Genomic DNA, 144,179 nt, shown 5'->3' with positions numbered 1-144,179 from the left:
CCAGCCACCTACCTAGCACTAACGACCCCTGTACTTCACTGCCAGGCATGTGGTTCTTCAAAAATTTTCATATCTACAAACTGTAGCGTCTTCTTTCGCACTAAACCAAACTAATGTGCACTGTTCAAAACCGAAATATGCAATCGGTCAAGTTTATTCCGCATATCAAAGGCGGCGTTGCAGTACGCTTGAGTTCGATAACTGAGCACAGGTGACGTTCAGAAATTTCAACCAAAGTTTAGTTTATTGACTAAATAGCTCTCATTCTAAGCTAGATCGGTTCACACTGCGAGAGCTGAACGTGGAAGTTCTGCGGTTGTGAACGTCGTTTGTGTCGTAATATGTCGTAACTAAAAAAAAAACCCAGCGCCTGTATGCTCCCGAAAGACACCATGGATCATTGCCTTGGTAAACTTGGTGTCGTATACTGGGCGCCCTCGAAAATGGTCATGCCATATGGGGTTATGCCATTCAGGCCTGCCTTAGAAGGGGCGCTATCTCACTAGGGTGTGACACCTTAGCTGTCCCGGGATAGCGAAATTGTTGGCAGTTCTTGAACCTTGTCATTTGGGACTCTTCACACTAGTTTCGTAGCTTGAGGCCCAGCGGCACGGTGAATGTCACAGAATTCAGAGGCCTGGCCGTTGCCAGGTTTTTACGCTTTAATTAGAGGATGCCGGCATTGCATGTTCGTGACGTAGATTTAGTTGCTGGTGGACATCGTCATCATCAGCCTGACTATGCCTACTGCAGGATAAAGGCCTCTCCCATATCTCTTCAATTAACCCTGTCCTTCACCAACTGCAGTCATTGTATCCCCTCAAACTTCTTACTTCCATCCGCCCACGTAACTTTCTGCCGCCCCTGCTACGCTGGCCTTCTCTTGGAATCCAGTCCGTTACCCTTAAGGACCATCGGTTATCTTGCCTTCGCATACATGCCCTGCCCAAGCCCATTTCTTTTTCTTGATTTCTACTAGGACGTCATCAATCCGCGTTTATTCCCTGACCCACTCTGAACTCTTTCTGTCTCGTAAGGTTGCATGTATCATTTTCCTTTCCATAGCTCGTTGCGTTCTCCTCCATTTAAGCTGAATCCTTTTCGTTATCATCCAAGTTTCTGCCCCCATGAGTGAGTACCGGTAATTGGTGAACATAGCAGATGGCAGTTTTCACTGTTATTCCACGAACGGTGCATTGTTTTGTGCATAGAGGCCGAGGACCAGTCAAGGTGCCGCTGAAGCCTTTGGCCTCATTTTCCCCCCACCATTGATGGAAAATAATGGCTTATCCATATAATCGAGCCTTTAAAGCAGGAACACTAAACCACTCGCTTGACTATACTGCCATTCGCCCGTCACCCTTTCTCAAACTTGGTGGTTCCAGTGTAAGCTCAGAATGAGAGAATTGACGGGCCTTTCCGTGCTCATAATCTCCTCGTTCTAAAATGCGAGGATACTGAGCGCAGTCTCAATTCAATTTCACTAACTTTTTGCCTAAGGAACCGAGGATCACAATATAACCGCGTCTGTCGCAATATCTCCGAAAATTGCTTCATTGTAGGTTTCTCCCAGTGTGTGGTCAAGAATCGATGTTTGTTACCACCAGGCTCACGTGGGTATGAGCGTCATGGGAACGTCACATAATTGATGACGCTATCGTTCGTTCTTTGAAAAACCTGTGAGCGGCGATATGAACGTGGTATTGTTGTCATCAATAGGCCCCGTCGCAATCGTTGCCGAAATACGACACTGTATAACGTTCATACGACGTAAATCGTCGTTTCTCTCTCTCTCTCTTTGGATAAACGCCGGCTCATAGCGAGGGATTAAAGCGGGCCTCAGTACATCAGACAATAGAGGATTCCCTCCAGCGCATTCCGAAGTCGCTCGCTGTTCGGAAACGCCGAGATACTTCATCCGCCTTGGAGGCGCTCAGGCCTGGTTCAGGTTTGAAAGTCATTTAATGGCATTACTTTCGCTTCATTGCTGGTACTCAAGCCTCGACATATTCACTGGCTGTAAGCGATGCGAACTGTGCCGACGGTGTCTGTGAACCACGTTTTCGTGAATTAAACTGTAGTACTTCAACTGGCATTTGCCAAGAAAGTGCACGAGACGGTATTATATGAAGTGCTTGGTAAAATGAAATGTTCAGTAAACAGTTGAAAAAGAAAAAAAAAACGACCACTTTTGTCTTTAAAGGGTTCCGTTCTTAACATCGATCCATCCATCCATGTACTCTATAAATTACCAACCACGGGGCAGATCAGTGGTTGATATGATACATCTCTCCGGATGTGCACCAATTAGGACGATATAATGTTGCGGACAAAAGTGAACGGGGCACGCTATTGCGTTCTAATTTTTTTTTTTCACGCTATGAGGAAAAATATAGCTATGTTGTGCCCTGGCTAGTATGGGCTGCAGTGCGTTTTCTCATTAAAATGTTTCATTTCTGATATTGAAGACGTGGTTATAATTAAAACGTAATCGCGTACTCCGTTTACCGATGTTCTCACGTGTACCTGCCAACTCGGTCAAAGTAGTCTATGCATAGACGAAATTACTGCTTGTCCTCGGTATTTATATATGCGCCTACCCCCCGCCCGCTTTATTGCGAACAAAGAACACGTATGTGGTGCGAAATGTAAATTCCTACTTCTGTTACTATGTCTGTTACAGCATTTCTGCCCGTTAAATCGGTCATTATGCAATGAAACAGGCAGCCGCCAGCGGTGGGTGTAAATTTTTGCACCGCAGTACGACAGAAACGTTATCAAGACGTCTAAAAACCGCCATAGGTTGACCGCTGCTCCCTTTCCCACAAAAGCGCACCTTGCTAAGCCTTCCTGAATCACGTGACCGCACAAGGCATACCAACTCTTGGCTTCTCCATGTAGCCCGCTCTATCGACCATGTGGCCGGACCGTAGGCGGCTAACATGGGCACAGTCTCAACGGCGACTCCTATCGGCACTTCTGGTTGTCACTGAGATCGACCAAAAGAAATGGTTTTTCAAGAAAGGAAATGACGGAGTAACTATCTCACATCGCTGTGGACACCCTAACAGCGCCGTAAGGGAAGGAAGGAAGGTGGGAGGGAAAGAAGAAAGAGATAAAGAGGGGCCGTAGTGGAGGGCTCCGAGATAATTTCGACCACCTGGGCATGTTTAACGTGCACTGTCATCGCACAGTACACGGGCGCCTTTTTGTTTTCCGCCTCCACCGAAACGTCGGTGCTGATTTTCGGTTCCCACTTGCGATGGCAATGCGCTCTGCTATGGCGTTCTCACAGCTGAAAAACTGCAGCGCTTGAGACGAGGACACAACGAAGACGACAACACATGCGCTACACATCCCAGCCCTTGTCGCTTTGAGACGTTAAACCCCATCTGCACCCATATGACCCATATACGCCCTACCTAGTCTTATATAAATCCCATAGAGCTTTGTTAAAAAAATCGCATATACACCCATATAACCCCATATACACTAAAAACGAATGGTTTCGTATGGTACGTTCTAAACAGAAAGTAGTAAAAAAGGAGTAGACTTCCCTCTAGTGGACCACCTTTTACAATAAGGAATGCGCTAGAAGAGAGTTTACTCCTTTCCGTTTAGAATACACCGTACCAAACCACATCAGTTGTGAAACTCCGACGCTCTAATGGGCCGAATTTTTTTAATTAGCTGATTGTCGCGCCACTGGGTGGCATTCAGATGAACTTCCCAAAGGCTGTTCGAGAAAAACATCCGCCCGACAACAGCTACCTGCTTTGCACATAGGCAGAACAGCAGTCTGCCGACCTCAAGCCGGATTACGATTTCGAGTTTCTTAAGGGGCATACATTTAGAGAACTCTCGACGACGCCGTTCATACCGCAGAAACTGCCCCGCCATATATATAGCCATCTTGGTAGGATCTGAAGCCGTCGTGAGGTCGTGCACGCGCGCAAGCCATTACGCCCTGGCGTTAATGCGAGGCTCGTGCACGCAGTCTTAGCTCTGCCACACACACACCGGCCAAGTGCGGGAAGCTGCCTAGGCCCAGCGTCCCACAATAACAGGAAGCAGCACCGCTACAGGAAAAAACAAATAAATAGACCGGGAGTAGCAAGCGGCCGCGCCATAATGGCGGGCTTCCCGTCGTTACGCGAGCAAACCCGTACAGCTAATCCGCCGAGAGCCCTGCCCCATTACACGGGCGCTCGGCGGCGAGCTGCCCGTTTCGGCGCTGAGCCCTCGGCGCTCCACCGCTTGGTGATTGGGTGCAGCACTGCAGAAGCCGAGGGAGGGCGTGATGGGTCTTGCACTCTTATTCGTCCGCGCTGTGGCGCCACTAAACACATATACGCACATGCACTGGAAGAGGTGAGTTCAGTATCGATTTACTGATCGATTTGAATGAAGCTAGGGAATATTGCGAGCGTTTCAAGCGGCCAGCTTTGAAATTAAGCATTACCTGGGCGATTAGAAGAGAAGGAATTTATGGATGGAAAAGATGATACCGTCGAAACATTATCATCATCATCCTACTACTCCCACTGCAGGGCAAAGGCCTCTCCCATGTCTCCCCAATTAACCCTGACCTTTGCCAGTTGCGTCCACCGTTTCCCCTCAAACTTCTTAATCTCATCCGCCCGCCTACCTTTCTGCCGCCCCCTGCTACGTTTGCCTTCTCTTGGAATCCACTCCGTTACCTTTAAACAGATTGAGAACAACAATAGAGACGTGTCGAAACAAATAGAGACTAAACAAGGGTCATTTCTTCTGTGAGCGACGCCTTTCTGTAACCGAGTACAACGTGCGGTACAGAAGTTAGGTAGGCACTCTTAAGCTCCGCCTTAAGGATATGGCGTGGCAACATTAATGGTTGTTTGCTACGTTCATTCTCAATTAGTTCCTCTGTCTAATTTGCCACACAAGGTTTCCCATTAAGTCGAAAGAGCGTACCTATAGGGGTAGCGAGTCTGACTCAGTTTTTTTTTTGTGTGTGTATACACACACACACACACTTATATATATATATATATATATATATATATATATATATATATATATATATATATATATATCATTTCTGTACAAAACCATGTAAATAAATACCATGAAAGAAAAAAAAGCTCACAAGGGTGATGGGTCCGACTCCCAACTAATTACTCTAATTTTCTTTTCAGCCTGGTCAACTTACTTTACATCTTTTTATTTTGCCATGACTTTTACGTTATACTACGACCTCATACTCGCAATTCGAGTTTTAACCATTTTCGTTCCACAACTGCACGTGTGACGTCGGAAACCTCTCGACGAATCCCGAATTAGTGTGACAACGCGCACGGCTATTCCTCCGAACATCCGCTTTAACGTTGTCGCGTTAATATTCGACGCTCCTAATCGCCGAACATGAGTTGTCCGAAAAAGAGAAGGTAGAACACCTCTTTCTCTCTTCCTTCTTTCAGTCCTACCTTCCTCCCTTCTCCTACGGCGCGGTTCAGGTGTCCGCCGAGATATGTGAGACAGATATATACTGCGCCATTTCCTTTTCTCAAAAACCAATTTAGCAATTTAGAACACAGTGGCTGCTTAATACATTATTAAGGCGAAAGCCCTTAATGGCTCATACTGTCGTCCGTTAACAAAGCGTGTCACACATGTTTAACTAGGGAACAAAAAAGATAGGTGAAATCGAATGGTTGCACCAGATAGAGGAAGGAAAAAATTAACCTAGAAGCCAAGTTTGATGACTGTAGATTAATTAGTTAGCTAATTGTAGGCAAAAATGTCGAAACAGTGCGGACGTCTATATAGCCACGGGAACGGTGTGACGTCACATCCACCGGAAGTCGTCATGGCGTAGTGAAAATTGTCTCAGAATGACCGGAAAAACGTCGGATTGATGTCAAATTAGATGGGAAAATTTGTAATCAAGCGCAATTAACACTTAAGATCCCCGAAAGATGTATAATTTGGGTACCGATATAGCCACGGGAACGGTGTGACGTCACATCCACCGGAAGTCGTCACGGCATACTGTCCTCGGCTTTCGCCTCTCAACACTTTAGTTGAAAAAGTGTCCTCGCAATTTTTTAATTCCTCTCTGTGTTCGAAATGCTAAATTCATATCTGAGCACAATGATTCCGGTGAGTCTAGAGCTGGCACGAACGTTTTACACGTAACTCTACAGGTGGCGCACCGACACACCTGTCGCTGAGCGCCATGGAGGAAGGAATGCTGAGCGCGCGCTGTCTTCGCTTATTGGGCGGGCCGCCTTTGCAACATCGGCGGTGATGCACGCAATTAGTACGCTGCAGTCAACGTGCTTACGACTTGGACAAAATAGGTGCTACATTACTTTCCGGTTTTCTTCGTCTGAAACCAAGTGCACAGCATCGTAGCCGTGTAAAGAAATTACCATTGCTGCCTGCCCAGAACTTCCACTTATTTCCCTAGAGGCAGCTGTTCTTGGTGTGTGTGTGTGTGTGTGTGTGTGTGTGTGTGTGTGTGTGTGTGTGTGTGTGTGTGTGTGTGTGTGTGTGTGTGTGTGTGTGTGTGTGTGCGTGCGTGTGTGTGTGTGTGTGTGTGTGTGTGTGTGTGTGTGTGTGTGTGTGTGTGTGTGTGTGTGTGTGTGTGTGTGTGTGTGTGTAGTGAACAGACTTTGTGCAAAACTCAGCGCTTCTACTACATCCGGAACTATTTATTGCGGAACCAAATGGTACGCAGAACACGCTTTCTTATTTTACCTTTTCATCCATTTCATTATAAATGCACGGCGCCGCGGTTTTTGTGTATATTTTCTTTCTATCTCATGCCGGTCTTATAACAGTCGTTTTGCACCACGATGTAATACGGCGCACAGGAGTTCGCCCACTCATATGTGTGTCGCAGCGTGTTATGAGCGGTCTATTAGTTTCTCTTCGGTAATTTACGTACCCGATCAAGTCTCGCGCGTGATATCATTAGTCACTTCTGCACCATTAACTCCACCACAACTGCACTCACCAATTTGCGCAACGTAGAGTGAAAGCAGCGAGAGCGGGGCGACGGCTCTCACTAGTGCGGTCACCTCGCACACTCGCGAGCGTACCACGCACATCTGTGAGCTGTCTCCTCTCCCTCGTAACTTCTCCGCTGCGAATGATTCATTAGTTGCGCTCAATTCTCGTATGACTCATTTTGCGCATATGACTGTTGCACTCAAATTACAAGCTGTAAAAAAGTTTCGGTACGGACACAGACCACGAAAAAGATGACACCCACACACAAGCGCTGAAACCTGCTACAAAATCGATATTCTCCAGTGCGCCCGTGAAGAAGTTCTTATGAAGCACAAGTTGTATCTATCACGCGGCTTCAGGCACCGCCTAGTGGCGATACAGTCGAACCTCGTTATAACGAAACGGTTTATGACGAAGGAATGGATATAACGAAGGAACGACGATTCCCCTTGGAAGCTAGGTCAACACGGGCTATAACGAATTCGCGGCTATAACGAAGTAATAGCCGTGACCCCTTCAATTTCGTTGTAACGAGGTTCAACTGCATTTTATAGCATAAAAATGCAGTGAGGTTTTTATTAGCACGCTGGACTATTCCCAGTCATTTATTTCATATGCTTTCCATGAAAGGAATCGCTTCTGGCTATTACATTTCAGCTGCCCTTCGTTTTGTTAGATGTCTCCACTGCAGCGCTGACGCCAGCAGCGCCATCCCGTGACGTCCTACTAAACCTAAAAGTTCTCTGTATTGTTGTGACTAAGTGTAGTCTACGCGCGTCTTCAGAATGTTCTGAACGTGAGCAACGCGATCGTGTACTGAAGCGAGGGCATTTTTTCTTCTTTGCTGGAAAACCACGTCGGAGAGCCAGCCTACACAAATATCTTGCTTTAAATTCCAACAGGCCTTAGCTTTCTAGAAACCCTATCCGCCGACCTAGCTATAGGCACTTCGTATGCAGTTCGTCGCTAGTGCGGATCTGCCGCATCGGCTCTATTTCGCAACAAATTCATCGAATTTAGTGAACGGAGCGAATATTCGCCGTTCCGCGAAGGAATATCTTGCGAAAAACCGTGAAACCACGTGGCGTGGAATTTTCGGCGCTTTCGAAAGTCGTTTTAATGCCCCCAGTGTATTGTGCCTTATTTTATGCAGATTTTTCCTTCTCACGCGACTCAGACTAAAGTCGGCAGGCTGCACCCCTTCAACGAACGAGTCTTCGGCATTGTTATTTGTTTCTGTGTCTTCGCGTAGACTTTTTAAAGTTTAGACTACGCGCGTGCGTGGGGGCGCATTTGGGAAGGCATTCACCGGCGAAGTGGAAAACGAGAGATCTCCGTGCTATAGTGTACGCGAATGCGCAAGGTTATAAGGCGCCGAGGCACGAAGAACAAAATATTGAATAAACCAGAAAGAAGGAAAAAGGGGAAAGTAAGGAAAGAGAAGCAGGCTGAAACATGCTGACGTCATCATCGACATCACGGTCAAACGAAACAATAACAACTGAAAAAAAAGTGCGCCTACAAAGGCACCTTTATAAACAAAAGACTTCGCTATACAGAGACGTGTATCCAGCGTGGTTTTGCCTCCTGAAGCTAAGAAACGACGAGGGACGTGGGAGTTGGAGGGAAGGGGTTTAGGGACGGCGCGCTCCGCCGACTCCCAATCTCGCCGGGAAAGATTTCCGGCGTCTCTAGAGGTGCGGCGGTATACGTGGGAGTTGGAGCGCAGTCGTGAGCCGACTGTCGGAGATGGGTATGCGTGGTGGAGTCTCCATTTTTCTTGTTTCTCGTCTGGGCCTCTCACTGCGGCGTGTGATTTGGACCGTAAAGAGCGCGCTGCAAAAGAAAAGAAGTACCAGACGTAAAAAGAACGTAAGCGATTTGTAGGCAGTTCTTGGTGTGTCTAGGCACAGTGGGTGTCGTTTGCTTTTGTTTCACCTGCTGGTAATGGGTGTGTGTTTTCGGGAGCAAGGGATGCCAACTCGTTACGACGGCGGGATCTGGTTAGCGTGTTTTCGAAAGCTAGTTAACTGTGTTTGTTTTTTGTATAGATTAAATTACAAAGTGAAGCCGCTGTCGGGTATGTATTATCGCGGTTTTCTCTGCATTCCGCTCCTTCTTAGTAGCATCCTGGCCACCGCACTAGTATAGGCTTACCGCAAACCTACTATTGTATAGCATGGGTATAATGGAGCTCTGTAGGGTCCATTGCACTAATAGTTTCCATTAATCGACACCGCACGTTAAAAAAGTAATACTCCTTTATGCCTTCATCGTTTTCGGTGACTGTTGGCTTTCTTGATATGTACGCCTGTTTTTATGTACGGCATGCAATCCATAGAATGGTGATACAGAATTTCTACGCGGACAGTGGTATAGCTCGCCAGGCTGTCGGGCCTGTGATATATATATATATATATATATATATATATATATATATATATATATATTGTAAGCCTGCCTTGACGAAGGGAAGGCCATTCCCGAAACTGTTGGCAAAATAAACGTTAAAACAACAGTCGCGTTTGTCGTAATACTGTACCTATATAGATACATATGAGAGAAGCCAACAGCCACAGAAACCAAGGGAACACAGGGGATTTTTTATTTATTTATTTATTTTGGGGTGTTGATCAATTTAGGATATTGCTGAATATGTTATCGCTATATATATATCGTTGAGCGCATTTTGGCTACGTCACGCCAAAATACATGCGGTTTCCAAAAGCATGCAGACAAACTAACCTTTCCAGTGCATCATGTAGCTAGTCAAAAAAGCCAAATTTTGTCGCGCCACAGCGCCAAGGTTAATCGCGTTTTCGGAATTCTAAAAACTAATGTCACTATTACTAACGACCGGCTACGAATCTCTAATTGCAACTAGGCGCCGAACTCTACTAGGTAAAAGGTGAATTTTAAAAATTAGTTAACCAGCTTACTACTTTAGACATTCGCCGGTTTTCAGTTGCCCGCCAACACTTGTAATACTATGCCCCACGAAAGCAATATTTCTGCTCCAAAAAGCCCATTCTTGAAAGTCTTGCCTGAAACACCGGGTATAGCGATATCGCGAGTAAAGCTATGTCGCGATATTGCGATATAGCGAGTGAACGAATACAGGGTCGGTGCGATCCTTACGCTTCACCACCTGCGCAGCGACGTATGCGAAGAAAGGCACGACACGTTAAGAGAGAAAAAAAAATACGACGAAAGCTAAGGCGGCCAGACAGGCGTACAGTAGCGCGTATACCTGCATCGTCGTTTAGCGCGCCAGCAACAGGTGCGACGACAGCGTGGCGTGCAGCCGAGCGAGGTTCGGAGGGAGAACCGTTATAAATGTCAGCCCTGTCTTCCGAGCAGCCGCGGCGTACTAAAGGGGAGCGGTTCACCTCTTTGCACTAAGCCTATCGGCCGCGCATCGGTGCCATATTGCCGCCCGACCGCGTCCCCCGTCACTGGTTCGCCTCGGCTGTCAGCTATAGGTATTGTCACCAATTTACCGATATATTACATGGCAATCGCAAAAACTTGAAAAACAATATACTTTACATTTTGATACGTTTTTGTTCTTGCGCTCATGAACTAAGCGGTATGAAGGTCAGATAATGAGCGGTAAATGTGTGGCAATAAAGAGTACTATAACTCAACAGACCAGATAGACATGGCAGCTTCTTCCTGATATGCACGCTGTCGGCAGGCTTGTAGGGAACAGTAGGAATGTTCTTAAGAAGTGCAGTTCAGGATGTCTGGCAGGGACGCGCTTTTCTTCTGGGTAACTAACCCTCCTTCCGTGTTCCACTTTCTCTCTCTCACCCCTCTGTTTTGGAGTTGTTTCTAAAGCGCGGCAGACAAGTGTCCGTCACAATACAGGCTGTGAAGATGCCTAATAAAACAGCTTTCTTTGTTTTGTAAGGGGGGAGGGGGGAAGAGGGGTTCCCCAAACTCAGCCCTTATAATCAGCGGTTTAGCACGGAGCAGGTTAGAGAATGCGCTACTATACAGGCAATTTCCGACTAAAGCACAATGGTGGAATCACTTGTCCCAAAGCAAGCCGTTATAGAGCCTAAAGTTTGCAGGATTTTGCTTTTACACCAAGTGATCGGTCGCATAGAGGCCTTAAACACGACGATCTACATTGATCAAAAGCTCTTCCACGGCTCATTAAGAAGCTTTTGATGTGAAGTGTTTATAATCACGAACAGGACTGCATCACAAAGCAGCCTTCTGCAAAAGTTTCCAGCAGGAGCCTGCCCTAATATATACTGCTGCCAGCGGTCAATGCTTAAGCACAACCTCCGTTCGGTGGACAGCTGGACGATGGGCAGCTGCTTGGCGTGTGACCAATGCTATCGCTTTCTTGGAACTTCCGACAATGGTCTCAATTCCCCGGACAAGTGTTCGGCGGATCAAATTTGAAAGACTAGAACATCGAGAACGTCTCTGAATCTGAACCCCGTTTTTGGGGGAGCAAAGCTGCCCGAGTGCACTCGTCCAAGTTTCTCTTTTGGACTGCTTGTGCGAAATTTAAGCTTTCCTTATTCGCTCCGTGGTTTCAAGTTTCAGCCGAACTTCATTTGTTTTTTTTTATACATAAGTTTCTGCAAAGGCGGCTTTGTTATAGGCAGTGACTTTGTGACATACAGGGCCGCATTGCGCGCGAATAGTATTCATATTGAACTATAAGGTGTTCGTCGTAGAGAACGACCAAATCCGGCCCAAATCCGGCACTTTTCGTCATCTCCGTCAGCGTCTCTGACGTCACAGCCTGCCGCTTCAAACGCTTACTGACGATACAATGCTAAATCGCCCTTATCGCAACCACTTCGTCCTGGCCCGAGCGGGTTCAAAGTAATGATGTCCCCTGTGTCTCGCTTACGTAAACTGGGCGTGCACCACTACTGTTATCGTCAAGAGCATTCGAGAAGATGCTGAACACAGTTACATGAGATCGTTCTCTCCTCTCCACCACCCCCCTTTGTACCTCTGCATGTATTGCGTGGAAGTGCTCAGCCGTGCGTGCATTTTTATCGCTTAACTTCGTTATGCAGCCCAGCTCACGACTTTTCTCGAAAAATCGGATGCACGACAACAGTATAGCTGCGCGGCGGCCTTTCGACATCCCGGGAGCGTCCTGGAAAATCCTGATAGCGCCGCGCTCGCTGACGCGCGTGATGAATGCGCAGGCAAGTTCGCGGTGCAAAAGAGATCGTTTGCGATTAGCGCGCCCGACCTGTGCAGCGGCCTCCGGTGAAACTTGATCCGGGATTCGGCCCTCGCTGACTCGGACGAGTGTCGCCCGATACAGCAGATCGATCGTGCTTAAAAACTATATAGCGTCATCCTTGCGTAACTTTCTGTTTAAACTGGTTTCTGAGCAATCTTGGAAGGGATGATTGGGAGATGCGGTCGCATTTTGAGAAATGCATTGCTTGAAGTTTCTTCGCCGAAAAAGTTGTGCACCAGTGAAGTCTCATAAAAAAAAAAATTGTATGCAAATGCGGTTCTACTGAAAAAAAAAACAAAATCTTGTTTCCTGAGTGGGGGGCCGTTCACTGTACAAATTTTCTGACGAATAACAAAAAAAGAAAGGCCATGTGTGAGGTGAGCAGTGAAACATTGCTTTCCATAGTAGTCCCTCCGAGGCCTTTCGTATACGTGCGCGTCGCATATGTGGGTCTAATTCGTCTTTTTTTTTCACCTTCTTTTTTTCCTATGTGCCGGGCCGAAATTTCCTTAACTCACGAAACCTAGCCAACTCGTCGCGCCGCGTGGCGATCTAGATCGAGCTAAAGCAGGTTGCTCGAGTACTCATAAGCTCGCTTATATCGCTTGGTTTTCTTTTTATGTCCTTCAGGTGTTTCTAAATGATTAACTCATTGCTTTATTGGCCCTGTATTGTTTCCTATTGCGAAAGACATCGCTGTAATCGCGCATGGTGCGATAAAAGCAGGAGCAAATGTTTCCGCTTCGTTAATTTCAGTGGCAGGTATTGAGCCGTGTTTTAGCGGGATTCATGCGCAGCACTAGCACGGCCGGGAGTCTGGCAACAACAGAGCATCCGGCGGAGGAGAGGGTGTGCAGCGTACTACCTGTTCCTGTCATTATCGAAAGCCTGTCATCGTTGTAACAATTACGGGCCGCCAAGGGCTAAACTGCAGACAATGAGTACGCAGCCGTTTCCGTTGTCCTTGTTGTTATGCGTCAAATCAATGTTGTATTGTTACTTTTATTTTTAGACAAAAGATTAGCGAAACCAACGTGGAAAACATGGACGGACATAAACAAAGGCGCGCAGGTGTTCCGTCGACAATAAATATAATTATGTGCAGGAGGCCCACCCTGCTGAAGCGTCTACTTTTCCACATAATTGACTTAAACGTTTGTTGAAAAAGAACAACCTTTAAACAACGGATGTGAATAACTGTTAAACAACCAATTTTTGTTTCCCGTTTACCGCGAACGTACAGAAAAATGTTTTTTCTTTCGCTTGAAGTGCCACCTGGAATAAGCCGGGTTTACATGAATGCGACAAAAGTCGACTCCAGACGACTTTTTGAGGGAAAGGGCAGGTTTTGAGAAGGAAAGGCGCGACTCGCCCTCTACTCTATTCATCGACGTTTTTGCACTTTCCCTCGAAAAGCGAACTGGAGTCGACTTCTGTCGCATTCATGTAAACGTGGCTAGGTGGCCGCAGAATTCTGATAAATGTTTTCGCACCACTCCTAAAAAGTCTTTAATTAGGCACGCGTGCGTCTGGTTTAGCTTGTACACTATGTTACTCCTTAAAGTTACAGCATAGCAACAGCGATAACACCTCTTTTTGGGCTAGTTGGTGCATACTTGAATAATAGAAAAAAAATAGCGCTAAACCATGCACACCACAAGATAGCGCTTGTGTCTCGTCCTCGTTCCTTTCTTGAGGTGTGCATGGTTTGGCGCTATTTTTTCTCTAATAGCAACAGCGATAATGATAAAAAATCTTCCAGCTCTAACCATTCATTACGAAGAAATGTTGCGGATCTGTCGAAGCCTCACAAAGGCTTATATTTCTATAGATGCACCCGACACAGAAGGCGAAATCTGGAGAAGCACCTAATAAGTGAAATGTTTTGTAAATACGGTTTTAACAGTTTGGATGGACAAAGAAGTGGCAGAGGGCATAACAACATTAATAAATGTTTATTTGTCCTCACTGAATACATATGACATGTCGCCTTGCCTGCCGAAACCTCTGTATGGCTTGTACGTCAGAGCCCCGCAGCGGGGCAGATACTGAATTCACAGACAATGGTGGACACTTTTTCAATACAACACCAGTTTTTAAGCTTAACTGTTAGGGGAAACACTGAAAACTCAAAATGGTATTCTATAAGTACGTTAGGCAAATGATTCATGCATTTTCAACACTCTTTCAATGGAATTCATATAAACAGGGAGGCAAAATGAAGGGAAAATATCGACATTGAGCAGTGCCGTTGCGCACATACACAGTGAGGGAGGTAACTGTAGCGGATTCTCCGAAACATCATAAACATCATCCAAAACACAATAATAATAACAACAATAATTACAGGAAGATTAAGGGGAAACAAAAAGTTTCAGCTGAGTTATACAGAACAAGTTAGCGGCCCAAGTTATAGGGTCCAGCGTGGGTGAGCAAGCCGGACTGAGAAAAACACGGCGCTCTTCACAACAGCTGGAACGGCGAAAATCGCCATGCGTTCCAGCACCCACTCAGCGTGGAATACTGGAAGAGGAGCTTTAGCACTTGAGGCAACCCGTGCACTGCTTTCGGATGGAAGCTAAATACGTTGTTTGTGCTCTGCGGAAAGTTTCCTTTCTTCTGACGGAGCAAGCAAAAAGCGCGTTCACCCCGAAAGCGAAAGTGCTCACGTGCATCATCGAGTGGAAGACACAGCGGAGGAGGGGAGGGAGAACAGAGGGGGCGTCACTTTGTGTGTGCGCACGCGATAGCCTCGACATTGTTGCGCTCTGGCGGCAGGAAGCTATGCGCTTGTGGGAAGCCCCGATAAGCCTGAGAAGGCGCATTGTTTTCTAGGCTTCGCACATGCCCGGTCCCGCGGGCGTGGCAATTGTACCGTCGTTGTATATATATATATATATATATATATATATATATATATATATATATATATATATAGCACAATAAGGTAAACGTACTTGATTGCTAGTTTAAAATAAGATGCGAAATTGAAAAAGGACAGGCTCTGTCCGAAACGTCGACTCCCAATAAACGAAGCGTTTCTCAATTTCGCATCTTATATATATATATATATATATATATATATATATATATATATATATATATATATATATATATATATATATAAATATATATATATATATATATATATATATATATATATAATACCGCCGTTGTATGTGTGTTGTATATATATATATATATATATATATATATATATATATATATATAGAGAGAGAGAGAGAGAGAGAGAGAGAGAGGGAGGTATAAGGGAAGGGGAATGAGGGGCTCGTTATACATGAGAGAAGCCAACAGCCACAGAAACCAAGGAACCCACAAAATAAATAAATATAAAAAAATCCCCTGTGTTCCTTGGTTTCTGTGGCTGTTGGCTTCTCTCATACGTTATATATTTGGTATGGTATACTGGGGTTCAACGTCCCAAAGCGACTCAGGCATTGAGGGGCGCCATAGTGACGTTATATATATATATATAGCCCTGCCCCACGGGCGTCGCAATTATACCGTGTGTGTGTGTGTGCGTGTGCTTGCGTGTGTGTGTGTGTGCGTGTGTGTGTGTGTGCGTGCGTGCGTGCGTGTGTGTGTGTGTGTGTGTGTGTGTGTGTGTGTGTGTGTGTGTGTGTGTGTGTGTGTGTGTGTGTGTGTGTGTGTGTGTGTGTGTGTGTACACGCCGGCGGCATAAGGCGAGTTCAAGGTGCGATGCCCTCGCCTTGTGCGCGGCACTCGATAAGGACACGCCAACTAAAGGCTTCTTTTTTCTACTTTTTCGACTCGCTGAAAACTCCAATGCAAAAGCGTCTCTCGAAGGAACACCCGGTGATCGCCCTCAGTGCGCGAAAGGCGAAATATAATGAGGGGCGTCGAACGCGTTACACGTCAGGAAAAATCTTATATACCCGCTCGCGTAGGCATTTCTTGTGTTGCTTTCTAGCCTTCACGCGTTCCAAGCGCCTGAGTCGCAAAGTTGCCGGTTTCACAACAACTTGGATCGAACTCAGCGCGTACTATGAACCAGGGTGGAAAGATGGATGTGGATAAGAACGCGAGGTTGAAAAAAAATACGTGGGCTTTGGGCTTCGGGTTATTGGAAATATTTCGTCAACACGGGCCACAGGCTAAGTCGAAGAAAATTCGCGATGACCGCCGTTGCCCTATTCTCCTAATGTTTGGCACGCCAGGGGATGATCGAGTCATAGAAGTTTATTTCCGCGGAGTAGCGATATGAAATACTAATCTTTTCCTTTTAATTCTTTTCAACTTTTATGCTATTCCTCGCAGAATGGCAGCTGGCGATATCAGAGGCGTGCAAGTGCTTGAGACAGTGAGCAAAAAAAAAACGAATTAAAAAAATTAATAGAGACGAAACCACAGCGTTATCTCTGCTCTTGATCTCGTGACAAAAGAACCGGCTGATACTTGCAAAGTCCAGACCAATCGATGCTTGAAGTTTCTTTTGCAAACTAATCGAAAGTTAAAATATAGTAGAACTTCGTTATAACGAAATTTAAGGGGCTCGGCGATTACTTCGTTATAACCGTAGTTTCGTTATATTCCGTGTTCATCGATCTTCAAATGGGAATCGTCATTTTTTCGTTATATTGAGTATTACGTTAAAAACTGATTCATTGTAACTGTATATCCACAATTTCCAGCTAAGACTACTTTACGGACCTAAGCGGGCTTAGGTCCGTAACATGGAGACAGAGAGGCTTGGACGAGGGTTGCCCTTTGCAAACGCGCTTATTCTACGGCTTTGCACGCCAATCTTCTGTTCTTTGTTGTCTTTTTTGCTTCCTTCTTATAGTTTCGTTCTGTGTATGTTAGCGTTACTGTGGGTACAACTTTATCTAATTATCGCTAATTTTCCAATTTCACACATTGCATTAGACGATAATCCGCCTCTCAGCAGGTCGTTTTGCACACGCGGTTCTTTCCAGAGCTGCACGTCGCCGATGCGAGGTGCACCGGACGTTAGCGGCATTTCTTGCCCTTCTTTAATAAATTAACCAATCTGTCTACTTCGGTAGTGCACGCCTAGATCGATTCCTGAAGTACTAAATAATTTTTGGTAACATTGCGTACAAATCAACAGCAAAGTTAAGGTGCGCAGTCTGGACACCACAATTGTGACTGTGCCCCTCGGACCTTCTCTTTTTTCCTTTTCAGTCCCCTCATCCTTTTTCATCAGTGCAGGGTAGCCAACCAGAACTCCCTTCTGGTTCACATCCCTGCCTTCCCTCTTCTATTTTATCTCTCTCCTCCTCTTTCTCTCTCTCTCTATCGGCAAGTGCATTGTAATGGTATCCACAATGTAGACTGCGTCAACCCGCAACTCGGAATTATGGTGTGAAATGTGTGCAGTCACATTTGCGCAGGGGTTGTAAAGTCTGTGCAAGAGGTATCTTCGCCATAGCCTGGTTTCATACACTGTACGAGATGAAGACCTCCCCCATATACTTCCAATTACCAGTTTCCTTCGTCATTGCAAGGCACCCTGAAACTGCATATTCCCTGAATTTATCAACGATGACACTAACAATGGCGAAGTTACTGAAAAAAAGAATAAAGTAAAAATCTTTCTTTCTGCCCCGGCATAAAACCCGACCTTTAACTTGGAGTCCCGTGAGCAAAGATTCCGCTGAAGATCCCCCGCCGTGCTTTCACACCATCAATAAATTGCAGCCTGAAACCTCGCATTAACGTAGCAACAGTACGTGTAGGCTAGTCAGCAAAACAAACAAAAACGGCAGCTGGTTTGGGGCAATGAATTCTTTTTGTTTTGAGTGTTTTTTTTTATTTGGCTAAGCGCAGGAGATCTTCGGAGAAGTTCACATCTAGCCTGCATGTCTAATTCATTTCACGATGTCTGCGCGCTATAAAGCGCTCGCCCACCAGCAAAAGCTTTTCACTATAAAAAAATAGCGCTGGCGCTGACGTCATTCGAGTTCCAGAGTGGCAGATGTGTTGTGGATGAGGGCAAGTAACACGTCAAACGCTTCATCCATTTCCACGCTCGACGCAAGCTGTCGAGGAAAAGAGGCGGGTCATGTACGGGCGATGTTGGTATACGTAAAAAGGCTACGGACGACATTTTGTTCTACTTCGAAAAAGGCCGTGGTACCTTAAGAGTGAGGAACTGTGAGCGAGGCTCCAAAGCGCTTCAGAGAGAGTAAGGCACATCACTCTTATCGCTATCACTTCGTCCCGGTGTTAATGGGCGATGCTACAGGAGTGAGAAGGGGGTGGAACGCATATGGCAGGTTCTTTCAGATCATGAATGGCAGTTTACCAATATCCCTCGAGAGAAAAGTATACAACAGCTGTATCTTACCGGTACTCACCTATGGGGCAGAAACGTGGAGGATAACGAACAGGGTTCAGCGTAAGCTAAGGACAATGCAGCGAGCTATGGAGAGAGAAATGATAGGTGTAACTTTAAGAGATCGGAAGCGGGCGGAGTGGGTGAGGGAACAAACGCGGGTTAATGACATCCTAGTCGAAATCAAGAGGAAGAAACGGGCTTGGGCAGGGCATGTAACGCGAAGGCAAAATAAACGCTGGTCATTAAGGGTAATGGAGTGGATTCCATGAGAAGGCAACGTAGCAGGGGGCGGCAGAAAGTTAGTTAGGGTGATGAGGATAAGAAGTTTGCGGGCATAGGGTGGCCGCAGTTGGTACAGGAGAAGATTAATTGGAGAGGTACGGCCGAAGTCTTTGAGCTGGAGTTGGAGCAGTCAAACTGAAGATGCTTCCAATGCTTACAAACCAGTTTGGAAGTGTTGGAAGTATTGGCAGAAATACCTTCGTAACTGGTATGATTGAAATATTCAGAACAACTCTACCAGGAAGCACGGCTTGCCTAGCAAACTCCGGACGCACTAGGCTTTGGCATGTTAGGCACACTAGAAGCCTTCTCCGGAGCAGCTGCTTATTCCGCGATAGTCATTCTCATTCGGTCGTGTCATCATTGCGTGAAATGGATGTTCTTTTGAAATTCATTCGAGTTGCTTGGCTCCGCACTCGCCTGTCGTTGTTTATTCTTCCGCTTCTCAGCGCAGATTACGCACTGTCGAAAGCGCAAACAGCGTGGCCGCCATTGCCTAATCCGCTTTTCTGCTCTCCTCCAACACGAAGTGAAATCTCCAGCTTTCCTTCTGCCGTCATTCCGCGCTCGACCGCGCTGCGTCTATAAACACCGAGCCCCTGAAACGCCCCCGATTTGCTGCGCGTGGGCTGGGATCGAATTTAGTTCAGTGCGTAGCTTTCGTCTGGGCTCCGGCTTGGGCTCGTTCGTGAAAACAGACGGCTGCTTTCAACGGCCGTCAGCGCCGCAGGCAGGCTGCTTTAGAAGTAAGCGCAAGCGCAGAGTGAAGTTTAGCGGCGTTTTCGACGCCTAACTTCGATTTTAAACTGGTTAGCGTGCGCATCAAGCGTAGCACGAGGTAATTGCTGTCGCGATGCGGCAAACTGTTTGGGACTTTGCGTGTGTATGTGAAAAGCAGTGGAGGGGAGGGGGAGAAGATGTTGCGCGAGGTACTGGGAGGCTATCTGTGATACTTGGATAAACCATTCCGTGAAAGAGGGCGCGCTGGTCGTCGATGTTATCACTGTTCGGCTGGCAAATAATGGGGTGCATTTCGAAGTGAAATCCGCGCGCAAAATTTCTGCTGCTTAATAAGAAATGTGTGAGCCTCGACATAAACTCTCCGTCATTGCTTTCTTCACTTGTTAGAGGTGGCAGCTGGAAGTGATGTGACGCCTGTTAGGGTTTAGTGACAGCTTCACGGTTTGTTCTTCTTGGTCATCGTCAAACGTTTCCAAAAAACTGAAGTTAAATTCCTTTTTTTTTTAATAATGTAGTCTTCGGTATTTGAACATAACATTTTGTGATAGTAGACAGACGGGACTAGATCAGGTGACTCATGGAGACAGATGAGGGCACAGTTCCTGAAGAAGCTTTGCTGGCTTTTTAAAGCGAATATCAAAAGGGTAATTACGAAGAATTCCAGCTTGTTAAATTCTTTTTTCGTACTAAGAATTTAGAGAAAGAAAACAGGAACGCCGACCGAAAGTGGTTGTACAAAGGAAAGAAACACGTTTCGGCTTCCATAAGGAAGCTTTGTTCACTAAATGATAAGACCAAAACACTCGCCTAAGTGGGGCTCAGAAATCGCCCCTGGCATCTTGCGTACGTAGGCGGAAGATGTTGCTAAGAATTAGAATTCTTTCTGTTGCTCGGATTATCAAGAACTGCAGACAGACAGCAAGATTTTTTCTTTTGCGATCATGGGTGCTTCTTTCCGGCCGATTTCGTGCTAAGCTCTACTTAAGCTGCGTTTTTTGGAGCTTTTCATTCAGTGAAGAAGGCTTCCGTGAGGAAGCCGAAACGTCTTTTTTTGCGTTTTTAACAACTGCATTCCGTCGGCATTTCTTCCTGATATTAATTTACGCGCGACCATAAAAATGTAATCAAGCCTTAGGCGCAATTTTGAGAGGAAGAATTGCAGGCCTCGTTTTCAAGGTAACTGCTCTAATCCGACGTATTTTTCCCACTACCCACATGCTATCGCTAGCAATATATTACCTGCAACTACTGCTTCAAGTGCTGAAGATAAACTATCGCTAACACAAGCTTATAATTATTAGACACTTTTAACATGTCTTATACCGTGTTACTGCTACCGGTACCGAAGTACCGGCAGCCCGCGCGTCGTCAGTGCGCATGCGCAGATCGCCTTGAGGGCGCCAGAGGGCGCCAGGTAACCGGCAGCCCTTTTATCTCCTCAGCCCGCCTGACTTCCTGCCGGTCACCGCTACTATACCGCTACGCTGGCCTTCTACGTTACCCTACGGGATCAATGGTTATCTTGCCTTCGCATTTCATGCCCTGTCCTTGCCCACTTCTTCCTGATTTCAACTGAGACGTCATTTATTCCAGTTGACTCCATGACCCATTCTGTCCCTTCCTATCTCTTAATGTTACAACTATCATCTTCCTTGACATACACTTCATGCTTGCAATGCATTTGTTCATTAAAAAACAAAAGCTGTCATGTTGCCTCTTCGTAGACGCGGAACGTGTTTGGGTGCGTGGTTCACCGGCAGTCTTCACCTGCGACGTTCAGGTGGGCAAATAACGACACTTACGGCAGAGGCGCGGGAGAGGAAGTCGCGCTTGACGCAATAGAAAGACACGGGTGATGGGCGCGAGTGTGGTGAGTAAGGGCAATTTCCTCTGTCGAAACATAAAGCGGCGCAGTCACGACGGTCGCTTCCGTCGCTCACACGGGCCAATTTTAGATCCCGCGCCGCGGCCGCCTGCGCGTTTTGCGGGGGTGGTTCAATTATGCATGCGCCGTTACGTGGGCGGTTGACGTATTCGTAGCTCTCTGACGTCATCGTCATGATCGCCACCGTAGGCAGCCACAGCTGCGCAGAAACGCTGTTTCCGGTGATGGCGCGTGACACAGAAATGACATTCGTTACAGGGACACGTGTATGAAGGTACGTGTGGTGCAACAGAATATCTGTGGCGTCAGGGGCTTTAAAAGCCTAGCGACTTTAATTTAGGTGCCTCTCAATATCGTGTGTTTCGTGCCGCTCATTCAATATGTTAGAGGCTTTAACGTCCCGAACCGGCACTGTTCGGAGGCCATAGTAGAAGGATGCCCTACTGGAATGCTCCGGAATACTGTCGGCCAATTGGAGCCCTATGTTGGGATTTTTTTTCGCCAGTCTTTCTTTTGTCCGCTGCCATTGTCAACCCCGCCTTCAGTGCCTGAACCGGCGAATGGCATTGCTTGCTCAGCTGTTAGCCATGACGTCGCAAGTCGCAAGTACCAATCATAAGAGGGTAAAAGAACGTAACGGGAAAATTGTTTCGTCACAGCATTCGCAAACAGGAGCTCTCTAACTTACACTCACAGTACACGTACGGTGGTTTTTAATTTCGCCCTAATCGAAATGCGACAGCTGCGGGCGGGATTCGATCCCTCGACCCTTTGATGACCGGCCGAAATTCATACCCGCTAAGGCATCGGGATGACCAGAGGAGAGCGCTGTTTCAACCATGACCTTCGTTCCTGGAAGATGTGTGAAAACGCGGGGCCCTTTCTTTTTTCACATTTAGAATTTCAGAAGAGCTTAATAGGCTGCGCAGGCTGCAACAAGCAAGTTTAATGTGCGACCTCCTGGCATTCAAACCTACGGCCTTCGAATCTGTATCCAGGTCGCTGATCGCGTACTTTTCGCGCATGCCATAACGTGTCAGTATGTCCTGTATTGCTTCGAATATCACGGTACAGTACAAGCTGTACAGAAGTCAGTAATTCTTGCTTACGCGTGCAATGAGAAATTAAATCCTCGGAGTATTGCACAAACCACATTTCTAATAACATTTTTCAAATGCAAATCTCCAGCTGCTACTGACGCAGAAGTCCCGCCATTAGATCTCTGTCTGCAAAAGCTGGCCTTCGTGGATAAGGAAACTACAATTTAAATGGGCGTATACGGTCATGTCGTAGATAAAATGTCTCTAAATGCTGTGACTTAATTATTTCACGTACTTGAGTCGGTGCGCGCAGTTTTACCGCTTCTGTGCGTTCAGAAACAAACTTAATTCGATCTTGCTGATTGAGGAGACAGTATATTTTTCCAAATAAATCTACTAGTTTTTCCTTTCAGTTACCATACATAGGGATTGGATGCATATGTCAGTAATTATCAATCCTTGGGCATAATAACGTCAAGATTCATGACCGCGGACATACAGCATGCTCCTATAGTCCAAAATTCGTCGCCGTTCTGCGGAAACTGGACAAAAAAGAACGATTCAACGCAACCACGTTAGGTCCCTGCCATGGCGAAGGTCTCTTCAGTCCTGCAATCAGTGGCCTGCAGAGGTGAACCATTAAAGTTGTCGCGAAAGCCGGAGTTGAATATTTACGGCTGTCGCTTCGGAAAGAGGCTGTCTAATCAGTCTGTGTAGTGGAAAAAAGAAAGACAGAAGAAATACCCACCAAATGAGAAGTTGACCGAGAGGCGTAGTGGAAGAGTCGACCGCTTAAAAAGTGGGAATGCCTAAAGCCCGAGAAAGAAATTACTTCGCCTGACAGCTGTTCGAGCCGGCAATACAATGGACACGCCCGTCCTCCGGGTTTGGCCGGAAAACCTTTCCTTTTCTTTTAAGGTATTTCTTTCGAAACGGCTTTCGGCTGCTCTACTCACACTTACCCGCAAAGCGTTGCGCATTACGGGACTTGGCTGCTCGTGTTTTGCTCCCCATCGTGTGAGTGTGTCGAGGGTTCCAGCAATAGAAAAGTCTTCCCAGCGAGGCACCAAATCGGTGCCTGTCACGAAGTTGGGGAAAAGTTCGCGGGTTGCGCTGTCGCACGTGTCTCTGCAACGCGGCGTTAATGCGGTGTCAGTGACGCTTTTGCTGACAACTCGGCTAACAGTGCAAATCAACCTTTGCGGACACCAGTAGATATAAACGTTCACTATAGGCCTGCCTTTATGATGTACACTCGCCGTCAAAAGTAAATGGAAGGCGCCTTTATCAAAAAATCTTAATTTCTTTAAATCTATAGCAATAATGGTCCATGTTTGTTGGTGCACAGTGCAATTCGCACAATCAATGTTAGGCTGCACATATGCATTCAAGGATGCTTGAAAGGGGGAGGGGCCATGATTAATTTATTTTCGTTAATATTGCGTTCCATTTACTTCTGACGACATCTGTACAACCGACAATGCCTTTCGACCTTACCTGAGCCGCCGCGGTGACTGGTTGTGCTGCTCGGCTGCTTAACCGAAAGACGCGGGTTCAATTCCAGTCTGGGCGGTCGAATTTCGATGGAGGTGAAATGCTAGAGCCGTGGGTACTGTGCAATGTCAGCGTGCGTTAATGAACACCAAGTGGTCGAAATTGTCTGGAGCCCTCCTCTACGGCGTCCCTCATAGCCTGAGTCGCTTTGGGACGTTAATATATAGAAAACTTGAAACCGTCTTTCGCCCATGCTGATCTCGTCTCTGTTAGAGTTGAGACGCTGGGTGGGAACTGGTTTATTGCCGACGGCTTGTCGGTACACACACAGAACATACACAAGACACTCCCCTGTTCTGTTCTTTGCCAGAAATCGAAACTGGTAGTCTATAAAAAAACATATTCGCAGATTGCCGCCTTCTGATATCCATACCACAGACCACGGGGTAGCAAGTAATGACTGAGAAGGAAGCGTAAAAATTACGATAAGAAGAAACTTCTTTACCCGCCGCGGTGGCTCAGTGGTTACGGCGCTCGGCTGCTGAGCCGGAGTACCCGGGTTCGAACCCGACCGCGGGTGCAGCGTTTCGATGGAGGCGAAACGCAAAAGGCACCCGTGTGCTGTGGGGTGTCAGTGCACGTTAAAGATCCCCAGGTGGTCGAAATTATTCCGGAGCCCTCCACTAGGGCACCTCTTCCTTCCTTTCTTCTCTCAGTCCCACCTTCCTCCCTTCCCTTACGGCGCGGTTCAGGTGTCCGCCGAGATATGTTAGACAGATACTGCGCCGAAATCTACCCCTAGTTGATGCAGACGCAGTACTGTATGTGCCTCAGAGAAAGCGGACCATGCGCACTCAGTTTCTCTGTGGCCCCCTTTATATATGGCCTCCCTCTTGCCTATGGTTCTTTTTCGTCTGCTTTGCATCATGACACATAAGTCATTATTTCAAGTTGTTTTGGGCCAATAAAATGCGCTTGGTGTAGTGGAGTCTCTGATTCATGGCGTCCGGCCATTACGACCTCACTGAACTCAGAGCCCGTAAGCCCAGTAGCTGGTCTTGATCAGCGTTCCGCCACCGATTTGTTGAGAATGAACTGCACCGAACTAAGTAGGTCACGATCCAACTGAACCCCGTTTTACGACGTTTAAGTGACGTTATCCGATTTTTTTCCGTTCACTGTTTGTTTTTTTTCGTTCGTCGTTCATAACGATGACAAGGACGCGTACACCTGTAGCCATTCTCCTGGAATTTGCGCACGCGCACAAGTCATCCGCTTTCTTTTGGTACCCGAAAAACAATCAGCGTCCGTTAACCTAACAGATAACGCTGCAAGAGAGGTTCATCGCCCGTTAAGCTGTGTTCAATATGCGAAGCATAGCGGAGTGGAAAATAGCGAGCCACACATTAAGCCTAACGATTTGATGAGTAAGTCGCCACAGGTTCATTGATCAGCCTGCCTACCGGCTGCTGGGTCATTTTACGCAGCACAAGGCTAAGGCTCCTACGTTGACGGCGTTGTCACGTGCCGATTTTTTCGCTGTATCGATAGTTGAAGCGACACAGCTCAGACGCATCGAACACTTCTTCTTTAAGGCGAAAACCTTTAATGGCTCATGCTGTCTGTCCTCCGTTAACAAAGCGTGTTACACGTGTTTAACTCGGGAACTAAAAAAGATAGAAGAAAACCAATGGTTGCCTCAGATAGAGGAGGAAAAAATGAAACTAGAAGCCAAGTTTGATGACTGTACAGTAATTAGTTAATTAATTATAGGCAAAAATGTCTAAACTGTGTCGAAATAGCGCGGACGTCGATGTAGCCACAGGGATGGTGTGACGTCACATCCACCGGAAGTCGTCACGGCATAGTGAAAATTGTCACAGAGTGGTCGGAAAACCGTCGGATTTGTGTCAAATTAGATGGAAAATGTGTAATTAATCGTAATTAACACTTAAGATCCCCGAAAGATGTATAATTTGGGTTTCGATATAGCCACGGAAACGGTTTGACATCACATCCACCAGAAGTCACGGCATAGTGTCGTCGGCTTTCGCCTTTCAACACTTCAGTTGCCATAGTGCCCTCGCAATTTTTTAAACGCTGCCGTAGCAGCGCAACAGATTTCGCGCCTTCCCTTTTCAGCCCGGAAGAAGCAAGGTCACATTGGACGGTGTCTGCTATGGCGAGAGGAGGTCTGGCTCCCTCGTCTTCCGCTCTCGAGCTGGTTTGCGATCTTCCACGTCGTTATCTCCGATAACACTTCGGTAGCGACTTTTACGACGTAGGCACTCGACGCCTGCTCTGCGTAGGAGAAAACGAAAAAGCAGAAAGAGGACAAGAATAAAAAATTACTATTAACGAGGCTGAAAGAGTATAGATCAACCAAACGGAGAAGCACTCGTCTGCAAGCTGGAAGCGAGCGCATGCGCAGACTGTGTTCAATACGCGTGCCTGGCGCTGATTGGTTCGAGCGCGCAAACGGACCTCGAAGCGAAGCTTGGTTACGACCGCACCCATTGTTACTCAAAGCTTTAGCAGCTGTCCTTCCTTTCTCTTTCGCTCCGTAACAATAACACGCTCCGTTTTCCTTCTCGCTTTACGACCTGTAAACAAAAGTGCGCGAGTAAAGTGTATATATAGACTGCTCTTCGCTTCTCCCAGCACGCAAGACCGGCGCAGGGCAGTCGTCTGCTAAATAGAGTTGTCTGCTACACTAGAACAGCGACGCCATCTTTCTTTTCCCGTCCCCTTTTTTTTTCTTTTTCTTTTTTGAGCAATCCAGAAAAAGGCTGACGACGACTCTTCTGCGATGAGTGCCGAATGGCTCAGAAACGCTCGCTTTGCATCTTCGAAGCCCAGCGGCGCGGGGACGAGCGTTGACGTCAATGGGTGAGCCCGATGACGTCTTGGAACGAGTCAATATCGCTAGACCTTATCTCCAAACATTGTTCTTTATCACCGCAAGGGGGGATATACCGTCCCGCGCATATCGCGTGGCGGTCATCATCTCTTGTAGCTTCCACTTCACGAAGCGACCTCTTTTATCGAGAAACGTTATCGGATGCGCCACTAAGCACTTGCTTTTTTCGGAGCATAGGTGCCCTGCGTGTGCCTTTGCGGGCACCTGTCCTGACCGCAGGATTTAATCGGTAATCTATGCATATAAGCAGAACTCTTCAGTTCGATTGTTACAAGAACGGGCATATGCGGTGTGTGATAATTCTGAGAACGTAGATATCCCAACGGAGTTTAAGAACAAAAGCTACTAAAGCATTGTGACAATTAAAAGTTCCTGTGGTCGTCACGTGGTTTACCTGGTATCTTACAGTCTCTCAAAAGCAACTAGAGGCATTTTTTTTTTTTTAAATGCAGATGTGGGCGGTGACAGAGGTTATCTCAATGTCCTTCCGGCAGCAATGAATCGTTCAAAGGTATCCAGTGTTCTGCTACTATTCCTGAGATTGAATGAACGGCTTTAATAAAAGCATTCAAGAAAAGCATACGTTGCCGTTGCCTGCAGGTGTGACTGTCCGATGCCTCAGTTAAAGTGAGTGCTCGTTCTAAAAGTTCAATTTTTGTTATTGAACTCATTTTATCGTGAGAAGGCTACCCATTACAATGAATAAGCGAGCTAGTTACTTGTATACCGCGTGCACCCATCCTGTCTGAAATAGAGCGTTTGGAATGCTTGTTCGGAGGGACGGACGGACGAGCGGAATGAATGAATGAATGAATGAATGAATGAATGAATGAATGAATGAATGAATGAATGAATGAATGAATGAATGAATGAATGAATGAATGAATGAATGAATGAATCTTTCAAGCGATATGATGGCAGTCGCCCCGCTATCATGCTGGTATTTCTTTTTCTCTGCATTGGTCTAGCCATAACCACTCCGTAAAACCATTATTATCCAAGAATTCGTTTGTTTGTTTTTTTAGACACTAATACTGACTTTTACGCTTGACCTGTTTTTAATCCTGGATTTGTGTCCTTACGCCAGTTCGTGCCCTGCTTTAAGCTACCAATTTTTCAAACGCGCTTTTCCAACGTCTACCGCAGACTCATTCGCGCTAGCTTTGCACCTCCATCGGTAGGAGAAAGTTCAGTACAGGTGCAGTGGCGCCACCTAGTACGCTTATACAACATTACGGAAGCAAATAGAAAAACGAAAGTCCGTAGCACAAACCCGCCTGCTTTCAAACAATGCCTTCTCTCGGGTGGGCACCGGTTTCTTTCTTATTCTTTCTAATTTAGGCCGTCTTCGCAAATACCACTGTGTCGTCGAAAGTCGCGATTGAAAACCTAACAGGTGAACTGGCCCGACTGCGTTTGCATTGGACTAACGAGGAATGTGCCTTTTTTTTTTTTTTTGGGGGGGGGGGGGGGCGGACCTTATCCTTTATTTTGCTCTGTTTGGAAGTCATGGGATGGCACAAAAGAAAGCGAGAAAGCCTTCAGTTTCTCTCAAGTACGCTGGCCATACTTTTCGTCTTTTTCAGTTCAGGTCAAAACTGGAACATGCGCCCCGCTCTATCACGGCATTTCTCAGTTGATAACTCTTCGTAGCTTTTGTATTCGTTCTGTACTTTTGTGAGATAGCTAAGCCTCGAACTATGTTTCCGCTTCTGTTTTTTTGGAGGGGAGCTCGAGGCCCCCTGCAGCGCTCGCGACGTTGATGAAGGCTGGGGCCCGAAGGGGTAAACACAGACCTAGAGTAAACGCAGACAGTGCGAGAGAAGTCGGAGAATAAACATGGGCACCACCCATGACTCGTGCTGACATCGGGGCCGCCGTTTCTTTTCAGTTTGTCGTCGCCTGAGGGCACAAGTCCGGCTAGCTAACCTTTTTTTCATTGTTCGCAGCCTACTTTAAAACTAGGTAGGCCGCGTCGGCAAATTCGGAATCTCAGTGTGCAGTAGCTCTAAAAAAGTTCGAGGACACTTTGGCAACTGAAGTGTTTAGAGGCAAAAGCCGAGCATACTATGCCGTGACGACTTCCGCTGTATTTGACGTCACACCGTTCCCTTGGCTATATCGGTACCCAAATTATACATCTTTCGGGGACCTTAAGTGTTAATTACGCTTAATTACACATTTTTCCATCTAATTTGACCCAAATTCGAAGTTTTTCCGACCATTATATGATAATTTTCACTATGCCGTGACGACGTTCAGTGGATGTGACGTCACAATGTTCCCGTGGCTATATCGATGTCCGTGCTATTTCGACTCAATTTCGGCGTTTTTGCCTATAATTAAATAAGTAATTAATCTACACTCATCAAACTTGACTTCTGTAGGTTCATTTTTTCCTCCTCTATCTGAAGCAACAATTGGTTTTCTCGTATCTTTTCTTTTTCCCGACTTAACAGGAGTTGAACGCTGCCAAAGGTGTGACACCCTCTGCTAACGGACGACAGTATGAGCCATTCAAGGCTTTCGCCTTAATATACGAACTGGGTGAAGTGCATTTGGCAGGCATTCCGAGACATTACCAGGAATTCTAGACAAGCGCTTCCAGCTCTCTCGGCTGTCACTAAGTGGCGCATAGTTTTGAACCTTCAAAAATAATAGCGCGTTGACACCGACCGTGACGTAAGGAAGAAAGAGAATGACCGAGTGGCTGCTGAACAGAACGTCATAGGCCGTTACGCTTAGCGGCTCTGGCTAGGCGCTTTTCCGAGTTCCTGGTTACGTTATAAACATCTGCTGACCAATATCTCTCAAGAGGAAAGTGTGAAAGAATTGAATCCTACCTGTACTCACCTTTGGGGCAGAAACTTCGAGGCTTAAACTAAAAGGCTTGAAATTGAACTTAAAACTTTACAGCGTGCTTCTACTCTTAACTTAAACAACTTAAGACTTAAAGCGACAGGAAGAGAGCACAGTTGGTTGGGGAACAAAGGCGAGTTAATGCTAACCCAGCTGAAATCTCTAGCAGGAATTGCTGCAAGCAGTGACATTCGGAGGAGAGACAATCGATGGTCTCTTGAGGTGCGTGTATTCCTGCAGGAGCAGTGCCAGAGCGGTTGGAGGCAGAAAGTACAGTGGCCAGATGAGATTAAGAAACATTAGGATTAGATTAGGATGAGATTAGGGAATAAGGTTGCCGTATAGCTTAATACAGGATTAATTAGAGGCCAGTGGTAGATGCCTTTGGCCTGCTGTGAATATAGCTAGATGATGATTTTGACGATGTCACCTCGCGTATGATCAAAAGCTGTCGCTAGCCTGCGCGGGGCCCTCATCAGTAGTAGAGCCGTACATGCGAAGAAAAAAGCCAGAGCTTAGAATGGCAGTGAAGCAGAATAGCACTGAAAAGTAATGATAATTAGCTGTAGTTAAGATCGCCGCATAAATTTACTAGCCATGTGCCGCTAGCCACCGCGGCAATTAAAAGCAGCAAATATATCCACTTGTGGTTGGATGGCTGTGGCGTCCGGCTACGAAGCATGAGGACGTGGTATCCATCCTGACCGTGGAGGCAGCATTTCGATCAAGTCTAAATACAGATATTTGTTGCGCAGCTTTCGATGTATATTAGAGAATCTCAGTTTATCTAAGCTAATCTTAAGTCCTGTACTAAGGCATGCTTCAAAGTTCTCAATATTCGTCTCTCAATTCATAGATCGATCACTATATCAACGGACTTGTCAATCAATAAATCGATTGAACAATCATTCGGTGCTGAGACAAGCTTTTTTCTTAAAGGTCAAAGACGATTTTATGACGCCACCGGCATTAAAATGCCGGGGGAGGTCATTCTTACGCCGCTTCATTTATGAACTACAACGGAACGGGCTTTTACCGTAGTGTCTTATCAAATTTTGTTACTCGATTTTTTTTATGTATAAATATTCATCAAGCTTCGGTGCTGATGCTGCCATCCTTGTCGATAAACACTCAGTAGCGATAGTGCGAAGCACGCTTTCCACTCCTGTCGATAGGCGGCAGCATCCTCCAGGAGACGCGCAGTCGGTCTCTTACCGATATCGCTATCTAACGTGCGCTGCTCCGGCGAAAGCAGCGTGAAGGCTCGAGTATCGTTCGTGTTTTCGCGATTCCACGTCAGCGCACAGGCGTGTTATTTTTGTTGCGTGCCCGCTGCAGTTACTATATGACTGGGGCACTGGTAGCAGGGCCATTGGTAGCAGGTGGTAGTAGATTTCTCCCTAACGGAGCCGTCACATCTGCATGGGGCGGAAGGCACAAGGGAGCAAAGTTACACCTGTAGCGCCACCGCTTCGGCACGGGGAAGACGACGAAGCGGTGGGCACGTGCAGGAGAACGCGGCTCGCGCAGAAGAGAACGCTCTGGACTTCGGCCTCGCCGGACGCTGCCGCCGCTGCTTTGTCGCTACCTCTTCTCAGGCAGCCTCAAATAAACGTGGCCGTGGTCGCCTCCTGGGCGACCTCAACACTGGCCTCCACATCGTGGTGACCCGGAGAGCTGCGCCTTCTATCCCAGCGGCGTCCCAGCATGGCAGGCTGGCAAGACCTGGATTTCAACCCCCCGCTTCCAGCGTTCCGGCCTGCAGGCGTCGGCGGGTGGTTCGCCCAACTGGAGGCTGCGATGTACAGGTGCCCCAAAAGTAATACGGAGCACGCGAGCGGTGGCAGAAATGGAAAAAACTGCATGCCAGCGCGCTCTATCAGCAGATGCGCGCCAAAGAGCGGAGGGGCGTCGGCACATCCGGCTGACCCATCTCGATAACTTGATGCTCGCGTTATCGCCTCAACGAGCGAACTTGCGCTGCTACCATCAGTGCTCGCCAGGGGCACTTTCAAAACATCATGCAAGCGTTTGTTGTTTGTCCGCGCCGTGTAGAAAGTGGCGTTCGGCATACTGCACTTTTTGCTTTTTCAGGAATGCTACCATTTTCAGCCTGCGAGACCGCCGTGGTTCGCACTTCGCTTCGCGGGGAGTTTGTGACAGTGGAAACTGAGAACACTTCACGAAGGACACAAAAAGAGAAGACGAGACACAGACGCTGATATAACTATGGAACGTCATACCCTGATCGTCTTCCCTTTCTGCGTTCTTCATGAAGTTCGCACTGCTTATATCGTGATGAACAAGCTCATGATGTGTTCGCCGAGTTTGTGCGCGAGCTATAGATGCTTCATCCGTCGGTTTGCCAAGTGTGATCAACTTTGTCTTGGTTCAAGGAAGTGCATGAAAAAAAGAATAACATTCATGTGTTGCCTTTGTTGTTTTCATTATAAAGATAGGGGCTCAACGGTATAGCAACTGAACTAATTAAGGATCACTTCCCTTGGCACAAATTTGCTTTCTTACAATAGAGGAAAAACAGACGAACGAAAAACGAGCTTGTCTCTCATTTAGTCGTCCCCTATAGGCGATATTTTGCAAACATGCAAAGGAGAAAAGGGCAACAGGGTGGAGGCGATTAAAATACAACTTCCAAACGCACTTTTCATGCAAACTCAAAGTTTATGGACGGGTGAAGCTCCCGCTCACGTTAATAACATCGCACATACGTGGAGGAAGGGACTCGTATAATGAGTCGACGTATCCGGGTTGCTCTCGAAGGTTGTCCAGTTCAAGAAAGTGAATTTGTGTGGAAGGAAATGGTCTTAAATTATTAGCCCACTTGCTATGCCGTTGAGCACCTATTTTTATCCGAGACAGCCCACGCATGGTATTGTTTTTTTTTTTTGCTTCTCATGCGTTCCCTAGAGCGAAGAAAAGTTGTCACCGCATTTGCCGAAACGTTGCTCGAGTGCTTATACCCGTCAGCGCACAAACTCGCCGGCATGTGTAGCACAGACTTCGGCTGCTCCACAGACAAAAATAATGCACGTCCTGACGAAGCATAAAGCGCACGGTGCCTATGGCAAACATTTATGCACGGCCCGGACGAACAACAAACCATGAGGTATTGAAAGCGCCCCTGGCGGGCAGGGATGGTAGCAGCGCAGCTTCGCTCATGGCGGCGATAACGCGAGCATCAAGTTATCGAGATGGGTCAGCCGGATGTGCCGACGCCCCTTTGCTCTTTGCCGCGCATCTGCTGATAGAGTGCGCTGGCATGCAGTTTTTTTCATTTCTGCCACCGCTCGCGTGCTCCGTATTACTTTTGGGGCACCTGTACTTGAGCGGCATTACCATCCAGCCGTTTAAACACGCAGTCCTTTGCGACATGTCCTTTACTACCCGCTGCCGCTCCATGATGAGGCGGACCCGCTTTCGCCACCGCCAGCGCCTGCGCCCGCACCAGCATCGCACTCTTCTCCGGCTGCACCCTCGAGAAACAGCACGCCGCAACCGTCACTGGCCAGTACTCTTCCGCCCCAGTCCAGCGTCTCCGGCCCGGTTGCTTCAACTACGACCGCACCCTCGAATTCCTGCCCTCTCGCCAAGGACCTGGCTCAAGACGAGTGGCAGCCACCCGAGCTTCTTGACCCTTCACGTCTGCAGCTGTGGCCGTTCCGCCCGCACAGCCCTGTAGTTTGGTTTCTGCAAGTGGACGCTCAGCTACACGTGAACGGCGTCCGATCACAGATCTGGCGGTACCTCCTCGTGAAAAGGGAGTTGCCCGCCGATCTCTTTACCCAGCTTGACCTTTCGCCGCCGGGTGAACACCCTTACGATGACTTGAAGGACGCCTTCAAGTTTTTCGGCGCAAACCTTCTCCGCCCTGCATCCCACACGGTACAACAAGCTTCGGCTCTAGACGACGATCCACGTGCGAGCACCCGTCCGACGGCTCCTGCTCAGCCCTGCTTGCCAGCTGTGGTGCCTGCCTTGGGACCACCACCAGAAGAGGCCTCTCTCGCCACGTGCCCCACCTCTTCGGAAAGTAACCCGACCTGCGCCGCCGCCCCGCTCCTCGTCACATGTTCGCCTGTCCCCTCATGCCTCTCTCCGGTGAGTCCATCTGTCCTTCCTGTCGCGGGGCACGCATGCACGCCACACCAGGACCCTGTCGCTGCTAATGCGCAACCCGCACAGCTTCCCACGGCTCCCTGGTCATCTAGCGGCTTCGCAAGTGACTCCGCCTCTGCGCCAAACGAGACAGTCACCGGAGGTGGCATGCATGCGACATGGACGTGCCTCAGCGGGCCCCCTCCAGCACCGCCTGTCGTAGCAGCACCAGCGCACCCCGTTTCTTCCGACGCTCGCGTGCCGGATGTGCGCCCTACTCCTGCATCCACCGCTGCCACTACCCAAGCAGTCCCGGCTTTCCAATCAGATGGCAGCCGCCCGTTGCTCGCTCCGCCTTCGCCTGCCATGCCGTTGCTTCGCCGCCACGAGCGACTGGGCCATCGCCTCCGCTTCTACCACTGCTGCTGTATCAGGCGGCACCTACTACCCCGCCGGCTGGGGCGACGCACTTCACACGCTCGGACATCTGTACATTGGTTGATGTTCAGGCCATCCTCGAGCCCACTGCCACCACTACTAGTTTCTCTGAAGACTGCTTTACGACCATCTCGTCGACGCTTACTGGGTGACTTTTCATGTCTGCTGCCCCTGTCCTCGCCTTCCGCTTTCTGCCTCCCTCGCCCATTGCGAAGCAGCCAGGCTCGACCGCCTGAGCTTTGTTCTCCAGCCTGACTGCCTTCCCGGACTACCGACCTGACCTCACCGGCCTTTCTTTCCCAGTTGATATTTTTCTTTTGTTCCACCCTCTCCTCTCGTGTTTTCTGTCCCTTTCGCACAAACCGGACGTTCGTGCTGGGTGGGGGCCTGTGTAGCGCCACCGCTTCGGCATGGGGAAGACGACGAAGCGGTGGGCACGTGCAGGAGAACGCGGCTCGCGCAGAAGAGAACGCTCTGGACTTCGGCCTCGCCGGACGCTGCCGCCGCTGCTTTGTCGCTACCTCTTCTCAGGCAGCCTCAAATAAACGTGGCCGTGGTCGCCTCCTGGGCGACCTCAACACTGGCCTCCACACACCCTTTAAAAAGGGAGTGCGCTGGATAACAGCTTACACCCGTTTTACTCCCATACATGTGTATTTGTGTTTACAGTGTATAAACGCGGAACCCACTACGGCGGCATGACTCCGCGTTTTTACTCTATCCTATGTCGCCTTTTAGTGAATGACGTCATAAAGCTTTTACCTACGCATTCACCACGCGCGCGGGAGCACTCCCTGTATTATCCGCGTTTCTGAGGAACTCATCCGCTTCGCTGTGTCGAATTTTGTGCGCGTTTTCGTTCGCTTCATGAGTTCGCGGTCTCGCTCATGTTTAACCAGAACGACTTATACTGACTGTCGCAATGCTAAACGAGCAATATGCGAAAGCTGCTTGTTATGGGAAGCCAATGCTGCAGACGATTATAATTAATTCTGGTCGAATCAGGAAAGTGAATTATCTAAAACTTGTTACTGAAAAAGCAAGACAGTCGTATGCCATCTCTGCGTCAAATTCTAGCGCGACTAAGCTAGCGGTTCAACCGAAAGAAGCAATCGACAGTGCGCGTTTAGCGTTGCAACAGCCTGTATAATTCTTTTTTTTTTAACGAATGCGTTTGCGCAGAAGGAAGGAGGTTGGGGAGTTTAACACAAACAACGTTCGAGGGTCTAACTCATGCAACGCACGGAAGCTGTGAAAAAGAAATTTTGCCGTTTACGAGATACACGGCAACTTTGGAAGAGCACGCATTACGTTAAAACTTTCTTAAGCGGAACAAATGTGCGCTTCAGTCGTACGAAACATACAAATACACCGACATCTGTGGCGGGGACACAAAGCGCTCAGCTCTCGCAGAACGTTCATGACTGTATACGCATATGAATTTATAAATTCATACCAACTTCGTAAGTGTTGGTCACATATACAAGTGTGTGCACACATTTGCACAGTCAATTACTTGTATGTGTCCATGTACTCACAGCAAACAAATCTCGGCAAAGCCATATATATTTGAAGGGGAAAGAGTTTATGAACGCCATTTTTTTTTCATATTGTCACGTTGTAGTGACGGCAGTCCAGCGGCCAGGAAGACAGCAACAGGACTTGGAAACGAATCTCTTTATTTGGGCTGACTTGTGCAATATTGTGCAATATAAACAAACCTTATCAAGGCGCTACAGGACAACAGCCATAAACACTATCTTCCATAAAGCCATAAAGCTATCTTCTTCAAGGAACTCTACAGACTTAAATGCAAGTCTCACAATTACAGCACTCGTACAAAAAATCATTTCGTCATTCCACAAACCCGAACAAATTACGGACGGCAGAGCATTAGTTACACCTTGCCTCTTCTTCTAAACACAATTCAATAGTTATAGTGTGAAGATAACACTATTATTATTTCTATTACCTCACTGAAAGTGTGCATTTCTGTAAATATGTTTTCCACACTGCGTGTATGTTTTTTCTTCTTTGCCGCAATTGTATGTCACCTTTTCTACAGTCTTTAGTTAAACATTATGTGAAAGTGCCATTTCGCACTGTTGTTTCTGTTAAAAATATATTTCATCGCATAGTCAACTCTTACGCCGAAGTTACCAAGTTTTTGTACGGGGCGCAGCCCCTCGTCAAGCCTTTAATAGGCTTTTTGGCTGCGCCCCTAGCATCCTTGTGATGTTGAAATAAAGATGACGACTTGACTTGCGCCCGCAAAAGAACTGAATCACTCGGCGGGGGCGTAGGCAACGAACGTGCTCGTCAGTCGTCGAACTACGAATGCCCGCTGCTCGCGTCATCGTTCAATTCAAAGCCGGCAAGGAAACTTCGAGGTAACAGGTCAAGATTATCTACAGTAATCTGGAAACACGTAGATGCAGCCCTTCATGGCTGTGATCAATCGAGATTAGTCCGGTCGCTTCTCGCGTCACGAACAAAAATGATGACACCCCTTTCCTGCGGCCTTGGACACTACAATGATGCGTGGCAATATAATGCGAGATTTCACTACGGCAGTCAATTTATTCGCAGATCTTCCATCGGAAGGCTTCCATTGTTTTGCTATTAAAATTTTTGCTGTCGTCAGAAACGTTCCCCGTTGGTTTTCCGTGACATGTAGTCTTAACTGCTCGATGCTAGAGATGGACAAACTTTAAAAGAAAGATTTTGCCGCACATCACAAGAATGTCACTTCAATATTTCCATAATAGTACCTTACAATTTTCCAATATCAAAACTTTTGACCAAGAATGTTCGAAATTTGTATGGCTTGCATCGACAACCATTATATGTGTGTATGTGTTCTTTATATCAGTATATGTGTACTGTCGTTCTCGTAATATATGCTTCAACTGTGTACATATTTGTGTAAGCAAATATTTTTGTGCGTGTTCGTATGCTTGTATATGTGACCACACATGTAACATTTCGCTCCTGTCGGAAACGTCGTGACCACCGGCCTAAAATGCACTGGCCACGCTAAATTGTGTAACCGATGCCGAAAGACTTTGTTACGTCGGTCATCGGTTTTTCATAACCACTTGCGGGAGGCAATAGTCTATCGTGAGTATTGAGGTCAATCCGCGGCTTCACTGGCTCAGATAATACAATCCACGATCTAGCGCAAGTTGCCAAATACCGTGGCCAAACTTTGTCATGAAGCGAGTTGGGGACGGGCCTAGGCATATGGGCATACATACCTAAGACCTGTACAGGGCCTATTGTGCAATAAATTGTGAAGTGGACCTATTGTGCAATTTTGCAATAAAGGAAACTTGCACATGCACCCAGGATGATCACAGACGGATTTCTCTTTACGGTTGCCGTCTTGGTTCCACTGTGGCGCCGCCTATATTAAGCCTCCTGCCTTGAATGCCTCATTGTTGTCGACAAAAGGTTGTCAGCAGAGGTGTCACGCTTTTCGGTTGGTCGAAATGGTTATGACGTCAGAGTGCGCGGATTCGAAGTAATGAGGTCACCCGTGGAAATAAAAAAATTAAGAAAAAATGGAAAGAGAAAATTAAAAAGTAAAAATAAGAAAAATAAAGGAATAAAGATAAATAAAGAAATTGAAAAGAAACAGAAATGAAAAGAACTAAATATTACGAAAAAGAAAAAGGAAATAGAAAACATTAAAAATATAAAAATAGAACATCAAAAAGTGAACAAAAAATTAAAGACAACAAAAATAAAAATAAAAAATACAAATAATTAAATCAATGCCAAACAGTACGCCAGGAAACGCTTTCGCCTTGCAGCACTTCAGAGAGCCAAAGTGCCCGCTGAATTGTTTTTTTGGTGAAAATCGCCAATACAGTACCTACGCGGAGAAACATACAAACATCAAAAAGTGAATGCGCTCAAAGGATGATGATGGTCATTGCAGTTTCTTCCACTTAATTCTTTTCTTCACTTTTCCATCAGGCTACGAACTATGCAGCTGCAATTAAATTTATTCGTGCGTTATAATGCCGTTGAATGTTCCAAGCAGCAAATCGCGAATATGTGGGTGTTGACGACCTTCGGTAACCCCCCTCTCGCGTAAATTCTAAACTTCAAGGAGATAAGTCGCCGTCGCTTTATCGCTTACAGCGCCGTTTGAAATTAAACCGCGCGGTGAGAGTTTTATTACCCGAGCCGTAGTTCACATGAGGCGTTAACGACCTCCCTGCGGAAAAGGTGCAAGGACCGCTAGTTGGGCCCTTCCAATGGGATTGCCTACACTCAAGGCGGAGAGCGCCGTGTTCCCCCTTCCGAGGTTTTTTGCATAGCGGATGGCCTGGACGGAGGGCGTTGGCACTTTCACCGTCTCCACGGGCCATACAGAACCATATCAGCAGCCTTAGTTTAGTTTGCCTCCGGTAGGATTAATTAGAAGCGCGCAAGGCGTGCCTTTAGACAGCAAGCTGTTTTTATTTTTTGATCTCCCCACCTTTCGAATAGTTTCGCACGTGTTGCTGCCGTTTCGTATTCTGGCAAGGTTCCCGTACGTATCGCCAGTGATACGCGTATTCTCTCGTTTCGCTATTATCGCTCTTGATTCTTCGCCGCAAAGAAAGGGGTGAGGGGGTGGGCTAAAAAGTGGAAAGCTTTTTATTTTCAAAATTTCAGCTTTGTTTCTCGCTACAAATTACTGTGGTGATTTCGTGCGTAGCGTCGACAGATTTTTCCTTTTTGTTTTGACATTCTACTGGGTATCTTGAAGAAATATGTTGACACAATTAAAATTTCATCATCATCATTTATTTTACCCTTAAAGGCCTCTGTTGAGGCATTACATAAGGGGGGGGGGGACAAAGCAAATGCAACTGAGAATAATACGTTAATACAACAAAACATAATGCAATACAATAAAATGAAAAACGATACATCACAATACAACGTTGGTCAATAATGAAGGGCGCAAGGCTGAATTAAGCGGTAACAACAACAACAAGAAAAAGAATAAGTGTAACTGGGTGAAGTTTGAGCAGTGTCTTTTATTCAGTACAGTGATTAATTAATGCCTGTCGAAATTTAGTAGCGTCGCGCTCGTTAACAATGTAGTCGGGTAGCAGGTTCCAATTTTCTATTGCAGTTGGAAGAAAAGATTTATTAAATGCCAAGGTCGATCCATGTATACGTTGAATGCTGAGGAGGTTAAACAGGCGGCGCGATGTTCTGATGGGAGCTAGTAATAATGTGTCACGAAGATCAGGAAAATTGTAATATAACTTATGAAAGAGGCAGAGTCGTGCGATTTTCCGTCGGAGCTCTAGTGGCGGGATGTTAAGTGAAGATTTAATACTGGTGATACTGCTGTGTCTATTGTAATTTGAGGATATAAAACGGGCTGCTCGGTTTTGAACGGCTTCTAAGGTGTTAATTATGCTTGGTGAGGATTCCATATAGCCGCTGCATAATCAAGTATGGTACGGGCACCGTACCAACGCTGGCCGTCACGCCCGGTTCCGCAGGGCCTCTGACTCCACTGTGGCATGGTCCGAAGGCGCCGACGGCCGCCGCCCGTCTCGCTTCTGCCGCTTTTCTTTTGATCGACGCTGTTTACGTCACCGCATATCGCCCGATGACGTCACCCCCCCCCCCCCCCCCCCTTTCCGAATGAAGCCACACACGCGTCCCTCGGTCTTGTAGCGTGTGCGCGTACGCGCCTTTTGCCGAACCCAAGCCTCCTCCTTTTCCCTCGTTGGCGCCGCTATTACATATCGCGTACGTCTCCCGCACTCGGTCTGTCCCGCGTGAGTCAGCCCGGAGTTGCGCAAGACCTCCCACGCGAGCGACCAGATTTCGACGGCGAGGGCTCTTGCGAGAGACAGCCGCCGCCACCGTACCCATTCCCTCCTCTTCCCCCTTTCCAACTTTCGTCGGCCCTCATATACATATAGGCGCTTACTCGGTGATTACTGCGGCAATAATAACTGCTCCCCCGAGTGCTACGACTCTTGGGCGCCGTCTGCGATGGAGGGGCAGCTGGCGGCTGCGTTATGGCGAAATGCGATTTCGTTCAGCGCGGCGGGAACTGAGGGCCGACCAAAGCAGGGTTCGGATGGGTTCCCCGGGTGCTTCGAGTTACGGTATTGCGTATGTGCTCGAGTGTGTGTCTGTCTGTGTGATTGGACGGGTGCTCTCTCGCGTTGAGTATGATTACGTTCGCTGCTCACTTTACTTTGCGGCCAGAAATATGTCGAGAGAAGGAGAGTAGAGTCGATTGCTCAACATGGACAAGTAGGCATTATCAAGAGCAAGAAATGAATTTTTCCGTAACATGTAATGAGTAACTTGTAGATCTACATATAGCATTTCGCTTGTACATGTTACATGTAACATGTACATGAAACATGTAATGAGTGTGAAAGCACTATTCCGATGGGCAAGCCCCGCGCAATATCTTGCGATGCTTGTGGGCTTGTGCCAAGTGAAATAACTAAATAAAAATCAATCAAATAAACATCCACTACTCAGATTCCGACCTGCGGCTCCGCGAACAGGTAGGCTTCGCTGGGCACTGCACGAGAGCACTAGGCTAACGCCGCAGCTGAACGCGCCTCGTGTTAAAATGCAGCACACTCTCACACTGCACTGAAAATCGTCTTCTTCATCAGCCAATACTACTATCAAACTAATTATCGCGCTTTAAGTTGTGTGTTGGTAGTGACAGAGATGTGCGCTGGATGCGTTGGCAGGGACAGTGTTGTGGCAGAATCACCGCACTAGGGCAGTGCCCATTGCCGTTGACAACATTCTTACAGAAACGCGGCACTGGACTATGGCCGCCGGTGTATATTGGTTAATTGGCGCTGACGATGAAAACGTTGAAGACGCGCATAACTGGCTGCTTGGATCAGTGGACACCTCAATTGCGCTTTCTGGTACGTGGCCGTGGTTTCCACTTGTAAAAAACGGTTCTTTCGCAAAATATTTCTTGCTTACCCATGCTAAACCGCGGATGATTTTTAGGCGGATCAAGATAGAGAAGCCAAGCTAAGCATATGGGTGAAGAGATGAGTTTGCCAAGTTGGGCTGTTATAGGGCGTCTTCCAATGCCATAGGACACCGGACATATGAGGTAGCCGAAACGTATTTATCCTGCACTAGGCTTCACATGGATGCAATTGCTCCTGATGTAGATGATGGGAATAATGATAGGGTTCTCACTGTGTGCAGGTGAACCTGACCAGATCAATAAGCGAACTTAGAAAATTGAGTTCTTGCTGTATCTGTACACTGCCTATACTAAGCCGGCTACCGCAGCCCGGCTGGAAGGTCAAGAAGTGCCCTGTACATCTACGCTCGATCCACGACATAAAACCGTGATCGAGAATTTCTTCGTGACCCGGCATAGCCTTTTCCACGAATAGCGAAATTCTGGCAGGAAGAAATCTGCGTACTACCGTAATCACGAACTGTTGTTTATAGAATGTCGAGTAGTGACCTACGTTCAGCGCTGCAGGAATTGTAAAAGCCATAAGATATTGGCATGGCGTGTTTGAGGCACGTGTTTCCTTGTTGTTCGGGGTCGGCATGTCCGTAGGTCAACTTTCCCTGTCTTCCGTATCACCATCTTATCGTAGACACACCTCCGGAACGATAAGCGCGATCGCTGCGAAACTGAGCTTGCCAACTCACACGATGGTGCTGGCGTAATCATCGCCTACTGCCGACAGCACCGCTATGCCACGTGCACTCCGCACAGTTCCTTTCCTCGGTGGGCGTGTGGGCTACGTATAAAGGACACACGTGAAGCGTACTAGTGCCGCCGCGTCCCCTTCATTCATCACGTGACGCCGGGACTGAGCGCCCCTGATTGGTTCCCGTGGTCTCGCTATCGCCGGCATAGTCAGCACGACAAGAGACCAAGTTCTGCTGCCACTGCTGCAGTGCTGCCAGGTGTAGCGCTCTTGGACACCTTGCCGGATCAGCTGGTTTCTTGTGGGTCCTCTTGGGTGCCGTGTGTGACGTCGTTGCGGGCCCGTTATTTCGGCGACCTCCATTTACCGGCCATCCAGGACTGGGGAAGACACCATGACGTGAGTTCAAGATCAGCCGCGCTGCTGAAACCTTTTCGTAACCTCCGTGGGAAGGTACCAACAACCTCTACACAGTCGATGGCAGGTTCCGGAGAAGCGGAGAATCTAGGTGTTATCAGCTTGCTGACTTTCCACGGTGGCCCTGCGGCGTACCATGAGGACCGCTTTGTAGGAGCTGCTTTTGCTGAATGGCTGAGAAGCTTCGTGGGCCTTTTATGTTTTCAGGGCCCATTTTTATCCAAAGTACTGTTACGTGGCGGCCAGCCGAAGAATGAGGCGCGATGAATGATGAACAAGCGATGATTTAATGGCCGCTGGACTAGCGGGAGAGCTCCGCCCCGCGTCACTTCCAGCTTCGTCTTCTTCGTCACAATACATTCGGGTTGTGTATTTAGACATTGTGTTCGATAGAAAGAAGCAAGCATTGGCCGCGGCGTTTTGCTGTGCTGTGGTCTGGGCCGCATGTTCATATACCCGGCCTCGGTTATCTCCGTTGCAGCCGGTGGCGAAAGATTGCGCGCATAGCGAGTTTCGGACCACCGTGAAGAAATCGCCACCTTGGTCACCTTCGTTACGATAAGGCTCGCTGTTTCTGTTCCGGGTCGCAAAGCGGAATTCGGAATCGAGCAAATGAATGTCTGACTGAGAGCGAAGACAGTGATGAGGTCTCTGTGCCAATATGGCCAGGTTGCCAAAGCTGTTGCGCGAGTTCTCTGCTGCAGAATTTCACAACGAATTCCGAGTTCCACCCGATATGTGGTATTCCGTGCATTACTTTCGTGCCAGCCGGTTCAGTATGCCATTCAAGGTGGCACCATTTGTAAGTATTTAGTGTTGGTTATTTACGATTTAATAGGAAAAACAGCGGAGGAAAAACAAGGGCGCGAGAACGGCACTCAACAACGCACCCTTACAGCGGCGTGCTGTGAGCCTTTCTCGGGTTTTTTATTTATTTCCGCTTGTCTTCTCGTTTAGAACTCCATTTAGAGTTCGTACCATCAAATCTGTCTGTACATGCTGCCCCCCGAAGTACTTTTTTGTTTCCTGTCTACCGAAGCAAAGAATGGTACCGTCCTCCTCCTTGCGACCTCTTCAGTCTTGGTGTATCCCAAGAACGAAGCGGAGCATAAATGGATTTGCCGAGGAGCGCGTCCGACGTAGTTCGCCTCTCTGCGCGCAGCTCGCATCGTCGCTGGTGATCTTCGAGCATCGGCATTCTCGAGAAACGCAGTCGTGCTCGCATTGCGTCCAGAAAGCGATCGCCGGCAGGTGCTACGAAGCGGTCGACGGGTCGAACAAAGCTCCGCTCGGGCTGCGGCGAAAGGGACACTCGCTTGGGCCGCGACGTTCATTTCATCGTGGCCCGTTATCGCTTCCAAGTTTCGCTCGACGTCACATCCCAGGATTGTTTGGAGGCATTAGTTCTGCATTAAACGGTGCTCGCTTATATCTGAGCGTCTCCCCCTGCAGATCGTCTTGCGTGTATCGTTCTCGGATGACCCTTTATACCTCGTATGACGAGAGGAGAGCTCGCCGCGGGGTAGTTTTTTTTTTTTTTTTTAATGGGAAAGCCCTATATGGCTCTTTCGCGTCAGCCAAAAGTGTCCGCAAGTTTTGTCTGCACGATTACGTCGTTCACTGAAGATGCATGTGTGAAAGTGTGACTGTTATAGAGTGATAAAATGTCGCCGTGCGAAGTACTTCGTTAATGAGATGTAATTGGTTAATTAAACGCGAAAAAAATACTTTTAGTCGTTAAAATAGCATGGACGTTGATGTAGCGCACGGACGTCCGAACAGCCAGGTATATCGATATAGTATGTGGACGTTTTGCTTTTGCATTGCCCCAATGAGGACAGCCGCAGTGATCTCAAAGTTATGCTGGACAGATTTCGCTCTCTCCGTTGCGTGCTGTTTGCTGGCTTTCTTCAGCGTCAGATGTTCCAGCTGCCTCGCTAGCGTACTTGGAGCGCCTTTTGAACCGTGAGGCTTTTCTCCGAATGTGGGTTCGTGATACAAGCTGTGAGCGTCGAGGCTTTGCGCAGCTGTTTCGGGCAGTCGCATGCAGCCCCTGCGTGCTTCGGGTTCTCTTTCGCTCAAACAGCGCCTCGAACAAAAGTACTCTGCTGGGAAACGGGCTTCCAGGCAAGCAGCAACTTTTAGCTCTTTATAGTGTAAAAATACTGCGTGCATTTGCGACCGTATGAATTTCTATAGTGAAATGGAGCGATACCCGAAGGTGATTCAAACCGCGTGGTGCTTGGTCTATGCATGCTGCGTGTCTGTACTCGAGCACCACTTCACTGTGTAAAAGTGAGACGATGACCTGATCCCGTACTGGGATGGTTTATGCACGATGATTGATCTTTTCGCGCAAAGACATCATAGCGCCTCCACACGTGAACCACTTTCCTTTGTTTTGGACTGTCCTTATGCATAACTTCTGAGCGCCATTCTTTGTGACGCTCCCGACTATGGCAGTTACGCAACTTTCCAGTAAAAAATGAGAATTTTGCCTAAATTCTGTATACATGCGAAAGCGGAATTGCGTGAACGGTAACGGCGGAGATAAAAAACGGGAATTCGCGCCGTAGATGGAAGTTGATGAAGACGATGTGTACTATACACAGCAGCGCGGCAGTGTGTGGATCGACTGCGGCGATTCGTTCTCTCGCGAAGTGGCCAGCGAAGCTGATCTGTTCGCGCTGCCGCGGGTTGGAACCCCAGTCAGGGTGATATTTGTTTGATTTATTTATTTCACTTGGCACAATACCCCAAACATCCCAAAATACTTGGCCCAAACCCACAAACATCGCTAAATCTTAATCTGAATTTACCCATCGGAACAGTGTTTTTGCATTAATAATGTTTTGCGCTGCACTCCTTGGATTTTAGAATGCCTCAAACATTTGCTGCACCGTTTATTCTGAAAGCCAGTAGATAGTCTTCGAAGGCCCAGTATTGCCTGACAAACTCGCCACGGCACTTGGGGCCAGCATTTCATCGACTGATTAGCTGGACACAAAGTCGCTGTCATGCGTGGTATGTTGTAAGCGCGCAGTAACCATGTGTTGACACAAATACGTACCGGCGACGGCGAACACATTGTCATAGTGGACTACGGGGCATCTGCGTTGTGGCAGTCCATTCGTATCAGTTTTCGCGCAGAGATCACGCGTAGAAGCTGATACGATTGGGCTGACCTAGACTGCGCAGAAGCTCCGTGGTCCACTGTGGTATCGTGTTGTCCTTGTCAGGCATGCGAGTACCTGCAGCTGAAGCACGCGTGAAAGGTGGCGGAAAAGCTGACGCGAGCTGCATGATTCGTTAGCCACACAACGACTGCAGCCCTGGACACTGCTGTCGCTTCCAAGTTCTTATGTGTCAGTGTGTTAGCTCAGTGGTTACGGCATTCAAGTGCTGGGAATGGGCATAAAACCAGCGACAGAGGCCGCCTGTCGTTGGTAGCGATTCGTTAAAACACCCAGGTACTAATATTTTAGTTCACATTAGAGAACATAAATTAAACAAAATTAACCCGGGGCCCGCGATACGGTCTTCCCTATGGGCAGCTGTCCAACTTCATGTCTAACATTCTTGTAGTTTTCACTATTCAAAACTGTAAGGGCATGATTTGGAATTGTTGACGATAATTGTCCGTTCTTCATACATGTAGCAAAATATTTTTTTTTCAATATCTCCATCGCTCGCATCGAGCAGTTAAGATTACCTTAGGAAACCAATGGGGAACACTTTTGACGATTGCAAAAAACGTGAGTAGCAAAAAAATGCAAGCGTGCCGACGGGAGATCTTGGGTTATATTTATTTTTGTAGTGAAGTCTCACAATATATCTAAAAATTGCGTTCATTAAACTTTTTCCCGTTCAAAAAAATCTTTTTGTCCAGAATTGTTGGGAATGCGTACGCTCGGAATTTTTGTTCAAAGGTATGCTCACGTAAGACCTCTTTCTTCTTTCACTCCCTCCTTTATCCCTTCCCTTAGGGCGCGGTTCGAGTGTCCACCGAGCTGAGACAGTTACTGCGTCATTTACTTTCCTCAGAAGCAGTTTTCAATTTGATCATGTAATTTTTTCGATGGACCAGATGTCGTTCGAGACGCTTGCTAAAATGGCGCATTTGTTAACCGTAGTGTTTACGTTATAAGTGTGCCTCGCGCGCATAAAGTTCATTTTGACGCAAAATGGAACGCGGAGACGCAGTTTCTGTGACGCGAATTTCGTGTTTCTTAGTTGTTTCACAACCGACTCGAGCAAGGAAAACAAGGAAGCACAATGTCTTACTTTCGCGACAGTTATTGACAAAGCACGATTGTTCTCTATGCGGAAACGCACTTCAGGGCGTCATGCTTTCCGAGGAAGCTTTACATTTCAAAACACAATGGAATCGAAGCTTTCTAAGGTCACCGTTAGCCAACACCTTGCGGTATGCTTCGCGTCTTCAATTCGCCTAAATAAAGTGGAACATTGGGCTTGTTTGTCGTCCTCAGTTATCTTTCTCGAGCAGCAAGTTTTTAGTTCTCCTGAAACTTTTTCTATATTCAGCAAATGTCGGAGTGGGACAGGAATTTGTGTTGGACGTCAGTGTATATCCCCCTTATTCCGGTCACGCGGGCTTTTATTGGCACAGAGGACGTGTCTGTACTCCTTCCCGCGCTTCCAGCAGGCAATGCTTTCTTCGGTGGAAATTTCGTTCAGTGCTTTTAGGCCGTGTGAATCGCGGCGGATTCAGGCCATGATAGGGAAATGAGGAATAGATTTAGAATAAGATGTAGCAGACTGCGTTTCCATTCTCCAACTGTGAACATCCACGAAAATCTCTATCCTAGCAAAACTGACCTCTGTTACAGCTGACACTTAATGGCAGTTAGATTACTGTATCCTACCTTAAACTGTGGAAATCAACATGTGAGATGTCTATTGTGCGAAGAGCGGGTAACGGGCGGTTTGAGTGACAGTCGATACCAAAGAAAAGCATAAGTGGTCAAAAAGTCCGATAAAGTGACTTGAAAGAGTCGGTGTGAGAAGGTTGTCGCGGATGGCACAGGGGGCGGCAGGAAGTCACTGGGGAAGGCCTCTGTCCAACTGTGGTCTTCACTTCACTAATGAAAATGTTTGCTACGAAGAAATTCGGGGCTAGTTACTACATGTCGAAAAAAGGGGACACAATCAACGTCATGAATGTTCCGTGGATTTGCGCGGCAGTGATGCGTTTTGTGGACAATTAACTCACGGCGATGCAAACGTCTCTGTTGCTTTTCTGAACGACCCGTTCTCTTCTCTTTTCTTCTCGTCCATTCAGTGATTCGAGCGAGGCTCCCCAGAGTGCAGTCACCACGGATCCCGTCCAGGTTCATCACCCTGAACCGTTCACCCTGCCACAAGTGAATATGGTGAGTGTGCTGATGCTGATCTTGTTTTGCGATGATCAACGGTTCGTTTTTATCACGGATGCACATTCCCAGCACGTCCGCAATGATTTTTACGTGTACCTTCAGTGCGCTGAAACAAATATTGTTACGGGACAGCGGGCCCGCGCAGAGAGAGGCACACAGGAACGCAGGAGACCCAGGAAAAAACAACCGGCCGCGGCGATTACATTTCGTTCTCTCTGTCTCGCGCTCGCCCCGCGCCTCTTCTTTATTCGTCTAGGGCAGCGCGCTCTTGGTCAGCGTAGGTCGTATGCCGTAACAGTATGTATACGATCCCGTTTTATCTTTTATTTATTGCTTCCATGGCATGCAGTTTTTATCTTGTATTTATTGCTTCTACGGCATGCGGCTTCCACGGCATGCAGTAGTAGATTTTCGCTTTTAAATTATATGCATTGTTGTCGAACTTTGAACTAGCGACGCACGTCGTGACTTTTCAACTCGGCTGATTTAACGAAGTCAGTGTATCGTTCGTAGGAGGCGCTTTTTCAAAGCTTCTTGATGTTTGTAACTTATTCCTTGCGTCATGATATCACTGAATGCATGCGTCGTCGCAGTGATGCTCAAAGGTAATTAGCCCACAGTAGTCGTGCATTTGAATTATTAACAACACAACAGACCGAGCACACGGTTCATGTCGGTCGAAGATAACGCTAGGGACAACTCGTGATGTAAAAGGTGGCTACAGCTGCTATTAAAAAGGCAGAGAGCTCTAGAAGTAAAAAGCAGCTATGCTTGTAAGGCTTGTCCGCTTTGCTGCGTTTAAAATGATAAAGTGGACACAAATATGAAAGGACAGGGAGAAAGTGCTACGCAGAGTAGGTTTCCCTGCTGGATTCAATCACCGCGACGATATAAAGCCCTCAAACGGTCCCCAGGTCTGTTGATTACCCGGGTAGTTTGCGCAAGTTTAATACCTTTATGCACCGGGAGCAGTGATGCCGCGGTCTGAATATCTGCCTCTGATCATGGTTTGATACTCGGATAGGACTCAAGAATGAAGCGCTAGACGCCCCTCAAGCAGGACCCTCCACCTAATGGAGTCTACATATTTTCATGGCCGTGTGGTTAGTCCAATTAAGCTGCGGTGAATTCCCTTTCATTTGCTAAACCCTGCGATGTCAGGCTAGCAAGTCCAAGAGGATTGCCCACGACGTCGTGAGAATCAGTCGACGCCATCGGCTGGAGGGCTTCCTTCAGGGGCATTTGCCACTTCATTCTTGAGTTGCATCAGACTAAAATGTCCGGCTGGCGCATCCGCCCAAGCTTCCTACAGATCTGGAGGGCCACTAGGTGCACGTCAAAGCGCGGAGTGGCAGCGAATAAATACTCGAGCAGTGAACAGACATGGTTTTAGGAAGCCTTGAGCTTGAATATTGTATATGAGAGTCATGCCTTTGTAACAATGCCTAGATTAGATGTTCCCGCAAGCGAGATGGCCTACAATGTTTCATTCTTTTTTTTAGCAATTTCACGACGTGAGGTGCGGGCGCTCCTAGCATGTCTTACACTTGCAACATCTTGTAATCCTGAATACTGGTTTTAGTGTTCGCCGTTGAAGTTGAAAACTTCTTCCTTCTTCCTCCAAGGTTTCTAACCTAATTCTAAGACTGGCCCAGCGGTGGCTGTGTGGTTCAGGTGCCCGGCTGCTGATTCAAAAAACACAGGTTCGATCCCGGCCGTGGCGGTCGCATTTTGATGGAGGCGAAATGTTAGGGGCCAGTGTACTGTGCCCCCCCCCCCCCCCCCCCCAGTGTCTAACTCTATGGTCGAAGCCATCCGGAGCCTTCCAATGCGGCGTCCCCATAGCCTTTGTCATTTTTTGGACTTCAAACCAAAACCAATCCATCTAAACTGCAGATGTTGTTGTTGTTGTTGTTTTTCTTATCTTTATTGTCTAGTTCCTCAGAGGATCGGGGAGTTTGCGTTCCTGGCGTAGTTTGTCGTAATACGATATTCTCACTTTCACATATTGTCCGGCTGTCACGTGGCACTGCTGGACCTGAGAGGTAGAATGTAATGCAGCTTTCCCTAACGGTTTTTCCATCCAGTAATGAATGAAAGTGACCTTTTTTTTTCTTTTCTTCTTGCACCTTTGCGTGCCTCATGTTACTTATCTGTTATGCTTAGAATATGACGTCCCGGTGCCCTTCGATTCCTGACGGCGCTGTTTTTCCTCGTCTTGTGTGGCGCTTCGCAGCAGAGCGAAGGCCGGCTGGTCACGTCCCCTGGCGGCGAGCAGGGCGTCCTCTCCCTGGGCGCCGAGAAGGGCCTGTCCAAGAGTGGCCTCACTGTCAGCATCGTCGTGGAACCCGTGGAACCGTCGGCGGGGGCATGCGTCGACGACGACCCCTACAGTGAGTATAACTACCACTGTGTGATGGAAACATCTTATACTCACCATACAGTCGTCCACATACCTGTCTAGTGCGCCCGGAGGCCGCGCTCTCTTGTAGATCGAGGGTAATCGTCGCTGCCTGACATGCACGATACTGCTTTTAAAGGTATGTAGAGTTAAATGCGATTCATGGGAATGTATATGCGCGATAAGATCAGGCTCCGAGCCTCGGGCTACTCCCAGATGACAACCGTATACTCACCGCCGCGGTGGCCTAGTGATCTGAGCATCCGCCTCTCATGCTGGAGGTGCGGGATTCGATCCCCAATGCCGCCGGGTACCCACCGGTGATATAGTGGGTACCAGCTTTCCCTTGCCTGGTTCTGGCTTCTTTATGGTGAAATGTTTGGGAACTGGGTCCTTGACCCCATCTTGAGTAAAAAACAAAAGTAAAACCTTGTGTCATGGCGCTCTTTGGCCACAGTTGGATTCTCATGGCGCAAAGGCATCATCAATTGTGCACTCCCGGTGCGCCATTCGACCGTTCTAGACAGATATGTTGACGGCTGTATAAATGCAACGCGTATATCCCTCCTGGTGTGTATAAATATTGATGTGTGTATAAACGTTAAGCTTCACTGTTTCCTATTCGGTAGAGTCTGAAAACATACCTCGTGGTGACTCTCCCATATTTTTTTTCCTCTTACACCCGCAGCCTGCAAAACACCCACACCTGCAGAGGAGGACATGGTGCGAAGCCTAATCGTGAGTTTTTTTTTTTGATACAATAAATATTGTTGTGTAGTGCGGGCTTGCAAGTTTATAAATAGGAAGCAAAAAAGTGGACGAAGCATTCAGTCCTTGTCTATGCTTTTCCTTTTTATTTCATTTCTTGTTCTTTCCTGACTCGCAGCTTGTTTCCCTTCGTTTTATCGCTCTCGTTCATCCAACAGAGTGCCGCTTTGCGTATGTCGCCGTTCATCAACGCACTAATTTCCCAGCGACGAGCCAGAGTGCGGAATGATTCTTCAATTTAACGAATTCTTCGTTCTAACCAAATTTTTCTGGAGTTATGATTCGAATTGGCGTCACGAACCGGCAGCTGGAGAAATTAGTTCATTAGCTTCCTGCAGCGGGCATTTTGTGGCAATGCTGCAGAGGCTGAACACGAAAGAGATGCAGACGGGCCTTTGTCCCCTTGCCATTGCGTTGTGGGTTGTGCAAGGGCGCTAGCGCTGAAGAGACTATACTATACCCGATGCACGGGGTCAAATGCCCGTCTCCTTCACTTTCCTGCTTGGCCTCTGCTGCATTCTTACAAAAAGATGCGCGCAAATATGGTGGCACTTGAATTACAGCCTTCGGTAACATCTTCCGCATTTATTTTCACAGCGTCAGCCATTTAGAACAGACCCTCGTCTTCTCCTGACCGATATCTGTTCATTGTTGTCCGCATGAAAAAACGCCATGACATGAGAAAGACATATGGGTCATGTGACTATGAATCGCTCCGGCGGGTCAGTGACCTACGCATTATTGGATCATATGAACTGTTTACCTGCCGTTCTTACATTTATACAAACACTGAACTGAACCTTTGTATACATACTCTTATCACATTATTTATTCCGCATTCCATTAAGCATTCATCTGACGCAGAAACTGGCCTCAAAGAACGTGAACGTCCGTTCAACTCTTTTTATGCCTCATCCCGAGCTCAGCTTTTTCTTCCTCGGTCCTTTCCCTTATAGAATTTTTTTAGACAGTCTATAGACTCTCTATAGTCAAATCCTAGAGAAGTCTACAGGCAATAAAAATGCTATCTCTCTATAGGCAATCTATAGATTTATGGCCATACACTTTTAGACCTTTGTCTGTAGACAGTCTATAGACTACGAATAGAAAAATAAAAATCTATAGGAAGGCAATAGTCTAAAAGAAGTCTATAGACTGTCTATAGACCATTTTTGTAAGGGTTCGGGCGGGCAAGTGAGCGAAGGGATTCTCTTCCGGAAAATATATGTCCCACCCGATCCCCTTCGATCGCTTGAAGGGATTCTGCACCTTTTGAAGACTGTGCAGGCGTATCGGCTGGCGCGTTTCCCGGAAAGGTCTCCGGGCTTCGCGTGTACGGGCTAGCGACAAGCTGAAGCGCTGCTCTTGGTCTGACGAAAAAAGTAACATAAAAAAAGAAAATATCGCTTTGCTGCGTCCGCGATTCTGTCCTTCCTTTTTCATTTTTTTTTATTTTATCCTTTTCGCATCCACGAGCCTGATTTATGGCGTCCGAGAGACGACCGTAGAATGCGGAGAAACCCAAGCTGTTTTCTTTTATTTTTACCTTGTCACCGCTCCGAGCACGGACAAAGCGTGGCAGGGCTGTCGTGATAGATGGGGAAATAAGTGGGCGAAACGTGAACCTCCCGCGACGGGCGGTCTTCGTTCCACTGTGCTTCGATGCGGCTTGCCAGGATTAAAGTGAAAAAAAAGTTTTCCCGCAGAAATGCCTGTTCCAGGCTCATAGTGTTGGGATTTGAAGGCGCGGGCTCCTTTCCCAAGCCATGCACCCTGAGTAGCCGAGCACCAGGCCGGGGCATAGCTTGTACCCATTTTGAGAAAACCGGTGGGTACCCGGCCGGCGGCGGGAGTCGAACCCACCACCTGCGGAAATACTGAAAAAAGATGAAGAACCATTGGTCTATAAATTCTTCATCCGCCCGTGGAGAACTTGCCTTTTTTTTTTTTTTCTCCCTGATCTATGCGAAAGGAAGCGTCCTGCTCATAATGACCGAGGGAACGCACAACTCCTAAACTGACAGGTGCATTCCGCATTGGGCCTCTCCAACGTTTCCCGCAGTTTTCACCGCCGCGATGGCTGAGTGGTAATGGGGCTCGGCTGCTGACCCGAAAGACGCGGGTTCGATCCCGGCCCCGGCGGTCGAATTTCGATGGAGGCGAAATTCTAGAGGCCCATGTACTGGGCGATGTCAGTGCACGTTAAAGAAGAACCCCAGGTAGTCGAAATTTCCGGAGCCTTTCACTACGGCGTCCCTGATAGCCTTAGATTTGGGACGTTAAACCCCAATAAACCAAACCATTTCCCGCAGTTCTAATCTCTTGCACTAAGCTCTTGCTAGAGCCTTTTCTCAGATATAGTTGATGGTAGTCGTAACCATCTTAAGCGCCACTTCTAACATCATTTTTATCGGGATTCCTAGGTCGAAGTCGAAAGAGTATGAACAGCTGTGCGAATCGCTGCGTTATAACCGCTATCGCGTTACTCCCGCAAGGAATTTCGTCATATAACGTTCCTGAGCTCTGCCTCGTTTCGCTGTATTCAAATGTGGTCGCCACTTGCGCTGAATTACTCCATCTCTGCCAGCTACACTACTTCATCATGGCCCTCTTGTACATGCGCGACATCCGCAATGCATGTAGGTGCTGCGCAGCACCGTAAATAGTGAGTATAAACGATATTTTTAAACGTTTGTTTCTACGTGCTCGAGTTGCAATGGCCACACTAAAGCAGTACAGTAAAGGAGGCACTTCTGGTAGGCGGATGTTGTGCGAGTGGAAGCAATGGGTTCGCCGTGTGGTAAGCTATGATTCATCGTGAAGGTAATCGCCTTACCCTGGTTGCCGCCAAACTTCGGTGACACCGAAAGAAATGAACGCTGTTTGCTCTCCGCTCTCGAAGTTGCGGAAATTGACTCCATGCTAACCGAAGTCCACTCACTCCCTTTAATATGACTTCGCCGATCTGACGTGTATATTTGCTCAACAAAGGTTGCCTGCAGGTATTGCCATAGCTCATTATTGTGCCGAACTTCCTTGCCCTCCAGAGCTACGTTGCATTAGACCCTGTGATTGTTGCCCATTTGGTCATAAAGAAAAACTAATTTCTCTTGTGTCGCAGGAAATTCTGGTCGTGGCGAAAACTTGTTTTATTTTTCACATGTTACTGCCGTCTCTATGGGAATATACTTCCACCTCACAGTATCTCGCAGTAGAATGGAAGCTACTAGGGTGGGATGGCGTTTTCGAGACGTGTGTGATTCTCTTGTGAGCGCATGCGAAAAGCACTTGCGGAAGTCACCCCTTGGTTCTTGCAGCTTTGTCAAGTGGAGTACCTCTCTCTGACGACTGCTAAAACTTCGCCGTCATGAAGGAGCTGTAGCCCTGTCGTGACACTAAGTATTACAGAACATACACGACAGAATATGCGATACTTTAAGAAAAAAATATCGCTAGGGCAGCAACTTCAGTCGTTGCACATTTATGTCCCGAGACCATCAAAGAATTTGTGCTGCGACAAATGAGCTGATTGGCCATACCATCAGCTAAAAACCCATTCCCGTCTTGTTCTCTCGCTGCAGATGAACGCCGAACTGCGCAAGGAAGAGTTCGCCAAGCTGCTCGAAGAGCACGCCCAGATCGTCATGGAGATCAACAAGGCTGAGAACAGCCTCGCATAGCTGGTGCGGCACCAACCATTGCCACCACCCTTGCCACCATCCGACTTTACCCGGCCCTCAAAGCGTCGCCACCACAGGCACCGCTCTGGTAGGACATCGCAAGCCACGTCCTGCAGCGCTCCTGGAAGACACGGCCGCAGAAGGCGATACCGAAAGGAGTGTCCCCTTACCTTTGTCTCTGAGGTCTGATGAATTTTTTTAAGAAGTGCAGAGAGCGTTTAACCTAAATATTTTAAAACCTGCGTAATCATCATGGGGAGGGCATCTGGCACGACACCCTTTGCAAGGTCACGGGGTCTTTTTTTTCTTAATTTGCGCGAAAATGGGTAAGACCCCACCCACAGTTCTTGTCAATGACTCCTTGAGCACGGCGCTTACGGGAATTGTTCCCCGAAAGAACCGGATGCATACTTCTTTCCGCAAGTGCGGATGAGTCAACAGAAACGTCCAAAGTAAACCCCGCGAACGCTTCTACGTACTCCGGCACTGTACAAGGAGTGCCTCCTAAGTTTGAAACATAAACATACATGAAAGTCTGACCGTTGTCAGTTTAGAGAAACCTTTTCTGTGGTTACGTTCACGTGATCACATTGGTGGTTTACCCATTTCACATGCTTCGTTTTTAACGCGAACACCTTAGATGCAAGTCAGTCTATGGCCATCCTCTTTTCATAGCCTGCTTTCTTTTGCCTTAATGAGAGCCATTAACCCCCCCCCCCCCCCTTCCCACGCCAACGTCGTGGTATCACGGGCCACAGCTTATTAAGAACGCGGCTTAACATCCTCTCATGGTTCATGCTGGTATACACTGCTACGATGAAGTTGTCCGGATGTAGTTGCCGATAGTTAAACCGTCGCACCACTCGCGATATGGCCCGTTGAGATCCCCTGTTTCCATACACCTGCTTCTTAGATGTCTTTAAGTCCAATCCAGAGATTATCTCGTCACTTCTGATCAGTAGAGTGAACGATCGCGCGCCGACACTGTACGTCAGAGCCAACTACGAGTGTCTGTGCGTTTTTCCACTCGAAGCTCAGCATCTAGCTGGACTCGGCTAGATTAGCAGCGGTAATTTTGAGCAGGAATAAAGCGGGAGGAGTGAAAAATAAGGGACGATGCGATAACCAGACTAAAATGTACAAAGCTGTTAGGGAACAGTACGTCCACTGTTAGCCCTAACTCACCGGGTTCTGAAAAAACTAGATCTTAGATCTGCTCGAGTGTAGAGTTTGTCGGCGAACAACCTTCCCATAGGCAGCAGTATGGCGCAGGACTTGTGGTCCTCCCCCAACAAAGGGATGGAAGTGTATGCTTCTTTACCGTAAGCGCGTCGTGTTCGCTCATCGCTGTTAGAAGTGGTTAGTTTCTTTTATGGATGTGAATTTCAGTTCATTCTGAAGTCGTACTTTTAAGTGGAAGGGACGAGGGGAGTTACCGGTGGTTGTACCATATGCTTCTAAAAGTGGTCTTCTCGTACAAAATTATCACTAATTACATTTTGCTAGTAGTGAAAGCGGTGAGCAAAATTGGGGTTATAGAGTACTAATCCAGCGAAAACGAGACATGTAAAGAATGGGCAGGAAGAAAGCTGTTGTGGAAAATTCAGGGGTCGTCTTATAAAGCCAGCGGTAGCTGCTGAATGCAACCGAGCCGATTTAAGCTGCATAGACCAAGACTAACACGCGGTTCTGCTTCAAAAATGGTTGACACCGTCACGTTGCAGATATACTCCAATCGTCCACGGCGTTAATTAGTTATGAAGATAATGGATGATAGTCTATAGCCTCGTCCTCTGTGAATAATTTCATTGTGGCTTTGCACATGCCATGGTCCCCATTAAAGACCTCTTCTCAGTGTTGCTAACTCCGGAGGTGTAAAATTATTACATTAAGTTTTCTGTGACCTTGTATTCTCTCTGGAAATGCATGCGCCAGCTATTGCCGTCTGGCGTAACAGGAAATCGAAAGAAACTTTTAGGTAGACGAATGGCTCGTATCTGTAAATTTCGCTTTATTTATGCTGCACCTTAGTTCTCCATAATGTGCCACGACAAATACATTTCTCCCGTGTTTTTCTCACCGCGCTTCGTATGCAACTTTAATATCGTGACGGCTGTTTTCACTGCATCCATTTGGCCCAGTTGAGTTGTAGCATAGCATTACGCAATTCGCCATTCGCTTCCGCGGGACACCACTGCGTAAGCGCTGATTGGTCCCGACCACGTTGGAAGAATAGTCCCGACGTGGCAGGCTGGTACGCACGCAGCTGACGGGCACGTGGCGCCATCTGGCGCCGTCAGGGCATACTGCTCAGTAGCGCCTCGCGGAAGCGGTTCGCGGTAGCGGATCGTGCTGTCCTAGAACTTTCTAATATCATCTCCCATGAAAGCTTCCTCTCCCACTTTCACGGTACTTCTGTCAGAAACAAAAGGCCAGGACATTACTTAGTCAATTCCCACATGCGTTCACAAACTGCAAGCAGCAAAGCCGGGTGGTGCAGGAAGTGGTGTTGCAAACAATCTTCCACAAGGACTACCGACTGCCGCATCCGCGGTGAATCCGCAGGAAAGTAACCTGCGAGGCAGCTTTACCCACTCGACCCGCCTTTGTCGAGTTCATGATAACGCTCAGGATATCGAGCTCGCCACGACACGACAAACTTGCCCGCACATGGAGCCAATGTCGTTCTCACTCTTACTATCTGCGGGATTCAAAATTGTGAGGAAAATCTCCAACTACTGGGTTGTGTACAAAACGTAGGGCAACGACTATGCCTTGTGGCAGGCTTCGCCCAGCCCTGCATATTAATCGCCAACGCTCCTCGCTGACGTTTCTTCCCAGATAACAGATGAAGTGAGGTTGAGATTATCGAAGCGGTTGTCAACACCGTCGAGTCCTGGGTGGATACAGAGGCAGACGCAGCTGTCCTGTCTTGTACGCCTTTTCGAAATAATCCATCGCCAGCCAGCACCACTCAATGCTCAGGCGCTGGATTCGAAAGGCAGAAAATGTGATGTCTTCGTAACTGTGCGATTCTAAGCACGTTGCAGATGAATATTTTTGTGCGTTGTTTCTCTAAACACGTGCGCTGCTTTTCTCTTGTTTTTTTTCTCCTCTCGTCTGTTTTTACTTTGCCATTGTTGAAGTGTAGTTTCGTTGCTTCGATACCTATGGTTGTGTACCCTTTGAGATTCACGGGTGTTTGGTCGCGAGTGTCGTCTTACGTATGCCGTAGCGTTGTATATAGCTTCAGAAAGATGTAATGCTTGTATTGTACATTTTTTCTTCATTTCACACGGCCGAAGAAAGAGTGAAAGAAAATGAAAGTGCGGTCTGGCTGTATTTCGACTGCGCGGGTGAAGATGTAGAGGCGTGAATTCTATTTTTAACATATTTTTTATTCCTTTGGCGTCTGTGCCAACGAGCGTGAGGTGTGTGAGCTTCTTCGATGCTCTGTTGAGAAGGTTGCTTATTCACCAGTTTTTGAGGTCCTTCAAAACTCCGAACGCAGAACGACCATTTTATTTTTCCCTTTACGTTGTGCCTGCCTGTGAAGAGTTTTTGAAAGCGGTGCCGGAAGTGACGTCACTGCCTTCGTCACGTGTCACAGCACTCGATTGTGTGTCTAAACAAACGGTGTCCTGCTCTTTAGCATTCAACGCATGTGAACCCGCCAAAATTTGTTTCTGGGTGAGGCTGAATGCCATCATGAACGATGCCGTTTGCTGTGACGTCACCGAACTGTAACTAGCTACTCTTTCAGTCTCTGTATAGGGCTATGCGAATTTAGATTCTCAAGGGCCTGTGCTTTTCTTTTTAGTGAAGTCTTGCAGTTGTGTCATCTGTGGCCATCCCCCTTGTCATCAAACTTGTATGCGAGCGATGTGGAGTTTGAAATTTCCCGTAAAGAATTTGGGCTGCGCTTCTGGATTGCATAAATTCTGCGCCAGAAATGGTAAAAAAAAAGTTCTGAAGTTTCGCTCTTATACGCTACAATGCATACGTGGTGTGTATGGTGCCTTTTCCAAGCTGTTGGGCTCGAAATTAAGCCGTGGCCTGGCCTGCTGGGGCTTTTAGAACAGCGCAGTGCTTGAACAGAAATCATGCTGTAATTACGCGCACATTTCCTTTCAGACTGCAAGGTCATGACATCCATGTATGTTATCCCGTGCCCTGTAATCTTCCGATCCGTAATCTCTAATCCTTGATCCCAAAGCTCTAAACCAGTGGCGTATGTTTTCTTGCGGCCTTTTTGATTGTTCCAGCATTAGGCAGTTCTTGATTGCCTCAGCAGCCTAAGCCTTACCAAAAATACAAGGAAGTGTTGCGAAGCTAAAGCTTTACGGGTCGTTTCAGTCTCGCCGTACTGTGCGAAGTGTGTGAGGAACGTTGACCTCGTTTGGCTTGTGTAATTTATGCGCTGTGTTTTTGTTATTTAAGTGAAAGCAGAACCAAAGGAAAGAATATGTACACACAGTCCAATAGCAGCAAATGTGATGGTATACCCGTACAAGAGAAACCTGTTTATATAGAGTTTGTATGCGCTTGTTCATAGTTGTCTTGTGGTCCTCTTTATATATATAAAGTGATATCACAGTGTACAGCCTGAATTTCCTGTGTTCTTTGCGTCACATTTTATTCAGTCCTGATGAAATGAGCTCCTTGGACGGAGCCATTGATTCAGTGATAAACTGGAATGAAGTTTTAGTTATCCCCTTTTCCCGGAGAGCATTATAAGCCGCATGAACACCCCTCCACATGCATGTAAGGAGCCTGCACGCATGTCGTGTGGGCTGTGTAGCACATTTTGGTGTCACACAGCGCCAGACAGACGGGTCTGTCTGCTAAGCAGTACCTGGCGTCCACCGATACCACCAATACCTCGTTTGTTGTCATTCCAACTCTTGAAGCAGGTTGGCCCATGCGTTGAAGTCAATTAAAACAATGTATCAGCAATTATACTGTACTATTTCTCGTGCTTCACATGACCTAAGCACTCCCAGAACGTCACAGCCATCTTTCGGTTGATTAAACCGAAACAACAAAAGTGTCAAGGAGAAACTGAATTCTAAATTGATTAGCTGTAAAATGTGGAAGCGCAAGCTCTTCGTACGTGCCGGGGACTGCCGAAATGTGCTTCTACAGCAGCAACAAACTTTTTTCATCGCCCGGGAACGTCCAGTTACTATGGCTGTTGACACCATGAGAGCACTTATTCGGCACCACACTCGGGTCCCCTGTCATAATCTCGCAACTCTTGTTGCAACATGGCCACGTACTACACACGCCAAAGTAATTGATACTCATTGCACCTATATGCCCTCGCAAATTACCCCAGCCTCAGGGCTTCTCTTACCCTGATGGAATCTTCGTCACCTGGGGCACTTCTATACCCGGCATTACAAAGAAAGGCAGTGTATCGTGGGCTTCTCTCAAACAGGTCACGTTAGAACATCTGAATTCTATCCGCAGTCACCGCATAAACGTCTACACAGACCCTTCAGTTAACTCCATCAGTTCTGCAGGGTCTGCGGTCATCCCTTCTATGTCTGTCTTGATCGAGGTGACGACGACCTACTACAGTTCCCCGACGGGGGCAGAACTAGCTGCCCTTCGGGCTGCAGTTCAGCTCTCCAACCAAGAAAACCCACACTAGTGCTTAGACTTTTTTTTTTTTCATATTTCAAAGAAGCCCTCCAAAGCCTGCAAGCTGCCTACGCCGCGGTATTCGCGTGAACTCTTTACAGAAATTGGCGAATTTTACCACAGCTCAATAACCAAAGCTCAGGGTATACTTCTTCACTGGATGCCAGGACACTCCGTCGTTACAGGAATCTGTGGTGCGGACGAAGTCATCCTCCGACAACGACGGCTTTTACGTAAATGTTCTTGTATCAAAGGTTGACGCAGCGGGGAGACTTCTCACGCTGGCGAGGGAGCTCAAACTTGGTGCGTGAAGAGGTACATTCGCGAAGGAGTTTCCTTTCCAGCATTCCGTAAATGTACCACTATTTGTAAACGGGGGACGTTCTTTCAGAATATAAACCTGAAAGTGTTGCTATGAGCTTGTTTATAAAATCACAGCAGGGTGACTACATCAGACTTAATGTGCACCAAGAATAAAAGCGACCAGCAACAACTGGTAGCATGAATTGTAATACTGCCAGACCAGTCACCACTCTCAAAGTACCCACACACACAAATCGAGCGTGCAGTGGATACGAACTGAGTTAAATACAAGCTACGAAAACTTGAAGCATCGGACACGAGGAGCCGGTATAACTAAAATTGTGGTGAAGGGTGCTTTGTGATATCTTGGTGCGGGCTACTTGGTGAATCATCGTGGAGCAGCAAGTACGAAAGAGAGGCACAAGAACACAGGACAAGCGCTGAAACAGCGCTTGTGTTTTGTTCTCGTGTCTCTACCCTGCCGCTTTCCACGGTGCTTTGTAAGTTGTTCAACGAAACAGGACAGTTCTTTAGTAGTTACCCGTGGGAAAAGCAGCGCAGAACTGGTCCCAAAATACAACAGATATTTTGGTCGTCCTGTTGCTACGGCAAATTATAGTGACGTATGGTGAAGTTGTATGTTGTTGCGACAGAACTGGCGTTATCGTTATGACAGGAGGCTGCTCAATACTACAGAAAATCATATTGTTAGTACAAGAATTTCTGTTGTGAGGTCTCAGAATGCTACAGGAATATCTGTTGTGACAAGAGAAAATTTTCTGCTGTTGCCAAGACTATAGTCTTGGCAATCATTCTACCGACTAGGAACTCCAGCTCACTACTTTGACGAAGAATTACATGCGGAAGTACCAACTACTCTGCAGTGGCTCAAAACGGGCGCTGAAGCCTTGTGTTCTCACCACTGCGAAACAATCGCCGAAGTAAAAAGACAATTTCACCGACTAGCAGGCTATACGTTCTTATTTTGATGAAAAAGCGTAACAGTCATGATGTTCGCCTACCTTCACAAATATCTACTGGTGCTAGATCGGTTCACCATGCAGCGCTCAGCTGGTGCTAGCTAGTACTGCAGGTAATGAGCTTGATCTTGAAGGTATATTTAATGTCGCTTTCAGGCGCTATCATAGCTGCTAGTAAACAGCTATTTTTCGCCATCCGATGTAAGAAAATGCGCACTGTGACCGGTGTGTGTAACCCTATTTGCTTGAAGGCAGAGCACGCAGCGTGCAGCTTTTTCGCTATATCTGTAATGACAAACCCTACGAGTTATCTTGGAACCACTCACAGAAGTAGTTCTGTGCTGGAATGGGGCGTGTGGTGAAGCCATTCCGATTAAGCTTAACGTAGCCGCGCTCTCGCACGTTGGCGATATGGTGATGGCAGTGTCTAGTTATATGAGTCCTAAATCCACTCCAAGTAATTCTGGGCGAAAGCCATCCACTGCTAGTTGGGACTGGACCTCGTAAATTGTGCCTCACGTGGAAGTACCGCGTGGAGGCCGGGCGCTTCAAGCCTACGCGCCAGGCAAAGAGGCTAACACCCGAGAGAGCTGCCGCGTAGCAATGCGGCTGTCGTCCACTCTACATTGAGGCCTAATTCAGGAAGTTTCTCACGCAAGTAGATATCTCTGCTCGCCCTAATTGCGTTCTTTCCTAATTATCTTGACCGGAGGGCGTTTGTGCCTGAGTACCAATCGTGGATAGTTGGTAATTACGAGTAGTTTTGTCAATTCGGCGCTCTACATGCTGCCTCTGGATCACATAGCAACCGCAATGCAGCATGTTTTCAAGTGAGATACATCATACGTCTTCGCTAGTGCACGCACTTAACCTTATAGACTGACCCTCGAACCACCAGACGGCGCTGTCAGCAGGAAGTGACGACACGCCGATCACGCGTTTCTCATTCGCTGCGCCTTTGTTTTTTTCTTCTCACTATTTTTTCTTTTCCGGCCTTGGGCATTCAGAGCTCGGCGCGCCGGACCCTATCTGCGCGAGTATATATCAAGCCGTGTCCGTCTTCGCTGAGCTCTCGATTTCTTTCTATTCCTTCCCCGCCAATCTCCTCCACCTCTTCCTCTACGAATCGATGTCCCTCGGCCGGTGTTCATTTATACTTGTCCAGGCGCCGCCGCGCCTCCGAGCGTGTCAACACGCAGGCCCTCGTCAGGGATTTCAAGTGGCCCTCCACACTGCCGCCTGCAGCGCCCCCTTCCCCCTTCTCCACATTTCTTGCTTCTTTTATACTTCCGCGACGCTCGCGAGACGCCCATCGCCGTCCGGGCCGTAAAGTGTGCAATAGCGGGCGTCCGTGGCTGGAAGGACGGGAGTGAGTGTCGCTGAGGTTCGCGGCACTCCAGGAAGCCCGGAACTACAGCCATTCCCTTTTTACGGGCAGTGTACACGGCGGAGTTCTTGCGCGGAGAGACGAGTGGCGTGACCGAGAAGTGCCCGTTAGGGAAGGCTTCGTCGGGTTATTTATACTCTTTCTTTTTTCGTCTTGTTTTGTGAGCCGTACTGCCGCGCCCTTGGAACTACTGCGAGCAAGAGTTTCACTCGTCGTACGCAGCTGCTGCCGTCGTTGGGCGTGGACCCGTTCGTCATAGTCGTCGGCAGTGCTTGAAGCCGTTTTACCTGCGAAGTGTCGCCGTCGTTTCAGAAATGGTTTTTGCGCTGCCGTACATTTTCCTTGATTTCGGTCGCTCTGTACGCAGTCGTCGCGAGTATGATTTTGCAAACCGGCCGGTTCAACTTGCCACATTCTGCAGGACGCCATCGTTCTAGGCGGAAAAATTAAGGGGGACACTTAAGTTCCGCCTTAAGGGTATGAAGCGATAGCGTGTTGGGTTGATTCCCATATGTACGTAAGGTCATTCCCTACTTTACATTCACAGATCCCCGGGAGTCCTCGTACCCCTCCTGGCGCAGTGGTGCAGCGGTTAAGCGATGCGCCCCTGCCCTGCGATGGCAGGTGCTCTTAGCGGTGGGCCTTGTGCGGCCCAGGTTGATCTTCCCGAGTGACCAATCATTACTTCACCTGCCACAGTGGGCAGTTTGCTCGCTATCCGGTGGGCAGGTTGTGATGACGCCGCAAGGTCATCTAGGTGGGCCACCTGCTTCCTTGGTTGCTCTCTGGGCGCCACGTGCCAGAGTCATGCTCGTGATTTTTCGCTTGCAACGCGGACGCCGACTACGCCAACACCGGATTTTCTGGGCAACGGGGCCTTTAACGCTATCCCGTTAAAACAAGTGGCGCTCATTAACGCTCAGCTGTTATCTGCTGCATGCATGACATACCTTGTACCCCCATTCAGTTCTTGCCCATATTTCAGCCCGTGACGCCTTCATACTTTTAATGCCAGTGCATTGAGAGCCCGTGACATCGCGTATTTAAATGCCTAATGTAACTATATGCTTGGAAATCAAGGGAAATGAAACTGCAAGGGCTGACCTGCGTGGCCTCTTCGAAAAAAACGCCTCTGGAGGGCTCTGGGGACATCTCTGTAAAGGTTATAATCAGTTGCTAGCAAAGGCTGCATGTGTGTGTGTGTGTGTGCGTGCGTTCGTGCGCGTGCGTGTGTGTGCGTGCGTGCGTGCGTGTGTGCGTGCATGTGTGTGTGTGCGTGCGTGTGTGTGTGTGTGTGTGCGTGTTCGTGTGTGTGCGTGCGTGCGTGTGTGTGTGCGTGTGTGTGCGTGTGTGTGCGTGCGTGCGTGTGTGTGTGCGTGCGTGCGTGCGTGTGTGTGTGTGTGCGTGTGTGTGTGTGTGTGCGTGTGTGCGTGCGTGCGTGTGTGTGTGTGCGTGTGTGTGTGTGTGTGCGTGCGTGTGTGTGCGTGCGTGTGTGTGTGTGTGTGTGTGTGCGTGCGCGCGTGTGTGTGTGTGTGTGTGGGGGGGATGCGATGCGATGCGATGCGGTGCGAAGGGTCGATAAGATAACCTCTTAAGTAAAATTTCTTTTTGGGCGAGCTGAGGTATACAATCTTGTAATACTTAGCACGAGCACTGACGCACCATTAGAATGAAGAGACGCACATATGCGCTAACTGTAAAAAAATGAAGTTGGATCTTTTGTCTTACCAGTCAGTCAATCAACCAATCAGTTTTATTTTCACCAAGGAATAAAAGATACATGGTGAAAAAGGGGAGCAGGAGAAAAAGCTGCAGAGTAGCAGATTGACAAGGCTCCAACCACGCAGGCAGCAATGACAGGATTGCGGTGCTGTAAAGCTGTAAAGCTTAACACTAAGCACAGCACTTTAAAACATCAGCGGAAATCAGCAGTACATGAAAGCATCAGCGGATATTAGCATGTACAAGAAACAATAAAAAATAAAAAAGCAGTGCCTATTTCAGGTTCGTATGTGTAAATAAATCCTTTAGGTCACTTTCGGTCAGTGCCATTACGTCTTTGTTTTGCTTCGCGAAATCATTAAGAGTTTGGGGGAGGTGTAAGTGTGAAATGAATGAATCTAACTTGCCCTGTATCGCTCTAGTATAAGTGTTTATTTGTTTGTACTTGTATATATTAGCAGCCTTCATTATTTTGTATTTACGGAAGAGCATTTTAGTATGCTCCTCGAATGGGAGATTTTTTATTGCCCGAACAGCCTTTTTTTGAAGCAAGATGAGTTTGTTTAAATTTTGTGAACTAGTGTTTTCCCGCACCAGTGCACAGTAACTGAGTACACATTGAAACAAAGAATTATACAAACGGTGTTGAACTTTGGCGGGGAATAAATGGCGATTTCTGTTGAGCGCACCTACTACTTTTCGCGCTTGTGAACAAATACGATCGACATCATCGTTCCAATTCATTGTGTTTCCCCCCTTATTTCTCTTAAGATTTTGCTACTGGCTTCGCGCTGCCTTTTATCATTCGTCTCGCTCTTTGGTTGCCACGATCGAAGTTTTTCTCCTTCGTCCTTTTTCTGTGCGCTTTCTCTGCACCTGCTTGCTTGAGAACTGTGTCTAATTTGCCCCACCCCACGCATGAAAGAGCCAGTTTGCCCTATCAGGTGCAAGTTGGTCGCTTATCTTTTCTCCTCACCTCATCGTTTATGTTCCACGTCGACGATAACGACGCATGCGACGACATTAACTGTCACAGGACATTTATTAGTAGTGATAAGAATAACGAGAAGAAGAATACATGCCATATACAAAGGCAACGATATATAAAGACATTCACCGCAGACATTGGCCAACCGCACGAGCCGTCGACCTCGTAGAAGTGCAAGGAACGACGGCGATACAGCTCGCTTCATCAATTAGCCGGTCCGCCCTTCGTTCTCCGAGTGACGTCAGCGCGTGAAGAAATTCGCTTACGAAACAATCAAACAGAGCAGCGCGCTCGCGTCCGGCGGCTCGAAAGTTTTATTAAGCTTGACTTGTTTTTCTTATTTATAGCCGTTTCTTCATCGTTGCTCTTGGCTTGGTTCGTGTATCGGCGCGCGAGCAATGGCCCGTTTGCAACGTGACGTTTCGAAACGCTGACAGAGCCGGATGCGTGTCGTGTTCGAGCGTCTATTTTGGCATCAGCGATCGCGTTGCCTGTGTGGGTTGCACTCATTCGGAGGATGGGCTGGTCCACGCGCGGAGCGTCTTTTTCTGCTGCGCTGTACAGTCAGTGCGAGTGCACATTCGATGGCCTTCGACACACGTGCCAGGAGCCCCGAGCCGCTTGTGCCAGGAAGCGTAGAACAGCGCAGAACAGTCTTGTGTTCGAATAATATTTTGGATCGTCCTCTTTCATGCGAAGACGCCAATAAACCTTCAAGTTGACTGAATGGTGGGGTTCCCGCCATTGTCAGTGCATTGCTGCCACTGACTCACAATTCGTGGGGGAGGAGGGTACAATATGAAGAGGAAGTTGTCCTTATATGCCTTATCCTCTGTGGAGCCCTCGTGGTGTTGCCAAGAGTGCTTGCACCGAGAGGGACCCAAAATCAAATACCCATATTGCTTCCACAAACGTTGATGCCGCCTTGAAGAGAATATTTTCGTACTTTTGAGCACCCTCATTTAGAAAATTCTGCACAAAGGCCATCTGTAGCGGACATCATGGTAACGGTTAGAAAAAGAAGACCGTTGTTACCTGATTAGTGCGTTCTGTATTTTCTTCGGAAGACATGGCTGATTATCATGAGGCGTTACCATAATGCCTACCACCATGGTTGGTAAGAGAGTGGAGAGAATGATGAAAGAGTGAGTGGATAAGAGTGTATGCACGGGAGGGCTGTTGTCGCTTGCTTGCTATAGCCGCCTCCCAACGACGGGGGCGGCGCCATGCGGTCTCTTTCTGAAGCGCCGGAATGGTGATCAGACTCCGCGGCATGGGTGACCACAGAGCTAGAAACGTAGAGATGTGCCTCAGAGAGTTATACATTTTTGCTATTCCTTAACGGGAGAAAAGCAGTTCGTTGACGGCTGTGAAATCTGGACTGCAAGCGAGGTTTGAAAGTTTCAAAGAAAGGAAATACTGAGTTGCTTTGCAATTTCTATCTTGTTTTTGAAATTTGTGTTCCATTTATTAACTGCAGATTTTCTTTGCTTTACATAATTATCAATCGCTAAATTTGTTGACTAAACTATATGCAATATTTCGGCTTTGTGTTATTGCTAATTTTTTCTTCTTCTTCTTTTTGAATTGTAAATTGCGCACTTTCAGCGTCTTGTATTGACCGCATGCTGTTGTGACTGCCGTGGCCCGCCCACAAGCGCTTGCGCTTCTGCGGGCACACGCTATGTACTGTATATATATATATATATATATCTTGCAATAAAATTCCTGTATGTATGTATGTATGTATGTATGTATGTATGTATGTATGTATGTATGTATGTATGTATGTATGCATGCATGTATGTATGTATGTATGTATGTATGTATGTATGTATGTATGTATGTATGTATGTATGTAAAAGGACGGTCGAAAAGAAGGAGCATTGTTCATGCCACTAAGAAGAAAGCGGAAAGGTTGTCATCAAGACATTTCTGGTAGTCGGCAAAGCACTGGTTCGTATCACCTCTGCACGCTTCATCGCGAAGTTCTTTACTCCACGTCGTCAGCGCTTTGCTGTTGAGACTGTTGCTCATCATATCTGTTAAAGTGGATCACTCTACTGAAGGTTAAATTTCAGGTGACCACAGCTGAAAGAAAGCCGTGTACTGTACAGATACAACGCTAAACTGTTACTGTATTTTCGGGGGGGGGGGGGGGGGGGGGGGTTAAAAGCTGAATAAAACACTTTTTGCCTTATTTATTTGCTGCGACCTCATCGGATGGCGCATTTTTAGCACGATTGGTCGTTTCCCTCCTTCACTGCATTCACATGCAAAGCAAAAACCTTACCTACGCGGTGTCATCGCGGCTACAAAACTGCGGTGTGAATGGCACAAATCTCGCATTTGTATTTACGTGTATCGCATAGAATGCGCGCTAGGGTAAAACAACTGTCGTTTTGGAATGCGCATCGCTTCGCTCGGTCATGGCGTTTTAATATGACACTAATGAGAAATAGAATTTCGTCGGCAATTTCTGCTCTTTCATCATTCTCAAACTGTCCTTTAGACGTCACTTAAACTGCAATCTACATATAATGCCTCTTAGATTGCCGCATTCGTGACCAGTGCACATTGCAGGCAGCCCACAATGGTTAAAGCTAATCGTTGGACGGTGAGACTGCAGAAAAGAAGTTAAGCTTGCCTTTCTGCGTCTGTAACTCCCCACAGTGCAGCGTTTGTGTGCATGGATCAATCTGGGAGACTTGCGAAGCACTGGAACTATTGCAAAGAAACCAAAAATTGGAGGGACACTTAAGCGCAGGCTTAAGGGTAGGACGTGGTAGTTTATTTTATTTTATTTCAAGATGCCCCTAAAGGCCCTCTTCACGACGGTATTACATAGGGGGTGGTAAAAATTTCAACTTGAATACATAGAAGGAACATTAACATAGTAACAGGGCAAAAAAAGAAGCAAGAAAAGAGCAATAACTGGTAGTCAGCAAGAATCGAAATGTGGCGGAACAACAAGACACAAAATAAACAAAATAAAAAAACAAGAAAAGAAAACACAAAGATAAAAACAACGGAATAAACAGAACGAAACGCAAAACACGAACACATTGCGGTGAGCAGAACAGAACTAGAAGAAAACTACACATGGCTTTGATTTTTTAAAAGTTCATGAAATGATGTCGCATTCGTTTCAGTTGCGATTGTGTAAGGCAGCCGGTTCCAATCAATAATGGTTTTGGGTATGAATGATTTAGCATAACTTGAAGTGCGACATGTGATGCGTTTGGTTTTGAAAGGATGGTCACGGCGTGGAAACACTGCTGAGGGTAAGTGAAAGAAATCGTCGTGAAGCAACGGATGATGGTAAATTTTGTGAAAAAGAGTTAAGCGAGCCAGTTTACGACGATGGGAAAGGCTGTCAAGTCTAGCACGAGCTTTTAAAGCCGTGACGCTAGTAAAACGTGAGTAGTCAGAATAAATGAAACGAGCAGCACGGTTTTGCAGGGATTCTACGTTATCTTTGATGTAGACTTGATATGGGTCCCATATGGCGGAAGCGTACTCAATTTTAGGTCGAATTTATGTAATATAAGCAAGTTTACGCACATGCGTAAACTTGCTTATATTACATTATATAAAAAAAGGATTTTTTTTACCACCTCAGGTTTTTTAACGCACACTAATAATATCTCACAATACACGAGCGCCTTGCGTTCCGCATCCAAAACGCGGCCGGAGCGGCCAGGATCGAACCCGTGTCCTTGAGCTCAGTAGCTGCTTACCTCCATGCTCTATTTGCTGAAGAATCCACTCCATTGTAATGAAAGCTGTGACCAGCAGCACAATAAAATCAGCAGGCAACTCTTCTGCATTTCAGTTATTTGTCTATCATGCCTGGTACACGACAGGGTAGTAAGAAACTCTATGGGTGATATACTATGGGGCGCCGTGCAGTAAAATCGGAACCAAAACCGTGGTGCGGAATCATGTTGAGCAGCCCCATCGTCAGCACCATCGAGCGCAAAAACAAAATGGCGCGGCACTGCGTGTTTTCTCGGTCGCTGGCACCTGTTCCTATCATGAGCGTCATGTCACGCAACACGTAGACATCGCGTATGTCACTGTAGAGAACTACGCGTCTGCTGAGTCCTTGGTCTGTCATATCAACCGTCAACATGGTAGACAGGTGTCATCCTACTTCCGGTCTACGCTGCTGTCGATCGGGTCCCACTGCTCTCATAGCCGGCGCGCTGCGGTAGTGCCACCGTGGAGGCAAAACCATGTCTGTGGTGCGCATATGGCGAGCTTTCGTAGTGCCGGCTACTGTGGTAGCTGCGCTAATTGTGCTGTGTTCAATGACGGGATGTTTTGCCCTCGAAAAGACTCAGCCCGACTACAGCGTCTACCACAACCTCTCCGCCGTCTACGCCGAAATCGCTTCTTTCGCCCAAACCTACCCGGCCTACGCTCAGGTCGATCACAGGTGCAGTATGCGTCCTTTAGCCGGAGAAACGTGTCGGTTTGGCGTCGTGAGCGTCGGAGCAGAGATCTAAAGCACCGTGTGCATCACATATGCAAGAGCTTTTGATTACAGTTGTCGTGGGTAAATTGCACGCATCAAGCAGTGTACTTTTAGAGCCGGTGATTTGATATCGCCTACTCCCTAAGCGCTTGCATTGAAGAACCTGTTATTTCAAAATGCGGTAGTTTTCGAGCCTGTTACCTCTTTTGAAGATCTAGCTAAAGAATTAAAATGCAGCGCTAAAATGAAATGTAATCAGGGCTAGGTTGGTGGTGTATTGTTGTGTGTTGTTCAGTCTGCACGCGTCGTTGAGCGGTATTGTTTTTTTTTTTTTTATATAAGTTGCACTGAGTGCAAATGCTGTAACTCAGGCATCTGCTCACTAAAGTGCAAGAAATGGTCGTAACAACCGGAAACCAGCAGAATGCTGTTGCCGCTGGCTGTAGATCGAAAAAAAAAAGGAAATGTCCGGGCTGCCAAGTTGTTTCGTCACGCACAAATCGGTGCTGCAGACTTGGAAACAGCTGCAAGCACCTCCGTAACGTGGTAGCCATGTTAGGTGTGGCCTATTCTACCCTCACATTGTTTCTCCTTCAGTCGTTTCAAACCTCTTAACGCAAACTGCCGCATAATGCACCTAATAATGAGAAGTACTATGTCAGCTCCTGCCATCGTTCACAATGAATGGACCCTGAAATGCTTCTTCACAATTTTTATTTTGAGCTTGTGTCTATTGGCTTTATACTTCAAGTTTAGGACATCATGAACATAAATTTATTGCATATAATTTGTCACACTTGATCAGAACAACCTAAGGAACGGCTGTAAAAAAATAAGTGGATGAGACAAGTATTAGTAACTGACTTCCTCATTGTGGTCACACAATGAATTTTAAGAGAGGCTGCAGACAGTAAACATTGATAAAGGAAAATAAAAAGGGAAATATACATTACAGCTAAAGAAGTCGCATGATACATGGTGATTGAACCATAACATTTTGAGCACCCAACTTGTTTGTATAGCGGACTTCTGCCCTTAAGCAGTCTTATTAGTGCTTCTGTTCGAGATCTAAAACAGCTTGAATAAATTTTGCAATGTGTTCATTGCGTGCAACTGCAATAGAAGCAAGTGAACTCATCTCAGCGGCAAATAAATGCCAAAACTTAACAGAAAGCATAGACTTGGCAGTTATACATAGGAAGAAAAAAATCACAGACCAGCAGTCTGAAGTCTGTTGTTATCTCTGTAAAAATAAATAAAAGGTGGGCATCTATGCAAGCTTATAGGGACAGTGAAGCCAATACCATCCAATTTTTGTTCTCAATAAAAATCGATTATTTAGTTTGTGATTTCATTGATGTTTGTTCAGCAACAAAAGATGCATTCTTTGGTAAGAAAATTTGATTTGAAAATGGAACATTTTATTTCCTGCCACTACAAACTCATGGCTTCAAGACATTACCCTAGTGATCACCATTGGATGTGAATAATGTTTTGGCCTAATTTTAGAGATCCCCAACCCCCCCCAAAAAAAGGGCCTCAATGTCATTGGAGTTTTCTTGGGACCTGTATCTCGGTGTTTTTATTTCTTCTCTTTTTTTTTTATCTTTCCTAGCTCATAAAACTCCTCCTTGCCATTGCAATGCGGCAGAATGTCATTACAGACCAACCTCAATACGTCTTCAGTGCCTCTTTAAACGCTGGTGCTATTAAGCTTATGAGTGGTTACAACGCTCGGCTGCTGACCCGAAAGACGCAGGTTCGATCCCGGCCGCAGTGGCCGAATTTCCATGAAGGCAACATTCTAGAGGCCCGTGTACTGTGCGATGTCAGTGCACGTTAAAAGAACCCCAGGTGGTTGAAATTATTCCGGAGACCTCCACTACAGCGTCCCTCATAGCCTGAGTTGCTTTGGGACGTTAAACTCCAATAAACCAAACCAAACTAAACCAGCCTTAGTTGAGCCTCTTAGTATATGGCCTTTAGCACCCCATAACGTGACATTGCTTTGCTTATTTGTAATCACAGAGTCCTTGTTTGCAGGTTCAAATCGCGCAACGGCCTCTCCCAGCTGGTTGTGCGACTTGCAAACTTCTCGGACAGTTCTCCGCACGCGGGTCCACAGCCGCGGAGCTTCAAGGTCCGCGCATTGCTCTCGTTCGGTCAGCGCGGAGGTGAGCTTGTGACCGTCGAGAGCGCCCTGCACTTCCTGCGTCACCTGTTCGCGGGACTCGCTGCTCCCAGCCACACCGTCGAAGGGGCGCTCAGTCGGACGCTTTTGTCCAAGGTCGACCTACACCTGGTCGTGTTGGCAAACCCTGACGGGAGGAACTATGCCGAGCGGACGGGTGACTACTGCTTCGACAGGACGGGGTCGGGGCTCAACATGGATGCCCTGTTTGGCTGGGACTTGGACCGCCGCCAGGTGGCTGGTATGTGTAGCCCAAGTTTTCTTTAGGAGCCTTCGAAAAAGGTACCACAAGGACAGGGGGATGGAGAAAGGAAATGCTTAACGTGACACTATGCTCCATTGTCTTACAGTCCAGCTATTAAGCACCTGTTCCTGCATTCCGCTTCGCAGTCGGAGTAACAAGCCACCTTTCAGGTGGTGTGTGTAGGCGTGTGACAGGTGGCATGTTTGCAAGTAGTAGCAAAGTGAAATTCCACCTGCCATGGCAAGAGTGAACGAATGGACAACCGGAAGGCGGAAGATCCCAGAGGCCTCCCTTAAATCCAGCTCATTCCCCCCCCCCCCCCCCCCCCCTTCCTTTCCCTGGTGCAAAAAACTTCCTGGGACCCACCCGAAACAAGTACCTGGCTCTGTGCCTGACATGTGCTATAACTTGTCGCAGCTTAACAAGCCTTTTTTTATATTGACTGTTTTCTCTGTATTGCAGGTTAGTAATCTTTTATTTAATTCGCTCATGCTTAGCAGCTTTCTTTCTAAACAGAGCCTTTGTGAGCGTTATTGCCGATATATTGTTGTGTATAAAAGACTTTTGGGATGACTCAGCTCCACAGGGATCTGTGATAACAGGCTGCTGCTGCATACTGACTCCTGTTTATAGCTTGCTCAGTCCATACACAATGGCTTTGCACTGGTTATGGGACTTTTCATCTCACCTTGAGCATTTGTTAAAGCTTGAAAATGTGCATGAAAAGGGGCACATCAGAGAAACTACTTCGTTTTGGAGTGTGTAACTTTTGAGCAAAACATGTGCTATTGGGTGGAACTATGTTGTGTACGGACGACCCGAGTGGGACACTGGGGCTACTTCTATTCAACCTTTGTTTTTTTGCAAAAGTCAGTTGTATGGCTTCTTGCACCTGAGTTCTTCTTTGTTCGCAGGGACAGATTTATTACCGACAAAATTTGATTTAAAAGTGCAATATTTAAAATTTTTTTTCTCTGCCTCTGGATTGAAACTTATAACTTCAGTAACAAAAGAACTCTGTTATCAATGTCTGAAAAGGAATTGTGTTTTGGCCTACCCTGTGATATCGACAGAAAGAAAACAAGTATTTATGGGATTGCATTTTTCTTGCAATGGTGACATGTGAATTTATTTTTTTTTTTACTTTTGTAGTTTGTAAAAGGAACCTTTTTACTTGAGGAGGTGATAATCTATTATTATGGGCCCACTTCAGTTTGTTCCTAATGTCCATTTAATGACATACTTCACTATATAACAAACTGACTGCAACTGCTAGAGCAAATAGCACATGGTTTCACACTGCTAAGCGCAGAATATTGTGCAGTAGCACTGGTTACGGTGGGTACTTAATGACCTTACGTACTAAAGGTGCTCGACTTGAAGGCTTTCTGCCTAAAGGCCTTTACCTCGAAGGTCTTTTACCTAAAGGTCTTTACCCTGAAAGCCTTTGTCCTTCGCCCAGATGTTCACCCAGGGAAGGCCTGGCAGGTGTACCGCAGGTGTGCACACCTGGCAGACTGCCCACAGCCCAATGGGTGGGTGGGCCACCTGCCACAAAGGCAGGCTTCAGGGACGTACAGCCCCCGTCAGAAGTACACAGCCCAAGGGGTCTGCTTCTAAGCTGCTTAGCTGGGCTCCCTAGTACGTATGGCAGTCCACAGCTTGGGAGGGTTGAGAACACGGTGCCATTCCTCTTCCAAGAGGTCACTGAGGGTGCATAACGAGGTATGCAGCAGGCCTCACAAGCAAACCTCTTGGGCCGCATACTTTTGATAGGGGGTGTATATACATATGCCCGAAAGCGGAAAATACAACTAGTAGTGCTACCACACTAAAGAAAAAACAATAAAGAGTCGGACAATCTTCACTTATGTTTATGTTTGGCATAAACACACTTCACTTGTGTGTAGTCACATTTGGGCCTTTATTGAACTGCTGCAACCTGTTTCTACATTTCTTGTCCCCCTCCTTTTGCAGCGGAAGCGGAGACCCAGGTATTGCTGAATCTGAGCCGAGCACAGCCACTCGACGCATTCATCGCCTTCCAGTCTGGCTTCAGAGAAATCCACCTCCCCTTTGCAGGTAATGTCATGCAACGGTTGATTGAAGTTCATTGTGCCCACTGTGCTGTGGCTCAGCAGCTTTGGCATTGATGCCAAGGTTGTGGGTTTGACCTCGGCTTTGGCGGCCCTGTTTCGATGGAGGCAAATTACAAAAAATGTCCTTGTGGGGTGTGTGATGTCAGTGCATGTTAAAGAATCCCAGGTGGTCTATATTTGTCTGGAGCCCACCACCACGGATTCCCTCATAGGCCGTGCATTGGTTCGGGACGTTGGAACACCACAATTTACAATTTACACATACTTGGAGTATGTGCAGCTCCCTTGACTTTCATGGGTCGAGTCTGAGCTGACTGCAGCTGACGTCACCATTCTTCTCTGCATGAAATTCGCTAACCAAGCATGATGGCTCAGGCACCACGGACAGCTAGCATGAGAAACATGGAGATTGGTGCCCTGTTCCGACGCCTCAGGCATGATGGTGCTGGGCACACAGTGCATATGCCTAGAAGATGTCCGTAGTGTCACCGCTGAAAATCAACAGCTACGCAGTGATGCAATTGCGCTTACTGCGAGCAAAAGTCTGTGGTCCCACATATAGGACCCACACCCCACAAATACATAGCACTACATGTAGGCCGATGACTCCAACTTCCAACGGTCCTTTTTGCAAAAAGTCGACTCAGCTTCAGTGAGTTTGACGAAACTTTAGTGCACTCTCTGTCACTCTCTATTCGTTTCTTGTAGTGGCCCTGTTTGTTACAAAAATACACGATCTTTGAAAATGCTTATTTATCCATTCAGCCTTGCTCATGTACAGGGGGTATCCGAAATAGTCGCTTCAAAATTATTTGAAGAAAATTCTTTTCGATTTGAACTAAAAGTCACTATCTGTGCACCCCGAGTCGAAAGAGGTGCTGACATGTGGAATCTCATTTTGTGGTGCTGCGTAGTGTTGTAATGTTTTTCTGCAAGTGTTTCTTGACCGAAGCTTGTTTTGGTACACCTTCCGCTCAAATAGAAAGGGTAATTTTTTTTTTTTATAATGCATACCAGAAGGAGTGCACCTGAGGGTCAGGAAGCATTGTCTTTCTGTGAACATCATAGCTAAATGTTTTCTGGTCTGCTGTCAACAAACAGTCAATGAAACGGTGTGGAAAAGGCGTGAACGAAGATGTGGTACAGGATGACACAAGCACTGACTGTCAGCGAAGTTTACTTGAAAGCGAGTGAGGTTATGTATACATGAGCAGCCTAAAGAACAGCGAACAAAAGATGCCCTCTTATACACACTCGAAAAGTATATGTGAAACTAAAAAACTAAAAGCAAGATTGTGAACAGTTTAAAGGCTTGAGCTCTTACGGTGAATGTGATGGACAGAATGCTAGCACAAGGATGTTGTAAATTCAAGTTGCTTTACGCAAACTAGAACCTCACTGATATGGTTTAAAGAAAATGCGGAGAAGCACGTATTATCCGAAGAAAAGTGGGGCTAAACTACTTAATTTTGAAAATGTAACCCTTGCTGTTAGGTTCGCGTAATAAAAATGCTGATTAGGATTTCCTTGCACATGGTCCGAACAGATCTTTTTCTAGTCCTCATAAAATTCATTGCACGTCATGTTTTTCTTAGCACGGAAGAAAATTAGCAACACATCCGGTTAATCGACAGCAATGATGAAAGTAGTCGTGGTCTGTTTCTAGTTATTTCTGAATGCTTCTCCCTCTTGCACGAATGCTCTGCGGGGAAGCCACCGCGGCGGTGATGGTTGCAGTTTTTTAACACTCTTCATGCTGCATTCCCTAGACCCTGCCCATTCGTAGAGTCCTGGGCATGGTATGATGGAGAACACTTGGGTGATAAAACTCGTGTCATGCCTTACCTGATGGAAGTTGGGAAGTGCTTTTGCCTACGTTTGCACATGCCATTGGTGCGTTCATGAACGAATCCAGGAAACCATCATATCTTCTCTACTGAATGCGTGAGAAAATTTTAGATGCTGAAGCATGCTCCGTAAGATGAAATTTTTGAATGGCGCAAAGGAACAAACACAGGAAGACATGGAGACAGAAAGAACGCCTACTACAAACTGAGTTTATTGCGGAAAACACTACCTTTATACGCCAGCACATTATCATCATCAGTGCATTATCATAGCCAGGACAAGCAATTAAGAAAGGAAGAAATAAATGTACAGAAAAAAGATCATATTTATGCATAAAAGCCAGTGAAATGTTATTCACAGAACAAGGTATGAAAAAATTCACAAACACGATAACAAGATGGAATGACATGAGCTTCACATGACCATCTAAAAAATCCAATAATAAACTCAGTTGGTAGTAGGCGCTCTTTCTGTCTCCGTGTCTTCCTGTGTTGGTTCCTCTGCGCCGTTAAAAAATTTTATGATGAACCAGCTAGGCCAACAGCAAGTGCTTCCGTAAGGTGTTTTTTGCCCCCTTGCCTTTAGGCACTGCGGAGAAGCCACTGCGTTTCTCCTCTTCATGTGTTAACCATTTTTGTGTGTTAACGCGCTTTTTATTTTATGATTTGCACTTGTGAACAGCAGAGAAGCTGGTAAGACAGGCAGACCGTTATGTTGCATGGCCGCCGGTTCATCCCACTCATATGTTTATACATGCCACTAAACTTATTATAAAACCAGAATTTGCCAAAATTTCGAGTTTGGTTGACTGGAAATTATGTTATCTGCCAACATATTACCTGTAAGAAATATTGTGCAGCTCTGTGGGATAACATTTTTGTTGCTTGCGATTTTGAACTTATAAGCAAGAAAATCATATGAACCAGCAACATGTCAATGAGGCTCTGCTGCATCTTACACACCAGGGTTCCCGTGTGTCTCTTAAATGATTTTTCACTCTTCAAATTCTGGTATGTGTAGCAGAAATGTGGAGGCCAACAAAGAGGGTTCAGCTTAAGTTAAGGACAACGCAGCGAGCTATGGAAAGGAAAATGATAGGTGTAACGTTAAGAGATCGGAAGCGGGTGGAGTGGGTGAGGGAACAGACGTGGGTTGATGACATCCTAGTCGAAATCAAGAGGAAGAAATGGGCTTGGGCAGGGCATGCAATGCAAAGGCAAGATAGCCGCTGGTCCTCAAGGGTAACGGAGTGGATTCCAAGAGAAGGCAAGCGTAGCAGGGGGTGGCAGAAAGTTAGGTGGGCGGATGAGATTAAGAAGTTTGCGGGGCTACGGTAGCCTCAGCTGACGAAGGACAGGGTAAATTGGAGAGATATGGAGAGGTCTTTGCCCTGCAGTGGGCATAGTCAGGCTGATGATGATGATGATGCATGATGTGAATTACGGTGCACCGTACCATGCTCCTTTGTCTGTGTAATTTCTAGCACTTCTTCAGTGACCCAGCAAGTTTGGAAGCCATTTCAGGAATGAACAGAAGTGTCCTTTCTGTTTCGTTGGTGTTTGCAACCTGTCCGTTCTTTTGCCTGGGCAACTCTCATAACCTCTGCTCTGCATGCAGGGGCCCACTCTGGCTGGTGGGACCACAAACCGGCCAACCTGGAAGCGATGACGATGCTCGCCAAGGAGGTGGCCTGGTCCGTGAAGCCACGTTTCGTCTACGGACAGGCTCGCCACCTCCTGCCCTCATTGCTGAATGGGACGGCCTTGGACTTCATGGCGGGTGTCCGCAAGGTGGGACGTCAGTTCCATTTCGTCCAGTGTCTGCAGGATGCGTCCTGTTTTTTTCCGAGGCAGAGGTTTTCAATATTTTGAGCCCCCAATAGATTTCAAGAAGTGATGACGAAACCCTTGTGTCTCGAGTCCTGAATATTCAGTAATTTAGAATATTCTGGCGAATAGTAAGTTGTTCAGCAGTCGATTCAATCCGAATGTTTGGTATTCAAAATTTCAAAACAGTCATCTCAAATTAATAATGTTCCCAGAACGCTTGTTTCATGTGATTTCAGTTTAAGCATACCTTCTCCAAGTTGGTGTTGTGGTCTCCACGTTGCCAAAGCCCAACTCCATGGCCGCTTCCCAGGTGTATGCGCCAGATGCCTGTGTGTCGCATGTACGTCACAGCCAGTCTATGCATGCATGCGGCAAAAAAGCTATCATCTGTCAGCTCCCAGTGTAACGTGTCACGTGGGCAAAATTATGCGCACATGATGCAATGCGTTTGCCGGACCTTTTTTTCTTGAATAACTGACTGCGAAGTTGGGGGTGTGGCTCTTACGTGAGTATATGCAGTATGCGTACAAAAAAGAGCACACAGACGCACGGCACCTCAGAAGGTTGCCAGATGCAGTTAGTAATCGCTAGCTGTATAGTGAAACAGTCTGTTGTAGGCAGTTGTAGAACGATTGATCCCAAAATAAAGTGGGTGAAAAGTGACAGGTGTTGAGGCATGCACGAATTTAGGTGCCCGGGAAGTGGTCTGCAGAACCTCATTGCTTAAAGGCATTTTACAGTAATAGCTGTGGTATTATTTATCGTGACCTGCAGCCTTGATCACCAAGCGCTCATCCTTTACCACTCTTGGTGAAGGCCCATAATGCACCTGCTGTGATATGGAAAAACTGCACGGCCTCAGCAGTGATGCAACCGTTCCACTGCACAGCCAACAGATACGAAATCACTTCTTGAGCTTTCAGCAGTGCGCATCCTTCTAAGAACATTGACTCGGATGCTCACGCTTTTCACACGCTTGGGCGGGTGTCATCGTAAACCGCCACTGCACTGCAATTAAAAAGCGTCCGCCATCCAGGCTGTGTGTTGTGGTGCTGCAGTCGGCATGAAAACCTCCAGCTCGGGTTCCTTATATACAGTTTGCTTATAGTTCGAAGTTAAAATGTTAAAGAACCCCAGGTGGTCGAAATTTCCGATGCCCTTCACTACGGCCTCCCTGATAGCCCAGATCGCTTTGGGACGTTAAACACCAATAAACAAACATGTAGTTCGAAGTTTTCACAACCACAATAATCAAAAAAAAAAAAAAATTGGTGGGTCAGATTAAATGCAGGTGGTTCAAAACCATTTGAAGCCACAGCTACTTTATTTCGCTGGAGCAGTCAGCATTGGGAGCGCTGTGGTTTCTGTTTGCTACTTGCTAGAGATAACTTGCTATACACGGCACACTGCATGGGGTGTCGATGTAATTTAAGCACTTTTTCGGTATTGGCCTTGCCCAGAGAGACTGGAAGTCCCGCAGCAGTGGCTGATTTTGCTCGAACACATGAAAGGACCAATGCATGCCAGTGTCATTTAACGACCTATTGTGCTGGTGCTTTGCAGTGCGCACTGTTGGTCTCTTCAATTGGCAAAGCCCTGAGTTATCCTTTGGCATCTTGGAACTGCCCCTGAACCAGAAGCAGAATCGAGAGTAATGCATACGGGCAGTGGGGAAGTCCAAGTTATGATCCACTTGGTTCCACCGAGGGGACGCTTGGCTTTGCCTTCACAGTGATAATTTCTGCTCGCTAGACTGTTGTGCAGACTCTTTCCGACACACAGGCATATGTTCCATGGAAGAAGCCTTCCTTCTTTCATCAAGATCATATGCTCATTTGTCATCGAAGGACAGGAAGCTCCCATCACTGTACAGTCAAGCCCACTTATAACAATATTCAAGTGCCATGGAAGTACCATTGTTATAACCAATAATTGTTATAACAGGGTTGTGCCGAAAAAAAAGAAAGGATGACAAACTTCAGAGCATTTATTGACAGTAAATACCCAGAGGGGTTTGATTGTTCTAATGCCTGTAAAAGCTCGTTAATTCGAACTTCAGGGAACCGGAACAATGTTCACCGTTCACCGATGACCAAAGCACCGCCATCACTGCGCCACCGGGAGCTTCGTGCACCTCCACGTCACAGGAATCAAGCCGGCTTTTTGGAAGCTATTCTTATGGGAAATTCAAGAAGCGTGCAGAACCAAGGGTGCGGTGACAGCTGACAAGAGAAAAACTGCGCTGGCTGCATGCACAAGCGCTGCACTGACTGATTAGGGGTACGCATGGCGTGCGTAGCCAATGCAGCAATGCAGCAGCTCTCCTGACGCGATGACACCTGCCTCTTTTGCTTTCGTGGCGTTGCTGCTCCAGCTTAGTCCATTGGTCGGCCCCACACATGCACGCTTTTGTGTTGTAAGCATGGTTTTGCTGGTGTGGTTGTAGCATTTCTTTTCTTTTTCTGTAATGGTTGAAACTCAATTACCAGATTTAATTGTTATAACCAATAATGTGCCTTGACATCATTGCTATAAGCAGTTTATTTTACCATAGAACACATGGCAAAACTGATGGTGCCATGACCGACCATTGTTATATCCAATATATTGTTATATAACCAGTATTGTTATAAGTGGACTTGACTGTATTACCATTCATCGTTGACCAATCTTTGCTCTTAGTCGCACCAAAGCACACTACAACTGCAAACGAAACAATCATGAACCTACATACAACCTGAATACATTGTTGAACAGCAGAAATGTTTGTTTTTATTCACTTGCCACTACAGTCTGTGACCTTATTTGGAAACCAATTTAGAGCAGCGAGGAGCATTCAAGCCATGACTGTCTCAATATGGCTGCGAGCAGTGCACATTGCGTTGTCGTCTGCTTTGTGTCTGGTAAAGTACGTCCGAATATATGCGTTGCAGCTGAGGACAGGCCTTGGGCTCTGCGGAAACTGTGCGTTGGCCAAAAACAGTGCTACCTTATTTACTCAACTCGAGTCTAACGCGTCCTCGATTGTAATGCACACCTTTTGTTGACGGTCAGGAAAAAACAGTGTAAAGCCTTCGATTGTAATGCGCACCAGACTTTCATGTTTTGATAAAGAAATGGATCTTCTTATCACTTGGAACAGCGAAGCTTTATTACAACCACTCTGCTGTCACAATGAAGTAAATGGCACCACTGCCTCACTTGCCTTTCGCCATCTGACCGGCAAACTCATCACTCGCCGTCGTCAGAAGCCTCCTTGTCGCTCTCAATGGCCCAGACCATTTCAAGACTTCCATAGTCGCAGCTTTGTTGCTCGTTGTTTTTGCGTGAACTCTGCAAGCTCTTCTTCTGTTTCTGGAACCAGACCCTTCTTCAGTCCGCTGAAACCCTTCCAAGTTGACTTGGTGGCGAAAATCCTGTCTCTTTCATTCCGCGAATTGTGCCCACAAGTTTCAAGAACACCAAACGCACACGAGGCGGCCCAATTGCCACTTGCCTCCACACACACGATCGCCTTTTTTTTTTGAGCTCAGTGTTGTAGTGAACTCAGCATGTCGGACACTACTTCAGATGCTCATGAGGCTGATCGGTATCCGCAACTGCGGTAGGCAATACCCACATGCAAGAGATGCCAAACCACTGCGGCGGCCTGCGACATAATCGCTGCTTCATTGTTTTAATTCACTATAGTGCTGAAGCCAGCTTTCCTCAAAAGCCGGAATGGCAGTGAATGTAGAACCAACGATTATATTTCACTCTTGTGACCTATAACCATACTTTGGCGTAGTTCAGCTGTTGAAACTGAAACGGCACGAGAAAGAACTTCGATTGTAAATTATTTAGCGGCCTTAGCAGAACACCATATGGTAATCCATGTACCACCTCATACCATGTAGCCATGTGTACCATATGGCTTCGTATAATAATGCCTTAAGCATCATTACAGAGAAGAAAAATTGCACCCCAAAAGTTAGGTGTCTATATACTCCTTTATGGCGGAGTTTAAGTGCCCCCGAAATCCTTCTGTAACTTCTTGACCTGTGTCTGCTGTAACTGTGCTGCGCTTACGAATGCTTTCATTGTTTCAATTCTTGGGTGTTCAAGGCACGAAATTGGTACTTAGTGGTGCTGCATCTGGGTTCACAGGTATTTTTTTTCCTTTTCACTTTGATTGAGAGGTGGTGTTCTGCGCTTCCTTGTGTTTGCCTCTGTGTGATGAGCTCTGTTGCGCATGATTTCCCACCTTCCAGGTTCCGTTCTCCCTTTCGGTTGGCTTGTGGGACGGCCGCATCGGCAGCAGAGGTTCCGACTGTTTCCGGCAGCTCAACCCCGACAGCCAGATGCTGAAGGTGAGCCGCATCCGGTGTTTCAGAAAGCCGTTTCTTGCCGGAGATGTGTTTCGCACGATCCATCACGGCAACAGTCTGCACCACTCAAAAGTAAACTTGGAGGGGACACTTAAAGGTGCACTGAAGAGGAATCTGAACTCATATTTTTACCGCTGTAACTTGATCTACACGTTCTGAGCTCTTATAGAAACTTTGAATTATTGCCCTGTGTGGCCGATTTGCCTAATTTAAATCGGATTAACGTCGGGCTTCTGCCTTTTTTTTTTTAATTCCCCGCAAACGGTGGGAGGAGTCGACCAACCTTTCGCCCAGTCCCGTGGCGGCTTGCCGCCTCTGCCATTGGCGGAGTGATATGTCGTGATTGGCAAAAGCAAGGAGTCCACGCATATTTTTATTTCCGTGGGCCTAATTTGCAGCTATGCAGTTTCTGACTGGACCTATTTACTCACGGCTACCTAAAAGAAACAAAATAGAAGCGAAAGCAAAGTCGCCACGTGACTCCCTGAAAGGCACTCCATGCGTTGGTCGACTCCTCCCACCCCATGCGGGGAATTAAAAAAAAAGGCGGGAGCCGTACGTTAATCCGATTTAATCAGAGAAATCGGCCGCACAGGGCAATAAATCGAAGTTTCTTAGAATGCTGGGAACGTGCAGATCGAGTTCCCGCTGCAAGAAGATGAGTTCAGATTCCTCCTCAGTGCATCTTTAAGCTCCATCTTAAGGGTGTGATGTCATAGTGTTATTGGGTTAATGCCCATATATGTGGAATTGGTAATACTCAAATGACACCATTATAACAAATTACACTTACTCCACAATGCATGTCTAGCAGGTGTTTGTGGAGTCACTTCTTAGCAGCAACAGCTGCACAATGACGCAGTCGCAATTAATACCAGCATTCGAAGGTCCCGCACCCCACAGAAATGTGGGCTTCGCATGTAGGTCGACTCGCCACTTTCTGATGGCCATTCTTGCACAAGGCCATCATAGCTTCAATGAATGTGGCAAACCTTCAATGCACTCTTTCTCTTTTTCTTGCAGTGTTTTTGTTTGTTGGGCGAATACCTCATTCCTATTGTGTACACATGTGTGAATATAGTGGTTTTTTGGTTTGAAGCAAATTTGAAGCGAAAAATAATTTCCTTCGCATAATTTAGAAGCGGATAGTTTGAATACTTGTCGCACGCACACAAAAAAAGGTTTAATGGTATAATAGGCATTTTCAAAACCATGCATTTTTCAAACACACAAGGTCATTACATGAAGAAAGCATTGAAGCTTTGCCACACTCATTGAAGTAGTGTCGACTTTGTGCAAAAATGGCCGTCGAAAATAGGGCGAGCCAATCTACAGGTGGTGCCAACGTATCTGTGGGGTGTGAGACCTACATGTGGGGCCTCCAACTGCTGCTTTTAATTGGGGCTGTGTCTTGGTGCAGCTATTGCTTTTAAATTGTGACTCCATGACACCTGCTAAATGTACGCACCACGCGCCCAGCACCACATTGTGTCAGGCATCTGAACAGGGCAGTGCTCTCCACGTGTCTCGTGCTAGCTTCCCTTCATGCTCGCTCTGTCGTGCCTGTTGAGCTAATTTCACGCTTAGAATAGCGGCTGTGGCAGCTGTGGTCACTTCAGACTAATTCCGCGGAAGTCAAGGAGGCAGCGCATCCTCCAGTTAGAGAGGTCTAACACAGCACAATCCGCTTCTGCGGGCAGCCACTGTGCATGCTCAGGTCACCCCGAATGCATCACAAGGTGCCAGGTGCTGGCTAGCTGTTTGCATGCCTGTCCCCTGGCAGCACACGGAAGTGGATTGCGCTGTGTTAGACCTCTCTAACTGAAGGACGCAGTTGTGCCAGTTATGGCATGTGCGCATCACAGATAGCGTGGCCGCTGACACCTGGCAGATACAAATCTGGGTGCTGTGCTGAGCTTCGTCCTGCTAGCGTCTGTTGCTGGGAGCTTGCACAGACTGACTCCGGCGTACATGCGGGAGCGCAGGCTTTGGTTTTGCGAACACTGTGGTGCCATACCGGAGGAATTGAAGAAGCGCAGCTTGTTGGGTCAGTTGGTGCGTGGTAAGTGGACAACCAGTAGAAAGGACGCGTACACGGGACAGCCAGGCAAGTACAGAGGGCAAAACACTTCTGGAACAACCGAACTGTGCATTCCGCCGCTCCCAAAGCCGCTGCGACCAGGAAGGCAAAAAATGACAATGAAATCTTATGAGGCTAATTGCAAATGCTTACATCGATACTGTTTTTAACCAAACACTATCACTAGATATCGCGTGTTCAGCCCGAAACACGCCCAGAACATGTTCTAGACAAGCGTTCTGCCCTCTGTGCACAGGACAACAGAGAAGTACTCAGCATTCTCTTGTGTACTTCTCCTCCTTGTGAACGCGTCTTTTCCGCAGGTTTTCTACTTATGAGGCTAATTGCAAATGCTTACATCGATACTGTTTTTAACCAAACACTATCACTAGATATCGCGTGTTCAGCCCGAAACACGCCCAGAGCATGTTCTAGACAAGCGTTCTGCCCTCTGTGCACAGGACAACAGAGAAGTACTCAGCATTCTCTTGTGTACTTCTCCTCCTTGTGAACGCGTCTTTTCCGCAGGTTTTCTACTTACCGGAGGAAGTACGTTGAACTCAACAAACCCACAGCAAGAGTTCCAGAAACGTTATTCACCCGAGACTAATACGTCAAGATTTCTAATATCAAACATTTGGACCAATTCGATTATTGAATGCTTTACTATTCGACCGAATATCCGACATTATCAAATTTCACACGTGCCTACAGCGTTGTGTTGTTTAACCAAAACAGAGACAAGGCACACAAACCTTGTAAGGTTGAACGGCACTATCCACTCAGCTGTTTTTGTGTGTGGGAAGTTTTTGAAGTTATTCAAAGAAAATCACTGTTCACTTTTCACTATTCAATTTTTAATGTTGAAATCACCAGGATTTCTCTGATAAGCACGCCTTGATTTGAGTATGGCATGGTTTGGGTGTCCATGAGGTGTGAGACAGTCACTGCACAGTGTTGTGTACACCATTGGAAAAAAAGGAAAAAAGTTTAAAAAATATTTGGTTTGTGAGGAAAGGAAATGGTGCAGTGACTGTCTCACATCTCTGTGGATGCCGAAACCATGCCATACTCAAATCAAGGCCTGCTTATCAAAGTCAGTTTTGTTTTATACTACATTTAGGTGGGGTATTTGTCTGATTCGGTCAAAATTAATTGGAAATCCCCATCGCCTGCGGCGACGGCGAACCAAAACCGAAAGACTTCGCAGCAGTGGTACCCGTGGCGCCATCTCGCACCCACCGGAGAAACGAGCCCTCTACCGGGGAGGGCGGCATAGGAGGAGTTAGACTCGCATAGCCAGGTGGTGGCCATGGCCTGCTCTTGATCGCTGTAGGACCGCATTTTCAGCGGTGTCTTGCGCTGCTTCGCAGCAGAGAGCACCAAGCAAAGATAATTTGCTCACCAACTTAGCACAGCTGGGTTTCTCCAGTGGGTGCGAGATGGCACCACGGGTACCATTGCTGCGAAGCCTTTCGGTTTTGGTTCGCCGTCGCCGCAGGCGATGGGGATTTCCAATTAATTCTGACCGAATCAGACAGGTACCCCATCTAAATGTAGTATAAAAGAAAAGTGAGCACGAAATGCAACCTCTGTGCGAAATTTGAGCCCAAACAAATGTGCGGTTAGGTTGAGAGAATTTTTTTTCGATTTTCTCTCATTTACACAACACGCGATACAAGACTGTGCTAAAGGACCCGCTGTGAAGCTGACTGTTTTAAGGAGCATTATTTACTACATTTGCTAGGTAATGGCAGAGCATTAAAGGCATAACTTCTTTTTTTTTAATTTCGTTTAACCTAAATTTTACTGGACTGATATTTGGCAGTGCATCTCAAAGAACAGAATGCCTTAAGCGGAGGGGCTTTCGCAGCATCCACAGAAGTCCCGAGTTTCGGAGGTGTGAAGAGAACAACTTCTCCTGCTTTCAAAGGGTTTGGAATGCTGGAAATGTGTAATGATCCCCACCGTGGAACGCCTTGGGCATTTTTTTTTTGTCAAGGGATGAACAGTTAAACAGCATTAAGAGGCACGGCTGTAACAGAAAGTCGGGGGAACTAGGGACATTTTTCACAGACTTAGTTGACCATCCTGTTTGTCATTAAGACAACCTCTTTTGAGAGATAATTGGGTGTCGAGCATATGCGGTAGTAATGGAGAAGTTATCTAAGAATCTAAGACGGAGAGTGGATGCAAAACTGCACCACTATTGCTAGGTCTAGTGCAGTGTTGACACGGTGACCGCACTATTTTGGTGCCCTAGTGAACAGGTGCACTTAGTGAAAGTTAGGTGGGCGGATGAGGTTAAGAAATGGCCATAGCTGGCAAAGGACAGGGTTAATTGGAGAGACGTGGGAGAGGCCTTTGCCCTGCAGTGGGCGTAGTCAGGCTGATGATGATGATGGCAGGGTGAGTGCGCCTGTGACGTGACTGAACTTCCGCTGTGGGTGAGCCCCCTAAACAAGCTGTTCACCACACAAAAAAGGTGAATTATGTCAAGCGGGATTGCTCTGTTTTGTCCTGTCTCTCTCTGCGTGCAGCAAACCCTGGAAGAGCTGCACCCGCTGTACCAGGCTCTCTTCCTGCACCTGATCAGCTGGAAGGAACAGCAGTCACGCTACGCCTTCAGCATTGAGGTGTGTGTCTGCTGCTGGGAGGCGGTCGATCACACTTGCCCAGGTGGTCTCTGTCACTTCCCTGCACAGGGTGGTAAGAGTTACGATAAGTGGAGATTGATGGGAAAGGCCTTTGCCCTGCAGGGAGCATAACCTGGCTTGTAGGGTCCCAGGCGAAGAAAACCATTGGGGTTTTTAATTGCAACAACTAGAATGTGCATTTGGTTTAATTGTGCTTTTGGAACCATGAAAGTTCCAGTTTGGGACGTTTGGATTGTGTACTTCAAACCAATTGATCTCAATTGGTATGTGTGACCAACTGGAATGTCCAATTGGTTCCACATTCCATTTGAGACCATTTGGTTCACAATGCACAATTGGAACCAATTGGACCCATTTTGAACCCTAATTGGACCCATTGGGTTTTTTTGCCTGCGGTGATCATGAAACATGGATGTATTTTACAGAAGAGACAGACAATGCAGCCTTCATAGCAATAGCCCTATCCTACCCACAAGTTCCCCCGTGCCACTGCAGGTGCAGGGAATGCTGGTAGTGCTAGTTCTTAACGGACTCTGGATAGCAACTGTGGAGGGAAACGTACACATCAAAGCAACGATTGGTTCAGTAACAAACAGTGGTGGTAGATTTTCCGATCATAAAGTCATTCGTGATGAAATTTTCATATTCAGCTGAGGAAATTAAGTACGGGAGCTTGTCTATTCAGTTCACAGCAGAGTAATGCACTTGAAATTTAATCCATTCTTCTTACTGAGCAGTGTTTTAAAACTTGACGCAAAGTATGGCCTGAAAATTGCCAGCAGTCATTTCCCTCCATTATGAACCACAGTGTGGCTTGTCTGAGCATCTGTCTCAGTGTTGCCTCGAGCCTGAAGGCTTTGCGGTGAGCCACTGACAACTACAGGCATCATGGCTGTCGTATGAAAGGTGCACATTGAGCTTAGCTGGATCACTCTATTATGACTGGCCAAAGACTCTGTTATTTTTGGCAGCTTTGTACTATTCTTTGCCTTGCACACTTCTGGTGCCAGCTTTGCGTGAGGCAACGGCACGGTCCACTCCCCAAGTTAAAGAGAAACTGCATAGGTTTTAGAAATCATCGAGCTTAAGAGGGTCGAATGTAAACTTGCAGGTAAAGCATGCGAAATCTTTTTGGGCTAGCACTCGAAATAGTGAAGTAATCGCCGATTAAAATCCGGACGTCATTCAAGCTTCTCCATCGCGCACAACGCCAAGTGAAGGGCACATGATGATGTCATCGAAGGTATCGGTACATTTACAACGCACAAACGCCTGCTTTGAAGGAAAAAACCAATGCCACCGAAGGAAAACCCTGCCGAGAGTTGTTTAGCAGAATCTAACGAGTCAGGGCAGGGTGTGGCTGACGACAGCGGTAATTTGAAATCATACCTTCCGTGACGTCACGCTGAGTTTCCCTGCACTCCTCTAGAGCATTGAGGAGAAGCGCGAAATTCAATCGACGATTACGTCACTATTTTAAATGCTAGTGCAAAAACACTTGGCATGCTTTACCTACAGCGTACATAGATTTGAATCCTTCAATATTGTGAATATTCTGAAAAAAGTGCTGCAGTTGCCCTTTAATGACAACTGAGCAGACAGGCAGACACGACTTACAGTAAGAGTGGGACCTCCTATTAACACCTCTCCCGCTATATTTTTTGCGCATGCACGCATCCATGGTTGAGGTGGCAGCCGCTGCCGTCGTTTGTTGTTCATTTCTCAGTGAAATCACAATCTTAAAGCTGTGATGTACGTCTTTGTTGGCTGATTTTGTTGCGTGTACGTGCCTCTTCGGAAACATTCACTAACTACAAGCGTTTGATTCGTGTTGTGAAGTAAACGCAGATAGAAGGCTTAAACGGTGGAAGTGCTTAAGAGAAAGCGAAAATTCCAGGCACTTCGTATAGCTAACGGCAATAGCACTACAGCAAGACATACACAAGAAAGGCTGACACAGGACATGCGCTAACTTCATCTGAGTTTATTTACTGCAAAGCCAGCAGATATATAGAAAATTTAAGTCATGCGCGGAAAAACCGGTACAGCAAGCCATCAACAAAACTATTCAAGATATGATACTATCGCAGTCTTGAACGGTTTTGTTGATGTCTTGCTGTTCCTGTTTTTTCGAGCATGCATTCAATTTTCTATACATTTGCTGGGTTTGCAGTAAATAAACTCAGATGAAGTTAGTGCATGTCCTGTGTCAGTCTTTCTTGTGTACGTCTTGCTGTAGCGCCATTGCCATTTCTGTCTCAAATAGTGCACTGTCTGGCCCAAATTGGCGTTCTTCTAAACCACATAGCTTGAAACTGCAATTTTTTACGTATGCATTTTGGAATTTGAGTTAATGCTGATTTACCGTAGTACTTTGCAGCAGTACTTTGGTGGTCACTTTTTGTTCATGTCATCATAGCCTCCAATTCGGTCAGCATGTCAAGGCCACTGGTGATAGCGATGTTTGTGATGGAGCGCACTGCCGTTAGTCACCGCGAGAATTCCTTTTGCGCCCCGCCCCGTGCAGCACGATGGGCCCTCCCTGCTGCTGTGTGCCCTGATGCTGTGCCTGGTCATCGCGGTGCTGGTCCTCTTCGCCTGCCAGCGCCGCCTGCCGGACTCGATGCGCTTCTACCCGAGGCGACGCATTGTCAGCCTCAAGACGCTCAGCTCCTCACTGCACTCCAGCTGACACCGGCCGCGGCTTGCCCTGTGCCAGTGAAGGGAGCAGCCGTCTTTCCTCCCTTCGCCCCGGGACACTTGTGGTGCCTGCTGTGCTTGCTTGGGTGGCTGCTCCTTCTTTCTTTATCCCTTTGCCAAGTTTCACTTCCACCGGGATGGCATTTTGGAATGATGTTGCTCTGAGCGGGAAATTAACGACTGTTTCCAGTTTCCCCACCTTCACAGTGTTGTTAGGAGCAGTGTTTCTTGGATCACTGACATCGCGGTTGTGATTGGTGTTTGTGGTGCACTGAACTGTGCTCGCATTGAGGCAGGACGCCATTCTTTCTCTCTTCCCTTGTGGTGTGTTCCGCCATTGTGATTATTCTATTTTTTTCCTTAGTTTGTGCAGGTTTAACAGTTCCAAGAAGCGGTTACTAGCACAGCATTGTGAATATAACGTTGCGTACTAGCTCGAGGTGGTGCCTTGACCCCAATTCAAGTGCCAGGGAAAGAACACCACAAACTCTATTACCAAGCTGACCAGAGTCTGCCAATGCTGTGACATGAAATACTACATCTAATTTAACAATGTTCTTGCTCTTTCAAAATATTGACAGAATAGTTTGGTATGTAGTGTGTGCACATGTGTGTCATAACATTCCTTTCACGAGGTCATTCCCATTCGCGAGACAGATAGCTTCTGTTTACTTAGCTATCATTTTTGCGTGCTAGTTCATTTTTGCAAGTCAGAAACGATTTCTAGCTCTTATTAGTTCCTTTTTCGCAGCATGAACGTCTTCGTAATGGAGTCAGAACAGCCTAGGGGGCTGTTGCTTTTCATTAGTTTTAGATTTGTGTGATTATCTTCACTGTATTGTGGTTGCTTCTGATCTGACATTGCTTTGGTGTAATATGATGGTGCAGAATAATTGTAATATTTACAACATCAGTGTTGGTTCAAGTCTCTTTTGTTCTCTTGAGAACACAACTGTGCCATATTTTGGATGTGCCATACCGACTTGCCTTTTGCTGCTTTTATGGGGCATTAAAACTTTTTGCATTCTGCTTAATAGCTGTTTCTGCAAATTGTTTTTCTAGGGTCATTTACATATTATTTTCAGTGGCATTCACAGACGTCCCGCACCTAAACGAGGGAGTAACTGCTGCAAACATTTGCCTGATTGTACGCACACAATCACAAGTGGCAACTATTTATCAACTAAAAATTTTCAAAAGCTATTAGGTATTGATTACTGTAGGCATTGGATGAAACTTTATCGTGTATTGTTTTAAATTGTTGATGGCAGTTATATTCCTGTTTTCCTAGTCTCCAACTGCTGTGAAGCTGTGCGGGTGTTACCAAGCATGTGTGGTTATCTTGGTGGTGTTATCATGACTGTCAGATCACAGGCCTTTTAGTAATTTGCAATGTTTAGATCTGATGTTGTGATTTCAAATGCATTTTTGCTGATATTAAAAACCTTCTTACCTAATTCTTCTCTTAATTTTCTGAAGTCTCCAGGCCTCTTTGCACATTTTGTGACCTCTGTATCACTAATGCTGTCATTGATTTGGCCACATATATCTGCTGTGGCATTTGGGGCAGTTGAGATGTGGGGAAATGTGTTAGTGACAAGCACATTAGTATGCTCCGAGCTGTTTATTTTACTGCATCAGCTTTTTTTATTCGGTGAGGTGATGTTGATAGCGGCTATGCTCTCAAGGGGGGAGGGAATCCTGTGGATCTAATCAAAAAGGCATTCTGAATGTTGAGCAGTGCTTAACTACTAAACTAAATATTTTAATGCTTAATGATTGTAGTTTGAGGGAGGACTGGAATAGATGATGTAGCACACTCTGGACTAGTTGGTACACATTGTGAAACAGAGTGGAAAGCACTTCAAAGGTTGACTATCTTGTGATCATGGCGTGTAGTGAGATTGTAGCCGAGTGCAGTGCCTGATGTGGTCTTATCAGCTGATGCTCTGATAAGACCCTAGACAGTGATAATGTGGATGATGGGAGTGCAGTGCTGTAGGGCAAGTTGGACTTGGATGAAGTGAAATTCCACTATACTGGAAGCTTCGTTGCCACTCTAACAGCTGGCAAGATATTGTATTCAAAGCCCACTGGAATATATGGACCACACCTCAAATATGACATCATGAAGATACGTGGTTTACTCTTTCCAGCATGAGTGCTTTGGTTTTGGGGGTGTGATGCATGGTGCATGTTGACACCACGCTCTGTTTGTGTGTAGTTGTCTGAAAAGTCGTGCTTGGCATTGTTTTGCTTTTGTACTGATATGTAGCACTATCGCGTGACTGTGTCCTCACCCTATATGATACAGAAATTGAGGATTAATGCCAATTTTATGTGAGGCAGGTCTATCCTTTGGCAGCAGATGTATGCCCATCCCATATCAAAAGCATGAAAGGACTTTGTGATTTTGAATTTCGTTCGTGCCTTAGATGAAAGTGCTATTATATTACAGAATTACAGAGAGACCACACGTAAGACAATGGCAGACACTCAAATCGAATGCATCTTAGCATGCGCTAGCTGCGGTGGCTCAGTGGTTATGGCGCTTGGCTGCTGACCCAAAAGACGCGGGTTCGATCCCGGCTGCGGCGGCTGAATTTTGATGAAGGCGAAATTCTAGAGGCCCGTGTGCTGTGCGATGTCAGTGCACGCTAAAGAACCCCAGGTGGTCGAAATTTCCGGAGCCCTTCACTACGGCATCTCTCATAGCCCGAGTTGCTTTGGGATGTTAAACACCGACAAACCAAACCAAGCATCTTAGCATGCAGCAGATGCTGGTTGAACACAAGCTGTTGTGTATGTTTGGGCTATGAATGCTGTGTTTGTAGTTTAGCACATGTGGCTTTTATGTATGCAAAGAGAGATGCGTTATTGTCGTGGCGGAATATTCATGAAGTGAGCATCCCTGTCTTCAAAGTGAACTCAATACTGTTGTCATATTTGCTGACACATTAGTAGTTGCCCATTAATTGCACTTTACGTTATCTCACCTTTTACTCGAAAAAGTGAATGGCAAGTTCTTCCCTTCATTTATTTGATTTGGCGGTTCGGCTGTCCTTAAGCTCGCCAAGACGCATTGTCTTCTTGTTGGGAGTAAATGATACTTGAATTGAACTGCAGAACCCACCACTGCACCTTATTTTATTGTTGCGTTTGTGCACTTCAAACTGCAGCTTGTGTAATGCGACATGCACTGTAGAATCCTGGGAAGTGCTTGCATATAGCATGCATAGTTCTGTGTGTGTATATTTTTGTATTATTTATGGAGTCAATTGCATTTTAAACAGCTGAGACTGTGGTTCTGAGTCAGGGCTGGGTGATGTTCAAAATGCAGCGGTGTCTAGTTTACATGCACACCAGTAGACATGAATTGCGGTCATCTTCTTTGGCTATTCGGTGATTTTCCTGACCCTTCCATACTGGAAGGTGCTGGAATCCAGTAAGGCAGCACTATGGATGACTCCTCCTGTGGGCAATCGAGGTAGAATTGTGCTTGGTTTAAAGGTTCGTGGTATAGTAGAACCCCGCTGTTACGTTCCTCACTGCTGCGTTTTCCCGGCTGTTACGTCGTTTTCTTCGGGTCCCGGCATAGCTTCCATAGGATCCAATGTATTGGGAACCCCGCTGTTACGTCGTAGCCGAGGAAACGATCCCGCATGATACGTCGCAACCGGGCTCCCCGAACCCAACCGGGCAATGCGCGCCAACCGGCATTTTGATTTTTGACGAGTCTTGGCCAGGCTTGGCTACGGAACTGGCTGCAAGAAGCCGCACGCGAGTTGGAGAGGCCGCCACTAGATGGCTATCTGCCTCGCACGCCGAACGCCGCGATCTTTATCGTGGGAGGTGGTGAGGAGGAGGCGCGCGGCTGCGGTCGCTTATCAGCGCGTCTTTTCTTTCACTCTTTCTTTTTATCTTTTAACTCTCCTCTATCTGCAAGTGACAGCGGTGGTGGCTCGGCTGGAGCCAGTCGGCAGGGCCCGTGCAATTTCCTTTTCATCCTTCTCAGTCGCAACAACATCTTTGTTGTGCTTTGATGGCGCGATAGCGTTGAGTAAGCGGAAGGGGCTTTCCCTTGAGGAAAAGCTGGACGTACTAAACGCAGTCGACAGGCAGCCAGGGCGGCTTACGCGGAGCAGCGCGGCGAGCAGCCTACGAACATTTCAGTGCTTGACGCTGTGCACAACGTCGCTTCAGCGTGGACTGCAGTGAGCGCGTGAACTGCACAGCACTGCTGCGTGCGTGCGGTGTGGCCGCACCGCAAAGCGACGCTGACAGCAATGCGGCCTTTGCTATTGAGAAACGCGTTGTTCTTTCCAGCGAGCGAAAGAAACTGCAATCCACCATTCTCGATTTTTTTAACTCCTAGGGTCAATTTGCGGAAATTAATTGTTTCAAGTCAAAGCTGCACTGTTTTCATTAATTTTCGGTGCTTTCCTCACTGTTGCGTTTTCCCGGCTGTTACGTCTTTTTTTCCCGGTCCGGTGAAAAACGTATGAACGGGGTTCTACTACTCGCTTGGTGACAGCAATGAAAAACATTGGGACGCCCGAATTCGCGGAATCCGGGACTTAGATGTAGCTCTCCAGAGTGCCTGCGTTGGCAGCTTTACAGTGGAGGTGGCAACCGTCGCGAGATTGTGTGTGGTGACGTCATCGTGGCCCACTCCAGGGCCCAGGTGAAACGCTGATGGGGGACGGTACTTTCTGCCCCAGGGCGTGGACCTTGAGTTTGATTGATGAACATGCTTTCAAATGCTAATTAAACAACTGTTGTAAGGGGGAATTCGGGTCCTGATGCAATAAACAAGCATTACGTCTCTTCTGCCAGTGTCAGCACATCTCCGCAAGTTTCCCAGTAGGTACAGCTCTAAAGACCACCAAGGGGAGCAAAACATAGCCGGGAATGGCAGCGAGTTAGGAGGGTGTAGCAAATTACAAAATTTAGTAGGATAATATGGACACGGCCGGTGTACGACCACTCAGGTAGCAACGAACGTTATAATTGCAGGATCGTTATATGTATGTTGCATTGGAACGTTACTTTAAAGTTTTAAACTAAAAAATAATGTTACGTTTTATGGGAAACATTAGTTTAGCATTCATTCTAGTCATTATTCTAATGCTGAATTATCTAATGTGAAAAATTAACAAATGAAGATATATATATTGTGTATTCAACATTAATTTAATGTTCCAACTAAACATTGTCTAAATATAGTCTTCTAAACGTTATAACGTTTGAGCCATAGCTATAAACCAACATTACATATATATTTCAAGCACTGCGTCCCAGAACTTTTCCTGCCGTTCTTACAGTAAAGAATTTACTGTAAGAACAGTAAACAGTACACATTATTGTAAGAATAGTGAAGCTTATGTTCTTGCAGTAAACTAGAAGTAGTACTTTGCCACAAATTTTATTTGATTGTGCCTGCCATATAGATTGTATGCACAGCCCCATTATACTATTTTGTTAGAAAGCATTACGTATTACCCACCTATTCACCACTATTATTCATACGTGGTACCCCTCAGTAATAGTTATATTATGGTATCCATTCAAAAGGGAGTGGGTGTATGAAGTGGGCGTGGCATGTTGTGCTGTATTGTGTTGCCCACATGGTTGGTCCTTAGAGAGCGTTGATTGAGTTGTGAACTTTCAGGCTGGCCTGCATGTTCCCGCAGCGAGAGATGGGTTATGAGGGACGGCGTGTGGTGGATCACTCCGGATTAATTTAGACCACATGGCACCATACAGGCGTTTTCCTAAAATTTTTCGTCCATTGAAATTCGGCCGGCGAGGCCAGGATCGAAATTGCGACACTCGAATTAGCAGCTGAACTCCAAAGTCAGTGAGCCATCACAATTGGGCTGAATCTGAGGGATCTTGGACGTTGACCACAGCGATTGTCGCCTCTCAAGACCTTTCAAGCACTCTTTCGTTCCTTGGTGTTTTGCCTGCACGATGTGCTATGGCAGTGTCATTGTCAATATCTTTACTACTAGATTTTATGCAATTGTTAACTCGGCTCTCCTTTCTTCTCCTCATCTCTTTCCTCCAGTGCAGGGTTGCAGTGAGGAGAAAGACTGGAAAGAATGGGTGGTTCCGGGTTGGCTTTCTCACCTTTCCTTTTCTGTCTCCCTCTCATGACTAGCAATACAGATCGGAACCACCGCGAAACGTCTGTCTCGAAGCTTGCACCCTTCAAAAATAGGTGGCGTTACTTTCGCACTGTACGCAGGCTGCTTCGATGCAGCGGGCAGACTGAGGCGGCCTAATCATTATCACCGTAATGAAAGCCCGCCTCCCCTCGCCCCCGCACTTTTTCCTTCACGCATTTCTGGGTTTGTTTTGGCAGACCGTAGAGCGAGAGTGGTTTTGTCCAAGCTTGGAACAACTTGGATATTCCAGACCTCACTCAAACGGCTCTGCTTGTTTTTTATTTATTTATTTACATGATACTGCAGACCTTTTTGGTCCAAGCAGGAAGGGCAAAAGCAAATTTCACAAGAAATGGTTACAGAACATGTTACGTACATACATATGTTTAAAATTCATGCATGCAGATATAAAAGCACTCCGATATACATCTTCGTCACATATAAAGTAGTCATAAATTCACGTTTCAGAAGGGCATTTTCAGGGGTTAAAAGACATTTGTAATGGCCTCTTTGAAGTTAGGACAAGTAAAAACCTCTTCCGGTAGTTTGTTCCAATCACTGATTGTTATCGGAAAAAATGAAAACTTATGGGAGTTTGTTTTTGCGAAGTGAGGAGTTAAGCTGTAGTTGTGTGTGTGTCGCGTTTTTCGAGCTGATGATGGAGTAACATAAGGACTTGCCGAGATGCCAAACTTTCCCTGAATTAAGCAGTACAAGAATTCTATTCTTGCTATCTTTCTTCGGATGCTGAGAGGTTTTATCTGGTTTGTTTGCATAAGGAGAGATGGAGATTCGGAGGTTTTATATTTATTATAAATGAAGCGCACAGCACGCCTTTGAACTTTTTCTACCTGCGCAATGTCCTTTTTCGTGTGAGGGTCCCATACCACGGCAGCGTACTCGAGTTTTGGCCTAACAATGGATTCGTAAGCTAATTTCTTTACATTGCTTGGTGTTCCCCTTAACTTATGTCTTAAATATCCCAGTTTTTTCATTGCAGAAGAAGTTATATGACTAATGTGGTCACTCCATGTGAGCTGGTCATTAATGATTACGCCTAAATATTTGTACTTGGTTACCTGAGTCACAGTTGTAGAATTGAGGGTGTAGTTAAACATTTGAGGCACCTTCTTCCTTGTGATACGCATAAATACAGTTTTTTTAGGGTTTAGTGACATTCCCCATTTCGTACACCAGGATGAAACATCATTTAAAGCAGTATTAAGCAGGGCTTGGTCCGAAACCGAACGTATTTCTTTAAATAGCATACAGTCATCAGCAAACAGATTAACCTTTACATTTTCGTCAATGGCAGAAACTAAATCATTTATATAAACCAAAAACAGTAGGGGACCCAACACACTCCCTTGCGGAACACCTGAGGTGACCTCGAGAGGAGGGGAACTAAAACCGTCAATCTCCACATACTGTTTTCTATGCCGTAAGTAAGCAGCAATCCATTTTATGAGTGGTGGAGGAACTCCTATTATTTTAAGTTTGAGTAGTAGTTCATTGTGCACAACCTTATCAAATGCTTTACTGAAATCGAGGTAAATGACGTCTACTTGTCCGGACTTATCTAATACGGCACTAAAGGTATGGATAGCTGTGACTAATTGCGTAACAGTTGAAAATCCCTTTCTAAAACCATGCTGACATGGACTAAGCGCTGAATTTGTATTTAGAATCTGCATTATATGATTTGCAACCATGTGTTCAATGAGCTTACATGAAGAACAAGTTAAGGAGATAGGACGGTAGTTCCCCACCGAAAAACGGTCCCCGTTCTTGTGAATAGGCACGATTCTGGCTGTGAGCCAATCAGGAGGTAATGAAGCTAACATTAGTGATTCACGGAAGATTTTGCATAAGAAATTGGCTAGGGATTCTGCATAATGTCTTAAGAATGCATTTGGAATACCATCAGGACCAGTAGAACACTTTGGATCAAGTCTGAGAAGCATCTCCACGATGCCCTCATAAGATACCAAGATAACAGGCTCAAATGAGGAATTAGGAACAATGTTCAGATTATTAACATCATCGTCATCATCGTTAATGGAAAACACAGAATGGAAATACGAATTAAAATGCGCTGCCATTTGTTGAGGACATGTTATGACCTCATCATTCACAATTTGTGTTTTTCTCTGAGGACACTCTCCCGTCTTCAGATGAAGCTGTATGCATTCACTTTGTCAAAAGTAAGACAGCCAAGGAGTTTCATTCCGGACCTTGCTCTGCGGCGATCGCCAGCATCCCGAGTGGTTTCAGGGTCAGTGGAACTGCCGTCCTAACTCCTTTGAAACAGAACTTGCTCTGATGCTACAATATCTCACAGCACCGCTTAAAAGCAAACTCCTTCGGCTCTAAACTTTTGACAAATGCTGTGGAGGGTAATGGTACAAAGAATAAGAACGTGTCACACGCTGCCACTCCAAAAAATCTCTTCAGCTCTAAGCCAAGTACTTGGCAGCGACCGGTATCTTTACTGGTCGTTCCCCTTCATCAATGCATTATGCCGTGGTTCAGCACTACACAATACACAATGAGAGGGCCCTGATTGTAGGTGCTGGATTACTTGCCTCGATTGCGACTATGGCATCACTGGAACTGTCTAATAATGGATCCCACCGCATTCTGGTAATTTCTGAAACTACCTGCAAAGGTGCATTATTCTCGACGATTCAGGAAAATTTTCACGTAATATCACGTAACATTATTGGCAAAAAAACTGTGAGCACCAAGAACTATGCACATCGTGAAGGACAAGTTGCCAACACGTACAAGAGCAACATTACTACATTTGAAACACTGCAAAAGTTATTCTGCCTACACAGGCGAAAGAAGATTCATTCAAAGCAACTGCATTGTCCCAATTTGATAAGGAACTCAAAAAATAACAATGTTAGCGTCAGTTTATTGGCTGCAGACATCTAAAGGGACTCACTCCCAGATTCTTTAGCCCAATACACGCAGTCAAAGACGACACATAAACGCTTCTTTGTCATAGTCTTTCCTCGTCTGTCTTTGTTGCGCTTCAAGATTCCAACAGTATTAAATTCATATATACTTTCCCAATTATCGTTGCTTCTAGAAGGCCTTGAGGACACTGTGAAATTCTAAGGACGCTTACGATTCTCCCTAATGATCAATTTGGGCGCAGCTCTGTCGGTGTCTCAGGATCTGTAGGCTTAATGTCTTGCTTTACTAGGTCGTCGTAATGTCTGGCAGCAATATTAGTTCGATAGTAGTAATATTCGAAGAAGACAATGCGCAGTGCACAGCGCGTGAGAATGTGTTTATTAGTTTGATAGCAGTATTATGAGAAGACGATATGCAATGCACGGTGCGAGAGTGTTTTTCAGTTTAACACGGGGCGTAATTGGCTGTGATGTTAGCCTAGTGCTCAGGTCTCTGTAGGTTCATTGATTTGTCTTGCTTAGTCGTCGCCATGTCTGGCGGCGATATTAGTTCGATAGTACAATTTGTTGACACAGACGACGATGTGCCATGCACAGCGTGCTAGACTATATTAGTCCAATAGGAGTATTGAAGACGCTGATAATATCCGTGACAGCGTGTAAATTAGTTCAATAGCAGTATTAGTTGAATAAGACAACGATGTGCAATGCACAGCACGTGAGAATGTATATACTAGTTTGATAGTACTAATTGAAGACGATGCGCAATGTACACCCGGCGTCAAAAGTAAATGGAAGGTGACTTTGTCAAAACAATTTAATTCCTTTAAATCTAAAGGATAATGGTCCGTGTTTGTTGGTGCACAGTGCAATTCACAAAATCACAATTAGGCTGCACATATATATTCAAGGATGCATGAACTGGGGGGGGGGGGGGCAATGATTAATTTTTTTCGTTAATATTTCCTTCCATTTGCTTTTTACGGCACCTGTACAGCGCATCATCATCTTCAGCATGCTAGACAGTGTATGTTAGTCCTATAGGGGTATTGAAGAAGACGCGGTTAAGAGCCCACAAGAATGTGTAAACTAGTTCAGTACAGTATTACTTGAAAAATACGCCGATGTTCAGTGCACAGCGCGCAAGATTGTTTTTATTAGTTCGATAGTAGTACTAGTTGATGAAGATGGTGATGTGCAAAGTTGCAGTTTAACACGAGGCGTGATCAGCTGCAGCATTAGTTTACTGTTCTCAGTCTCTGTAGGCTCGTTGTTTGGCTCTGTCGGATGGCAAGCACGTCTGGCGAGATATTAATTCGATAGCAGTATTAATTGAAAACGATGATGTGCAATGCACAGCGTTCGAGAATGTGTATATTAGTCCGATAGCGCTGTTAGTTAAAGAAAACGATGTGCAATGCATCGCGCGTGAGTGCGTTGCAGTTTAACAGGAGGTTGATCGGCTGGGGCGCTAGCCTAGTGCTCTCAGTCTTTGTATTAGGCTCATTGTCTTCCTTCGCTGGATCGTCGGCACGCACGGAGGAAATGTCGGCACGTCTGGCGACGGTCTTAGGTCTATAGACCACAATACGGCGGGTAAATTGAAATTCGCCATTTTGAGAGAGCTGTGGTGCCATCTATGGTGCGCGCGGCAAAACGGCGGCACTGGACTGCCACGCGAGGCGGTCGCGGGTATGGGTATCGCTCGCGCTCTTACGTTTCATAGAAGATTTTGTGACTGGTTCCTAGAACAATCATATAAGGTGAATTTCAGCCCCATGCCAAGGTCGCTCTGCACATCTGGCGATGGCGGAGGCAAACACTGCGTCCGCAATTGCAGCGGATTTCCCGGGTAAGTGCATGCATGTATGCTACCTTTGTGTGTAAAGTTTTTCCAATGTGATTTGCGTGCTCAATATGTCATGTACTAATAAAATCACGCAATATATTTTACTTTCGCATTGTAAAATATGTTTTGAAGAGTTGTTCGGAGGTTCTGCGAAGTTTCACACCGCCAATGTCAGTTCATTTGTTACCTAGAGATTGGTTATTGAGCGCCAGAACCTCGTAGCGGCGCGAAAACTTCCGCTACATTTCTTGCAAAACAGGCACATTATTAAAGCGAGTCGTTAATACGGAGGGCCTTCCTGTATTACAGGTCCCTACGCACGCGCGCGCATAGCTTTTCTACAAGGGGAGCAGATCGCGAACTGCTTAATTGCTACTTGGACGATGTTCTTGCTACCAAGGCCATGCAGCAGTGTGTAGGAATCGTCACCGCTAAGCAGCCGCTTCCGTCTAAGGTTTAAATATAATAACGGCTCTCACCGAGCCTTTTTTTTAGCGAAGCCAAAGTGTAGTTTAATTTATTCTACTTGTCTTTCCAGAATATCACTGCCTGCGAATTATTACGCCGCTACAGCTTCTGAATAGTTATGGAGACATGAATCTGGTTTAAAAAACAAATAGGGGGCCACTTAAACATTCCCGTTAAGGCTAAGACACAATAGCATTTCACACACACGGAGTCTTTTTTTATTTAATTTTTGTTTTATTTTCTTTTGTGACCTTATTTCTTTTGTACGCTGGTACTTAGCATCAGCAAACAATGACTTTCCATTCTGAGGAGTCTGACACTTTTGAAAGCGTCTTTTTTTTTCAACTATTTCAAATAATTGTTTGATCAGTTCCACACTACTTTTTCTTACCATCATCAAGTTTTGGTGTTTGTTGTGTCCCCTTAGTGCTTTTGTGTGTGTGCGCCCCCTCCTAACGACCACTCGCATTCCCCTCCTAACGACAGTTCGCATCCTCCTCCTAACGACCACTCAATCCTCCTCCTAACGACCACTCAATCCTCCTCCTAACGACACTTGCCCTTCGTCGCACGCTGTCACCAGATGCCCCCCCACGGTGCGCCCCCGCACCCTCCTCCTGTTCTGGGAAGCCACTCCCTCCCGTGGACGCTTCTCAGCTCCCTCCTTTCTTCGGGCGGCCAGTTCGGCTCCTGCCTCGGTCGACGCTGGTCGCACCCTCATCAGCTTAAAATAAACGAAGTCTTAAAGTACCGTGTGCGTCTTTCGCTGCATTCAACACAGCGACCGGACACGACAGTGGCGACGAGAAAGTGGATTCGACCCGCGCTACGCAACGCTATTGACAAGCCATGGCTACGCGAGGGTTTCCCAATCAGATACCAGAATTCAACGGCTCATCGTGGTCATCGTGGGTTGGACGCCTTCAGTTCTACTTTGAAGCTAACAACATCACAGACCCAGCCTTGAAGAGGGCCAACCTGCTGACGCTGTGCGGGGAGCAGACCTACGACACTGTCTGCGCCCTTATTCAGCCAAGCACACCAGCGGCAGTGTCTTACGACGACATCGTAAAAGCGCTGCAAAAGCACTACGACCCAAGGCCATCCGAGGTCTACAGCCGGGCTCGCTTCCAACGACGAGATCAACTGGGAGGAGAAACTGTGAGCGCCTACGTAGCCGCGCTCAAGAAGCTCGCTGCCGACTGCAATTTTGGAACGCTGTCGACAACAGCTACCGGGCAGGAGGGAGACGCAGCTTCTTCTGCTAACACCACCATGCTTCCCTTGGACGTGATGTTACGCGACAGATTTGTGTGCGGACTGAGTGACGAGTCACTGCAGCAGCGCCTGTTCGCTGAGAAGGACCTCACATTCAGCAAAGCTTACGACATCGCCGTTCGAGCGGAGAGCGCCGGTCACCAGCAGAGAGGGATTCGCCGGAACACCGAGCCGGTACACCAGACAAGCAACCAGGTGCGCAAGCCTTCTGTTGTTGTAAAATCGGTCAAAAAGGCACAACGCTGCTGGCGGTGTGACGACCAACACAACCCCCAGGGATGTCGATTCCAGTCAGCCACGTGTAATTTTTGCCACAAGCGAGGGCATATCGAAAGAGCATGCATTACGAAACGGAGACTTGCCAAGATAAAGTCACCTTCCCAGCCTAATCACAGCGTCAACGCCTCAGAGAATACGCCGCTATCTGATCTCCATGGAACAACATCAGCAACACCATCTGTGTTGTACGACCTGAACACCATGAATCTCGGCACGCGACCGAAGATTTTTACAGAAGTAAGCGTACATCACCAGCTGATTAAGTTCGAGGTGGACTCCGGCGCAGCCTGTACTCTGATCAGTGAGGACACGTTCCGAACTTCATGGCCATCTGACGCACCCGCCCTGCAACAAGACGACACGCACCTGCGAACGTGGTCAGGACAGAATCTGCCACTATTGGGCTCTGCCAACGTGCAGGTTAACTACAACGGCCAGACCCATACGCTACCTCTGCTTGTTGTGAAGGGCACAGGATCAAGCCTTCTAGGGAGAAACTGGTTTTCTCCACTAGGCGTGATGATATGCGGCATACACCAGACGCCGAGCCAGAACATGGTTGAGCAACTGCAAGAGAAATACGAAAGAGTATTCTCGGAAGAGATTCCAGGAAACGAAGGGCCCCCGGTCACACTGGAGTTGTTGGACAACGCGCAACCCAAATTTCTGAAGGCCAGGCCGGTGCCGTTTGCTCTCCGAGATTCAGTTGAAAAAGAGTTGGACAAACTGGAGCAGCAAGGTGTCATCGAGCCGACGCAGCATTCCATCAAACTCTCAGCGTACGACTACGCTCTGGTCTACCGCAATGGGAGTAAACATCAAAACGCCGATGCGCTAAGCCGTCTGCCACTAGACGCAACTGTTGACGAACCATTTCCACCAGGAGACGTTCTGATGTTCGAAGCACTGCCAGAACCTCCGCTTACAGCAGGCACAGTTGCAGCATCTACGCAGAAGTGCGCAGCTCTCCGGCTAGTTTACACAGCTGTTCAACAAGGCAACGTGCATAAACTCAAAGGGGACAACTTCGACGCTTACCGCAGGCGAGCTACCGAGTTGAGCACCCATCGCGGCTGCATCATATTTGGGTCCCGAGTTGTGATGCCGAGAGAACTACGCGCACAAGCTATGTCTCTCATCCACGCCGGACATCGGGGCATCGTTGCAATGAAAAAGTGTGCCAGAAGCTACATGTGGTGGCCTGGCATTGACAACGACATCGAAACAGTGGTGCGAGAATGCAAGCCTTGCCAGAGCAGCCGGAGCGCCCCGCCGAAAGCTCCTGTCCCAGAATGGGAAAAGCCAGACACACCATGGCACACACTGCACATTGATTTTGCAGGACCAATTGAGGGCTGCACTTTCCTTGTGGTCGTAGATGCCTACACAAAGTGGCTTGAGATAAGGCAAATGGGACAGACGACTTCGGCAGCAGTCATTGACAACCTCCGATCACTATTTGCAACGTTCGGCCTGCCGCGCAAGGTAGTGTCGGACAACGGAACACCGTTTGTGTCTGCGGAGATCCTCAAGTTTTATCGCGACAACGGGATCTCATCAGTTACATCGGCCCCCTACCACCCAGCGACAAACGGACAAGCCGAGCGCTACGTAGCCGAGCTAAAACGCGCCCTTGAAAGAGATCAGACAGGCTCGCTGCAGCGCCGCCTTGCGCGCTTTCTCTTCAAGCAGCACACGACGGTTCAGAGCACAACAGGCGAGACCCCCTCGAAAATGATGTTCGAGCGTGAAATGCGAACCCAGCTCACAGCCATCCTCCCCGAGCCAAAGGCAGAGACGTTCCGGGAAGAAAAAGCAATTCCGCGCTGCGGCATGCTTAATGAGGGGCAGCGCGTCCTCGCCCGACAGTTTCTGAAAAAGCCACGCTGGGAGGAAGCTACAATTGTCAGACGCATAGGCCTGCGCTCTTGGCTCGTCAACATACATGGCACAGTAGCACGCCGACATCTCAACCAGCTGCGTAGATTTACGACGCCGTCTGAGAGCTGTCCGCCAGCGGAGAGAACACGTGCTCCATCTTCCCACATAGCCTGGCACCTCTTCCCGGAAGAAGAGACTTCGCCCAGGACAGACCTAGGAGACACAGCGAACAACAGCCAGCCTACAAGTGTTTCTCCCCCGAGCGCACAAAGCCAGCGCGCCTCCACGCGTGAGCGCCGACCCCCTGCACGATACCAGGCAACTTTCTAAGGGGGAAGGAAGTGTTGTGTCCCCTTAGTGCTTTTGTGTGTGTGCGCCCCCTCCTAACGACCACTCGCATTCCCCTCCTAACGACAGTTCGCATCCTCCTCCTAACGACCACTCAATCCTCCTCCTAACGACCACTCAATCCTCCTCCTAACGACACTTGCCCTTCGTCGCACGCTGTCACCAGATGCCCCCCCACGGTGCGCCCCCGCACCCTCCTCCTGTTCTGGGAAGCCACTCCCTCCCGTGGACGCTTCTCAGCTCCCTCCTTTCTTCGGGCGGCCAGTTCGGCTCCTGCCTCGGTCGACGCTGGTCGCACCCTCATCAGCTTAAAATAAACGAAGTCTTAAAGTACCGTGTGCGTCTTTCGCTGCATTCAACACAGCGACCGGACACGACAGTGTTCTATTCTGAGCAATTTGGAACCGTCGAACATATTTTTCATTTTTCGATTATTTCAATAAATTGATCGTTTACAGAGTCCAAAAAGGTGCCGCGACTTCGTAAGCATAGCGCGGTGGCTGCGGCAACGAGGCAGTCGCACCGGCATTTTAACGAAAATCAACTTACTCTTGCATTTGCGCTGGGAACATAGTCCTTTCTATGAACCGCAGTAATCCACTTGTGGCGGAGCTCGGCGTTTTTTGTGCCCGGCGGAAAGCGATGCAGGCTGAATATGCCACAGCGGCACAACTCGCGACGTACGCCGTGCTCGTCGCAAACGGTGGTCAGCAGCCTGCTTCTTTTCCGTTGGTTATTTGCACATCCATAAATGGCGCAGTGAAGCCCTGATGAAGTTTTGTACTTCGTTGCGGCAGGAATAGACATATTGGCTCATCGAAAAGCACCGCAGACACACACACCCACGTACACGCGAACGCTGCGCGAACGCGTTCTGGCAGTCCAGCAGATGGCGGCCGGTCGCTGGGTTCCGGAGTATGCGCATGGCTCGTCCGGTTCGAGAGTATCGTATTCTGGTCTATAGCGTTCATTGATGAAGACGACGACGTGCACTGCATAGCGTGCGTGGGTGTGTATATTAGACCGGTAACAGTAGTTCAAGAAGACGATGTGCAATGTACAGCGTGCGAGAATGTGTGTGTTAGTCTGAGAACAGTATTAGTTCTAGAACACGACGATGTGTAATGCGCAGCGCGCGAGAATATGTATATTAGTTCGACAGCAGTATTAGTTGATGAAGACGATGACGTGCAATTAATGCACAGCGCGAGAGTGTGTTGCGACTACGGCGTTAGCCTATAGACAAGCGTCAGGCCGTGACGTCACGGAGAAGCGGCGGCGCTGGAGTCAGCAGTGACTTACGTTGTGTAGGCAAAAGCCGGTACCGTGCGCATTGGGTATGCCACGCTTGAGCGTTTTTGAACGCATTTTGCAATATTCCGGCGAGTTGTGGTGCGGGTGGTTGAACCGCAATGCGGAAAGGCAGCGGCACAAGTTTCCACAAGTTTATCGCATTTAGATATGGGCCAAAGCGATGCGCAGCGGCCGTGGAGCGGGAAAAGATCGGCGACGGATCGGCTGCATGGCTAGTATTGAATTTCTGCATCGAAATGTGATAGTTTGCGTCTCTTAATCAGCATGTTTGCTCTTCAGTCGCGCGGCAAACAGTGCAAGAATCAACGTCTGCAGCTTGTTCGCGTTCTGTCGGGCTCTCATTATGAGAAGTCTGGACGCGACATTCCATGTGGCTGTGACCGTGAATTGAACGCAGGGGACCGTTTTCAGGTGGCAATCACCTGGACTACGTCCCGGGCATCTCTTCGCGTCTAAAAAAAAAACAGCTGCTCCCAGTCGCCTTCAGCATTCATCGGGACACTAAGCGCGACGTTTGAAGCAGCATTGTAGTCCGGTAGTAGGAATATATGACGCATAGCTTTTTCTCTATTTTCGCTTCCATGGGCTTCAACATGTACGTTTTTTCGCCACCAATCCTAGAAAACGATTAAACGTACGTTGCTAAGGTATCGTCAAAATCATGCAGTGTTAGTTCCCATATTACGTGAATTTTACAACTGCTGATAGGAACGTGGCGAAAACGCCAAATATCCAGTTATCAAGCAGAATAAGGCCTGCAAGCAGAATGACTTCAAATATTTAGCTCTGCAGAGCAAACGTAACTTTGTTGCAGCTCGAGGTAAACTTCTATTCATTCGCCTGTGTACGTCTCTTAAAGCCAAGCGAATAAAAAAACATTTTTTCAGACATTACCAGTGAAGATCGCATTTGCATGACTCATTCAAAGTAACTGCATGGCTTCAGTGTTCAGTAGTGTTCGGCGTTCTCCGCACTGAAGTGGCTGGACGAGAGCAGGCATATCACAAAGGTTCGTCATGGGAAAAAGCTGCCTCGCGTCGTGCATCCCGTAGTCCTTATTCTTCCACTTAGCGATCGGGTATGCTGTATCGCCCCAAATGTTGTGACTGCAGACCTGTATACCTCGTGCTTTCTCGATTTCATTTAATAAGTCAACCTAGTCAACCGCCGTAGCAGCGCCGTTGCTACCAAATATAGAAGCGCAGAAGGAAGCCTATGCAGCGCCTCGCCCGATAATTCCGTCGGGCGAACAGGTTGAAAAAGTATTGAACTGCTCTCCGGTCACCAACAGAAATGTTTCTAACCACAAGCGAAGCGCACGCTTTGAAATATGCGCGTACGCGAGTTGGTTTCGAAGGCAGCGTCGCTTGGTGGTGGTGGAAAACGTTTATTTGCTCTATTTTACAATATTATTTTTTGCGGCTTCAGATGGAGTCTTCCATCTTATCATCAGCGTCGGTTCCCCTAGTCCAGGGCTCCGCTGATAGTAGCTGCCCTGCGTGCATGCCCCAGTGAAAAAAAGAAAACCATTGGAACCAATTGGACGTTCCAGTTGGAACTAAATGGATATTCCCATTGCTTCCAATTCGACTTCCCAATTGGAACCAATTGGTTCCAGTTGTGTTTTTAGCCCCCGGCCAAATAGATCCAACTGGACTAGCACATTGGACCCATTAGGCCAGGCAGTTATTTCACCCAGAAAATATTCACAAAATATGTTACGTTCATTGTGAAAGGTAGCTAAATGTTTGAATAATATGCTCTAGGATCTTGGATAAATATTTCTACAACTTCACACATTGTAATGTGCAAAAGGAAAACTGATTTATGAGGACTGCAGGGAGACACTCTGTCTAGTGCCAACCAACATTTTTCTACGGAATTGAAATTAACGTGCTTTTATGGAAATCAAGGCCAACAGACACACATGCATCACACACAAGCAACACAAGCAACAGCATAGATTAGCTCAATATGTACATCCGGAGAACACACTTCTGCTCCAACTTATACACCCTGTTTATGAGGCTCTCATGCTGGGGCCAGTGGCGCTTGCCCACTGAGCGCAGTTATTTAATTAAATTTCAGCTCCAGTGGTGGTGTAGGTGATGAGTACAATTTATTAGGCTAACCTGCTGATAGCTCTTATTGTAAGTATCATATTAGTTCTGCCTTTTTCGTCAAACATGCAAACATTCATTGGATAAATTGCGTGCAGTTGGACGGACCAGTTGGATGCAATGGGTAAGACGAATTGGGCTCACCAATTGGAAACGCAAATGGTCCAATTGGATATAGTCCATTTGGACCATCCAATTGGAACACCATTCCGATTGGAACCACCTGGAAACTGAACTCGTCCAATCGGAACCAATTGGAACCCATTGGAAATCCAATTGGTTCCAATGGTTGTTTTATGCGAAGCATATTACTAGAGCTACACTACAGCCCGTCGAGCGCGGCGGTGGAGCTACCATTGACCTTTAGCGTGACCACGTGAGACCACGTGACAACATGACGTCACAGCAGAGGAGAGATGGGCTGCCGGCTCGCGCGGTCGGCCGCGGCGGTGGAGGCTCCACATCAGAGGCGCTGCAGCTGACCACGTGACGCTACAGCAGCGGTATAAAGCTGAGCTTGCCTCGCCCTCCGGGCACTTACGAGGCGGCCAGGTGTTGGGATGCCGCCTAGAAGCAGGGCTGATTTGAACGAGAAGCGAAAGCTTCAGCGTGCCACAGAGACCGATGAAGAGCGGGATGAACGTCTGGCTAAGCGGCGTGCTCAATATGGGGCTCGGCGACAACGTTGTACAACAACTGAAGAACAAAGCGAAGAACGTTACCAAGCCTAACCATCAATATGCTTCGCATCTGACTAGGCTTAACCTTAGCTAAGCCTCAGCCATTTCTTTTTACTGGGTTAGGCACGGGAATGTTCCCGTTTGTAACTGTCGCCATGCTACGGCGTCTTCTCTATTGAGTTGTTCGTGTGGGGCGGGTATTTTCGTCTGATCCCTCTGTAGTGGTTAAGAATGTCTGTATAACTTTGGGCTACCGGCTCGGGTTCCTCAGCGATGTCGGGAATGTTGGATGCTCGGTTTGTTGCGTACCCTCGAGCTATCCTATTCCTATCCGCCTCCTGATTTCCCGTAATGTCGGTATGTCCCGGCACCAAACTATCGTGTGTTTGGGCTGGTTGTTTTCGGTTTTGCCACTTGAGCGGAGAATGCGGAGTGCGCTGTGGCTGATTCTGCCGTTTCGGTAGTTGGGGCATGCAGGTTGTGAGTCGGTGAGTATTGTTAAGGACCTGTTGGATCGGTAGCCCTCCGCTGCCACTAGACCCACGGCTGCCTCTTCGGCCTCGACTACCGTACAGTTCCGGATTGACACGCTGGTGATTTCTTTTAGGTCCGAATTGATCACCGTTACCACTTTGCTTTTCTTGTAGTTTCTGTTACCAGTGTATGTAGCGGCGTCTACGTACACAGTGTTGTTGCTAGTTGCCAGTGTTCTTTGTACGTACTCTGCTCTTGCTTCTCTTCGCACCATGTGTAGGTTCGGGTCCATATTCCTTGGTATCGGTGCTACTTTGATGGTGTTTCTCTATTCGTCTGGTATCGTCTCCGTGCTTTGTGTCTCCTTTATTGTAGCTGCACCGCCGTATCTGCTCAGGAGTCTTCTGCCCGTTGCCGATAGTTTTAGTCTTTCGATTTGTGCTGTTATTTGCGCTTCTTGGAGTTCTTCGAGACTGTTGTGTAGACCCGGAGCCAGTAGTTTGTCGGTTCATGTTGATTGTGGTAAGTGAAGCGCCGTCTTGAGGGCTTTCCTCAGGATTGCGTCCGCTTGTTGGATTTCGTATTTTGTGCAACTAGTGGTAGTATGAGAGGCTGTATGTTACTCTGCTTACCACCAGGCTTCTGACCAGTTGTAGCGTGTCTGCCTCTTTCATGCCGGGTCTTTTCCTCGAGATCCTTGTTATCATGCGAGCTACTTGGTTGGTTGCTGTTTCAAGTATTTTTAAAGTGTGGGTGCACCTTTGGTTCGTGTAGTCAAGAGTTCGACGGAAATCCGTCTGGTCAGGCATGGTGATGCAATGAAGTAAAGTAGCAGTCACTGACCATAGTCGAAAAAAAAAAAAAAAGAAAGACGAAAGACGTTTCGAAACCCGTACGGGTTTCTTGTTCACAGTGAGCAGGACAAGAGCGGTGGCGAATTTATATCCGGAGAATATGACGTAAAGATCGGGCGTAGATGCCTGGCATGGGTCCAGCGTTCTTGTTTAATGTTGCTTGTGTTGTCTGGATGAATAGCGATTCCAGCAGAAGGCGCGTCGTCAGGTTTCTCTCCTTAGATAAGATGGAGGCATTGCCCCAGTCAATCTGGTGGCCAGTGTCGTGAGCATGACCCGCCAGCGCATTTGTGGCATGCTTTTCGTTTTTCACATCACGTTGGTGGTCCTTTATGCGTCTTGAGAACTTCCCTGTCTCACCGATGTAGGCATGATTGCAGTTCAGGCACGGTATTTTGTAGACGACGCCTGGAAACTGCTCATTTGGTAGTCGGTCTTTCACATTCATTAGCTGATTCCGCAGCTTGCTGACAGGCATGTGGGCCACGCGCAAGTCGTATTTTGAGAACACACGAGACAGCGCTTCGCTGATACCAGGCATGTATGGAATGCCTGCTCGTGTTCGATACGTCCTACAATCAGTGGTAGCTGGATGTGCAGCTCGTTCTTGTATCTTTGATATGAAGCGGCTCGGATAACCGTTGGCTGACAGTTCTTCGTGCACTCTTTTTAACTCCTTTTCTAGATCTTCTTGGCCTTTGCAGACACGTGTCGCACGTTTGGTCAGTGATGTGACGACGGAGGCTTTGTGCGCAACTGGATGATTTGAATGAAAATTTAAGTACTGGGCTGTGTGCGTAGGTTTTCTGTACACAGAGAACGAAAGGCGATTGTCCCTTTCGAAACGTTTCGAAACGTCTTTCTTTTTTCGACTATGGTCAGTGACTGCTACTTTACTTCATTGCACCTTTGGTTCGATCGTATCCACATTCCTAATATCCTGATGAGTGTTTTTTTCCGGGATTAGTTGTCCCTCGAGTCGGACGTTTAGCCTCAGGTTTTCTTCCTCGGGGACAGTGCGGTTCTTCTTGCCTCGCCATACTCTTAGGAGCTCGGACTTCTCTGTCGAGCAGGCTAGTCTTCTTGCCTTGACATAGTCTTCTACGCATGTCACGGCCTCTTGTAGTCTTTCTTCCTTTTCCCCGAGAGAGCCTTGGTTACCCATACGGTGAGGTCGTCGGCGTACATTGCGTGTCGTATGTTTTCGATTTCCTGTAGTTGTTGGGCTAGTCCGATCATGGCAACGTTGAAAAGTATGGGTGAAATAACCGATCCTTGCGGCGTGCCTTTGTTCGGCGTGTTGAATTTTTCTGATCTTAGCTCTCCCAGGCCGATTGTTGCTGTTCTGTTGGACAAAAATGCCTTGACGTAGCTGTGTATCTTCATGCCGCAGTTCAAGTTGTCTAGTCCGGTCATGATCGCTTCGTGGCTTTACGTTATCAAAGGCGCCTTTGATGTCCATGCCATGATAATGTGTTCTCCGTTGAGCGGGGTGTTGCTCAGTACTTCTTCTCTGATTTGTAGGAGCATGTCTTTGGTTGAAAGCCTGGTTCTGAAGCCGAACATGCTGTGGGGGTAAAGTTTGTTTTCTTCCATATAGTTTTGTAGCCTTCTCGTGACCACTCTCTCGTAAATTTTGCCTATGCACGATGTAAGGGAGATTGGTCTGAGGTTTTCTACTTCAAGTTTCTTGCCTGGTTTCGGAATCATGATGACTTCCGTGTGTTCCCATTCTTCTGGTACGGTTCCCGCTTGCCAGTGCCTATAGAGGAATTCGGTTAGCTTTTCGATTTGTTCGTCGCTGAGGTTGCGAATGAGTGCGTTGTTGATCTTGTCCGCGCCCAGCGGCTGTGTTCTTTGTTGCGTTTCTTATTGCTGCGTACACCTATTCCCGGGTAATGGGTCTGTTTAGCTTTTCGTTTTCTTCTCCTTTGTAGCGCTCTGCGTAGGCTGCTGGGTTGCCTTCGCCGTAGCACTTTTTGCGTACTTTGTCCAATAATTCCGAGTCTGTTCCTTCGTATTGGTGTACCAGTTGGTATATGGCTTTGTTGTTTTCTGTCTTTGTTTTTACTGGATCTAGAAGTGCCTTGAGTATGCGCCATGTTTTCGTGGTGCTTAAGGTTCCGTTTAGGGAGTCGCTAAATTGTTGCCAGTTCTGTCTTGGTACGGGGTGGGAATGCTATGCTTTTGCCTACACCCTGCGTCGCTGCCTACCGCAGCGCCACCTTTGTTTACAAACATGACGCTTACTCTCAGTCTTTGTGGGCTCATTGTTTTGCGCCTTGCTGGGAGGTCGGCACGTCTGGTGATGATATGGCATGCACAACGTTCGAGAGTGTGCATAGTAGTTCGACAGTGGCATTGATTGAAGACGCTGTGTAATGCACAGCGAGAGTGTGTTGCAGAACACGAGGCGTGATTGGCTGCGTCGTTAGCCTAGTGCATTCACACTTGCGAGCCGCAAAGGGCACGCGACCAGCAGTCCCTTGCGACCAGGCAGCAGCTCTACAACACCGTTGTTCACACTTTCAAGCACGACCATGCGGATCGCCTTCTCGTTAGATTCTCGTTTGAAGCGAAAACTCTCGAGAATTACGTTGTTCGCGCGCTTTCGAGAGTTTCATCTGTTTTTGCCGCGCCTCCTAGTACTCGCGCTCGGTCCTGTGAACTGCTATTCGCAATGTACTAAACGACCCGAGCGAAGATGAGGATGTCATGACGGTCACGGTGTAAGAAATATGGTGACGACTTTGATTTGCACCGCGGTCGTACAAGCTTCATGATGACAGAGGCGCGCTTCTCTGCAGGGCCGGCCTGACAGCCTGCAGTCGGCCGGCCGCCGGCTTCAGAAAAATGCGCCAATATCGCTTGTTCGCGTTCTTACCAAGCCCTTGGGTAGAGAAATGCAAAAATGAATTATTTTTGAAGATCGCTGGCCAATACCGAGTTGCTGGTAGTAGCGATAACTGCGACACAAGCAAATTTCTTCTCATAGTCGCTTTGCTGCTGCTGCCCAATGCGGCTCGACTGTTGTCTGCTAGCCCCGCTGCTGAAGGCGTCGCGGAAATCGAGCATGTTTCGATGTTATTATGATAAGAGGTCCACAATAAAGCGGTGACGAAAGCAGCATCTTAATTACTAGCGCTGGCCAGGATCCGAAGCGCCCTCAGCTGCGGCATCGATATGAAACCGGATAGGCTTAGCGACGAGTATGGCAGCCAGCTGGGAGCAGTGCAGGTCGTCGCCCGGCGTGCCCGCGAGCGGTGTCGTTGCCGGAAGCGTGGCTCGCTCGCTGATTGGTTCAGCGGTTTGCGACTCGCAGTCGCAAGGTTGGAAAATCGAGCAGCGAGCGACTGGACAGCGACTGTCACTTTTCGACCAGTGCGACCTTCATGGACTCCTGGCAGTCACTGTGTATCCCGTGCTCTCTGTGCTGGCCTCATGATCTCTAGTGGTGCTGTTCTTGCATTTTCGTAGTTACTTTGTACTCAGGCGAAACACCCGTGACCTCCAGCCAGGACTGCTCTTCTTTCTGGTGTGTATGTTTCTCAGGAAAAGCCCTCCAACCTCATCCCGAAGTGCATCTACTTACCATAGTATGGCCGTAGCATTCTGGGTCATCAGCATGGTGTGTCTGGGTAATCACATTCAGACAAGTATGACCGCCATTTGCTCTTTGCCCACCATGTCACGACACATCCGTAACTTTGAACAGCAATTAGTCCCTACACGAATAAGTGTGTCATAGCGCCATGCTTTTACAAGAGCTAACAACTTCAGATTCTTTCGACTCAAGCAGAATGGGGGCTTTCAAGATACTGGCAAGTAATCTAAGATTCCTTCGTTAGATGCAGCAGCAGTGTGGCCGTTGGTTCTTATCAAGCACCATTATGCAATGAAAAAGAGCAAAGAGGCATACACGCGGCATTTTCCGTAGCGTGCAGTGACAAAGTGGTGTTGCTGGCTTCGCAGAAGAACCTCGTTGCTAACGGTAATCCCTGCGACATTCCTCAAGTGGCCACTATTCACGTTCTACGCCCGTCAAGGTGAGTGCTCGGTTTTAACACTCATATGCTGAACAGTTATAAAAAAATTCAGTGGTGAATACTCTAAGAGTACGAAGACCCGGACACACGACCATGGGGAATCATCAAACGTGCGGGTTGATTGACGCGATTATCTCAATGTGGAAGAAGAAAAAGCTTCCGTAGATACTGCTATCCTGGACGAAAAAGAAATGCCTCTCGTACACTGGGAGCCACAATGATGCGGCGCAGGTTACGGTGACTAGAATTCTCTTACGCTTTACGCAGTGATAATTAGAATAAACTGAATGCATATACTGACAAAGTACGCTGGTGCGCAGCTGCCTAAGCACAGGTAAACTTCGTACTTCCTCTGAAGAGTGGAAACAGCTTAGTGTGCTCCACATTACTTCGATCGCGACGGTACCCGTAATTTACAACGTGCACAAGACTGTAGAAAAATGACGAAAAAAAGAAAAATAAAACTCGATGGAAGAGAAGCACAAGGAGAAATTGCTTGGCAAGCTTGATCTTTTCTTTCTCTAGAAAGGAGAAACTCCAGGTAAGTAACTTTTTGCTGCCTGCAACAAAAAAACTTCGGTACAAACTGTGTGTATTGGTAAATAATATGATAATCCTGTGCCAATAAGTTTTTTTGGTTGCCATACCGTAACAGAAGACACGCATCAAATGGAAATTTCAATTTGCCTGCCTGTCGGAATGTATACGGGGAACGCTTAGTTCAATTTTCCGGCACAGATGTCTGGAACAAAGTGCCTATTAATGTGAAGCTTGAAAATAACTTTAAGCTCTGCTGAAAGCTTTTCTTTATTAGCAAACAGGAAGGGCCCTGACCCCCCCCCCCCTCTTTTTTTTAAGGGTTTGTTGTCCTTTGTGAGCTTTCCTTTCCTGTTCCTTATTTTTGTGTGTTTTTTTTTCGCCTTTTTTTAATTGCCTTGCTATGAAGTGATACTTCAAGAGCATAATTTTTATTCTGTTTAATTCTTTTTGTTTATTTTTTGCTCATTACGGCTGCCTGGCACATTTTATTTTATTTTGCACTGAACCGTTTCACTAGCCGCAGGGCTGTCTGTCCAAATATTCTTTTATGCGCTGCCTTGCACGTTCGAAAATAAAGTATGCTTTGACGTTTGCTGTGACTTTGAAACTTTATTTCTGAAAGCGCCACTTATAGGCAATGCGGCACGTTCTTGCTTAGAATATTTCTTTTTTTTTTTTATGTGAAGCATACTACTTTAGCTACCACTTCAGCCCTTCACCGTGGTTGTGCGCCTCCAAATCACGTGATACATGACGTCACACCACGTGACACGATGACGTCACGACAGTGCAGAAACGGGGGCCCACCTCGCGCCGTCGCTGTGGTTGTGCGCCTCCAAATTACGCGACACGATGATGCTTCGCATTCTCCAGGCTTAACCAAGTTAAGCCTCAGCCATTTTTTGTCGAAGACGAACTGACCCTTCGTCCATATTTTCCGACATTTGCTGATCGATATTATCGCCCCACGAATGTGAAACCTGCCGATCAAGAAATTACTCGCAGCAATGTTCCCGCGAATAATTTCTGTCTAGTCACGTAACAAGAGCGCTTGAAAGGTACTCACAAATCAGCGTCAAATTTCTGTTCAATTTCTTCCGAAAAGAAATGAAAAATGACGCGCAGTCTTCAATACCGACATATTGAGCTCTCAGTTCGGGCGAGAAGACAGCTGCGTACAGTTTCATCCGCAATATTGTCACCGACAAACTGTTAAAGAGCACTGTCACAAAATTCGGCGCACTTTGGGAACAAAGAAACAAAATCAGCGCCGCGCGGACGCATTTCGCCGGCGCAGTCGTAAAACGGGGGAGAAGGAAACCCCTGGAGAGCGACTATAGCCTTGTGTGTGTGTGGCTGCCCCCGCCACCCCCGCTCGCCGGAAGGAATGAGTCAGCCGCGACGCCGATTTCTCTAGAATACCGGAGTTGTGTTTCTGCGTGGTGTTGGCGGAAAGGGCGTAACCTTGCGTGCGCCAAGACATGCCCCCCTCGACCGTCGGCGGCGGCGCCACGCCAGAAATTACGAGAAGCTCCACGAAGCGACTGCCGGCTTTTGACCAATGAGGAAGCGCGGCTGGCGCGAGAACGAAAGGGAGACTGCACGGCCGACACTGCTTGTATGTGCGCGCCTACTTTGGCGCGTAGAACAAACAGACGCGGTCCAAGCCTATATAAGAAGGGCGTTGACCGCTGTCAGTTTAGTCCGAACTGTCGTTTAAGCTTAAGAAAAGCCGGCCTTTCGATTCCCGTGAGAGCACACTCGCCCAGCCGCGGACCAACGAGGCAGCGTGCGCCAGTCTGCGGGACGGCATCGTCGTGGACCTCTGGTCGTCGGACTGTCGCAGTGCCCGGTGAACAAATTGTGTTTTGTTTGTTTGCCTCTCTCGTGTTAGTGCACTTTAGGTGCAGGATTTCCTTTGTACTATATTCTCTCTCGAGTTTAACTTTGCACGAGTTGCATTGTTTTGTTAATCACTTTATGGCTTTTGAAAATGAGATGGCAATCCTTCAGAGAAAGCTTGCTGAAATTAGGCGTTTGAGGAACGTCAGGGAGCCAGTGGAGCTTACCCCCGGAGAGGCCGGGTGGAAGACTAACGAGTCCAATTTGTTGACAACCACGGAAGATGTTGTAACTAGCTCCACTAGTGAGAGTGAGGTTGTGGAACAGCCTGTTCCTGCAACTGAAACCACAGAGAGTGAAGAACAGACCGGAGTGTCGCTTCCCCAGGAAGCTGAATGCGTAGCTACTACCGAGGTAGTAGGCACGGAGGTAAAGGTCGACCTGACGCTTCAGTCAGAGGGGATCCTAGGGCAGCCGCCTGAGGACGAAGAAGCAGTTCCGATCTCTATGGAGAAGTCCGAGTGCAACACGTGTGAGTCTTGCAGTGCCGACCACGAGAAGGAGTGGTTAAATGGCACTGAGTGTGAAAGCTCAGATGTGGTAATAGCTGAGGAGAGCGTACTCAGAGAAAACATGGAAACCGTTCTGAGTGACCCTTCGAGCAGCGAGGAAGTCGAGGGAATTTGTGGGAATGTGCTATGGAAGGAAAGGAGCAGACTGAGGAAATGTCTGTATAGGACTGCACTTGATCACAGCAGCAGCGGCAGCGAACAGTTCAGCAGCTATAAGCACCTTTCTGCGTTTGCAGGTCTCCTCCCCTGGATTGCGTAGTCACGACCACTTGCCACTGATATCAGCATATCTGCCGTTAACAAGAGGGGCGGTGACCTTCCGTCATTTCCTGGAGATAGTGCGACAGTGCTTCCGCTGGTCGGCGCTGACATCACTCCGGACTGCTTAAAAGGACCTGGATCCGAAAGCCGGTCATCACAGCAGCAGCGGCAGCGAACAGTTCAGCAGCTATAAGCACCTTTCTGCGTTTGCAGGTCTCCTCCCCTGGATTGCGTAGTCACGACCACTTGCCACTGATATCAGCATATCTGCCGTTAACAAGAGGGGCGGTGACCTTCCGTCATTTCCTGGAGATAGTGCGACAGTGCTTCCGCTGGTCGGCGCTGACATCACTCCGGACTGCTTAAAAGGACCTGGATCCGAAAGCCGGTCATCACAGCAGCAGCGGCAGCGAACAGTTCAGCAGCTATAAGCACCTTTCTGCGTTTGCAGGTTAGTTCTTGGGACAGACGATCTTTGTTTCATCTGATGTAGTCTCTGTCGCTGCTGCTGGAATCACTGTGTATTTGTTTTTTATTACTGATTTATTATTTTGTTTGATCATTGAACATGCCAAACTGCGCCGAACTGTCCAAAAGGATAGATGAGTTACAATCAAAACTTGAAGTTGACATTGATGGTCTTGCGGATAAGATTTTTGACAAAGTAGTATTGAAGTTTCAATCCTCAGGAATAGATATTTTAAAAGTCAAAAGCCAGATCGACAGCCTCGAGTCCAGTGTGGCAACCCTAACACAGCAAGTAGAGGAGCTGCGCAACGAGAATGCCCTCCTTGCAGCTGACAACGAAGAGTTGAAGTCTAAAAACAGTTCGCTAACTAGCAAGATTGCAGGTCTTGAGCAGTATTCAAGAATGAACAACGTTGAAGTTAAAGGCGTTCCTTGCACACAAGGTGAAGATTGTGCAACTATCATACAAACCATTGGCGAAAAAATTGGATGCCCTGTGACTCCCGCTGACCTCGATGTGGCTCATCGTGTTCCAACAAAAATCAGAGATCAGAAGAACATTGTGGCCCGCTTTTTCTCGAGAACCAAAAAAGCAGATTTTGTGAGCAAAGCGCGGAAAGCTCGTCTCACGTTGTTCAACATTGATGTCAGGGCCTCCGAGGACAGTCCCTTTTTTGTAAATGATCACCTGACTGCGGAAAACAAGGCATTGTTCTCTAAGGCTTTGTCGCTGAAGAAAGAGAAAAAGTGGAAGTTCCTCTGGACGGACAACTGCATGATTAAGGCAAGGAAAACGACAGACAGTACGGTGTACCGCATCACCAACGAGTCCGATCTGTCAAAAATTGTCTAAAACATTGGGCCAGTAAGCCTTGGCTACCATTGTCCCCCCATGTCGTCCTATTTTTCATCCACTGAACTGAAGAAATTCTTATCGGATGCCACTCGTTCTGCAATACATCTAAATGCAAGAAGTATTAGGAAAAACTATGATGCTATTTACGACGCGCTTTCTATGCTCCCTAACCCATTTTCAATTATTGGAATTTCAGAGACTTGGTTAAGCGAGCATGATAAAAATTTGTTCTCGTTTCCTTCATACGTCTCAGAATTCTCCCACAGACAATTCTCTAAGCATGGTGGTGCTGCTTTATATATATCCCATCAATTCACTTATAAGCGAAGAAATGACTTAGAATTGAACATACCTCACTGTGAATCTGTTTGGGTCGAATTTGATTCACTATTCCTAGACATCGATAATAGAAAATTAATCTTTGCCTGCATCTACCGGTCACCGTCGTCACCAGTTTCCGATTTCTGTACCGCTCTCCAAGAGAAATTACGTATTCTCTCATCTGAAAATGCAAATGCCGTAATAGTAGGAGACATAAACATCAATCTCCTTGATGATTCTGCTCCTGATAGCATAAACTACAGCAGCTCATTCCATAGCTTTGGTTTTGAGTGCATCATCACGGTTCCAACTCGATGCTCCACTTCTGGTAGTAATACACTCATTGATCATGCTTTGACAAATTTATTATCCCTTCCAGAAGCTGGCGTGCTTGAAATAGACATCACAGATCATTTCCCTATATTCATGCGCTTTCCCAGTACAACTACAAACGATAGCAGAACGATATACAGTAAGATTGTCTTGGATAAAGAAAATTACTTGACTGCAGTGGCTGAAGCTGACTGGCAGTCGATTATGTCATTGCAGGATCCTCAACAAGCCTATTCACAGTTTTTATCTCTTCTGACCTCATTACTTGATTCCCACTCGGAAATAAGAAAGTGTAAAAAAAAAACTAGCTTCGCCACAGAACCCTTGGCTCACAGAGAGCCTTCTTAAAGCAATGCGCAAAAAAGAAAATCTGTATAAAAAAACAAAAAGGCAGCCCTTCAACCTTAAACTTTTTGCTCGGTATAAGAAATATAAGAATACCTTGTCTGCTTTATTAAAAACAGCTAAAAGAAATTATTATGAACAAAGATTTCTCGAGTGTGGCAACAATATGCAGAAAAAATGGGACATAGTCAACTCATTTTTAGGAAGAAACGATAAGCGCAAAGAAATACCTTTGATCCAGCATAACGGTATCGAATACAGTAACCCCAAAAAAATTGCAACTGCTTTTAACTGCTTCTTTAACGAGAGCAGCAAGTCTCTTAAAGAAGCTCTCCAACCCCCTGTGTGTAGTCGCCTCCCACACTCTTTTTTTCTCTTTCCTACCACACCACAGGAAATAAATGACATAATCCGTAATTTGAAAATAACTAGTCCTGGCCTTGATAACATACATCCTGTTCATATAAAAATGATTGCGCATATAATTAGTGGCGTCCTATCACATATTGTGAACCTGATGTTTAAATCTGGCATTTTTCCACATGAACTGAAGCGCGGAAAGATTATTCCGGTCTTTAAGAAGGGTGATAATTCTTTAATGACAAATTATCGTCCAATTTGCATACTTCCGTGTCTGAACAAAGTAATTGAAAAGCTAATCGCGAATCGTCTCGTTAAATATTTGGATAAATTTAATATATTATCGCCATATCAGTTTGGTTTTCGTTCTGGGTATTCTACTGAACTTGCTCTTATAACTATTACAGACAAATTAAGAATTGCCATAGATGAAGGGAAATTTGCAGGAGCCGTCTTTGTAGACTTGTCAAAAGCTTTTGACACCATCAATCATCCAATTTTGTTCACTAGGCTAGAAGAAATTGGTATCGCCGGCCCCCCGTTATTACTGCTACAAAATTACTTGCAAAATAGATCACAAACCGTCACTATTTCAGGTGTCTACTCTGATGTTGTGTTTACAAACTCAGGTGTGCCACAAGGTTCTATTCTGGGTCCCCTCTTGTTTTTGATTTATATTAACACATTACCAAAGTGCCTCGCTTCCTCCAATTGCCTATTATACGCTGACGACACCACAATTTATACCTCAGATTCAAGCGTTACAAATCTCATATCAAAACTTAATCATGACCTGAACAATCTTCTATCTTGGTGCAATCAACACAGTTTGACCATCAATTCTAGCAAAACGAAGTTCGTTGTTTTCAGCTCGCATCAACGGCAGTCACTTTCCATTCCTCCTGTCTCAATCGGTCAGTATCTAATAGAAGCTAGCGATTTCGCCTTATTTCTGGGTGTGCATTTGGACAGCAATCTAAAGTTTCACAAACACATAACCAGTATAAAGAAAAAAATGGCATACGGTTTGAGAATCCTTATTAAAGCTCGTTCGTATTTTTCTAACAGTACATTAATATCATTATATTATGCATTTATACATCCACACATCAGTTACTGTATAGTATGTTGGGGAACCACGTATGCTACTCATCTAAGATCATTGCAGATAATTCAAAATCAAGCCATTCGTATACTTACCTACAGTTCTTATTACACTGATGCAGCCTTCATTCTTCAGGATCATAACATCCTCTCCGTATCACAGCTTGTTAGATATTCTCTTGGCATTCTCATGTACAAACTTGTCAACAATCTAATCGCTCTTCCTCTCATACCACAGTGTTATCTTGTAAACGCCAACATAACTCGGTTCGCACTCAATAACAATATTGTTCTACCTAAAGTACGCACCAATTACGGGAAACAGGCAATTCATTTCTCATCAGTTGCTGTTTGGAACACTATACCGATAGAACTAAAAAATGCTCCTTCAATTTTCAACTTTAAAGCACACTTTAAAAGATCAATACTTAGCAATGAGCCCTAATTCTGATTAATTTGTTTTCATTTCTTCCTACATGCATTTTGCACTGCTTCATGATCTTCATTATAATTCAGTACGACATCAGCTTGCTTAGTTATGTACAACTTTATATGTTTCGGTGGTCCTTTTTAATAGCTTTTATTTCTCTCCCATGTGTCTGCTTTAATTGTATCTCATACGTGTATATTCTGTTTTGTTTATTTATCTGATCTGTCGTATGCTGCTAAATGTTTTACTAGATGTATTTAATCAGGAGGTCCCATTACAGTCTCTGACTTCGGGACCTCCTTCTGCATAATAAGCTGTACTCTAAAAATGTATCAAGAAATAAAGACTGATTCTGATTCTGAAAGTAACCAACTGACGGATGGAATTCAGGAAGGAGTACTGAACAGTGAGGAGAATGATTCTCCAATGACTCCTGAGCCGAGCTCTGAGCACTGCGCTCGAAGAGCAGTCAGAAAGAAGAAAAGGGAAAAGGACTTGGAAGAAGAAAGCGCAGTCCTCGAAGAACAAAAGAGAGCTGAACCAGAGGCTGCATCGCGAGAGAACAACTCGGATGGTGCAATTGACAGTGAACCGGGCATGACCCGAAGGAGAATGTGGAAGGAAGTAAAAAGAAAGAGAACCAAATAGATCACCATCGATAAAAGCTAAGTCGAACTGTAGAGGTCCTGGATAAAATTCAGGAAGAAAATGGACAGAAACAGATCCAAGCTAAAGACAGCTGAGTCAGATGCAAGCGAGCTGCACGCATATCGTAGCAAAGTGAGAAAGAAGTTCAGACGAACGAACTCAGCGTTGATCAAGGACTCAGTCTGGAGACGAAAGCGCAAACAGAAGAGCGCACACCGAAAAGAAAGTAGGCACGCATGCCCACCTTTCCCGGACATGTACTACTTGCGCCATCTGTTGGCAGTGGCGGCGACACGGCGCGTAACTGAATGGGAAGTGGTACAAAAAAAATCGTAAAACGTGAACACAAGCACCTACAAAAAATGACCAGGGGATTTGTATAGTGTAGACTTAGATGAGGATTGTGCCGAAGTTTCAGTTCTGTGCTGTTAATACACAAGCTGCCCAGCGCGTTTGAATATTATACGATGCTGCCTATCGGATAGGGCCACATTTTGCCCATTTTTCAAACTTTAAAACTGTATAGCGCCGTAACACAGATAGATATAAAAAATGACCCGGGGTTTTAGGTACCCTAACATACGCTGTTTAAAATGGTGTGCGTTGACCTCTCATAGCTTTGATCCAGAAGCTTCCCGAGGCCTTTATATCTGAAACCTGGTAATGCCGAACATGTGAAAGATGGCGCCTGGTTGCTAGTTACGCTGCAGAAATAGTTCGAAGCGATGAATTTCCGTCCATTTTGATGATTATCTTTTTGTCAGGAGACGTATGCCTTATAGAAAAGAACACGTGCGAGAGTTCGAACCTAGTGTATGAACCGGAGTTTTAAACAAAGAAAGTTACTAGGGTGAAAATTAACGTAGCTACAAAACGTATTTGTGGGTGTTCATAATGCTCCGCGAATTGTCAGCCCTGTGCTATTATTCAAAAAGTTTATTTGCGTCTGTGATTATGGTATAGATAGGGTATGACAGCTAGCTAGTTTGAATTTGGATATTCATGTTACTTTGGAAGAGCGTAGCGGCAACCAAACGGCAGGCATCAAAAAGTAATGTCGGGTGGAAGTGTTCGAGTTTATTCTCATAATGCTGGTGTAAGAAGTTTGATGGAGCTTTACTCGGAGACGTTCTGCACCTGTTCAGCTTATTACATGTCGTCGGAAATAATAGAGAATTATAAGTCTAGAAGCAGATGGCCTCCGGTTAGAAGGTCAACTGTCGCTTCCATCTGCTTACAAATTAGTGATTTGTTTGGTTTATGGTTTATGGGGTGTAACGTCCCAAAGCGACTAAGGCTATGAGAGACGCCGTAGTGGAGGGCTCCGGAAATATCGACCACCTGGGACATCGCACAGTACACGGGCCTCTAGAATTTCTCCTCCAAAGAAATTCTAGCCGCCGCTGCCGGGATCGAACCCGCGTCTTTTGGGTCAGCAGCCGAGCACCATAACCACTGAGCCACCGCGGCGGCAAATTAGTGATTTGTAGCATTGTCGGAATAAGGTGACTGGGGTTTGGACTTGGGGTTCTAACCTGTGTTCAGAACCTTTTTTTTTGTCAACCGATTTTAATAAAGAGTTTTCGTTTCAAGACCTCGAAAATATATTAGTATCAATGAACAATTTCACGCATTATAACCATTCGTACATTTTTTTGAAGTACTATAGGCGACTTCTTTTTGGTGCTCTTTCATTCAAACTTCTGTCATATGCATGCATGACGTATAGCCAGGATCCTATCTGTGGGGTGTCACTGTAGAAATGAGGCTGCGCTTTTGAGTCACCAAAGTTCTCTTGTACCACGGGATACCACCAACTTTGTTTAATTGTTGCGAAGAAAGTGGTGAATTTAATTTTGTCGACTTCTGTCCTTCGAAAAAGCGCTCTTATATAGGCCTCTGCAAGAAAGCAGTTTACAATTGGCAGATATAAATGGTATGTATAGCGGCTGTAGCATTTCGCTACGCTGCCTGTCGGGAGATTGCATACAGTCGGATAGAACTCAAGAATTAAGCGGCAAATGCCCGACAAAGCAGACCCTCTAGCGAATGGCAGCAGCCGATTGTCATGGTGACGCGGTTAATCCCGCCGCACCTCCAACAGTTACAATGCAGGGGGCTGGAAGGTGCAAAAGGCTTAACCGCAGATGAACAGGATTAGCCGCGAAGTCATGTCAGTCGGCTGACGCCATTGGCTTGAGGGTCTCCTTTCAGGAACGTTTGCATCTGTACCCTTGAAGCTGGGGTGTAATCATTTTTTAAAAAAAATAAATTATTCTATAATACCAGTGTAGGAGATTAGTTGCGTTATCGCTCACAGCTTTCTTTTACGATTCATTTTCCTGCTCAAAATGCAATGAAAACGAATAAAAAATTGATCGCGAAAAGCCAGGTCAAAGGATGTCGAAGGGGAAAAAAGGAACAACTAAACAGTCTTGCCCAAGCCAATACAAATACTATGTTAAGAATCTTACAAGAATAAAAACTGGAAACATATGTTAGGATCGGCAATAAAAAAAGGAAACTCTCCTGGACAAAGAGCATGACGTCAAAGGGACAAGTCCCTGTGGAAAAAATCGTCCACTTTTGCTTCTAAACTGGTTTTGTATGTGTCGATCATTTTCCCCCCGCCTTTCTTCTCCCGATTAGAGACGCCTTGGTATGAAGAGGGTATGAGTAGCACCTGCTGCCCTTCCCGGTCAGAAGCCCCATGATTTGCCCGCCACACCAGAGACACGTGCGCCGATGACGTCTGCCGGGAGAGGTCTATTCGAAGTGGACGTTTTCTTTTTTGGTTCCTACCTCAGCAGTTATGGAAATGCGCAGCACACAGAGGCGGCTCTAGATGCGCGTGAGCAAGGAAGGAACGAGTCTTGGGCATTCTATGCCACAATTGTTACGTGGTGCGGGGGCAACCGGTTGCAGGAGGGAGAAGGGGCTCTTGAAGGAGCGTGGTGACGCCTTGTGTTGTTGTGAGTCATACCATGCACTCACTTGTTCCCTATTTCGTTTCCGTGAAGCATGAGGAAGGTCTCGGAATTTCGTCCAGTGTTTGTGTTTGGGTAAGCTGAGAAGTGGATTGCAACAGTGTAAAGCCCCAACGACACATCCTGGGCGCACGCGCTCAGCGTCGGCGCTCTTGGTGTATGCCGGAACTGGCGTCGAAAAGGGCCATGCATCTTCATGTCTCTGGTGCTGGCTCGTTACCCCTCTCGAGTGGAGGGAAAGAATTTCAAGCCGTGAAGAAAAGGGGTTGGGGGCGCTGAAAGGACCAATTAAACCGCGAAGAAAAGTTCGGGGAACCTGAAGGAGGCTCAAGCCATGAAGAAAAGAGTCACCGAGACTCCCGCGGTCCTCCGATTGTTGCAAACCGGACCCGGCTTCCGACGCGTACGCGAGCGCCCGTGCGCTGATATCTAGCACGGACAGATATCGGCGCCTCGCCGAGGTTCGCTGGCGTCTCCTGCAGTGCGCATGCGCACACTGGTTCTGTCGTACGCCCAAAAAGGGCCCGTGGAGTTGGTACGTAAAACTTGGACTGAAATTTTGGTCGTGTTCTCAGAGTACCTTCGTGGTCGGTGCAATCTGGATAACCGGTAACTCCGTGCGCTCCCTCAAGAAGTTCCGAAAGTAGTTCTTGCGCCGATTTTATTTTTCAGCTTTTCGTTCCACCAGTCCACGTCGTCAGACACTCCCCACAAGAGATTTCGTTCATCTGGCCTTCATCTCTTCCTCTTTGGTGGAACGAGGAATACTTATAAAAAAGATGCACACAAATAAAACTAGCATAATGCTGCTAGACAACATTTATAATAGAATTCGGCTGAGATACATTTTAGTCAACGAAGCTGCGCGAATTCATTCGAGATTTAGGGATGACTCCGAAGCTCGAACACAGCCTGCCCTACCCGCACTGAACAACAGCCGTCGCCATCGCTTCGCCCCCCCCCCCCCCCCCCTCCCCCTACAGCAACGCCGGACTGGTTTGGTTGTGTGGACATTGATTTTAATAACAGTAGTGCTTTTATTCGCGTCTCACAGGGTACAGAACAGTGGAGGCCGGCAGTAAAAGTTGTCATAAATGACAGCTTGACAGAGCCGCACGCCCCCGAGCACTAGAAAGCGGTACAATGGCATTGCTTTAAAAAAAAAAAAAATACAGTACATAATATGCCCTGATCAATGAAATTCCACTCTTCGAGAGTAGATAGAGGACATGGAATTAGCTTGTTTTAAGGCAGAAAAAAAAACAAAACATTCACTGAACCAATAAAAGTTCACTCGCCCTGTTGAAACGACTTCAGTGCTTATACAATTAAAACGGCTAAAGCAAGCGTGGTCACAAGGAGAACGGACTTAACGGAAAGGAAAGTAGGTTAGAACAAAAAAAAAAAAGCAGTAGCAGGCCTAAAAAAACAAGTATATAGATTAATTGCGGCTTGTCAATGACGAAGCCAAAGACAATCATTCGGAGATGTAATATTTTCATGTGCGTTTTTCGCTTTTTTTTTCTTCTTTTTTAGCAAATCTTTTGTGTACACGCTAAATGAGTGCTTTAAGACCATAGTACGTGACTGAATATTTACCGCATAAGCGCGAAATTTGCCCAGGGATGCAGCGATGAGTACGACTGCATTCCAGTACTCTTGTTTACATCGCCGTATGCAAACTGCTAGTGCTCGTTTGCATGGCATAATACGCGACCTGCGCATTAGTTATCTTAATTAATCTCATTTTTGTAACGGTTGTACCCTTGCTTATTTACAAAGTGCGACAACTCTGTAGGAAGCGCCGATGCGACTGCACGCCTGGGAAACACTTGGCAGCCTGGTTGCTGACATATCGCGTAGGACCGACGCTTCTCGGTAATCGTCCCTGCTTTCTTCGATGAGACGAATACGTCATTTTGGATCAGTTTACCCAGAAGCATATTCGGTGACCGTTCGCATTCAATGAAACGGCCTTATTTGTCATCCACAAGCGACGGCAGCGACTGCTGCTGGCTGCCTAAAACATTGAGCGGCAGTCCGAGTCCCAACGGCGCTTCCCGTTCAGTGCATGCGCGCCCTGTAACGTAAGCGACAGTCGATTTCAGGTCACCTCTGGCAAAACTGCACTCGCTGTACATTTGGGTTCGCTGAAACTTGAGAATTCGCTCTCCCCAATCACCGAAATTGCGTACACACACCCAGTGGACTCATCAGGCCTACCGCGGAAAGGGGTCGCCGTCAGCAAAGCGTGAGTAGCTGTTCAAGTGTGCGCATTATCTTTATTTGCATATGAATTAAAACAAGCTTTCATTAAAAAGCGCAATCATGAAAATAAGATGGAGATTTTTAATTCTCAGAGCAAATTTTTGAATGCCGGCGAACTGCTGTTGAGGCTACACTCTCGCCTTGCCGGGCCAAGTTGAGGGAGCCCACCAAACTCACTGCGAGGAAAGTGCGTTCTGCAGCGAGTGTCAGTAAAGCTCATCGTGTGACAGTGCGCAGATGACACTTTAAGCAAATGTCACTTGTTGAAAGTGGCACTAAATGCTCCAGTATGGCAGGAGTATAATGCTCTCGCATTAGAAACTGTTCCAATCCGTGCTACACCTGGACTACCACATTGCATTAATGCACGGGTAGTGTGCCGTGTTTTGTAGCAATGTATATATATCGAGCGTTGTCACTACGGAAACCTTTATGAATTTGTTTCGTTGCGCTTGCATTACGTGCTGTCGCCCCGGATGCCTTCCGCGTGAGGGAAACTTCAAGAGGAACCTCATTTAGTGTTCTGTTTTCTATGACCAAGTGTCCAAGGGCGTGTGGTGATGGCTTGGCTAGACTACATGCTGGAAATGCTGCTGCATGAAATGAACGTCGCTTCACAGCTCTCGGTCGCTGTTTGCGAAGGTGATCTCGGCGCCACTTCACCGCGACAGATGCCCCGGCCCGCTGTCGCTTTGTCGTGGCGTTTGCGGAGCCAGGCGAAAGTGCGCTTCTTCGGACTACTAATTCCGCCTCTGTTCTCATTCATGTCGCCATCTCCGCTTTACTGTAGAGCCCAGGCCATCCATTTAGTGTTTATGTCTGTTGGCTCCGTTTCTAGAGTTTTGGTGTTGCTTTTCTGCCATGACGCAGTCGCTTCCCGCCGCTCAGGGTAGAGCGCTAATTCTTGCAAGTATAAATCGCTCCCAGAGACATGCACTGGTGACTTATGGTTATAGTCGAGCTGTTCACAAAGTCACACACTTTTATGGTTGCGCACTTAAAAGAGGTTAGAAACACGATGAAACTTGAAATTATTCCAGATGTACTTTTTTTTTCGGGTGACTTCTTGCATCAAGTCGAAGGTGTAGCCTCGAAATGCATGCCTGTATTGATACACGCTTGAACAATACATTCATGGCCACAAGTGAACAGCATTGCACAAAAACAAAATATATCACCTCATCGCATGGCCGGAGTGTAGGAAACGAATTCCTTGTTTTCCTTCACTCTCTGATTTCTGTTACTATAATTTTACTTGGTCGGTGAGGCAGACAGCGTGCTCACTTATCCCTCAGTCGCTGCCACCATAAAGAAGGCTAACAATATTTCTCTTACATACTTGTTTGATTTTGCGATTATGGTTGTTTTTTCAAAATTCAGCGCATATTGCCAGTGCGATATTTACTCCATCGGCCACATGACACGGCGCAGATATGCAGGACAAGTGCGGAATTTGTATTTCATAAATTAAAAATTAAAAACAGGCAAGAGTTTAAAGAGCTGGTGTTATTTTTATAAATGTGTACAGCGTCTATGCAACGATTGCCCATCCTTGCTCAGTGGCCAAGAGGAGTGAGTGAGTGAGTGAGTTAGAGTGAGTGAGTGAGTGAGTCAGTGAGTGAGTGAGTAAGTTAGAGTGAGTGAGTGAGTGAGTGATTGAGTGAGTGAGTGAGTGAGTGAGTTAGAGTGAGTGAGTCAGTGAGTGAGTGAGTAAGTTAGAGTGAGTGAGTGAGTGATTGAGTGAGTGAGTGAGTGAGTGAGTGAGAGCACAGATGAATTTTAGATGCTCCACTGTTTTGTGTCTGCTTCACGTGACACTTACGCATAAATCAGAAGGTCTGTGAAAGGCGGCGGCGCTCATCGGTGCAGCAACAGTAAGAAAAAAAAGCAAATGAAATTAAGCTATTGTATAAATGGGGTTTAGCGTTCCGAAGAGTCACTGGGGCTCTGAGGGACGCCGTTGTTTAATCGTCCAGATTAAATTAGATCACCTGGGATTCTTTAACCTGTGCAGACATCGCACGGCAGACGGGCGTTTTTGCATTTCGCCTCTGTCCAAATACAGCCGCCGCGACCAAGTTTCATCCCACAACCATGGGATCAGCAGCAGAACGCCGACGCAACTGCACCACAGCAGCACGTTCTGTAATAAGCGCAAGGCCTTTAAGATACTCCTTAAAAGCCAGCCTTTCCGCTGAAAACTATTTTATGTGGCGTTCTTTCTTTATTTCATTGCCCTGTGTTTCGTTTCTTTTTTTTTTCAGAAGCAGTTCTTTGGTTTTGCTCCCGTAATGTGAATATCGGCCGATGATTACAAAGAACATTCTTACATGCACATTTAAATTCTCATTGTCCACCAGTGAAAGGGGAAAGGCAAAATCATAACGTACAGCCGGCCAAATGTTTAGCTGGCGTGCGTGACAGCCGCGTTTTCCGTGCTCCTGCATGTTATGACAGCGCAAACTTGCTAAGATACCAAATTTAAGCAGAGGCTCAATAAATCCCTGCTTAATATTGAGCTTTCCCCAAGTTTGCTTCCTAACAAAGCGCACGAGCGCAGAAAAAGCGGCCGTCGCGCACGCCAGCTAAATATTTGGCCGGCTGTACATATTCGCAGCGTGGTAGAAATAGGGAGGAAACGAACCCTAGATATTTCTTTTTTTTAGGCTTTACAGCTTGAATATTTTGCATCAAAGACGTACCGAACCGCAGCTTTTCGGACGTCTACCACGGCGACATACGAGGGTAACATACAGCAATTCTATCAAAGCGGTCGGAACCGAAGCTGTCCGGGCTAGTTTTTTCTCGCTGTCATTGACATCCTGCCCCGGAAGGAGGGGAATAGAAATATGAAATGAGACGTCTCTCCGTGTTAGACTGGAGAGAATGAGCCCATGCCACTCGGGTTTACGCATTGCTTTGATTGACGCAAACTGCCGGACATCCAGATATCTTCCATTCGCTTCTCTTTTTATCTCTCCATGTCATCGAATCACCAAACCACAGCGCCCGAATGACCACACGCGTCGCGGCTTTGGGAACCGCGCACCACGAGAGGCGCTTGGGAGCGCGCGCAGGCAAAAGAGGAAACAACAAAAGAGGAAACAACAAAACCACCGACGAAGCGGACAGCCAGCAGGCTGTGAAGAGGGTTTTTCTTTCTCTTTTTTTTTTTCTTTTTTAAGCGTCCATCGCTGTAGTGGTCGCGTGCCTAGGGCGTGCTCTCGGTGTTGAACGTTTTACGAGCGCGGCGCTGGGCGCTGCTTTATTTTACGACCATGACACAGCGGTTTCCGGAACCAGCGGGCACACTCCTAATTCGCGAGTCGCGCCCAGCGATACATTCAGGGCGGTCTGCAGTAGCACACCGATTGCGGTTTCAGAAACGAGAAGCGAGCTACCGGACCACAGGAAATAAAAAAGTGAAAGCGAATTCATTCGGTGCTGCGTACAAGCACACAAGGAAAGGGGAGTGCTGAGTCTGTTAGCGCGGGACACAAAACGGTCGGTCGTAAATCAGTGTATTATGAATTGCGTGAACAAATTGTGCTGCCCCTCGCCATTCGGCAGACGGGTTCTTTTGCGCGCTAAATGGTCGCGGACAGAAATGTGGGCATGCCGAAGATGGGCGCGTGACCGAAGAGAGAAAAAGTTGCGATGAGTCTCCTTCTTTCTTCGTGCTTTCCTTTACATCGCGGAGAGCCCAGCACTCGGGTTTGCTGCTATACAAGGATTTAGTTGCCGATAGGATCCCGAGAGCATATCTTTGTCATGTCCAATATTCTCGCACAAAAATTGTTAATATTGGAAAATTTTATGATACTGCTATAGAAATATTGAAGGTAAAGGTGCATTTTTGAGACGTGTAAGAAAAGCTTTCTTTTAACGGATTCCCATCGATAGCACCGAGGAGTTAAGACTGCCATAGAGAACGAATGGTGAACACTTTTGACGATAGCAAAAACACTAATAGCAAAAAATTCAAAACTGCGTCAGGTGGTCGGCTGATATATCGACTGTTATACTGAAATCTTACGTTACATAAAAATATTTCGTACATAAATTGTTTTACGCTCAAAAATGTTTTTGTCCAGAACTGTAGGTACTGCCATATTCAGCCTTCGGCCAGTTATTCTGGAAAGTGAGGATCAACTGGTATATCAGGATGACCACAATCCTGATCATAAGCGTGACAAAAAGTTACTGTTTTACCTCTGGGCGGGGGCAAGGCACTTTTGAAATCAGTTGTTAGATCCCTAATAAGTGATTGAAAAATGCGCAGAGGGCCCGTGTCCCACCTCCGCTCCAATGGCACACGAGCCAAGACCAGTTATGGTTTCGAAGCATTGCGACTCACCACCCCGTTCGTTCTCTGACACGGGACCTTTAATCTTTTTTTTTTTTGCGTCCGCTGAAATAAATGAATTCTAGTAAAATAAAAACCCTCGGGCAGCGGAATTCTTTCGTTCTCCAGGACACATGGAAAAGGGGGAAAAGTCTTCGCATGCTTAACCTGCACGTTTCACACATTCGACCCTTTTAACCACGTTGATTTCTAAAATCTATGCAGTTTCTCTTTAAGGACGCAGTAACAACTGAGTATGGCTGACAAGGGGTTGGCTGGCTTTAGTGATCCGATGACACGAGCGTGGCTAGGACAAAGATTTGAACGGAGTGTACTTGAGACGGGAAGAAAAGGATTGTGGCGTTTTTGTAGTTTTTTTTTCTTCTCGCAGTGTGGGAGAGGGTTAGATGTGTACCGTCCAATGTAGGGCGGGACGCGCGATTCGCCCGGTAGATTCGCGATTCGCCCGATTCGCCCAGTAGATTTCGCAAAGGTCTCTCTGCGCTTCGCTTTTTGTGAATAATTTGATTACGTTTTGAGTTTGTACGTTTTAGAGAGAATTAATAGTACAGATAAAGTTAAAAGGTGTGGCACACAACAAAGAAGGGATCGCTTTGTCAATTGCTTCGATTCAGTGTTTGCTAAATAAGGGCCGAACTTTAGGGCATACAACAGAGCCCTGAGCCCAGTCTGCTCTTCTGCGCATGATTTCGATGGTCTGCATCTATGGCTCTGCCGAAAGCGGAAGATTTTCTTGGTAGCCAAATCCAGCTTGTTGGTTCTCTGCATAGTATATATGTAATGCTGTAAATCTGATCTGCACAAAAATCCAGTTTGTTCTCTCTTCGCAACTATCGTGTCTAGTTGTCGTTATGCATCTGGAACAAGGAACTTCTGGTGCAACAAATCTTCAAATCGCATATACCACCTCTCACGGCGCACCCTTGGTGCTAGAAGAACCATCATTATTTCACCTGATTGCTAATCATAACTATGCGGAGGATGTGTGCTTGTTCACTGCCGAGTGTCGAGGGCGGTTGCGGGAAGATTGAGTGGTTTGCTTAGATACGGTGTTCAGCTATTTGCTTGCCATTTGGTATGACGTCTTCCACTGACGTTCGGTTTGGTTTGTGGGGTTTAACGTCCCAAAGCGACTAAGGCCATGAGAGACGCCGGAGTGGAGGGCTCCGGAAATTTCGACCACCTGGGGTTCTTTAACGTGCACTGACATCACACAGTACACGGGCCTCTAGAATTTCTCCTCCAAAAAAATTCAACCGCCGCAGCTGGGATCGAAGCCGCGTCTTTCGGGTCAGCAGCCGAGCGCCGTAACCACTGAGCCACCGCGGCGGCCCACTGACGTTCATTCAGCAGGGAGATTGAGGCTGCCCTTGCTTTAATTTCTTAGGACACTAGATAAATGAACTTCTTTACATTGGCCCTCCGAAGACCCCAACCTCACCCGTCTCTCAATACGATACAAGCACGTGTCCTTCGCAGAGTTCAAACACTCTCCTCACCCCGCTAGTGCTCTACAACTTTGGATGGCGTAATACAGCTCACCTTCTCAGCTTTCCAGGGATCAGGGAAGGCACAGAACGCATTCTTTACTCATTTAAGACTGCCATTACCTCTGTTTATTTTCCTTACCCTGCACTTCCTTCCTGGAGTGCTTGGCTGTACTCGTGCGTTGCAGGGGATTAGCGGGCCTTAGCGGAACAAGCACTCTACTTCACTGGGCCTTAGTGCTAGCCTTAAATAAAGTTCCCTTAAATAAAGCTTAAATAAAGTGCTTTGAGCTTGCTGAGTGGAGCTGCTTTCAGTGTTTTTGGAATCTTGGCCATGTTTGATGTTTTGCGTTCGCTTGGGAGGGAGTCCTCATTCCAAGGCTCGTCGATTGGAAGGAGCCGCGGTTCTTTGTCTTCGCTGAGCAGGTTTCTCAGGGATAATATATGATTCCGTCAGAATGCTGATTGTATTGAGCTAGTGCTACATTGAATTCAGCCACAGCGAAGTCACCGTGAGTGTTGTCGCAGGGGATGCTCGTGTAGTCCATAGTGAACTATGTGCCCTCAACAACTGCACGGCCCTAAGTTCCTCGAATGTTTTTTTTATACCTTTTCTGGCAACGTGTTTTTCTGATGGTTTGGCTCATGTGTTTCCTCGTACCAATCCGAGCGGACAAAGATTTTCACATGGGTTTCGCGAACAACATATTATTGATTTTATCGCAATTGCGGTTCCACTGCGTCCGTTGTTGCGTCTGGGATGCATTCTCTAAAGCCTGCATTATTGCATCGCCTGTCCTTTTGCGATGCGGACTGTTGAGAAGTTGCTTCCCTACTGCTTTCTAAAACTTTCTTTGTTTTCATACGGGGATGAGGCGCGGATCGGCTCGTTTTTCCCGCGCTTTCTGCGTGCGGCGGGGCTGAGTGACGCGCTTTTTCACATAAGGTAGACGCGACGCTCAAGTCAGCTGCTTTGTAAGTTCGCCCTGTGTCCCTCCATTACGTGAGACACAGCTGGCCTATCTTCTTTTCTATTGACGTACTATCGGGGACAAAAGTGGCAGACTCCACGCGGCGGGAGCCGGAACAACGGAAAACAGCGTTGCAACGCCATCTACGGGCGGTATCTGGGATCGACACCGTCAATACGTGACCTTTCTTACCAGCAGGCATGTCGCTTGGCTCGGTTCAATATTTCGTGCTTTCGCTCGCCAAAATGCCGCAGTTTTTCGTTGCTCCGGCTCCCGCCGCGTGGAGTATAACACTCTTGTCCCCGATAGTACATACTGCAGACCATGGTAGGATGTGGAAAAGCTATTTGTTTTTTTTTTGTTTTTATTGTCGTGAACATCTCTCCGCCTATCATGGCGACACGTGTCACAGCTGTTATCCTCTGCACTTCGCTTGGTATAAAGAACGGACAAATCTACCGTTCCGCGCAACAGGATCTTTAACACAGAACACATTCTGTGCACATGCAACAGTGCCGTTACCTTTCCTTATCTCTCGTATCCTCTACCTCGTTCCTGGAGTGCTTGGCTTCACTTGGGCTGGGTGGATGCTCTGCGGGCCTTAGCGGATCAAGCTCTCCTTTTCATTGGGCCTCAGTGCCGGCCTTGAATCAAGTTTTTCCTCTTACTCCTCCTCCTCCTTCGGTTCCCTATCCGAGTGCCTAACCACTTATCGGATGAGCGCTTTCGGGCCACAAATAGGGCGACGAACCGGTTGAGTGTATCGAGAGAAGTTGAACGCGCTGTTCAGTACTAAGAGGAGAAGCGGACGTGGCGACACCCAAGCACCTGCAGTGGCTGCCGTGACCAGCACCGGTCACAGGTGCGAAGACAGCAATGTGGCGCCGGCACGCGTTGCCAGTTGGCCTTTCTGTGCTAGCCGATTATTGACCGATCTTTCAGTACGACTATGTGTCATTTTTGTTGGGACAACAACGACCGCGCGACCCCGGCAACTTCTATCGGAGTTCTTGAACATGTGGTCGGCGTAATGGCGCCGGCGTCCAGCCGACGCGAAGGTCCCAACGGGGTGTGTAGAGCGCACCTCTTTGTCTTGTGCATGTTACCGGCGCTGGTCACTTGGGTCTGTACACACCGAAAGTGGCGAAAGAGAAGTCGAAAATGCTTTTAACCTAAAAACCTTGTATGATGAGGGTGGCTCCGAAGCCTCCAGTGCGACTGACACTATACGTGAACTATGCTACATTGCACAACGCCTCAGCTTAAATGCACTTCATGCATATATATTATTTGAACGGCGAGATAGACTGTTTCATTTTCTACATAGGTGCGTGCACATTAGAGTGTGTTACATGTTGGGCTGATCAGCAGTGCCAATAGACGTATTATTTATTAGGCCATGGAGTGCACAGAAACAGAGCGATACATTGATTCCTTTCAGCTTTCTCGTTGTTGAAAGAAGGAACAGTTGATAAACAGCCGAAAGTGCAGGTTAGGCAGAAAGTTCTAATAATGCACTGTAAGTGGGCATGACGACTGGGTAAGTTGCCACTTGGGTTATAGGCAAACCACTGGTTCGTTGCTTCACGGCGATACCTTAGGCAGAGACAAATTTGAAGAGATCCATTAATGTTACCACGCGTACCACAACTCGCTGTTGTGATGTCGCCGCCTTTTCGCCGCTTCAATGATGCAGCCGCAATGCAGTCGGAGGCAACGGACGAACGAAAGATGTCCTGTTCGGAAACCCAAGGACCGTTCCAAACGGAGGCCGCTCCGGACGTCTATGCGAGCAAGATTTCGCCGAACATGAAGCCACTATTCGAATTCCTGCGCTTGTTCGAGTGGAAGAACGCGGCCAGCGACCCTCAACAGCAATTCCTTGACATCGGGTGCGGAACGGGTGACGTCACCAGAGAGCACATCCTAACCAGGTGAAAGGTGTTTGCTTAAATAGTTGGTTCGTGCATGCGGCCTCGGTTCCTTGTTACTATCATGTTGCTTTCGAAAGCAAGACTGACGTGTTTAGATCCATCGGGCCATACAACAAAGATCCGATGGAGTCGTGTGTTAGAGCCTTGGTGTGAGAGACCAGAGAGTTTTGCATATATCAAGACACGCCCTTATGAGCGGCAATGTGTGCCTTCTGCACGAATCGACAGGTGTCCTCCGTGTCGAAGGATCCTGGCCGTCGACTGCTCAGAAATGATGCTCGAGTACGCCCAACAGCACTTCGCTCACCCCAAGATCGAGTACCGGCAGATGGACATCGGCGTGGACGTCGGAGACTTCCTGGCGGAGCATGGAACATTCCAGCGTGTGTACAGCATAAGGACCCTGCACTGGCTGAAGGACCAGGCACTGGCGTTCGCCAACATTTCCCGCCTTATGGCGCCTGGTGGAGAGTGCCTGCTAACGTTCTTGGGCCGATGCGACCTGTTCGAGTTCTTTCGGCGGATGGCCAAGCTCCCGCCTTGGACGAAGTACTCTGAAGTGAGTGCCACAGCTGAAAATGGACAAGTTGCAGTGCACTTGAAACTGTTATTTATGGCTTCTCGGGGGATCTAAGTTATTTCTACGCTGAAAGTGGTGTAAGTTTCGGTATTGGTTTGACTTTTTACATTGCTTATAACACCGCTAGCCACTAATGCATGGAAAAGAATTTACACGATCATAAGCAGCCTCGAGTGAACAACCACACCGAAAAAAACGAGGAAAACGTACTACTCCCCCAATAACCATCGCCGCTTGAAGGAATACTTCAATCATGTTTATAGACACGGTTGTGGAAAAATTCAGCAACACTCTAACCCTTTTATTTACGGTGTCACCTTATAAAGTGTTAAACTTCCTTTCTGCCGGTTTTGGTTAGTGCTGGGATATCGACTATTCGTGGTCAGAAAAACGCGGTTTGACTCGACTGCACCTTGAGCTTATTTTCTCCCCTTTTCTCATTTGTGGGCCAAAATGAGTTAGAGAAAGTGCAACCTTATGAGCGTACAAAGCTCAAGGCACCGCCTCAAAAGGAACGCTTCGAATGGTGCAGCCTACAATATGGGAAAAACTCGGTTCATAAACAACTATGTCGTGACAAATGCTCATGTACAAAATTTCTGGGCATGCTAGGTGTATCCGGAGAAAGTCCAACTGCTTTTGTTTGTGTCGCTGGAATTACGTTTGAAGGAGCCAAAATAAGCGGAAAACCGAGTATTTACTAAAAGACCTTTTAAATGAGCCAACATAAACGTGATGTCCACGTTGAAATGGTTGTCGACAAGAGGATCCGACAGCAAGTTTAAAATAAATCACGACAGCGAGTGGAACTTTTCTGTGCAGTCTAGGCATGCTGCTTAAAAAAGTTGACCAGATCATAATATTTCGGCAGCGGAGAGGCTTTCGACCTAAAGCTGAGAGATTTCATGGGAATCCGGCAAAAATGAATCATATATTTTGCGTACCAAAACAGTCCTATGTTGCTATGTGATAAGCTAGAGATATATGCCGCAAAAGCTAATCTTTTGAAATTTTGTGACGTTCAAGATCCTGACTTTTGACAGACATACGTGCTCTCGAACAAATTTTAACGTCTACAGAACTACAGCAGTGTTTGAAACATGAGAACACTCCCAGTATGGCAGGCTTCTGCCTTTATGCAGGATTTCTACTTGTTTCCGCATCCTAAATATCGTTGGATAAGATTTCACAAACGAACTTATACAACATTAACTGTTATTGAAGTTGCAGAGAACACAATTTAGCATGGTTTTCGCAGAAAGAAAAGTACCGCGTAAAATTTCCACAGAAATTTCTAAACGTACAGACTGTCATGAGATTCATAAGTTACAGAAGTTCACCGCTTTTCTATTAACTGCGACATGACGTTCAATCCTACCTTTAGTTGTATTCAAATAAAATATCGTCATACTCGTTATATATAGGGTACCACCATTCTCAAGAGTAGCGGAAGTAAGGAGTCATTGTGGGGCATTTTCATTTTCGCATATTGTCATACTTTCGCAAATAATACTCTAAAGTATCATACCATCGGCCTTTAATTCATTTGAAAAAAAAAAAAAACACTGCGTCCGCTTTCATACACGAAGTTGTGATCACTGTCTCGACGGCTACAAATAATCTCTATTTTTATTACGGCAGCACCCATCCTACTCGCAAATACGTGATGAATTAAAAATAAATGCATTGCTCTGTTTTCAAGAAGAGGAGTTCTATATTTTAACAGGTTGCAATTTTTCTCCTTAGCTACGGAGAACTATCGTGACACTTGCGTTAGTTTTTAGGCTGTCCCTTTACACACAATATTTACATAACATGTACACGATATACAATATGCATAATATTATACATAATATATGATGCAGAAAAAGATCAGTTAGTTAATTCCTGTACACTGGCTAGAGGAAGTGGCGAATTTAAAACCTTCAATGATTGAAGTGATGACAACGAGTTTTCTTTATCAGGCTGCTTACTGTTAAATGATGCCGCTGATGTAAAAAAGTGCAAGTTAATAAAATAAAGCGCTAAGAAATGTGTAGGCAACGTAACCTTTTGTGAAATTCTAATTTATTATTCTACGTCTTCAAACGCAGTAAATGTATGCAGGGAAAAAGCGAGTAGAGGATCACTTCGTTCCATTAACACTGTGTTATACCTCAATTATCTTTTTGAACGGCATCAACATCATGGGAACAGATGTCTGGAGAAAGTAGGGGAAGTTGATGCCATAGCACCTTAGTTCCTACTATAGCCTCCCAAAGATTTTTGCGTACCCAGGACTGCTGTTAACTTACAAAAATCTACTCCCATTTACTCTTTACAGGTCCTTGAAGGTGCCGTACCAAAGACTCACGACATCGTCAATGTGGCTGAACTGGAGTCCTACATGGAGAACCTCTTAAGCTTCGCCCGTCTAGTAACAATTTCATTAGACATCCACCAACGTGAAACTTCCTTCTTGAACACGGAAAATGCGGTCGGTAAGTATATATCAGGTATTAAATATCTGCACGAGGTTGTTTGCTAACTTACATTTTATTGCGAGTATGTTAACACTCGCACTCTGAACAAAATTCGGCGTCGTCAGTGTCGTCGTCGTCGGCGTTGTGAGCGAATATCAGGTGTCCTCCTACCACTCAGGTAGCGTATCTTAGTGACGTCATCACAACGTGTCCACATAGACAGGTAGCAACCTGGCTACCAGACTGTGTGCAAACTGCCAACTGTTGTCGATGACAATGAAATTCATGACTGGTAACGAGGGGTTGCTCGACAAGCGCAACCTGGGGTCTCACAAGCCCATCAGATGTCTTTGTATGGAATAGCCATCTGCCGGGGAAGTGGTGCATCGCATAACCGCTGCAACACTGCACCACAGCGCCAGGATTGGTATGAGGACTCCCAGGGATATATGGATGTAGAATAGAATAGATTTATGGGAGGTTTATTGTCCCAAAGCAACTCAGGCTATGAGGGACGCCGTATTGGAGGGCTCCGGAGAATTTCGGCCACCTGGGGTTCTCTAGCGTGCGCTGGCATCGCACAGCACACGGGCCTCTAGAATTTCGCATCCATCGAAATTCGACCTCCGTGGCCGGGATCGAACCCGCGTCTTTCGGGTCAGCAGCCGAGTGCCATAACCACTGAGCCACCGCGGCGGCTGATGTAGTATAGAACATTACTAGATCCGTATATATGGTGATGTAGGTAAAACCCAGCCGAGAGAGGAAGATTACTTGCGCGGAAGAGATGTCTAATGCTGCGGCATTGTACTTTCAGAGTTAGGTTAAGCGTTATGTGATGGCGAAAGAAAGACAATATCCGTGTCTGTAAAGTGATGCACAAAGGCTACCCTAAGCGGCTGAAGGGACCCATTAATTTTATCGCATCATGCTCTAAATGCGCAGCTTCAGTGCCCCATCAACTTTTTGTGATACCTAAAGCGCCTCTGGGAAGTAAATGTCATGCCTTAACGCTCTATACGAATTTCTTTTTCTTAATGCGTATTTTGAGATCGAGTGGATCGGGGAAGAGAAATGAAAAAAAAAAAATTAAAACGCTCACGGTCGGTGTGTAAATAGCAAAATTGCGAGAGATATGACATAAATGTTGTGAGATCATTTAAATCTCCGTATTTTTCATCCCATCTACCGCTGTAGAGACCAGGTATCAACCTACTTTAAAACTGCTTCTACACCTTTCTTTATAACTGCTCACAACGCCTACGCAGACGGCCATTCAGTACAGTTCGTGATTGTGCTTCGAGCTATGCTTTGCATCAAATGAGAAGCGTCGTCAACTAGGACAGCGGTATTGGCACCTCCAAGATGCCAGAGTAGAAGTTTGGGCGAGTTGGTGATGGTTCCCTTGCCACATAGCGCTAAAAAGACACGGACACAAGGGAGACACACAGGACGGGCGTCCTGTGTGTCTCCCTTGTGTCCGTGTCTTTTTAGCGCTATGTGGCAAATGAACCTCCAAGATACCCACATTACGTAGCGTAGCATGAAGTGCGTCAGCTTTTAACGCGGCAGCGTTAGGCTCTGACGCAGCTGAAGCGTTGGGCTGCGTCTCGTGATTGCACGTCCACCCGATGTCGACAAAGCATACAAGAAATTTGAGGCTTAGGCAGCGTGCAGGTTAGTGGAAAGGAGCCCTGCGTGAGCCGGCGATGCACACCAGTATAATAGCTCCTGCTGTAAAAAGCTAATTTTGGACATTAAGTACTGTTCTTTAGCTCGTCTTTTGGAGAGGGTTTTAAAAGTGCCCTTTTTTAACGGTTGTCTCAAAACGTCGACCACAAAACAATCGAAACCGAAGCCCCTCTTCCTCTCGTTTCTTGGATTGAAATCAGGGCGATTCTTGCTAAGAAGAATGCATTTCAGAGCAGCTTCATGGTGCTTGTAGACCGCAGGAGAGCCCCACTTTGAATCCTTGTAAGGACAAAAAAGTAGATCCAGGACACTATAATTGGCATTTCCGTAAGACACAACCTTGTCCCTATGAAATGGTGCACTATATAGGTGTAAAGTTACAATTCAACACCTTTTACGAGCTAATTATGCTCTGCGGGAACAGCGGAACAATATGATGATTAAGTTCCGTTTAGAAGAAGAGGTAGAAACACTCTATTAGCAGTCTTAATTATAGAGGGCAAACCGGAGCATTGCACGATGTAGGTCTTCGTTGAGGCCCATCAACCAGATGGCGCAAGTAAGGAGGGGTGTCCGATACTTGGGGGGGGGGGAGGGGGGGGGGCAGGCGAGGGCGACAGGGGAAAAGAAGAGACAGCGTTCCAGGCCAGCGTATGAGGAAGGTCAGTTAGGGCATGGGGCTGCTGCATAAGTTTGTATAGGTGTTTATTAGCCCTTTCAACACTGCGGCTATAGTCCCAATATGCACAAAGAACCACACGCTTTGCATGTGCCTTTGCACCGAAAGACTCTCACTCTTCTCACCTGCTAAATGCGTATTTCCATGTTTTTCCCACAGAAATGTTCCTGGTGGCGAATCCGGTGCTGCCGATTCTGCCAGAGGATGAGAAGGCAGCCTTCATAGCAGACGTCAGGAAACACGTGCCGGGTTGGCGCTCGGCTTACTACGAGAAGAGCGCACTGCCATTCGCCGACATCTCTGTGCACGCCTACAAAACCTGAACCGTCAAGTTGATTGTTTTTTCAAACCGCTTTGTGCCGGCTGCCTTCATTTCGTGTTTGCAAAAAAAAAAAGTAACCGTCGGAATTCCTCTTCCTGTGTTTCTGCTGTGTTATACACGGCGGTGGTGACGGGAGCTCCCAGAAATTGTAAAGCCTTTGAGAAAAGCATATGGGTCAATGGGTTTGCCTCTATGCTCTGTGCCGTGTCCCGCTTTGTATTCTCAGCGACCATGATTTCTCTGAGGCGGGATGAACTCGCGCACTCAGCCCTGTTAAACCTGGAAAGCGCATAAAAACAACGGACAACAGAAAGAGACAGCCACACGAGCGCTTACTTCCAACTGATTTTTATTTTCATGCGAGAGCAGAATATATGTACACTTCAGATCACCTGCGCATGCGAAGAAAACTCAAACAAGATAAAATATTATCTGGCTGCACATGCAAAAGAAGAAAGATATGCAATCTCTTTCTCAGACAGCAAAATCGACGCACCACTTACACATTCATCGCCAGATCGTGCTATCTCACTTGCCTCAACAATTTCACGCGTTGTTTTACACTTACTTTTATACAGAACTTTACATTGATGAAAGAGAGGACGACAATTCCTGCTTATGCACTTGAGGCAATGAATGCTCAAATGCCCACCTTTTCTGTTTTCGACAACGTAATTGTGTTCACCTAATCTCTCATTCAGGCATCTACCAGTTTGGCCTATGTAATATTTACCGCAAGTCAAAGGCAACTTGTACACAACCCCTTCTGTGCATTTTACAAATGGTTTTTGGTGCTTGATCATGCAACCTGACTTCAGCCTGTTTTTTGACGTGCTCTGTTTGCTTAGCGCACTCAAAGAAAAGAAAAAGAAAAAAAAGAAAAAAAGAAAAAGAAAAAATGGCAGCAGTTCGCACGAGTTCTTCACCAGTCCGCCGAGTTCTTATGGAGTACTGTCCTGCCTGGGCTTCGACAAATGGTCCCTAAACGGAATTCTAGGTTGCACAACCACGTCCATACGTTTGGGGAGGTAACGCTTCCCGAAGATGTGCGCCGTACGCTTCAGTTGGGACCAAAGTTCGCCGTGGAACAAAAGAAATCTAAACCAGAACTTTTGGCCATGGTCCGTTCGGTTTCGAAGCATGCCCCAACAAGTGAGCAAGGGAGCTGTGTGTCGCAGGGCATCGACGTTCTAAAGAAGTGTTCGAAGACAAGGCCAATGGTGTCCCTTTCAAATGTTTTGAAAGTGCTCAAGGAAGACAACTTATGTGTTCTTCCATCTGATAAGGAAGGCGGTTTTGCTGTGATGCCAAGATGCCTTTTTGGTGAAAAAGTTGACAAAGCGATTGAGAATGTATTTCACAAGCAGCAAGGCATTAAGCTTTCAAAAATTAGGCTGAAGGCAAAAAAGTTGTGTACTTCGCACAATCTCACCCGTTTAGCTCAGTCCATCGAAAATACC

General features: G+C 46.8%; 3 protein-coding genes across 3 annotated transcripts; all 3 read left to right on the top strand.

Annotated features, from left to right (window-relative positions):
- The first annotated feature begins 42,018 nt into the window (after window positions 1-42,018).
- On the top strand, window positions 42,019-59,286 carry LOC149331193 (uncharacterized). Its single transcript, XM_089556374.1, has 5 exons — window positions 42,019-42,422; window positions 47,743-47,833; window positions 50,073-50,229; window positions 50,926-50,975; window positions 54,587-59,286. The coding sequence occupies exons 1-5, from the start codon at window positions 42,418-42,420 to the stop codon at window positions 54,683-54,685; spliced, it is 402 nt and encodes a 133-aa protein (XP_089412500.1). The 5' UTR covers window positions 42,019-42,417; the 3' UTR covers window positions 54,686-59,286.
- A 10,416-nt stretch (window positions 59,287-69,702) lies between these two features.
- On the top strand, window positions 69,703-91,663 carry LOC149331192 (uncharacterized). Its single transcript, XM_089556373.1, has 7 exons — window positions 69,703-70,152; window positions 72,235-72,623; window positions 74,604-74,708; window positions 78,191-78,363; window positions 82,653-82,751; window positions 87,390-87,485; window positions 90,034-91,663. The coding sequence occupies exons 1-7, from the start codon at window positions 69,950-69,952 to the stop codon at window positions 90,196-90,198; spliced, it is 1,230 nt and encodes a 409-aa protein (XP_089412499.1). The 5' UTR covers window positions 69,703-69,949; the 3' UTR covers window positions 90,199-91,663.
- A 22,595-nt stretch (window positions 91,664-114,258) lies between these two features.
- LOC149331191 (4-vinylphenol methyltransferase 1-like) lies at window positions 114,259-142,753 on the top strand. The gene is made up of 6 exons (XM_089555415.1): window positions 114,259-114,380; window positions 114,818-114,891; window positions 136,747-136,984; window positions 137,213-137,543; window positions 139,888-140,044; window positions 142,557-142,753. The coding sequence occupies exons 3-6, from the start codon at window positions 136,752-136,754 to the stop codon at window positions 142,718-142,720; spliced, it is 885 nt and encodes a 294-aa protein (XP_089411541.1). The 5' UTR covers window positions 114,259-114,380; window positions 114,818-114,891; window positions 136,747-136,751; the 3' UTR covers window positions 142,721-142,753.
- Window positions 142,754-144,179: the final 1,426 nt, after the last annotated feature.

This window comes from Amblyomma mixtum, chromosome 8 (genome assembly GCF_055824585.1).
Source record: "Amblyomma mixtum isolate Tamu chromosome 8, ASM5582458v1, whole genome shotgun sequence".
NCBI classification, from domain to species: domain Eukaryota; kingdom Metazoa; phylum Arthropoda; class Arachnida; order Ixodida; family Ixodidae; genus Amblyomma; species Amblyomma mixtum.
Note: the sequence above shows the minus strand (reverse complement) of the source record. Positions and strands in the feature narration are given on the sequence as shown.

Bases quoted from the DNA above. Each gene is read 5' to 3' on its own strand.
- LOC149331193 (XM_089556374.1), top strand. The intron at 47,834-50,072 runs GTGAGTGTGCTG...GGCGCTTCGCAG, and splicing joins CCCTGCCACAAGTGAATATG to CAGAGCGAAGGCCGGCTGGT. The intron at 50,230-50,925 runs GTGAGTATAACT...TTACACCCGCAG, and splicing joins CGTCGACGACGACCCCTACA to CCTGCAAAACACCCACACCT.
- LOC149331192 (XM_089556373.1), top strand. From the start codon at position 69,950: ATGTCTGTGGTGCGCATATGGCGAGCTTTCGTAGTGCCGGCTACTGTG. The intron at 70,153-72,234 runs GTGCAGTATGCG...CCTTGTTTGCAG, and splicing joins TACGCTCAGGTCGATCACAG to GTTCAAATCGCGCAACGGCC. The intron at 74,709-78,190 runs GTAATGTCATGC...CTCTGCATGCAG, and splicing joins AATCCACCTCCCCTTTGCAG to GGGCCCACTCTGGCTGGTGG.
- LOC149331191 (XM_089555415.1), top strand. From the start codon at position 136,752: ATGCAGTCGGAGGCAACGGACGAACGAAAGATGTCCTGTTCGGAAACC. The intron at 136,985-137,212 runs GTGAAAGGTGTT...ACGAATCGACAG, and splicing joins AGAGAGCACATCCTAACCAG to GTGTCCTCCGTGTCGAAGGA. The intron at 137,544-139,887 runs GTGAGTGCCACA...TACTCTTTACAG, and splicing joins CTTGGACGAAGTACTCTGAA to GTCCTTGAAGGTGCCGTACC.